General features: G+C 44.6%; 2 protein-coding genes and 3 long non-coding RNA genes across 14 annotated transcripts in view; 3 read left to right on the top strand and 2 right to left on the bottom strand.

The window, feature by feature from the left end:
• Nucleotides 1-5,807: 5,807 nt before the first annotated feature.
• On the bottom strand, nucleotides 5,808-25,632 carry THAP12 (THAP domain containing 12). Its single transcript, XM_038375101.2, is given in 5 exon segments — nucleotides 5,808-8,675; nucleotides 8,966-9,023; nucleotides 10,072-10,179; nucleotides 13,188-13,308; nucleotides 25,381-25,632. Coding segments are annotated over 5 exon segments (2,325 nt in total). The 5' UTR covers nucleotides 25,470-25,632; the 3' UTR covers nucleotides 5,808-6,726.
• A 1,251-nt stretch (nucleotides 25,633-26,883) lies between these two features.
• On the top strand, nucleotides 26,884-28,786 carry LOC122457868. Its single transcript, XR_006277551.1, has 2 exons — nucleotides 26,884-27,152; nucleotides 27,279-28,786. It is a non-coding gene; the product is annotated as an uncharacterized LOC122457868 (long non-coding RNA).
• Nucleotides 28,787-53,138: 24,352 nt separating this feature from the next.
• Nucleotides 53,139-115,307, top strand: EMSY (EMSY transcriptional repressor, BRCA2 interacting). 10 transcript variants are annotated; one of them, XM_043504054.1, is made up of 21 exons: nucleotides 53,140-53,286; nucleotides 63,349-63,457; nucleotides 66,334-66,433; nucleotides 67,008-67,082; nucleotides 69,587-69,762; nucleotides 72,888-73,040; nucleotides 77,016-77,275; nucleotides 81,388-81,664; nucleotides 85,698-85,949; nucleotides 88,323-88,472; nucleotides 90,652-90,825; nucleotides 92,658-92,794; nucleotides 94,472-94,645; nucleotides 96,667-96,865; nucleotides 102,892-103,056; nucleotides 103,329-103,487; nucleotides 105,501-105,560; nucleotides 106,676-106,830; nucleotides 109,435-109,998; nucleotides 110,844-111,356; nucleotides 113,525-115,307. In XM_043504054.1, the coding sequence occupies exons 2-21, from the start codon at nucleotides 63,388-63,390 to the stop codon at nucleotides 113,717-113,719; spliced, it is 4,008 nt and encodes a 1,335-aa protein (XP_043359989.1). In that variant the 5' UTR covers nucleotides 53,140-53,286; nucleotides 63,349-63,387; the 3' UTR covers nucleotides 113,720-115,307. The 10 variants fall into 10 exon arrangements, with proteins under 10 accessions (XP_043359992.1, XP_043359995.1, XP_043359993.1 ...); XM_038415610.2 differs by having other exon boundaries at nucleotides 103,332-103,487; XM_043504057.1 differs by lacking the exon at nucleotides 88,323-88,472 and having other exon boundaries at nucleotides 53,139-53,286.
• A 14,818-nt stretch (nucleotides 115,308-130,125) lies between these two features.
• Nucleotides 130,126-136,183, top strand: LOC122457869. Its single transcript, XR_006277552.1, has 4 exons — nucleotides 130,126-130,149; nucleotides 130,472-130,540; nucleotides 131,134-131,302; nucleotides 135,638-136,183. It is a non-coding gene; the product is annotated as an uncharacterized LOC122457869 (long non-coding RNA).
• A 4,442-nt stretch (nucleotides 136,184-140,625) lies between these two features.
• LOC122457576 overlaps nucleotides 140,626-144,179 on the bottom strand; it is a 20,666-nt gene continuing 17,112 nt past the window's right edge. Inside the window, exon 3 of the long non-coding RNA XR_006277192.1 lies at nucleotides 140,626-140,791. This is a non-coding gene — a long non-coding RNA (uncharacterized LOC122457576). The remainder of the gene's footprint in view (nucleotides 140,792-144,179) is intronic.

The raw sequence follows: 144,179 nt of genomic DNA on the forward strand, positions 1-144,179 counted from the left end.
TAGGGGAAGAGGTACTAATCTACAGTAAAATTACTTACAATATATACACTAAAATGAAATCAGACTAAACTATTAAACAGAGAGAAACCACTGGTAATCACCCTGCCAACGCAAGAGGAGACATTACAGCAACTGTCACAGGCGATAAGAAGGAACTGAGAAGGTGCGGAGCTGGTGGCACCCCTTATACCAGCACATAAAGCGTGCAGTACCACAGCCAGCCTGATGGATACCACTGAGGGGAAAAAATCTCTGGCAACAGTGCAAGTGGTATGCACACATCTACTGTGGAATGGACATGAGCAAGCACTTAAAGTACTAGTTATTTCAGATATCGTCCAAATATCAATTTACTGAAAGTTCACTTTCAGAGCTTATCACACAGTGGGAGAAACACTTTAGTCTATAAAACCTCTTTTCTCAATAAAGTTCCTGGCTCTGATGGCTTTCCATTAGTTTTATTATAAAATTACTTTCTCCCTTTTTGGTAGATACCTTTATAATGTCCAGTGTTCCAAACAACTCCTACAACTGTATCAACAGCCTGTATTTCCTCAAGAGAAAAAAAAAATATAAGCAAGTCTGTGACACTCTTGCTCACATTGAAGAGTATATTAGGGTATGTCTACACTGCAAGGGTATGTCTACATTGCCGTGGCTGCCTCAAGTCAGCTGACTCGGGCTAAGGGCTGTTTAATTGCTGTGTAGACATTTAGGCTCAGGCAGCAGCCTGGGTTCTGGGACCCTGTGAGGTGGGAACGTCCTAGATCCTAGGCTGCAGCCTGAGCCCAAACATCTAAACTGCAGTTAAACAGCCCCTTTGCCCGAGTCCTGCAAGTCCAAGTCAGCTGGCATGGGCCAGCCACAAGCATCTAACTGTAGCGTAGACATACCCTTAGAAAACAAGCAATCACAGTGAAGTCAATGGGAATCATTGTGGGATAAAGTACTTATAATTGTATGATTACAGATATCGCAGCCTGGATGACAGAACACTGTACCTTGTATAGGTCTCTTGCATATCTAAAACACGTGATAAATGAACTCTTGCCCAAATACTGTAAGCCAATATGTGTGGCTACATCCGAGTCTACACTTATCTGGGGTTCTCTGTGGCTGTAAGGATCTGCCCATGATAATCAGTTTGCAGGAACTTATCCTATGTTGTTGGGTTTTTTGTTTGATTTCTAGGAAGATGCTCTTCAGGATATGGACTGTCCATTAGCATGTTTGTATAGTGTTTAGCATGATATCGCCCCAATCTTAGCTAGGTGCTACTATAATAAAATTGTATTAAACACCAGTATCTTCAATTCTGTTAGATTAATGAAAATCCCATTGATTTGGCCTAAAATTACCCAAAATTAGATAAAAGCTATATTAAGTTTGCTATTTCTAATGGTATGGTGAACCCAATGGGAAGGTTCAAATTTGGGCAGATAGGTGGAATTGTTCGGTTTTCACCCATACTGCTATATCAATACAACCACTTGTACAAGTCAGAAGGGGTGCCCATAATAAAACAGCTCATTAAAATGAAATTACTACATTTGGAAGAAATCCAACAGCAACCATTCAGATGACAGTTATGAAATAGCTTCAGACATTTCTGATTTCAGAATTAATTATGACAAATTTCTGTCCCTTATTAGTTTGCCGTAACCCCTGTAGTTAAGGTTGCATAACAATTTATCTTCTAGCCTCTGGTTCTCAGTCATTCATAACTTTCTAAAGCTTTTCAACTACTGAGCTAGATTTTTCCAGGCTTGACCTCTGCCCCAAGGTGAATTTAAATATAAAAATGAGGGGGGAGTCTGAACAAAAATGGTATAGCAATTATGGAGTGCTAAGACAGTGGGGGAGGGGGAGGAGAAAGCAGAAGAAATCCAACTTTTCCCATTTTATTTTATTTTTCGGACGAGCACTACGTGGCCAAAATGGCTGAAGTGTGGAAGGTGAAATACAGCATGGGAAAAAATAGCCCTGACCCTTTACCAAGAAGCAATGCCTTTCACTGTTCTGAAATAAACTGGCTCAATTTGTCCAAAGTATTTGCCATTGAAAGTCTCATACTCAGTATAAAGTAGAATTTTTCCCCCCACAGCTCAAAAAGTAACCACAAAAGTTGCATATACCTGCACAACAAATCCTAACCAGGTGAGGCATGGGGTCCAGCACTCCCCATCCTACCCCCCCGTGGCTGTCGCGAATACTGGGGACAGAAGAAATAGGCATCTCCATAGCTTTCCCTCTCCTCAGTCTAGTTAATGAGTTTCACAATTACCAGCCTCATCCCTTGCATTACATTTTAAGACCACTGTGCTGCTGAAGAAAAAGGGGAAATGTGACACCAATCTTAAAGAAGAGAACTTACCACAAAAAGTCTAATTGAGAGATAGTAGGACCCCTATGGCAATACAATTAACAAGTATAAAAACCAAAATATTTCATTAGGATTCATGTACATTTATGATAGAGTATTATACAAATTTTTCTACTTGATAATAATGTAATCACGTAATTAAAAAGAATGTTGTAATGAATATACAAAATAGGACAACATTCAGGTTGCATTTATTGTACTGAGTGTTTAACCATGCAATATGTATGTTCTCTTAAATACTGCAAGTATCTAGAAGCTTTTTAAAAAACTGTATCAAATACTTTAAAATAATTTTTAAAAATTATAGATATACCTATTAACTCATTCTTTCTAATGTCTTGCTACTTTTACAGGGAAGACATATGGAATTATAATGTGCATACTGTAAGACCTCTTTTCTTTGGGGGAAGGAGGGAGTATTAAAGGTCTGGAAATTATCTAACGTTAAGCCTACTTTGGGATCACACTTATTGTTATTTTTAAGTTAGTAATTGCTTCTTGAAACTGATCCAGTAAAGAGATTTATTTTCATCTATATTAAAGTAATTTGGCTGTTTCTGGTAACTCTGGTCAGGTATTCACAGCAACTTTTGAGTGCAGTGACAACCACACAGCTGCATCTAGAATCATTAAGTGGTTCTGGTTCTCTGTTCCTTTGCAGCCATGCTCTAGCAGCCAAACAAGAAGCGAAAGATTTTCTACAGTCAGTGTTCTAAAGTGTGTTCCAGGAGATAAAAATCTCCATGCTATTTTTCAAAGAACAGTGAATTGTAATGGGAGTTCTCTGCTGTGGTGAAGTATTTGATATGGATATAAGAAAAGGAAATAAAAGCAGCATATTCTTAAAACAAAAATTATTGTCATTAAAAGAAGTAAACCAGCTAGGACTAGCTAAGTTAGAATCAACTAGTGAGTTAGGACATTCATCCTCTGTATTTCAGTGAAAGCAGACTATCAGAGTAATTATATTTAAATTGGTTTTAATGGGCAGGTTATTTGATTATGCGGAAAACAAAAAGCAAAAAACCAAATTCAGATTTTCTTTGGAAATGCATACTCCCCCGAAATAGGGGAAGTCTGCAGAATTGCAAACAACATGGATCCCAAAGATCCAGGGGAAAAGGAGGGCACAAACCTTGTCAATTACTTTCCCCCTCTGCTACTATCGGCCTTATGGTGGCAGTAAAGGTCTCTTTGAAGCTATGACAGGTTTCAGAGTAGCAGCCGTGTTAGTCTGTATTCGCAAAAAGAAAAGGAGTACTTGTGGCACCTTAGAGACTAACAAATTTATTAGAGCATAAGCTTTCGTGAGCTACAGCTCACTTCATCGGATGCGATGAAGTGAGCTGTAGCTCACGAAAGCTTATGCTCTAATAAATTTGTTAGTCTCTAAGGTGCCACAAGTACTCCTTTTCTTTTTGAAGCTATGGTATCACTGACCAATTTTACTGAAGTTGCATCTTAACTCCCTTTCTCCAGAAGGCATAGAGGCGAGTTGGAAGTTACTCCTACTTCTATTAAATTACTATGTAGATTTCCACCCAAGTCTTCCAAGTTAGGAGGCCTACTATGGCGATTTGCCATTCCCTCATTCCTTTACCTCTTGTCTTTTGCCTTACTGTATACAAGCTTTTTCTGCGGCTCAGAGGGAGCAGGCCACTTATTTCCCCCTTCTGCTCACTAATCCTTCATCTCAGCTTGCCTGTTAAAATTCTTTTTTTTTTTTTTAAGGGGCCTGTAAGTTGCTGTCTCCAGCTCACTATTGGTCACAAATTATATGAATATATACATAGAGTGCATTAAAAAATATCCCACCAAAACAACTTTGCCTGATGTTATGCATCAGGGAATTCAATAAATGTCGTCAGAATTACTCTTCAATTTGTTAGACAGCTACATTTCAACACTGAAAAACAAATGAAAATGCTCTTAAGTTTTTACCAAATAACTAAAATTGGGAATGCTCTTTAAAGGAGATTAAGATAAGTAAGTTTGGGGTGTTCATCCTGCGGGACATGATCATTTTGCCCTTCCCATATTAATAAAAAGGAGGAAGGGTCAGACCAGAGATGGTCCAAGTTCAACAGGTTTTCAAAAATGTGTCATGATTTTCTGTGCAAGTTCCAATTCATAAGTAGTATCAGTTACAAAACACACACACAAAACAATCAAACAAAAAGCCCTTGTGCCACCACTATAAGTGTGAACGGGGGCAGTTGTCCGTGATGTGTCGCATGGTTTGTACCTTACTACAGTCACAATTTAGTGATTCTCTGATTTTCCATTTGTGGAGGAGAGATCTACACCTTCCATATATTGACTGAATGTGACAGAGTTCAGTCCACTGCCTATGAGGAAGGCAGAATACTGGGACTTTTCATTGGATCTTCAATCAAGTCTTTGTTTGGGACATCACAAACGGCCCACGATTCAAGCCAGCAAGTGCTAGCATCCTTTAGCATTTACACATGGAGCCAGAAAGGCTTCCTGGATTTGAGATGCAAGAGTGGCAGTGAATTGAGGTCTTGGTGTATCAGCAGGTCCGGAGCAGCCAGGATCTTCTTGTACTCCCAGATCACAGCAGTGTCTCACCTGATGTTGGCAGGTGCAATGCCTGCCAAAACTGGGAACAATGGTATTGGCATTGATTTGAGAGATTTAATATTCCTACAACAATGATTACGATGGGAAAATGCTACTTTCTCCATGTTTTTCACTTTGTATGTTTTACAGCACTATGTACATTGTGTCACACTTTCTCATGTATAAAGAAAAGGAGTACTTGTGGCACCTTAGAGACTAACAAATTTATTAGAGCATAAGCTTTCGTGAGCTACAGCTTACTTCATCAGATGCATTTGGTGGGGGGAAAAACAAAAACAAACAAACATGTATAGTTATAGTCTCATATATAGTCTCATGTATCGTTAGTTTTCCCTGTTTGTGGGAATCTTTCCCACTGCAATTTGGGAGAGAAACATTTTTATTTCTTTTTAAAAAGAAATTAAGTGTGACCGTAAGTAAAAAAAACCTATAGAAACTGGCCAGGGGAATCTCAGGTGTAGTAACTAAAGTTACATTTTAATAATTTTTTAAAGACTACTACATGTCCCATTCAAATAAAGTATTTTTATACTGAAGAATGTTATATTTAAAGCTATGCTACAAGACATTTTTTAAAAACTCTTACACAATGTAAGAGTACTGTATACATGAAAAGTGATACTACATGCATCATTCCCAAACTAACAAGAAATTGAAATCTACTCCCATCTAACATTTTAATGTAATGCCACTGGATGGAATTGTATGAACAATATAAGACAAAAACCACTTAATAAAAAAAAAAAAAACCACTCCCCCCCCCCCCCCAGGAAACATTGCTTTACTAATAAATATCAGTACTACTTTAAAAAAAAAAAGCGCAAATTCACATTTTATTTTAGATTGAAATAAAACTATACAAAATTGTTTACTTTGTGCCAAAAATAACAGCAATATTTTCCAAGTCACTTCTTGACAAACAACAAACTTATTTCTAATTTTTCCAGGGTATGTTTACAAATAACGATGGAGGCAATAGATACACTTTTGTGTAACAGTAAGGACAAAAACAAATAAGTTTAGATGCTTATGGAATAATTTTTACAGTCAGCATCTTTCAGGATTTTAGATTTAATATTCAATTCATACTTGTTAAAAGCTTAAAAAGAAAAAATAGTTGTGTGGCTCACACAAAGGAATGTAAACAATACAACCAGGTGATTGCGAAAGGTTAGCTCTTCCATTGAAATCTTAACGTACTTTCACACTCATTAATATTCACTTGATGTGGAGAACAGTCCACAGTGTGATGACTGTGATAGAAGAATTCACTCTCCGCTAAGTTATTCAAATATACCATTTCCATATTTTTTAAACAGATTCCAAATAAACCAAAAATCCTAGTAACTGGTAAGCAATGGATTTCATTCTACCTTGTTTTCCTGCACTTTTTTATGCATAATTATGAAACAACCCCATAGGATCCACAGAGATCATAAATTACTTTTCCAAAATGACAACAAAAATGAGCACCTAGTCATGTCAAATCAGACGAAGAGTTTGAGTACTGTCTTTGTGAAGCACACTGGTTTATTTTCAAAGGTGTTTTTGTTCCACTTTAATGTGGATCAACAGAACATAACTTGTGTCACTGGCCACTGCTTGTTCAATCTGAGGTCTAAAATGGAAATACAATTGCAATGATTAAGTAGGTTACATACATTTTATAGTTTTTCCTCTTGATGTTAAAGTCTAAACAGAAAAACTGTTTCAACAAACGGATTAAAGATTTTTTTTTTCTAAGCATCTTCAGTTACTTCTGAATTGTTTGAGGGAAGAAAGTCTTCTTGAAATTCTACTTTGTCTGGATAGAGTTTGATGTAGGTGTCCACCATTAAATCCAAGTCATGTTTTATATCAAAGTTTATGTTAAGCAAAGCTAAGTTGCTTGACCTCTGTTCTGTCAAGGTGTTCTTCAGGTATGCCTTCAAGCGCTTTCGTCCCACTTCATATTTCTCATTCTCCACTTTCATCACTGGAAGGATGCACAGAACTTTAAGTAATGCATACACATTAGGGAAAAACTTTATGTCAGGCAAATGAAGCGCTTCATAAATGGTAGCTGGAAGCTCTATATCTTTTCCTCTATGCTTCCATTTGATTCTCCAACAATGAAGTTCTGCACAGAGTGTATCTGGATTAGGTAGGTCATTTTTATACATATCAGCATGATGTTCCTCAGATGTATTAAATTTTAGTTGTCCCATGACTGAGGGCACTAAAGATAAACATTTAAGAGCTCTTAGGTGTTGTTCTGAGAATATATCTTTTAATTCCTGAATAATGTGCTCTACAGTTGGAACACTAAGTGCTTCTTTGTAGTAATTTTCTGATGTTACATCAGAGTCCAAATTACCTTGCTGTGCCCTGCGAAATTTTCCAGGGAGTTTAATTTGTACATCCAACTTTGTGGCCAAATTTGTTGCTTCTTCAAACCAAAATTCATGATAAACTTCAATATTCTCCATCACTTCATTCAGCGAATGCAACACTGCTGTTAAGCTGCTGGCTGCAAAGAACACATCTGATGTTTGGCCTTGGAGATTTTTTCCAAAGGCTCTTGTAAAAGACAGAATGTTTTTCAGAACTACAACATTGACGATGAAGTCAAAATCCGTTAATGCGCTTGAAAGTACAAATGCTCGACCAACAATGAAGTTACTCCACTTGACAGACACATCACTGCTTATACCATCCAAGCACAGTACCAGTGCTTGCATTAGGTCCACTAAAATCTCAAAAGTATCATGTCTACCTGTCCACTGAGAATGGCAAATCTCTTTCAGTTCATTACTCTTTTCCTCATTATTCTGAAAAAGAACAGAGATTATATTGTCCAGTTCTGCTAACAACTGTGGTGACTGATTAAAAAACGAACAAACTTCTTCTATCGTTCCTAGAGCAATAGAAACGCCAACAACAGGGACCGATTTTGCCAACCATACATTTAGAGCACAAGAGGAACAGAGCGTGTACACAGCTTGTGGATACTTTTCCAAGAGTCTTGTAGCTACAATTTTCATTTTTGAAGCAAATCCACTGGAGACAATATAGGCTTGACCTCGACAGTACTCCATGTTTAGACCCCATTTTTCAATAATAGTTGTATGGAACTTAACAGCTAAAATTTCAGCATCTGCCTCATAAGGCAAAAACCCTACAAATTCTTCTCTCAGATTGTGGGACTCATCAACAAACCTCACCAACACTGGTAAATGTTCCTCACCTGCTATATCTACTACCTCATCAGTGACAATGGAAAAGAAGTGGGAGTCTCTTACTTCCCTGAGCGTCTCTTCTCTTACACAGCTCTCACAGATCTCAAGCATCTGTTTCTGTTGAGTTTTAGAACAATACTCCAGATTTACTGCAGCCATCTCAAATCGTTTTCTCAGAACTTCATCTCCAGCATTTATTCTGCATTCCAACAGAGCTTGAAAATTATCTGGGGTGAAGATACCTTCTGGAAGTTCATTAGCATTATGGCCATCCAAAGGAATATTTTGTTTGCCCATGAGGATCAAAATTTCAAATAAAGATTTAAGGTAATCTTTGTTTTCCCTCTCTTCCAGCGTTAGAGGAACAACTTCTTCTTCTTGCTCTTCTCCTCCTTCTTCTGAAACAGTCTTCTGAGCACTGCTCTCATTCAACTCTTGATTTGCCTGTTCCCGTTCAAAGGCTTCATCAACTACAAAATAAAAGACATCACAAACCTAAGACTTTTTCATATAGAAAGTTTGCAGCATTTACTTCCCCCACAACAACTATATTTAAACAATTGCTGACTGGAAAATCCATAGTATTTACATTTTAATTAAACAGTGTCAGTGCGGGACACTATTTGTTAATATTTTTGAACAGAATTAAAGTGTTTTACCAATCCTTACTGTACAAATTAACAATAATTTATTTCATACTACCTTATTTGCCTAAACTAGTGCTATACCTAAAAGTCTATTCATCACTAGGAACTCAAACTTAATATATTGGCCACTTACTCTTTTTGCTGCTTCAATGTTCTTATTTCATCTTCACTCTTGGGGAAGAAAAAAAAAGCTATGATACTGTCTGGCATATGGTCTCAAATTGCTGAAGAACTTCAAGACTAGCTACTAAAATTTTAAATAAAGCTGTTTTCAGAGTCCTAATACTTATTAGACAGGTGCTATGTATTCATAAGAATCTGAATGTTTTCAGATATATCTCAGTGAGGTGACAGCAATAATGTCAAGTCTATCTGAAGATGTGTTGATCTATCACATAATGGAACAGTACCCCAAAGTAAGTGGGAGGGAGCCCTATCATTAAAAACAGTGTACAGTTTTAATTTTGAAAGAACTAGAAAATGTTATGGAAGAATTTTGTTCTGGCAGGGAGATGTACTAACTAGCAGAACTTTTTCAATTCTAATTGCTAGGATTTATTTGATCATCATTACATAGGCTTATCAAAACTATAAAGAATTTTTTAGAAATCAGCTGTAATGTTTTGCAAATGCCACTATAATTAAGAAATGTTATAGCCCTTAATTTCTGTTACACAAACGTTTAGGCCACACAAAACCTGCAGACAGGGTCTCTGTGAAGCATACGATGGAGCCATTGGCAATCTGCTATTTCAGCAGAAGCTGCTTACTTCTGATTTCAAGCATTTAAAAAGGTGGTCACTATTGTTCAAAAATGAACTTAAAAAAACCAAAAGCCCACAACTCTGGAATTCTGCCTAGTTCAAAATGTTAGAAGGTAAAATGGTGATCATGCAAATCCACATACTACAAGATTTTCAGTGGAAAATCTATGAAGTGCACCCATAATCAGTATCAAGTCTCTTCTAAACCAGCTCTGAACAACACTTCGTTTTATTATTTTCATTTCCTTAGATCTTCCCTAATTCTATAAGTAGATTATAATATTAGCTTAAGATTTTAGTATTTAAATTTTCCAATAATGCCCACTACGATATTTTCTTCGTAATGACACTCAGAAGGATACACAAGTGCAAGATATTGTTGTTATTTGGGCATCTCTTATTTGCACTTGCTTGCTTTTACTGCTTTAGTACAAGAAAATTCAATTTAAACATACCAACTCTTTTATTCTCTTTCTGTGCCTGCTGTGTGGATTGTTCAAGTGACTTGTAAGGTCAAATATAGTTGGCACAGCATTATCTCGTAAAACTGTTCTGTAAGGACTCTGTAAAGAGAAAGATGTCTAGGTCAATGTCTAGGAAATTTGGAAAAGATGCCCAATGTCTAGGAAAGATGTCTAGGAAATTTCCTTTAAAAATGTTCTGTGTCTCAGTACAAAAATTATTAAAAACAACAATTTCAAAGATTAGGCTTACATTTTACCATTTATATTTGGAAGTCTGTCATTCTGAACTTTACCTGGGCATTAAAGCTAGGCTGGTCTGTTTCCAGATAGTTTCACTTTGATTGTTTGATGCTGTAGTGGAATATTTTAACAAAAAATGATTTTAAATTGCAGAATAAGCTGTAGCAGAAGTTTTCTACATAGTTTTTTTCATACAAATGTCTCTACTAAAAAAAAACCAAAACTTTCTGCTCATATTTCCTGTACAGAATATATTTCACAGTTTTGCATAAGGCATCAGATGCTCTTTAAGTACAGTATTCTATATAGCAAAAACATAAGCTAGCAAAGCTAATTATATTTTGCTAGCAACTGGACTCAGATCACTCTCAAATATGTATTATTACTTTAAAAAAAAAAAATCATCTAAAGCCAAAACTAAACTTCAGGAAATTTCAATTTTGATTACATATTAGTCCCTAAAATAGTTTTTTCCTCGGATAGCTGCTTTGACTCCTAGAGCTAAAACTCTGTCCTGCATATTTTTATATTAAGTAACATTATGTGGTTGAAAGACCATTTAAAACATAGAATAGCAAATATGGCAGGCGACCAGCTTGGCTTAACAGTGAAATCTTCGGTGAGCTTAAACTCAAAAAGGAAGCTTACAAGAAGTGGAAATTTGGACAGATGACTAGGGAGGAGTATAAAAATATTGCTAGAGCATACAGGGGTGTAATCAGGAAGGCCAAGGCACAATTGGAGTTGCAGCTGGCAAGGGATGCGAAGGGTAACAAGAAGGGTTTCTACAGGTATGTTAGCAACAAGAAGTGGTCAGAGAAAGTGTGGGACCCTTACTGAATGGGGGAGGCAACATAATGACAGATGAGGTGGAAAAAGCTGAAGTACTCAATGCTTTTTTTGCCTCGGTCTTCACAGACAAGGTCAGCTCCCAGACTGCTGCACTGGGCAACACAGTATGGGGAGGAGGTGAGTGGTGAAAGAATAGGTTAAGGACTATCTAGAAAAGCTGGACGTGCACAAGTCCATGGGTCCAGATCTAATGCATCCAAGAGTGCTGAGGGAGTTGGCTGATGTGATTGCAGAGCCATTGGCCATTATCTTTGAAAATTCGTGGTGATCGGGGGAGGTCCCGGACTATTGGAAAAAGGCAAATATAGTGCCCATATTTAAAAAAAGGGAAGAAAGAGAACCTGGGGAACTACAGATGGGTCAGCCTCACTTCAGCCCCGGCAAAATCATGGAGCAGGTCCTGAAGGAATCCATTTGAAGCACTTGGAGGAGAGGAAGATGATCAGGAACAGTCAACATGGATTCACCAAGGACAAGTCATGCCTGACCAACCCGATTACCCTCTATGATGAGATAACTGACTCTGTGGATATGGGGAAAGCGGTGGACATGATAGATCTTGACTTTAGCAAAGCTTTTAGTACCATCTCCTACAGTATTCTTGCCAGCAAATTAAAAAAGTATGGATTGGATGAATGGACTATAAGGTGGATAGAAAGATGGCTAGACTTTTGGGCTCAACGGGTAGCGCTCAATGGCTCGACGTCTAGTTGGCTGCAGGTATCAAGCGGAGTGCCCCAGGGGTTGGTCCTGGGGCCGATTTTGTTCAACATCTTTATCAATGATCTGGATGATGGGATTAATTGCACCCTCAGCAAGTTTGCAGATGACACTAAATTGTGGGGAGAGGTAGATAAGCTGGAGGGCAAGGATAGAGTCCAGGGTGACCTAGACAAATTAGAGGATTGGGCCAAAAGAAATCTATGAGGTTCAACAAGGACAAGTGCAGAGTCCCTGCACTTAGGAAGGAAGAATCCCATGCATTGCTACAGGCTAAGCAGCAGTTCTGCAGAAAAGGACTTGGGGATTACAGTGGATGAGAAGCAGGATATGAGTCGGCAGTGTGCCCTCGTTGCCAAGAAGCCAACAGCATATTGGGCTGTATTAGTAGGAGCACTGCCAGCAGATCGAGGAAAGTGATTATTCTCCTCTATTCGGCACTGGTGAGGCCACATCTGGAGTATTGCATCCGTTTTGGTCCCCCACTACAGAAGGGATGTGGACAAATTGGAGCGAGTCCAGTGGACAGCACACAAAAATGATTAGGGGGCTGGGGTACATAACTTACGAGGAGAGGCTGAGGGAACGGGGGTTATTAGTCTGCAGAAGAGAAGAGTGAGGGGGGATTTGATAGCAGTCTTCAACTGCCTGAAGGGGGTTTCAAAGAGAATGGAGCTTGGCTGTTCTCAGTAGTGAAGATGATGGAACAAGAAGCAACGGTCTCAAGTTGCAGTGGGGGAGGTTTAGGTTGGATATTAGGAAACACTATTTCACTAGGAGGGTGGTGAAAGCATTGGAATGGGTTACCTAGGGAGGTAGTAGAATCTCCATCCTTAGAGGTTTTGAAGGCCCGGCTTGACAAAGCCCTGGCTGGATGATTTAGTTGGTGTTGGTCCTGCTTTGAGCAGGGGATTGGACTAGATGACCTCCTGAGGTCTCTTCCAACCCTATTTTTCTATGATTCTATGAGTCATGCACTAAAAATCAAGAAATAGAATTCTGCCCACAGATTTAAGTTCGCTGCAAAACCCATGATCCTATTTCCCACTGTCATGGGAACAGTTAAGATGTCACTCCGTTAGCTAAAGATACTACATAAAATTAGGAGTGATACCGTTATCTTCACTTTAAAAATTTCCCTTTGATAAAGACATGAATCTCTATTTAAAAAAAAAAAAAAAAAAAAAAAAAATAGAAAAAGACTTCTTGATCCTAAGGTTAATGTTTAAAGCAGGAAGATGAACTTAGGTACATTTTACACAATGTGAAATAGATATTTAGTTGCCTTTACTTACGCTTCTACATATCATAGAGGTCTCAAAGTGTTTGGCACATAATCTGTAGTGCTTGTTCAGCTGATCTGGAGTTTTATCTTCTAAATCTGCCCTTCGACAGTTCTCCACCCACCTCTGACATCTGCATGTAAAACACAAAACTTTAGTTACTTTAATAGTTTAAGTTTAAACAAAAAAGCCCCCAATAATTTCTAAGACAGTCACCATAAACAACATTTTTTTACATTAATGTTTGAAATTAGCCTTTTATTCATTTTCAGGTGGGTTTGGAGGGATTACAAGGGGGGGGTGGAGAACCCCAACATGTTCCTGTTTGAACCATTGTAAAAATTTGCTTTTCTCTTTTTACCCACTTTTAACACCACCTCAGATGCTTAAATATTTCAATCTTTCCTCTAAGCAATATTTTTCTAACTACACCTCAGAAGCACAATGGTTAATGTGCAGTTGTTCATGAGTGAAGACATGCTAACATTTTATTCCTGAAGAAAAACCATTTCCCTCCTCTCTTATAAATCTGACAAGTTTTTAAAAAGTAGATTTTTGGACACAAAAATACAATTGAGAGTATTTTTCTTCTTGGTGATCTCCAAGGGCAAAGCTATACATTTACAATGGATCTTTGAACACTAAAGTAGAAGACAGGCAAACCAGAGAATCATCTCAGTTTGAAATAAATCTTCAATAGACATACACTATATATATTATAAAAGGTTTGGTTTTGTGCCATCTCAAGAACCTTGCTTACTTTTGTGCCACATATCATAGGACTTGGAAGAAGTCTTGCTCTTAATAAGACCCCTTTTAAATCTGGAAGACAGTATTTTCTCTTATGCATAAGACATGTTAAGGAGCAAATGATATAAACATATTAGTTGGCTTTCCATTTATCCCAATGGATATATTTAATTAAGTCTTTGCCAAAGATTTTTTGAACCAGCACATGCACAAGACTGAGTGCAAAATTACTATAATGATGCTCATCTGCTATTTCATTTGTGCATGTCCCTCAGAAAAATGTCATTAAATCAACCATTTCTGGCAGCTATTACAATATCTTATTATTTTCTAAAAAAAATGACACTACCAACAAATAGAATTCAATGGAAGGAGTACTTGTGGCACCTTAGAGACTAACAAATTTATTTGAGCATAAGCTTTCGTGAGCTTCACTCACTTTATCGGATGCATTTGTTAGTCTCTAAGGTGCCACAAGTACTCCTTTTCTTTTTGCGAACACAGACTAACACGGCTGCTACTCTGAAACCTATGGAAGGAATATTATCTATAGATATATGCTTATTGGTATTATGAAGTCTTCACTGCATGACACCACAGAAGCCAATTATCAGTACCAGGCAAACTGGTTGAAACTATAGTAAATAACAGAACTGTCAGGCACATAGATGAACATAATTTGTTGGGGAAGAGTCAACATGTTTTTTGTAAAGGGAAATCATGCCTTGCCAATCTACTAAAATTCTCTGAGGGGGTCAACAAGCATGTGGACAAGGGTGATCAAGTGAATATAGTGTACTTAGATTTTCAGAAGGCCTTTGACAAGGTCCCTCACCAAAGGCTCTTCAGCAAGATAAGCTGACATGGGATAAGAGGGAAGATCTGCTCATGGATCAGTAACTGCTTAAAAGATAGGAAACAAAGGGTAGGAATAATTGGTCAGTTTTCAGAATGGAGAGAGGTAAATAGTGTTGTCCCCCAGGGGTCTGTACTGGGATCAGTGCTGTTCAACATATTCGTAAGTGATCTGGAAAAAGGGTAAACAGTGAGGTGGCAAAAATCTGCAAATGATACAAAACTACTCTAGATAGTTAAGTCCAGATGGCGAAGATACAAAGGGATCTCACAAAACTGGGTGACCGGGAAACAAAATGGCAGATGAAATTCAATGTTGATAAATGCAAAGTAATGCACATTTGAAAACATAATCCCAACTAAACATATAAAATGACGGGGATCTAAATTAGCTGTTACCATTCAAGAAAGATCTTGGAGTCACTGTGGATAGTCCTCTGAAAACATTCACTCAATGTGCAGCAGCAGTCAAAAATCTAACCGAATGTTGGGAATCATTAGGAAAGGGACAGATAAGGAGACAGCAACTATCGTATTGCCTCTATATCAGGGGTTCTCAACCTTTTTCTTTCTGAGGCTACCCCAACATGCCATAAAAACTCCATGGCCCACCTGTGCCGCAGTAAGCAGTTTTCAGCATATAAAAGCCAGGGTGGTGTTACGGGATAGCAAGCCAGGCAATTGCCTGGGGCCCCATGGCACAGGAGCCCCCATGAAGCTACATTACTCAGGCTTCAGCTTCAACCTGAAGTGGCAGGGCTCGGGGACTTGGGCTTCAGCCCACGCAGTGGGACTTCAGCTTTCTGCCCTGGGCCCCAGCAAGTCTAATGCTGGCCCTGCTTGGAGGCCCTCCTGAAGTCAGCTTGAGGCCCCCTAGTGGGCTCCAGACCCCTTGTTGAGAACTACTGCTCTATATAAATCCATGGTACACCCACATTTCGAATACTGCGTGCAGATTTGGTCACTCCATCTCAAAAAAGATGTATTGGAAAAAGTACAGAGAAGGGCAACAAAAATTAGGGGTATGGAACAGTTTCCATATCAGAAGACTGGGACTTTTCAGCTTGGAAAAGAGACGACTAAGGGGGGGGATATGACAGAGGTCTATAAAATCATGACTGGTGTGGAGAAAGTAAATAAGGAAGTGTTATTTACTCCTTCTCATAACACAAGAACTAGGGGTCACCAAATAAAATTAATGGGCAGCAGGTTTAAAACAAACAAAAGGAAGTATTTTTTCACACAATGCACAGTCAACCTGTGGAACTCTTTGCCAGAGGATGTTGTGAAGGCCAAGACTGTAACAGGATTCAAAATAGAACTAAGTAAGTTCCTGGAAGATAGGTCCACCAATGGCTATTAGCCAGTTTAGTCAGGCATGCAAGCCATGCTCTGAAGCAGGAGTGGCCCACATGTGGCTCGTCAGAAGTTAATATGTGGCTCCTTGCATAGGTGCCAACTCTGGGGCTGGAGCTACAGGCGCCAACTCTTCAGTGTGCTGGGAAGTGCTCACTGCTGAACCTCCGGCTCTGCCCCAGGCCCTGCCCCTATTCCACCCCTTCCCTAAAGGCCCCCGTCCCCTCACCCCTCTCCTCCCCCCACCCCACCCCCAGCCTCCTGATGCCATGAAACAGCTGATCACAGTGGGCAGGAGGTGCGGGAAGATGCTGATCAGCAGGGCTGATGGCAGGTGGGAGGTGCTGGGGGCAGGTGATGGCAGGCTGCTGACGTATTACTGTGGCTCTTTGGCCATGTACACTGGTAAATTCTGGCTCCTTCTCAGGCTCAGGTTGGCCACCCCTGCTCTGAAGTGTCCCTGGCCTCTGTTTGCCAGAAGTTGGGAATGGGTGACGGGGGATGGATCACTTGATGATTACCTGTTCTGTTCATTCCCTCTGAAGTACCTGGCATTGGCCACTATCGGAAGATAGGATACTGGGCTAAATGGACCACTGGTCCGACCCAGTATGGCCATTCTTATATTCAGCCTTTGAGATACAATATGATTCCTGAAAACCTACACAACTCCCATACAAGAGTAATAACTGGGTCACTATAATAATCATATAATTAGGTGTTCTATATCCACCAACTCCTCCCTGACGTATGCTCCAATCTAAACAAAATCAAAGAGGACCACAGATGACTATATAGAATTACAGCATTATGACAGACACTATAGCAGTAACTCAGAAGGAACTTTCATTACAACTCTCATTTTCCAGGGACAATTTTACTTCAACTGATCCAACTTCTAACCACTCCCCAAAAGTTTTAAGCAGAGCTCAAATTTCACACTTAGTCTGAGCTCTTTTAAAAAGTTATTGCTTGTATTCTGGTCCCCAGTGGTCATGGGACTGATTGTCCTTCCTACAAACATAGAAGACACATTCCCTTCTCCAAAAAGTTATAGGAAGGGTGTGTAGAGATTTACAAACAAAATATATACAATTTTACTAAAATTCACTGCATCCTACCTCAGTCTATTCACTACTGAAATCCATTCAGCTATTAAAAATAAAATCTTCAGTCCACTGTAAAAAAAAAAAACAAAACAAAAACCCCTCAGATCCTTGCTCTGCATTTACAATTGACAATTTCAAAAAGTAAATACAGAGTCCTTGTTAAGAAAAGTGTACTTTTTGCAAAATTGGGGGAAAGGAGGGGAAAATATTAACAAACATGTTGCAAGATAACTAATAAAAAAATGGCATACAAGCTAAGGATCTTTAGTTCAAAGTGCAATGAGAAATATCCTTATCGCTGCTGACTTCTCTTATCCTCAGGACCCTCCCAGATTCAACCAATTCATCCTTCCATCCTCACTCTACTTTATAAATTACAGAATGAGAGGTCCAAAAGTTTGGCTGTTTTGTGCATGTGAAATTTGAAGTTTCTGTCACTGAGCCCAAAAGACTTAGATTTATTAGGCTGAATGAGAATGACAATTAGGTTTGCTCTCTTTTTGGACCACAGTGTCTGTAGCAGTTTCAAGTTTCATACATGCTGTAGGTGCAATAGATTGGTGACATACCAGTGGAAGGTGTAAAGAATGTGAAAGAAATGTTATGTGCAATCTATGGTGTTATACACACACTTCTTTTAATAAACTGACTTGCAGGAGGTATGGGGGTGAAGAGAAGCAGAATTGGCAGATCCTACAGTCACTGCCTACTTCCACTTCAGCACTAAGGTATCCTGTTCCCGTCCTGTATTCAGTCAGAAGAATGATGTCGGTCTTGTGCAGTAACTTTTGGTTCAGATACAAGAGGTTTAAAGCATGCATTCTCTATTCCACGGAGAGAAAACCTTAGTCTCAAATAGAACTGGCTAACTCTGAGGAACCAAAACAGGAAAAATACACAGCAGAAGCCTAGAACTCAAACACCCAGTAACTACACAGCACACCTATGACAGTGTATCTCCCAAAACAGCAATTAATTTTAAAAAAGTGCTTGTTTTAGCAGAATGGAGAAATTTTGTATTGATACTTTCACTAAGTAGCTCATTTATATACCACTATGGAAACATGGCAAAACCAAACATTTTAGGTGATGCCAGAAAATGCAAAACTTTCTTTCAAGTTCAAAAGAAAGCAATCAGTAACTTAGTACAGAAATCTGTTAAACCAAGTGGTACCAGACAATTCATGCAGCAAATAGACATAGATGGTCACTGGTACATCTGTAATCATGCAGCATTTGTTTTGTAAATGCTTCATTGGCACAGAACAAGACCAGTCCTACTGCAAAAGTTTGCACTGCTGTTTTGATTACCACTCTTTTTAGCTCTATGATTTCAGAACCTCTTCTTCAATCATGGATCTTTAAAAGGATTGTTTTAAATATCTGATGACATCTCATAAAAGAGTGAAAGACCATTTTATTTAGAAAACGTTCTACTGACGGATGAAGTATAAATTATTTCTCTACAGGGTGAATAAAAATCAATTAAAACAATTTTCTTTTTAAAATGATTTAAAATTAAATTTTAATAACCTATGTCTTAATTTACCATAATCTATTAAAACCATTTAAATAAAATAAAAATGGTGTTAAGTTATACATATTTGCCTAAAACACTTGGTATCAAATTTTGTTGAAACACTAAATCAGGTTTTGACAGCAAACTCTTCTGCAGATGGAGAGAATATTTTCTTCATTTCAGTTTACACATCTAATTCAATTCAATGACCAGGTCACTGAAAGTTAAGAAACTGATTGGAAGTTGAAAGATCAGGAAAGCTTGGTTTTCCCCAATTCCAATCTTCAAATAAGAACTAGTTGTGAGAGGATACAAGCTAAGAACTAGTGGTAAGAGGATACAATCAGTTAAAGTCACTGCCTACGTTCTCTTTTTAATAAACAGATAATTTTAAATGTAAAATATGTTTTGATAAAGAAGAAAAAAGTATCCAGTACATCCCAGGTAGTTTTAATTTAAACAAAAACAATTTTCAAAATTTTTTTGTGTGCGTTTGCAACTGAATTCCAAATTTCCATCCAAATAGAGCTTGACACAAATTATAACTAAAAAGAATAATTATCCAGTAAATAAGTGTATTATTCGCCATTTTCTGATGAATTAATTTGACTAAATTTATGTGAAGATATACAATTGCTTAAATGTATAGCTATAGTTTATTCTCCTGGTTAACTGGTGGTAGTACCAAATTTAGTATAAAGGCTATATTTAGAAGCAAGACAAATGTGTTTTAACAGTTACCAACCAGTGAGAATCAACCTTGCTTTAGGAAAATAACTAAAAAGAGTACAAATTCAAAAACAAGATTAAAACTAATTATTCAAATAACTAATTTACTTACATCAATCCATTCTGCTTCTCTTGCCTTATTAGCACGAAAACAGAATCCTTTATTTAGGAGTTCTTCTTTTCCTATTGCTTACACCTCATCTAAAGCCATAGCGTGTCTGCTACGAAGAACAGTAAGGAGTCACAAACAGAAAGACTGTCCCATGGATCACCTCCCATCTCATTTGGAACCACATAAATATCCTTACTGAAGCAACTACAGCCATTGCTTACATATATGTTAAGCAAGTACAATCAATGTAATTACTGACGTTACTGGTTTTTAAAAAATGTCTGTTAATGTAGCAAGTGTCTTAGGTTTTTAAATTAAGGACACTGTCCACTTTCACTTTTCATTCCTTCTCCCTTTTCGAGCTGTTCTGTTTCTCGCAGGTGGAAAGAGGGAGTAGAGCTAGTTGTAACTGCCAAGTCAGCTCTCCACTGACAAGGTGCATGATTGATTGAAATCACCAAGTGGAAGCCTCAATTAAATCATCTTTCCATTTGTACTTGTTATTTTCTAAAAAAAAAAAAAAAAAAAAAGGTGCATTCGCACTGGTTGATACAACCATTAAAACAAGTTCATTTACAACAAAATAGCGCCTTTACTTTAGATTTAGTACATCTTTTTGCAACGTAAGAGGGTACACTACATACACATTTAAAAATGATATAGCTTAATATTTTCAGATTCTTATTAACTGTAGATTTTTAGTACCTTAGAAAATGGCGAATAATAAATTGTTAATTATTACTTTTACTCATAATTAAGGCTACGTTTTAGTCAAGGGTATTTTTAGTAAAAGTCATGGACAGGTCACGGGCAGTAAACAAAAATTCACGCCCGTTACTGTGACCCGACCATGACTTGTACCATACCCCTGACTAAATCTTGGGAGTGCCATGGGTGCTGGGGGAGGGAGCTCCAGGGGGCAGCACAGGTGCTGGGAGGGGGCAGTCTTGGGGGGTGGCAGGCTCACTATCCAGCTTCTCAGAAGCAGCAACATGTCCCTCCCTAAGCTCCTAGCTCTGCCAGCTCCCATTGGCCGGGAACAACAGCCAATAGGAGCTGCAGGAGCTGTGCCTGCAGGTGGAGGCAGCACACAGAGCTAGGAGCTGAAGGAGGGACATGTTGCTGCTTCAGGGGAGCCCCCCCAAAGGTAAGCACCACCCAGAGCCCTTACCCCTTCCCACACTTCAACTCTCACACCCAAACTCAACCTCCTCCCACACCCAAACTCATCCTGCTGCTGTTGGGGTGGGATAGGCAATGGCCAGTGCAACTGGCCCAGGGGCTGCCTGAGCTGTTTGGGCAGCCCCGAAGCCAATCATACTGGCCACTGCAGAAGTCACAGAGTCCGTGACAAACTCACAGCATTACTCACAATTTGTGTCAAACTGCTTTAGGATGGTAACTGAAATTTAAACAATCTGATATGCTATTTTGTGTTTTTTATTAAAACAAAACAAGATCTTAATAGAATGCATGACATACTGTGCCACATTTATAAAGCTTGACCTCAAAAGTGAAATGTTTTTCCCCAATTCTTTCTTTATATAGAAAAGCACCTGTTAACTCAAAGTTTTTGATAGAGGTTCATGGATTCAGCCTATTTATTTTTTATTTAAATGTTTTGAGAGAATACAAGTCTAGGCCTTAACATATTTTGTATTAAATTCAGATTTCATTTTGAACAGGTTTAAAGGAATAAATTATAAATTTAAACTAAAAAAACCCCCACTTTAAAAAAAAAAATCGTTGATTTTCAACCATTCTGCCAGAGGCCAATAAGTGCTCTAAAGCACTGTTTTTCAAAGTTCGGGTCGTGATTCAGTACTGGGTAGTGGCATGTAAGGCACTGGATCGCCTTGCTCAGCACCCAGGGACCCTAGCAGCTCTGATCAGCAGCACCAACCGGGACATTAAAAGTCCTGTCAGTGGCGCTGCCCAGCTAAGGCAGACTAGTGCTTACCTGTTCCGACACCGCACTGAACCCCGGAAGCAGCCAGCGGGTCTGGCTTCTAGGCAGGGGGGCCACAGGGTTCCGTGCGCTGCCCCCGCTCCGAGCACCAGATCCGCACTCCCACTGGCCGGGAATCGGCCAATGGGAGCTGGGGGTGGTGGTGCCTGCAGGCGAGAGCCGCACGGAGCCACTCGTGAGCCTCCGCCTAGGTGTCAGAACTTTTGCTGGCTGCTTCCGGGGCGCAGTGTGGTTCACGGTGCCAAGACAGGCCTCTGCACCCCAGCTGCACCACTGGAAGCCACCAGAGGTAAGTCCGTGCCCCAATCCCCTGTCCCAGCCCTGAGCTCCCCCCAAACCCAGAACCCCTTCTGCACCCCAAACCCCTCATCCCCAGCCTCCCCCCAGACCCCGTCCCCCAACCCAAAGCTCCCTCCCACACCCTGAACCTCTCATTCCCAGCTCCACTCCGCAGCCCTCACCCCCACATCCCAACCCTCTGCTCCAGCACTGAGCCCCTCCCACATTCCAAACCTCTCATCCCCAGCTCAGTTGGGTCACGGGCATCAACAGTTTTCTTCAACTGGGTCCCCCCCCAAAAAAGTTTGAAAACCACTAGTCTAAAGACCAATCTGGGAACCTCTGAACAAAGTTGCTTTAGCAATAAAAAGAGAGTGATAAAACAAAATGAATTTATTCCAATTACTTGATAATTACAAAAAAGGACTTCCAAGGGAGGAATGGTCTGGATATACTTGGTCCTGCGTCAGGAAGAGGGCTATAGATGACCTCTTAAGGTCCCTTCCAGCCCTACATTTCTATGATTCTATGACTTGGAAGCATTATATAAATATTAAATATAATTAAAATGAAAAATGTGACCAAAGCAGAACTGTATAGGTTTCAGAAAAAATAGAAACTTTTGAGAACTACCTCTATGTAATACTTGCATGATACACTACCTACCTCCCAGTTTTCTGAGTGGGTCACATAATTGTTGTATGCCTTTCTTAAGTGCTAAAGTATTGAGTGGAAGATAAGAGGAAAATCTGAAGCATGAAACAAATATTCTTATGAAGGGGATAATTATAGACACTCCACAAAAAATATGGTAAGTAACTCTGTAATTTTAATGTATTAGACTAAAATCCTTTTCCAGCCTCTTCCTATCACTTTTCAATTAGACTATCAAGACTCAGCTCAAATACTTATAATCCTGATGATGCAAAAAACGTATATATTTGCTTGATTTTACACAAAGCAAGTACTCTTCTTTACCTCAGTGAGATTACACACAGAATGTCAAGTTAAGCACATGCCTGAGTTTTTGCAGATTTGGGTCCTATATTACTACATTTGTTTCCAAAGACCACAGTTCTCAAAGGAAATCCCCCCCATCACAATAATATTTAGCCCCTTTTCTTATAATTGTGCAAATGGGAGGACAGCTGTCCTCATTATTCTTTCTTCTAGGCACAGTACAAACAACTCAAGATGAACAGGCAAAAAATCATGAAGATCAGCTATTTTAGAACAAACAGATTTGCAATAAAATGTAGTTAGTACTTAGTTTATCGCACTGTACGCAGAATGTGCCAAAAACACCTACAGTTACATTCATATCTATGATTACATTCACCTGAGTACAAAAAGGATGTAAGTGCAGCAACCAAGATACACATAACAAGCTTTCAACTTAAAGCAAACTAATGCATTTAATTTTTTACATGTGTCTGCTTTAAAACAGGAATGGATATGGACACATTAGGTTGAGATACAATATAGTTTTTTTTCTAAGGGACTTCAAACACTGAAACTTTCATGGAAACAAAAACTGCAAAGGGTAGTGTATTAATTTGAAATATATTCAAACACATTAACACATATACTTTCTAACAGGTTTCAGGAGCAGCCGTGGTCGCTGTATTCGCAAAAGAAAAGGAGTACTTGTGGCCTTAGAGACTACATTTATTAGAGCATAAGCTTCGTGAGCTACAGCTCATCATCGGATGCCTCCGATGCAGTGAGCTGTAGCTCACGAAAGCTATGCTCTAATAAATTTTCTCTAAGTTGCCACAAGTACTCCTTTTCTTTTTACTTCTAACAGGCATACTATCCAGCTAAATTGTATGTTTTTCAAAAACGTCTATACTGCCAACACAGAGAGTATCCATCTCGAACTGCCACTCAATAGCCAGCAATCAAAAAATGTGTATGATTTAGTGAATTTGGGGAAGATACACAGACACTATATATATATATATATATATATATATATAAAGCTGTATTGCACATGTGCTTTTTCAACCTGTCATCATCCAGACCTTGCAACAATGGCTCCTGGCAAATTAACAGTGCAACTCAACAGACAGCACCAAATCTCCTCCATTTTGCAGAAATTGCAGCCAGCTTTGTAATTTAGTAGGAAAATGTAGTCCGCAGAGATGATGGGTCTCAACAAGCACTATTCCATCTTGAGTCAAGGGGCAGACTGTAGAGATGATGTGCCCTCAGCAGGCAGAGGACTGTTGATTCAAGAAGCCAACTCTTCCAGTATATTAAAGGGTAGATTTTCCAGATTGCATTACAGAATTCTGCAGGCTGTATATGATGAGTGGAATGCACTTTGACCACCCTAGTTTAAGTAGACAGCATCATATTCAACTGGGCAAGTTTGACAACCTCCCTTAGAACCACATTTTCAAAAGTGACCATTGCCTTCGAGTACTTGAGTTATGGAGCGCTCAACTTGGGACAGGCTAGGACTGATTTTCAGAAGTGCTGAGCATCCATAATTCCCACTGAAATCACCTAGAGTTGCAACTCCTCTGAAAATGAGGCCCAAGCAAGCAACCAAGAAGAGAGAGAGAACCCAAATCAGTGAAAATTAAGGCTAGAGAAAACGAACATCGGCCTTTGAAGTGCACAGCTCACTGGTACCAAGATCCACAACTAGGGAGTTAAATGAAGTTAAATGCTTCTGGGGAGCCTGTATCTGTGTTTCACAAAGGAGCCTGTGTCTAGCTCTTTCACACGGGAGCTCTTGCGGGGGGGGGGGGTAGCTCATGACTATCACCTTCCCCCTCCTATCTGACGCCATGCAGCTAAAGAAGTGGGGTTTTCACCCACGAAAGCTTGTGCCCAAATAAGTCTGTTAGTCTTTAAGGTTTCAGAGTAGCAGCCGTGTTAGTCTGTATCCGCAAAAAGAACAGGAGAACTTGTGGCACCTTCGAGACTAACACATTTATTTGAGCATAAGCTTTCGTGAGCTACAGCTCAGTGCATCGGATGCACCGGACTCCTCCTTGCTTTTATCTCACTCTCGTACCCCCGCCTCACGCTCCCACGCCGGGCCTCTGCCCTCCTCACCCCTCCATCCACCTCCAGCGCTCCCCCGCTCGCTGGCTCTGCCCCCTCCCCCCCGCTCTTTCAGCCACGCGCTCTCCCCGCGCGCCCGTCACTCACCCCAGGAGACTCGCCCCCCCCCCCCCCCGCCGCCCTCAGGACGAGTCTGCGCAGCCGCCCGTCCGCCTCCCAGCCACAGGCCGGCGGAGGGTGGCCTGGAGCCCCGCCCCCCGGGAGCAGTGCGCGAGGCCTCCCGAGTCCTCGGGCGAGCGGGGAAGGCGCCAGCCCGTCCCTCCCCACACGGCGCCCTGGCGGGGAGGGCCCGGCCCGGCCCCGCTCCCAGGTGAGGAGCGGCCCCAGAATGGGAGGGAGGCAGCTCCGGCCGGGCGCTCCCGGGGTCTCCTCTCGGCCGGGCCGGGCCGGGCCGGGCCCGCAGGCGGGGGCCGCGGCCAGGCCGGAGCGGGGCCGCCCGTGGGTCTCACCTGACCGGGTCCCGGGGGAAGCGGAAGAAGGCCAGGTCGGACTGGGTGCTCTTGCGGGTGCAGTTGGGAGCCGCGCAGAAGTTCGGCATGGTCCCCGTGCCGGGGTCTCTGCCCCTTTAAATCCGCGCTCCCTCCGGCCGCGGGGGTGGGGGGGGGGGGGAAGCGGCTCTACACTGCTGTGAGCGGCCGGGAGGATTCACCGCCACCCTCCGCCGGGACAGAGCCGCCTCCTTCCCACAATGCCCCACGCCCGACGGCGCGGTGGCGCGCATGCGCCGCGAGCCGCAACGGCCGCCCCGGAGGAGATGCGGGGTGCGCATGCGCTGTCTCCGAGAGCCCGTGTTGGCACAGCGCTCCTGTGTTCCCGCCACCCGGCGGGCAGCGAGCGGACAGGGGCGCGCATGCGCAGACTAGGCGCGGGGGAGGGTGGCGAGATAGTCGGTCCTGGCTGGGGTCGGAGGGAGGCTGCTAGAGTAGCGCAGCCTCTCAGCTGCTGCCTAGCCCAGAGGGCCGGGTTTAGATGGGCAGGAGATGGGCTGAGCTGGGAGAATGCAGCTAGCCCTATAGAAGGGCTGCGGCCCATGCTTGAGGCAGAGAAGCTGTAACTACTGTATCGTCTGCCACAGCTGGTGCCCGAGTTGTCAGGGGGGTGTCTAAGCTCCGCTCTCCCTTGGCCCTACCACCCACTGTTACAAGCCCCACCTGTGTGTTTGAGGAACTTGATTTGGACAAGTAACCCGCTCAGTTTAAACGTAGAGTATTGCCTTGCAAGTAACTCCCGCTGTTATAAATTTGGCGTCATAAAATGTAATGGCCTTTGCCTTTTTTTCCTATTCAAGTTTTTAAAAAAAAAAAAAAAAAAGAAGAAGTCAAAACAAAAATGATTCCTATGCCATGCCTTAAGTTTCACGTCTCATTTTGTTGGCCCATTCAAGGTAGTGAATTCCAAAGTAGCGAAAAAAACGGCTGCCATTCCTGGAGACTTCTACGGTACGGCCATTTGCAAGAGTGACCAAGGTGATGAACTGAGAGAGAGGGACAGTCCTTGGCTAATAGGATTCCAGACTGTTCAGGCTATTAAAGATCATTACTGTCCCCTTGAACTGCAAAATACTGAAAGTTGAACCTTGGTGGGTAGTTGCATGTATCAACTGACTACTCCCAAGAGATCAAGTAGCCTTAACAGTGCTTTTGTCTCAGTAGGCAATGCAATACAGTGTGCAAAAAAAGCTGTGTAATTTTGGACTTCATAAATAGAGGCATCACATCACACAGCAGAGAGGTAAATCCCCCTATGCTATTCTTGAGACTAAATGTGTAATACAGATTTCAGATCTGGGCTTCTTGACAGAAACAAAATGGAGAGAATTTAGAGAAAAGTAACAAAAAAGACAAATTTCAGAGTAGCAGCCGTGTTAGTCTGTATTCGCAAAAAGAAAAGGAGTACTTTTGGCACCTGTCTCTAAGGTGCCAAAAGTACTCCTTTTCTTTTTGCAAAAAAGACAAAGGGGATGATATGTGTAGCTCAGCTAAATAATGATCTGAAGTCAATAGACATGGTAACAGGTGGCTTTAGCTCTATTAGGGTGCTAACAGATGCAATGGTACCCACAGAAATCCTGCAGTGGCGACTCCGCAACGGTCTGGGCCCAGCTCTGGGGGCACTGATCACCCACAGCAGTACCAACTACACCACAACCCTAAATCCAGTGTGGAGGTGAGCCCTGGGCTGAAGGGGATGCTGAAGAGCAAACCCTGCAGCAGTGGCTCTTGTCCAGTTGGGCTGGGCCTGGCTCGCTGCTCTGTGCATTGCAGCCTGGTTCCTGCAGTTGCAGCACCACTCAGGTTGGCCCAACCAATCCTCCATCAGAGTCCCCGTGCCTGGAGTGGGGAGCCAGGCCCAGCCCAGCAGGACAGGCGCCAACGCTGTGGGGTGAGCGCGGGGAGGGCTCACTCTGCAGCCTATCCTCCCCCAGGCCTCCTTTCAGCACGATGCTGGATCAGGGTTGCAGTACCAAGAGGGAACGTCCTGCTGCAGGTGGTTGGTGCCCCATCGCTGGGGCAAGGAGGGGGCAGTGCCATGCACCCATTGAACTGGGAGCTTACATCCACCTCTGCATGGTGACCATAGCATTTGAAAGGTGTAAATTCCAATGAAGGACACGGATTGTTCAGGGTGCTGTATGTGTAATGAACTGAAGTTAAGAAGAGATATTTAAACTGAACATCAGACAAATGTTCTGACTTGGAAATCGGTTAGTCTATGGAAGAGTCTTCCAAGAAGTATGAAAAAAAGCTTAATTGAGACATTTTAAAGGATGTTTTTTCTCTAAAAATAAAGAATTAATTAAGCTTCCTTTAGACTGGTTTCTAATAAACAACCAAAAAACCAAAGTGTGAGTGGGTCAAAAAGTTGTTTCTTCATAGTAATATTCCTTATGAAGAAGCTTTGACTTCTAGGCCCAGATCCTTAAAGATATTTAGGAGCCTCAGGGATCTGATGGAAGTTAAGAGCCTAAATACCTTTGAGGATCTGGGCCTACTGCCCTCTAAACCATATGCTTTAGAGTGGTGGTTCTCAACCAGGGACTGCAAGCAGGTTTCAGGAGGTCCGCCAGGCAGGACCAGTGTTAGACTTGCTTGGGCCCAGGGCAGAAAGCAGAAGCCCACCACATGGGAGTGAAGTCCAGGGCCCTGAGCCCCACCACCCGGGCTGAAGCAGAAGCCTGAGCAACTTAGCTTCACAGGGGCCCCTATGGCGTCAGGCCCCGGGCAATTGCCCTGCTTGCTACCCCTCAACGCTGGCTCTAGCTTTTATATGCAGAAAACATGGGGCTCTGGGATAAGGTTCAGTGTAGCCACCAGACAGACATCTTAGAGCTCAGTTTTGTTTCTGTAGTTGTGGCACAGATGGGCCCTGGAGTTTTTACAGCATGTTCTCAACCTTTTCAGAAAGAAAAAGATTGAGAACCCCTGCCTTAGAGCACGTGCCACTTACAGTGTGCTGATCATGGAAATTATTTAGTTTATCATAGTTGTTTCAGCCTTGCTTTCCTGCCAATCCCTTCACTCAGGGTATGCAACTATGTTCTTTCCTATACTGAGGGAAATTAAATCTTAATTAAATTAAAATAAATCTGAAGGATTTATATTATTTTGTTGTTACTGTTGCCTAAGAATTTGATGTTAGCCTCAGAGACAAAGGGTCATGCATTGCTATGTACCTTGCAAAATTAACTACTGTGTTCATGTAACAGACACTTTTACAAGATGCTGTTATGGATATCTGAGATCAGGGCCAAAACTTAACTGTATTACCTCCTCTACTTGTTTCCCTTGTGGATTTTCTAGAGTGATGTGTGTTTAGTTTCAATAGCGAGGGTAAGTCAATGAAATAAAGACAGGAGAAAAGGGATTTGGGACACACTCCTGAATATGTATTTACTTAGTGAAGCGGGGAAAGTTGGGGAGCTAAATTAGGAAAATGGAAGTAAATTTTGTCTTTAGAGGTACAGTTTGCAGATATCATAAGATGCTTAATTACATATGATCTGATCTTGCAGGCATTGACTGCAGTAGGAGTTGAGCTCACAGAGTCAGGCTCATAATAAAAATCCCCACAAAACTAGTTTTTGGTATTTTGGAAAGGTAAAACTGTATTATGTAAAATCTAGCCTTGCTTGTCTATACTATTGTAGGATAGGCATAAGAATGAGTTTCAGTTATAAACTATATTTTTTTACACGAAAAGTGTGTAATATAGTGTTGCCCTTTGGCCCAAGCAGCTAATACTTGGGGTGTTGCAGAGCTGTTTCTGTTGGGAACAACAATATGAGCCAGGTTATGGTCTTTGTGATCATTTTTGTAAATAAGATTACATCAAAGTCCCATTTCCATGAACATGGTAGACATTAATAATAGGCAGTTTCCTTGCTCAGAATTCTTCAATTCTGCCACACCAGCAAGCTAAATGTCAAGAAGCTCTCTCTCTGCTTCCTCTGAGGATCCTGCTCACAACTGCTTCTCCAGGCTTTTTGCCTGTAAGCACGCACACAGGCTGCAAAACACCAATATCCCAGCCCCTCTGTTTGCAATCAGGGAATGCCCTCAGCCCATACAGCTCCACTCTGACTTGCCCTGTGCTTTGATAGTCCCTCCATTATTTGTCACTATCTCGAGTGGAGTTGCTCCTTCTATTGAGTCTGGAGCTATGTCTTCATAGCCAAAAAGTGTAGGGTTTTATAGAGGTCACTGACACCTGCTAGCTATTTTGCTATAAAATCCCACTGGAGCCAAGGCACAGGCAGGTTTTACTGCAGTGTAGTGAGCAGAGGTCAACACTAGACCCCACATTTCGGTTTGACCTTGCCTAGTTACTTTGTGTTAAAAACTGTAGAGCTGTGTCTCCACGAGACTTTCACTATGAGAATAGCCAACACATTGTATCACTGTAAAAACACACCCTTTGAGAGTGCTTGGCACACACATTGATTTTTAACAACTCCATGATAGTCTGGTTCAGGCTGTGTCTACACTACAGCCACAACAGCAACATAATCATGGTGCTGCAGCTAATGCTTCCTACATCCATGGAAGAGGTTTTTCTATCAATGTAGTTCATCCATCTCTCTGAGAGGTGATAGCTAGGTCAACAGAATAATTCTTCCTTCAATCTACCATCTACAGTGTAACAAATTTATTTGAGCATAAGCTTTCCTGAGCTACAGCTCACTTCATCGGATGCATTCAGTGGAAATGAATGGAAATTTTTCCACTGAATGCATCCGATGAAGTGAGCTGTAGCTCACGAAAGCTTATGCTCAAATAAATTTGTTAGTCTCTAAAGTGTGTGACAAAGCTCTGTCGTTGCCTCCGTGGGTCCTGCATTTCCTGGCAGATTTTGCTAGCCTCAGAGGCTCACCGTGATCCTGCATGTAACCCTTCTCTCTAGGGAGAAGGGTCACAGTCTACTGAGCCATTTTCATCATAAGCCAGCAAGGAAGGCGAGAAGAAGTTATCCTTCCTTGCACAGTCTCTGTTGTCTCCCAGTCTCAGTGATTAAACAGGGGGCAAAGGTGGGCGGAGGAGCCCGGACCCACCCTCTACTCCAGGATCCAGCCCAGGGACCCTAATAGTATCAGCTATGGTAGCTGACCTTTTAGAAACATGACATGTACAATTCCCTGGGCTACTTCCCCCACAGCAGCCGTCACTTCTTCAAGCTCCACTTCACCCTTACCTCAGGCCTCCTTCCTTGTGCCTGATATGGTGTGTACTACTCAGCCTCTCCAACTGCGCAACTGCTACTAGCCCACTCCCCAGAGAGGAGGAGTGAGGGACCCCAGCCACTGCTGTTGTGGATACCACCACCTCCACCACCACCTGAGAGGGGTCCTTTCTGCCTGCCTGGACCACCACCTGGAGCTGCTGCTGCTGCTGCTGTGGAGTCTGCTGGCTGGAGCTGCTGAAGCCCAAGGAGGAGAAGAAGAGGACCATCTACCAGTGGGGAGCACCTAGAGACTTTGCAGACCACCGTGGAGGGGGCCCTAAGACTGAGTAACTTTCAAACTGTGCTCTTGTGGTGGGGGTCTTGACTGTGTTTGTAGGGGCACAGGGGGTGTGGCGTGGAGCTGCCCCCTGATCCATCTGTGTGTCTCCCCGAACCCCCACCACTATTACCACCACTGCTGCCCCCTCCACCACCCTCACTGGCTGTATACCATCTGCCTCAGCTCCTGCCTCTGGACTCAGCTGCTTGCTTGACTTACCACGCCCTATTTCCACCCTTTGGGCCAGAAGCAGCAGCCAGCTTAAAAAAGACTTGTGCAAGTGCACGTGGCCACATGTGCCCCCCCCCCCGGACTTTCTACTCCCCAGCTTTGCCCTTTACTACCTGCCCCATTTGCCACTTGTAGCTTTGCCCCCTCTTTTGCCCCAGCCCCCCTTACTAGCTTCAGTTTGTTTGCCTGCCCCGCCCATTTCCTTTTGCAGCCTTTGTTTGTTTGCCCCGCCCCAGCCTTTGAAGCTAGCCCCTTGGTTTCCCTGTTCTACCTCCAGACCGCTTAGCCCCTTGCTCCGTGTGCCCATGCCCCCTCCCATGCGCTTGTACAACTCCCCATTTTAGTTTCAACCCCTTTCACTGCACCCCGAATGTTGTTGTATCCCCCCTACCCTAGTGCACCAAGAGGAGCCGGAATTCCACCTTGTGTCGGTGATTGACCCCTAACCCCTGATTGCCCCCCGTCCAGCCCACCCCTTTTGGCGCCCTCCTCCCCTGCCTGCAGCCTAGCGGGGAGGAGTGGTCGACCTGCTTCCCCTCTCCCCTCCTCCTTCTGGTGTCTCTCCTTCCCTCCCTGCTCATGATGAAGGGGGATGAGACAGGTGGGGCTCCTCCAGCAGCCCCAGCTACCCCTCCCCCACCTGCCCCTCTGTCACCCCCCCCCCCAAGCCTCTACCTCCGCTGCCGAACCATCTGCCATCGCCCCTGCTGGGGCACCAGCAGCAACGGGCACCAGGGTGACCTCCACTGCTGCCACGTCTCTCACCCCCTCAGATTCGGGGGGAGTCCCCTCACCCGGCGGGAAGGGCCAGGGGAAGAAGAAGGGGAAGGGCCCCGCTAAAAAGACCAGGCCCTCCATGGCAGGGGCTGCCCCCAATGCCCCGGCCCCATCTTGGGCTGGGGCGCCCCTCCCCGCTGTTCCCTCCACCAGCTCTGCGGGTGTCCCTCCCCCAGCCCCCAGAGCGTACGCCCAGGTGGCGGCAGCCCCCCCGCCTGCCGCTACGTCATCTCTCCTGCCCACCGCCTCCGCTACCATCTATAGTGGCCGGGGCCCCTTTCCCACCATGACAAGGAAGCATGGCGTTTGTTGCCTCCGGGTGCCCGCCTCACCCCACGTGGAGACCTATGTGCGGGCGTTGGCGAGGGTGGTGGGGCCCACGGCCATTGTGGCGGCCTCCAAAATGTATGGTAAGGTCGTCTTCTTAACATCGGAGGCCGCCGCCCAGAAGGCGGTGGAGAAGGGCCTGGCGGTGGGGGGCGTTTTTGTCCCCTTAGAGCCGCTAGAGGACCTGGGCGTCCGCCTGGTCCTGACCTCTGTCCCTCCCTTTCTGCCCAATGCCGCCCTGTTACCCGCCCTTTCTGCCTTGGGGAAGCCCATCTCTGTCATCAGCCCTCTCCCGTTGGGCTGCAAAGACCCCGCCCTCCGTCACGTCCTCTCCTTCCGCCGGCAAGTGCAGCTTCAACTGCCGCCAGCGGCGCGTGACGGAGAGGCGCTGGAGGGGTCATTCCTAGTCCCCTACCAGGGGGCCCGTTACCGGGTGCATTACTCCACGGGGGAGGCCCGGTGCTACCTCTGCCGGGCAATGGGGCACGTCCAGAGGGACTGCCTGCTGGCCCGGCAAGGAGGGGCATCTGGGACCCCCGAGCCCCGGCAGGGCACCGGCCCCGTCATCACCGGCACCCCTGGCTGCCCGGCACCTGAAACCACCCCTCCTCCTTCCCAGTCCACCATTGCTCCCGCTCAGGCCCAAGGGGCACCTCCCCAACTATGCCCAGATGAGCAGGAGAGCCCCGCCCCCACTGCTTGCAATCTGGCGGGGCCTGTGGAGGAGGGTGCGGCAGGGACACTGCCGGGCATGGGAGAGGGCCCGTCCCAAGGGGAATCTTCCCTCCCTTGTGCTGCCCCACCGTTACCCCCTCGAGTCCCTGAGCCATCGCTTCTGCCCCCTGACACAACCCCTGCTAGCCAGCCCCCAGATGATGCCATGGAGGGCTGGGCCCTAGTCCAGGGGAAGTGGGGCAAGCGGAAGGCTCGAGCTCCGCTCCTCCCATCTGATGCGGAGGCCCCCCGGAAGACCAGGAAGGGGGGCACCGATGCCGAGCCTTCCGCTCTACCCACAGGTGTGCTCCATCCACCAGAGCCGGCTGGGGAAGACGTGGCAGCACTGGAAGGCGGTATCTCCCCTCCACGGGAGTCCCTCCCCTCCAAGATCCCCGAGGCACCATCTGAAACCCCAGTGTGCCCCGAAGCAACAGTCGCGTCAGGTGGCAGCGGGGAGAATCCCGGGGTGGCGGAAACTGATCTCCCATCAATATACGAGGAGATCGAGGCCCTGGGTCTGACCCCGGTCACACAGGGGGAGGACGACCCTACGCCAGCGGGCCTCGATATAGGTGACTTCACTCCAGCCCCCCTTCCCCATGCTCCCTTCCCCTAACCGTTGCTTCCGCTCCCACCTCCGAGGGCCCCTGGACTCCTCCATCAACCCGGCTGCAGGTGGCACGCCACTGAGGGCCGCTGAACCTGTTGAGGCGACGCCAGTGCCACGCGGCCGGGACCTGAGCCACCAGGGGCACCCGTCGTTGGTGAGGAGCATTTGACCTCCTTCCTGGGAGAGGGCCTTACAGGAGAAAGTCCACCCCCTGATGCCGTGGCTGCCAAATCCACAATAGAGCCTGCGCCCAGCATCACTGAGAGCCCTCTCCCCACCCAAAATCTCACCTCTAACCTTGCCCCTGCCCCTGTCCCTATCCGGTCCACATCCTGAGATGTTATTGCCGCCCCTGGGGCTGTCTCCTTCCCCTTGCCAACAGATGTCCCCCAGGGAGCGGCCTTTGTGTTTCTCCATCCCGACCTACCGGGGCTGCTATCTTCCCTCCGCCGCCCCCTATCGCTCCAGCATTTAAGCCAACTTATCAGGAGCCCCGTCGGGGGTCCGCACCCTGTCTGCCCGTCTCGGTGGGCCATGGGGCTGTACCAAGGGCCCCGTCGGGGAGTAATCAGGAGACCGTAACCCCAGCCCCCCATGCGCCGCGAGAGGAGTTGCGGGAGTTCCTAGAAGACGTCCGTGGCTCCCGCAACAAAGTACAGCTTGCCCTCCAGCGATGGGGGGACTTTAATCAAATCCTCTGGGCCTCAAGGGCCCTCATGGGGGAGGGTAACAGGACCAGGAGGCAGGGCGCCGCGGCCTACCAGCGGGTCTGCCTCTTCCGTGACTCTTTACTCACCTACGGGGTGGGTCACGGACTGCTGCGCGGCCCATCAGGAGCCGCGAGCGTCCCTGCTGGCGAGGATCCCCCCCAGCCCTCCTCATGGCACCCTTTACCATCGCAACATTGAACACCCGCGGCTGTAGGATGGGTCTCCGCAGGTCCCAGGTGCTCTCCTTCCTTCGGGAGGGGAGGTACTCCGTGGTTTTCCTGCAGGAGACCCATACGGATCCGACCGCCGAAGACAGCTGGCGGCTGGATTGGGGGGACAGGATCTACTTTAGCCACCTCACAGTTCGTACGGCTGGAGTGGCGACCCTGTTCTTCCCTGACCTACGGCCCGAGGTGCTGGGGGTCGCCGAGGCTGTGCCGGGCCGCCTGCTGTACCTCCGGGTCCACATGGAGGGGCTCGTAGTCAACCTCGTCAACATCTATGCCCCAGCAGCGAGCCCGGAGCGGCTGCAATTCTATCAGCAGACGTCCGCCTTCCTCGGCACCTTGAATCCTCATGAGTGCCTGGTCCTGGTAGGGGACTTTAACATCGCCCTCGAGGAGCGGGACCGCTCGGGGACCGAGCAGAGCCCGGCCGCCGTCGCCGTCCTCCAGGAGATAGTTGAACACCACTCCCTGGTGGACGTCTGGCACGACCACCACCTGGATGACACTTCCACGTTCACCTTTGTCCGGGTGGAGGCCCATCGGTCGCGCCACTCCTTGTTGGACCGCATTTATTTATCACGCTTTCATCTTTCACGAGCCCACTCCTCCAGCATCCGGCCGGCTCCATTTTCTGACCATCATATAGCCACCGTGACAGCCTCCCTCTGCGCGGAGAGGCCGGGGCCGGCCTATTGGCATTTAACAACAGCTTGCTGGAGGATGTGGGCTTCGTGGCGTCCTTCCTTCCCTTCTGGCTGGCCTGGCGAAGGGAAGGTGCGCACCCGGCTCTTCTGCCGTGACTGCACCCAGGGCGCCAGCCGACGGAGGGATGCGGCGATAGAGCAGTTGGAACGGGAGCTCTTAGAGCTGGAGAGGCGTCTGGCCACCAGCCCCGAGGATCCACCCCTCTGCAGAGCGTGCCGTGAGAAGCGGGAGGAGCTCCGGACCCTCGAGGACCATCGGGCCCAGGGTGCCTTTGTTCGATCCCGCATCCGTCTCCTTTGGGAGATGGATCGCGGCTCCCGCTTCTTCTACGCCCTGGAGAAAAACATGTCATCTGCCTACTGGCAGAAGATGGCACCCCCCTCACGGATCCGGTGGAGATATGCGGGAGGGCGAGAGCCTTCTACTCAAGCCTTTTCTCCCCGGATCCGACCGATCCTAATGCTTGCAGAGTGCTGTGGGAGGAGCTCCTGACGGTCAGCGTGGACGACTGAGACCAGCTAGAGCTGCCTCTCACTCTGGCCGAGTTCTCGGAAGCCCTCCGTCGCATGCCCACCAATAAATCTCCGGGCATAGACGGGCTGACCGTGAAGTTTTACCGCGTGTTCTGGGACGTCCTGGGCCCAGACCTAGTCACCGTCTGGGCCGAGTCTTTGCAGAGCGGGGTCCTCCCTCTTTTGTGCAGGCGAGCCGTGCTCGCCTTATTGCCGAAGAAGGGGGACCTCCGCGATTTACGAAATTGGCGTCCCGTCTCGCTCCTCAGCACGGACTACAAAGTCGTGGCCAAAGCCATCTCGCTGCGGCTAGGGTCTGTGATGGCGGACGTGGTCCACCCAGACCAGACCTACACTGTCCCGGGCCGCAGCATCTTCGACAACCTATATCTGGTCCGGGACCTGTTGGAACTTGGGTGTAGGGATGGTCTGTCGTTCGCCCTCCTGTCCTTAGATCAGGAGAAGGCGTTCGACAGGGTGGATCCCGGGTATCTCCTGAACACTCTGCAAGCGTTTGGCTTCTGACCCAAGTTTGTGAGTTTTCTCCGGGTGCTGTACGCCTCCGTAGAGTGTTTGGTCAGGCTCAACTGGACCCTGACCGAAGCGGTCAGCTTCGGGCGAGGAGTACGGCAGGGGTGCCCCCTCTCGGGCCAGCTGTACGTTCTGGCGATCGAGCCCTTCCTCTGTCTCCTCCGAAGGAGGTTGACAGGGTTGGTGCTGTGGGAGCCGGAGCTGCGGCTGGTCCTGTCGTGTACGCTGATGACGTGCTCCTTGTGGTCCAGGACCCGGGCGATTTGGTGCGGGTGGAGGCTTGCCAGGCCATCTATTCGGCAGCCTCCTCCACGAAGGTCAACTGGGTCAAGAGCTCTGGCTTGGTGGTAGGGGACTGGCGGCAGGCGAGCTCCCTCCCACCCGCGCTTCAGGCCATCCGGTGTAGCACGGGTCCGCTGCTCTATCTCGGCGTTTACCTTTCTGCCACGCATCCCTCTCCGCCGGAGAACTGGCAGAATTTAGAGGGCAGGGTGATAGAGCGGCTCCAGAAATGGACAGGACTACTCCGGTGCGTCTCCCTTCGAGGGAGAGCGCTAGTGCTTAATCAACTAGTCCTGTCCACGCTCTGGTACCGGCTCAACACCCTGGTCCTGGCCCCGGGTTTCCTGGCCAATCTCCGGACATCGATTCTGGAGTTCTTTTGGTCAGGACTGCACTGGGTCCCTGCAGGGGTTCTCCATCTACCCCTGGAGGAGGGAGGGCAGGGCCTAAAATGTCTGCTTACTCAGGTCCATTTCTTCCGCCTCCAGACCCTGCAGAGGCTCCTTTATGGTGCAGGTAGTCTGGCGTGGAGCATACTGGCGCACGCCTTCCTGCGCCGCTTCCGAGGGCTCCGATACGACCGGCAGCTCCTTTATCTCCATCCGAGAGGTCTTCCGCGAGACCTCTCCGGGCTGCCGGTCTTCTACCAGGACCTCCTCCAGACCTGGAAACTCTTTTCAATGACCAGGTCCGTGGCGGCCACCGAGGGGGCAGATCTCCTCGCGGAGCCCCTGCTACACAACCCCCAGCTCCGTGTGCAGGTGGCGGAGTCCTGCTCGGTGCGCCAGAGGTTGATCCTGGCAGAGGTCACAAGAGTCGGAGACCTCCTGGACTATGACCGGGGAGACTGGCTGGATCCCCTGACGCTCGCTCAGCGCATGGGGCTTTCCAGACCTTGTACTCCCCGGCGCATACTTCAGGAGGTGAAGGCCGCTCTGCCGCCCGCTGCTCGGGTTCATCTCGACCAGGTCCTGCATGAGGGCACGCCCTGCCCACCCGCTACCCCAGGCCCGCCGGAACTTTTAATTGGACCCCTTCCCCATGGACCCAACCGACCCCTTCACTAGAAGCCGGCTGCATGAGATGCAGCCGGTCTGCTTTCAAACTGCGCCAAGAAAACATCTATACACGCTCGTGCTCCACACCCTTCACGCCCTCACCCTTGTGTCCTGCCCCGATACAAAATGGCAGGACCTCCTGCCACCTTTGGAGGGTGAGGAGCCCCGGTGGGCCAGCCTATATTCCACCTTAGTCCCAAGGCCCGCCGGGGATGTCAGTTGGCGGCTCCTTCACGGAGCCGTGAGCACGGGCGTGTACTTGGCGCGGTTCACTTCAATCCCAGACACCTGCCCCTTTTGCGGCATGAGGGATACCCTGGCACATGTATACTTGGAGTGTGCCAGGCTGCAGCCCCTATTCCGGCTCCTCACCAATATTTTATTACGTTTTTGGTTGCACTTCTCCCCTCACCTTTTCATTTATGCACTCCCTATCCGTGGCCCCACAAAGTCACAGGATCTCCTGGTCAACCTCCTCCTGGCCCTTGCTAAAATGGCCATCTACAAAACCAGAGGGAGGAGGTTGGCCGATGGAGTCTCCTGTGACTGTGGGGCCGATCCTCGGTCCGTTCACGTATCCGGGCAGAGTTCCTCTGGGCGGCGTCCTCTGACTCCCTTGACGCCTTTGAGGAGCAGTGGGCGCTGTCCGGGGTTCTCTGCTCGGTGTCCCCATCCGGTTCCCTTCATTTGACCCTTTGACCGCACTCCTGTCCCTGTTATTTCATTAGTTGTCCCCTGGAATTTTTTGGGTATCTAGGTCCTGTGGATCCCCCTTTTAGGCTGGGGGGGATCCTTTAGCAGTGAACGGGCTTCGCCCGCCCACTTCATGGATCCCAATAAGACTACTTTTCTATAGACATCTGGCCTTGCCCTGTCACAGGTGCCACAAGTACTCCTTTTCTTTTTGCGAATACAGACTAACACGGCTGCTACTCTGAAACCTGTCATCTACAGCATGGGTTAGATCAACCTAACTACCGCACTCGGTGCAAAATTTTTCATTGCCTGAGCAACACAACTAGGTTAAGCTAATGTTTAAGCATAGACCACACCTCAAACCCATTTGATGGCATCCAATAGCACCTTTCAGCATAAAGATGCTATATGCTGCTAGAGTCTATCCAGAAGACTTTCAATCGTAATAAATCTTAATATAACAAATGCAAAGAAATTCCATTTTAATAGGCTAGAGCCTACAAGTGAATTAATGGGGTGCTGAAGAGTTGTAGTTTATGCACAAAACTGTACTCACTCTTAAAATTGCTGCAGTTTGACAGGGAATGTCCTCTGGATCATCTAGCTAGCTATCATCTATTATAAATCAACCATCATGTTGCTAAGAAATTAAGGGGGAAAAAACAGCAGCCATGTTTTATGCATGACCAAATGACCACTGGATTTGATTCTCCACTGCTTTGCAACTGGTGCATTTATTTACACTTGCACAGAGTGAATGCATATTGGGTGTAAAATGATACCTATACAAAATGATAGTATTTTATATCCAGTTTGCACTCACATTGCACAAGTATAAATGACTACATAAAGTCCAGGATAGTGGAGAATCAGGGCTGGTCTTCATTATGGGGAGATCGTCGCTGCTACACTTGATGCAGCAGGGGTCGATTTAGTGGGTCTAGCTAAATCAATGGCAGAGTCCTCGCCCGTCGACCCGGGTATGTGAAGAGTAAGGCAAGTCAACTGGAGAGCATCTCCCATCGACGTAGCGCAGTGATGACCCCGGGGTAAGTCAACCTAAGCTATGTTGACTCCAGCTACGTCAGTGGTTCTCAACTCTGGTCTGATCTGCTTGTTCAGGGAAAGCCCCTGGCGCGCCGGGCCGGTTTGTTTACCTGTTGCGTCCGCAGGTTCCGCCAATCGCAGCTCCCACTGGCCACGGTTCGCCGCTTCAGGCCAATGGGGGCTGCAGGAAGGGCAGCCAGCACATCCCTTGGCCCGTGCCGGTTTCTGCAGCCCCCATTGGCCTGGAGTGGCGAACCACAGCCAGTGGGAGCGGCAATCGGCCGAACCTGCGGATGTGGCAGGTAAACAAACCGGTCCGGCCTGCCAGGGGCTTTCCCTGAACAAGCAGTGGACCAGAGTTGAGAACGTTATTCATGTAGCAGTATAATTTAGGTCAACTTACCCCGATAGTGAAGGCAAGCCCTCAGACCCAGTATGTAGTGTAGTCAATAAAAGTTTTGACCAGCTAGCATCAGTAGGATTTTTCCCCATACGTGCAATGTGGATTAAGGTTACTATGAAAATCATAATTTGTGGATATCTAAATGTTTTTGTATTTAAAATTCTAACAAATGTCATTTAATGTCATATTAATGTAAGTTGTATTTAATTATACTGTTTTAAGTGAAAATATTATTTAATTCTTTTAATCTCTCTACCTAGCTCATTATGTACTTCCACCCTTGTACAATCATAAATAGAAGCCTTATGCATCGATGGAACTCAAACTTGCACTATGTCATAACATTGATATGCATTTATTTTATTTCATAGTCCCAAAGCTGTATTATAAATCCACCTTTTATTGAAAATCTTTAGTGGGTATATGCAACACTTTTTGTCAGTAATGAGGTATTTATAATTTAATATTAGTTTTACAAATTGGCTCAAATGCTAGAGGCCATAACCAGTACCGGGTGGTGCCATGGCACCGGGCCTAGGCTCCAAAGGGGCCCCGGCCCAGCCCGCTCTGCTTGGGCTGCATCAAGGCCCCGCCAGCTCTTCTCCGCCCCCGCCCACCGCTCTCTCCTGCAGTGGCAGAAGCTTGGTCCTGCCTGCTCCTGGGGCTCCCGCTGCAGGGCAGGCTCCGCCCGCACCCACCGGCAGCCAGGCTCCCCTCTCACCTGTCTCTTACCCCAAGTGCGCCACATTCCCGCCCCTCCCAGTGCTTCCCCTGCTGCCGAACAGCTGTTGGCTGGCGGGAGGGAGGGGGAGGCAGAGAAGAGGTGGGGGCGGGGCCTTGGGGAAGGGGGTGGAATTGGGGCAGGACAGAGCAGAGATGGGGCCCCTGCACTCCCCTACACATACCCCCTCCAGCAACCTGCCGTGAGCCGCTCAGGGCAGGGGGCTGGGAGCACCCTCACGACCCCAGCCCACACCCCAGCCCCCTGCCCTGACTCCTGCATCCCCCTCACACACCCCGACGACCCCATGCTCTGACTCCTTCACTGCCCCCACATACCCAGCCCCCCAACACCCCATGCCCTGACTCCTGCACCCCCCACATCCCCACCCCTCGCACCAAATGGGAGCTCCAGCACCCCCCCACACACATTCCCACCTGCACCCCTCGAACCAAACAGGAGCTGCCCCCAGGTAAGCGCTCCACAACCCAACCTTCTGCCCCAAATCTGAGCCCCCTGCTACATCCTAACTCCTGGCCAGACCCTGCACCCCAACCCCCCAGCCCACTCCTGCACCCTAACTCCCTCCCAGACCCTGCACCCCCAGCCCTGACTCTTGCACCCCCTCACCCCCCAGTCCCCTGCCCTCCCCGACTCCTGCACCCCTCTCACACATACACAAAGCCCTGATTCCTGCACCCCCATCATACACTCCCAGCCACCTGACCTCCCTGACTCCTGCACCCTGCTCACACACTCCCAGCCCTGACTCCTGCACCCCTCTCACACACACCCAGCCCCCTGCCCTCCCTGACTCCTCCAACCCCTGGTCCCCGCACATGCCCCTGCCCTCCATGACTCCTCCACCCTCCCACATCCACACCTGCACCCCTCGCACCAAATGGGAGCTGCTCCAGGTAAGCACTCAACACCCCAACCTTCTGCACCAACCCTGAGCCCCATCCTGCACCCTAAGTCCTGGCCAGACTCTACACCCCCACCCTTGAGCACCCTCCCACAACCTAAGTCCTGGCCAGACCCCGCACCCCAACCTCCAGCCTCCTCCTGCACCCTAACTCCCTCCCAGACCCTGCACCCCCAGCCCTGAGCACCCTCCTGCACCCTAAGTCCTCGCCAGACCCCGCACCCCAACATCTTTTACACTTTTTTTATAAAGCACTCTTATCCCAAGCACTTTACAATCATTAGCTAACAGTACAAACAATATTTGCAAAGGTCATTAAGTGGTCCGCCGAGACCCCCAGCAATTTTTAAGTGGTCTGTGGAAAAATAAGCTGGAGTACAAGATCAAGGTACCTCACTTTATTTTCATGTACTTGCTATTACTTATAGGAGGAGGATGAAGGAAAAAAGAATGAAAAACGGTGGCGGGGGGAGATCAGAGAATGTTCTTTTTCTTGGCTGGGTCCCAAGGAAGGGACCCAAAAATGAAGCTGAGCACAGGGCCCCACTAACTCTAAATCCACCACTGGGGCTGACCCCTCCCCCACAGCTCCCATGCCGCACTGCCAGGACAGGGGCTGACCCCTCCCTCACCCCAGCTCCCCGCACCACTGCCAGGAGCTGGGGCTGATACCCTCCCCACACTGCTGCCAGTGGCTGGTGCTGCCCCCTAACTCCCCCAAGCTCCATTCTAACTGGGGTTGGGGCTGACCCTCCCCAAGCCCTGCTGCCTGACACCTCGCGTCGCCACCCCTAGGGGGGTCGCACCAGACTTTTTTGGTAAACTGGGTGTCACGGAGTCCCCGGGCGATGCTCTGGAACTGCTCCCTACGAAGCCAGGCAGGACTCTGGGGAAGTCTCCTTTCTGTGAGCAGGTTTCAGAAAAGAAACCTTTGTCAGCCTTTTTGATTATGATGTCAGAGTTGTTTCTGAGGCTGTGGATGGCATTGTGTTCTGCACGGCTGAGGTTATGGGCAAGTGATCCTGAAGGACGACCCATCACTCTCACAGATCTTGGGAGACAGGCCAGTCCTTGCTTACAGACAGCCCCCCAATCTGAAGCAAATACTCACCAGCAAGCACACACCACACAACAGAACCACTAACCCAGGAACCTATCCTTGCAACAAAGCCCGTTGCCAACTGTGTCCCCATATCTATTCAGGGGACACCATCATAGGGCCTAATCACATCAGCCACACGATCAGAGGCTCATTCACCTGCACATCTACCAATGTGATATATGCCATCATGTGCCAGCAATGCCCCTCTGCCATGTACATTGGCCAAACTGGACAGTCTCTACGTAAAAGAATAAATGGACACAAATCAGACATCAAGAATTATAACGTTCAAAAACCAGTCGGAGAACACTTCAATCTCTCCGGTCACTCGATTACAGACCTGAGAGTGTCTATCCTTCAACAAAAAGAACTTCAAAAACAGACTCCAAGGAGAGACTGCTGAATTGGAATTATTTTGCAAAGTGGATACAATTAACAGGCTTGAATAGAGACTGGGAGTGGATGTGTCATTACACAAAGTAAACTATTTCCCCATGTTATTTCTCCCCCCCCACCACACCCCCCCACTGTTCCTCAGACGTTCTTGTTAACTGCTGGAAATGGCCCACCTTGATTATCACCATAAAAGATTTTCCTCCTCCCCTCCCCTTCCTGCTGGTAATAGCTCATCTTAAGTGATCACTCTCCTTACAGTGTGTATGATAAAACCCACTGTTTCATGTTCTCTATGTGTGTATATCAATCTCCCCACTGTATTTTCCACCAAATGCATACGATGAAGTGAGCTGTAGCTCACGAAAGCTTATGCTCAAATAAATTTGTTAGTCTCTAAGATGCCACAAGTACTCTTTTTCTTTCTGTGAGCAGACTGTCTTCAGGACACACAGCTCACACAGCTTCCACCTTCCTGGGTCTGACCTCGGAGCATTCAGCATCCTCTGCCCTTCCGTGTGCTTCCCACAGTGAGTCCGCCCCGGCGGGGTCTTGGGGAAGCCAGAGGGCCCTGCACCCCAACTTCACAGTCAGACGTGACTCTCAGCCAGCCAGTAAAACAGAGAGTTTATTAGATGACAGGGACATGGTCTAAAACAGAGCTTGTAGGTGCAGAGAACAGGACCCCTCAGCCGGGTCCATTTTGGGGGGCAGTGAGCCAGCAAACCACGTCTACACTTCACTCCATGTCCCCAGCCAGCCCCCAACTGACTCCCCCTCCAGCCCCTCCTCCTCTGGGCTTTGTCCCTTTTCCGGGCCAGGAGGTCACCTGATTCCTTTGTTCTCCAACCCTTTAGCTCTCACCTTGCAGGGGGGAAGGGCCCAGGCCATCAGTTGCCAGGACACAGGGTGTCGGCCATTCTCTTTGTCCAGACCCTGGCACACACCTGCCCTCTAGGGCTCTGCAACGATCATACACCCTTATCCCACCACCTAGATACTTAAGAACTGCATAGGGGAAACTGAGGCACCCTCACAATATTCAGAGGAAACATTAAGAACAGTCCCGCTTCGTCACACTGGGCATTTGTTCATTTGCTCTTGCCAGCTGATCAGTTGGCAAGAGCAAACAGGATAAATGCTCGTTTTTGTCAAAGAAGGATGGCTGGGACAGAGCTTAAAAAGGGAACTGTCCCGGCTAGACGGGGACGTATGGGCACCCTATCTCCAGGCAAATGGGTCCTGAGGGAGTCTGGCCAGGGCGGGGGCAGACCCTGCCCTGGCTAACAGTGCCACTCATGAAAGGCTGGAGTGATTCCCCACCCTGGCACTGGACCGGCCCCGGCCGCACTGCCAGCTCAGCCTGGCAGATGCCATCATCTTCTAGCAGAGTTGGTGAGTGTGGCCAGGGGGCAGGGTGTGACGGAGTGGGACTCTGGAGGTGTGGGGGGGCTGCTGGCTAGTGGGGAGTCTGTTGGGGAGGCAGTGGGGGAGGTCTGTGTGTTGGGATGCTGGGCAGTGGGGGGTCTGAGTGGGGTGCTGTGTAGTTGTGGTGGGCTGTGGGGAAGAGCACTGGGCAGTAGTGCTGCGGCTGTGTGTGAGGGGATGCTGGGCAGGAGTGGTGGTGTGCAGGCTGCTATGCATTTGCGGTGGAGGGTCTGTGGGGGGGGACTGCTGGGCATAGGGAGTCAGGGGCTGTGTGGCACAACCTGGGCCCATCCCTGAGGGGAAGGGGCATGCTGGCAGCACAGGGCTGGGCGGGCCAGTGTGTATCTGGTAACTGCTGGTTTGTATACAGTGCCCTTGTACTGGGCTGGGTGGAGCGGGGCCGGCCCCACCATGCTATGTCCCATTGTCCCTGGCTGGCTCCTTGCTTTGGGGAATGACCTCCGCACGCCATGCTCCTTTGCCCCCGTGGGGGCCCACAAATATGTTTGGCGCCGGGCCCACAAAAGGTTAATTTGGCCCTGACCATAATTTCATAGCCTTGGCTCTGCTCCAGCTAGTTTGCACTGCACTGATGGCACACAGTAGCCAGAAAACTTGTGAATGAGGCAGTTCCTTATTCCCCACCCATGAGACAATTTTCAGGTGATGCAAAGCTGCTATAATGCTTCTTGTGCCAGTCCTCCTCGCCAGTACATGACTAGCATTCTTACAGTCAAGTGATCACTGGCAGACAGAAGCCCAGACTTGTGGGGCAAAAGCCACCTTTTGCTTCCTACTGCACATTCTGAGCTACAAAGCTCAGCTCAAACACAGCCCAGGAGCTGAGTTTAGGTTTCAGTGAGAAGTAACTATCCCAGACCTTTAATTTTGTGAAGTTATATCACTTTTAACTACTAGATAGAGATTCAAAAAAAGCCTTTAAAACTTTTTTCTCCCCATCTTCAAATAACTCAAACTGGTTAGATATATTTTTGCTGAAAATTAAGAATCTGTGTATTTCCCTATAGGCAGATTCTGAATGACATTGTCCTTGCTTGATATAAGTACTTTTCAGTAGGTATGGACATGTGAAAACAGAGATTTTCTTGGAACTTTCAAAGGCGTCTATCCAAAGGGATGTAAGCATTGCAATGCTCAGTGCCACTGCACCTAACTTTTAGGCATGTAGAAAGGAACAAAACTGTAACCCACAAAGCCTGAGTTAAGTGCCTAGGTTCTTTGTACAGTGAAGAGGGAAAGACAGGCATGCTACAATGCAACAAAAGCCAGCATGTTAGGTGAGGAGCTGCCTAAGATAGCCACTGGGACTGCCAATGAGAGGACAGTGTGCTGAGCCCTACCCCTCTCCTGAAGCAAGGCACCTAATTCAGGGATGTAGGGAAGTACCTATCTCTGCTAAGTGATCCTGAGTCAGCAGTTTATGCATCCAAACTCCTTTTTGCAGGAATTAGGCAACTGCCTTGCTCCATACAAAATTGTCTGAAACACACCAAAAAAAAAAAAAAAAAAACCTACAAAAAGTGGAAACTAGGTCAAATTACAAAGGATGAACAAACAACAAGTATGTAGGGAAAAAATTAGGAAGGCCAAGGCACAAAACGAGATTAAACTAGACAAAATAATAAGAAAACATTCTACAAATACGTTAGAAGCAAGAGGAAGACCATGGCAGGGTAGGCCCATTACTCAATGAGGGGAGGAAAGCAACAGAAAATGTGGAAATGGCAAAAGTGCTAGATGACTTTTTTGTTTCAGTTTTTACCAAAAAGGTTCATAGCAATTGGATGTCTAATGTAGTGAATGCCAGTGAAAATGAGGTAGGATCAGAGGCTAAAATAGGGAAAGAACAAGTTAAAAATTACTTAGACAAGTTAGATGTCTTCAAGTTACCAGGGCCTGATGAAATACATCCTAGAATACTCAAGGAGCTGACTGAGGAGGTATCTGAGCCATTATCAATTATCTTCAACGAGTCATGGAAAATGGGAGAGATTCCAGAGGACTGGTACTATATTTGCCCTCTTCCAATCAATGAAAAGGGGAATAAGGACAACCTGGAGAATTACAGACCAATCATCTTAACTTCAGTAGCTGGAAAGATAGTGGAACAAATAATTAAGCAATCAATTTGCAAACACAAGATAATAAGGTGATAAATAACAGTCAGCATGGATATGTCAAGAACAAGTTGTGTCAAACCAACCTAATAGCTTTATTTGACAGGGCGACAAGCCTTGAGCATGGGGGTGGTGGTGATGGGTCCCCCTGGGGTGCCACCAGAAACTGAGGTACAGCTGAGCCCTTTTTCACCAATCTGGGTTCCCTCTTGCACTGTAACAAGCTGCAAAGCCCTCCAAGCTTGCACTCACACCAACATCCACAGGCAGGAATCATACCCAGCTGTGTTTAGGAATGCTCTAGTCAGCCACTCATGAACCCACCATAGAGAGGCTACAGTCAAAATACCCCCAGCTCAGGACCCCAGAGCTGGGAATCAGAGGTATCTCTTGCGCTGGGTTCAATAAACAAGAGTCAGAGTCAGGGATAGTATCAGCCTGGATTTAGGAGGCAAAAGTCAGGTTGGGATCAGAGATGGCCAGGCCTGGCCTGGCCTGGCGCCACCACAGGCCTGAAATCTGTGTGGTTGTCCGAACAAGTTCCTGGGGCAACTCTCCAAGATTAAATAGGGTCCTTGGCCAATCAGAGGGCTGCAAGGCACTGTCACTCTGGTTTTCTTGGGTGATACTTCGTGTGCTGCCTATTCTCCACAGAGCGTCCTGGGAGGAGCTCTGTATTGCCTTCTAGTAGCACTATGGGACCATTAGCTGTCCCAGGCTCTACAGACCAGTCCCTGGATCTTTACAGTATGCAGTTTTGGTTGCCCCATTTTAAAAAAAGGTAGATTAAAATCAGCAAAGGTACAGAGAAAGGCAACAAAAATGATTAGGAATATGGAATAGCTTCCATATGAGGCAAGATTAAAAAAATGGACTGTGCCGCTTAGAAAGGTGACAACTTATGGGGGACATAATAGAGATTTATAAAATCATGAATGATACAGAAAAAATGAATAGGGATGTGTTATTTACCCTTTCACAAAACACAAGAACTAGAGTCACCGGATGAAATTAATAGGCAGCAGGTTTAAAACAATCGGAAGGAAGTGCTTCTGCACACAACACACAGTCAACCTGTGGAACTTGTTGCTTGGGGACACTGTGAAGGGCTAAAGTATAGATAAAAGATTGAGATAAATTCATTGAGGATAGGTCCATCAATGGCTATTAGTCAAGATGGTCAGGGACACAACCTATGCTCTTGGTGTTCCGAAACCTTCAACTGCCAGAAACTGGGACTGGATTAAAGGATTGACCAGTCAGAATTTCCCTGTTCTGTTTGTTCCTCTGAAGCATCTAGCACTGGCTTGTTGGAAGACAGGCTACTGGGTTAGATGGACTATTGGTCTGATCCACTATGGTCATTTTTATCCCAGGTGAATGCGCTAATCTCTGGGCTCTAAATTATAAGGTGGCACTAATATCTTCCTCCTCCACCTCCTCCAGCTGGATTTTGAATGGAACCGGGTCCAGTAGTGGGCTCTGAGCTTGCCTACCTGATTGGGCACTGCGCATGAGATAGGTATTCACTGCCTATCTTCCCTTGGTTCATGGATCTTTCTGGGCTCAGGTGGGAGACTGGCGTCCGGTCACCTAGAGTGACGCTGCAGAGCAAATGCCCAGAGGCAGAAACTCTTACCCTGAAAACTTAGATGCTGAGTGAGTTTAGGCATCTACAGCGTTCAGCAGGAGTTGTGGGGATCGCAGTGAAGGCTAAAACTAGGATCTTAGGCATCTACACCCAAGACCTGGCACCTAAGTCTGGGCTTTAGGCACCTAATATCTTTGTGGGATAAGAACTAAAGTAACTAACAATAGCATTACTTTTAATGCTACATCTACGCTACATGCCACTTTTGGCAGCTCAGAGGGTATGTCATAGTGAAAAAAGCAAGCTGTGTCCACAGTGCATGGACCGTTACTGTGTGTAGCTGCAGGTGTCAGTGAAAGGCTCTGGGAGGGGGAAACTCTGAGCTTTTCCCCATTGCCTCAGTCCTTATCTGTGGCAGGGAGGACTGCAGCGGAGCCTTTCCCAGCTGCCAGAGTGCTGGAGCGTCCTGCTGTCTCCCCGCTGTTGGAACCTTTTGCTGCAGCAGGGAAAGGCTCCATCAGCTGGGAGACACCAGGACACTCCACAGTTAAAAATAGCACACTAGACAAGAAGGCATGGCTTGGGTGAGTAGAAAGCCAAGTAGGGTATATGCTTGCGTACATACCCACACCCATCAGGCATGTCTGTAGTAAGCCATGCCTCATCACGTAGACTGCTACTTAAACCCGTGCCGGGGCGCTACCCAAGTACATACCCCACCGAAAGACACGTGCAGTGTAGACGTAGGCTAAGGCTCTGGTCCTGCAATTATTCAAGTCAAGGCAAAGCTCCCACTGATTTTAGTGGTGCAGGAACAGACCTTAAGTGAACACAAAGGTTCTGATCATGCCAACACTTTTTTGCACAACCTTAACTTTAGATAGGTATGAGGAGTCCCATTGAAATCAAACAAATAATTCATGTGCATAAATTTAAACAAATGCATATTTTCAGGATTGGGACACTCATCAAGATGTAGTTATTTTTAATGCGTCTATTTCTATTCAATGAAAAGGTAGATCAATTTTTAAAGTCCTGCTTGTTTTCAAAACCTGTCAAGATGATCAGAAACATTTCTTTTTACCACAACTTGAAAAAAATATGAAAATATCTTTTGTAACAGGCTTGGGCAAAATTCTACTCCTGTTTATTAGTATGATGGCTTTCAGATGTGAATTTCTTGAAAAGAGGGAGAGTGCAGAATGTACATAGCCCATTAAAGATATTTGTTTCTAGTAATGAGGCTTTTATAGTATATGTATATTGTATAATAAAGAAGGAAAAAAACCTTATAAACCCTCTAAGTACCTTTAGTATGATTGTTCTTCTATTTTAACAATTAACAGTATAAGACTTACTCGAAATATAATGTTGTTCAAAAGGCTTTTACAGATGTGTCCACATTCCATTTATGTTTAGTAGGGACTGTTTCGGTACATATGACACTATCTCTTTATCCTTTTAAAAAACCTTTTATGAATGAAATTGTGTGTGCTTAGTTCTTAATTATGTTATCATTCTTGAGTTTTCTAGCATGTCTAAGGTCAGCATTATTTCACTTTCAGGATCTCTCTATGACTTACTAATGGTTGCAAGATAATACTTTAAATGTACTTTATGGGAAATAATCTGGCTGTCCTTCATATCTCTGAGTGAAATCTAGCCAGGTTGTTGTTTTTTAAATTATACTGTTTAAGTACAATAAATTATGCAGGCATAGCAACATTTCCTGCTATTAAAATGCAAAGCGTATTTGCAAGAGGAAATCGGAAATCATAAGAAAGCTTTTAGTAGCTTTATTGCTAATCATTATTTATCTCCCAACACAAAAAAGGGAGAAATTCTCTTCAGTGTGCAAGGAGAAAAAGGGGAGCAAGTTAAACTGAAAAGGAGTGCACCTCCAGAACTGTATCCCTTTTAAGATGTGCTCAAATGTATTGTGGCAGACAAAAATCAACAAACCCTGACATCTGTTGGTTGACCATGATTCTGGTGACACCATGAAAGCAAAAGGATATGGCATATATAAATATGGGAGAGAAGAGTTAAACTTCCAGAGTAGTTGCATAGATAGAATCATAGAAATGTAGAGCTGGAAGAAACCTCAAGAGGTCATCAAGTCTTGCCCTCTGCGCTGAGGTAGGACCAAGTAAACCTAGAACATCTCTGACAGGTGTTTATCCAACCTGTTCTTAAAAATCTGCAGTGATGGGGATTCTCCAACCTCCCTTGGAAGAATTAACTACCCATATAGTTGGAAAGTTTTTCCTAATATCTAATCTAGTTCTTCCATGCTGCAGATTAAACCTATTACTTCTTGTTTTACCTTCCATGGACGTAGAGAACAATTGATCACCATCCTCTTTATACTGGTGCTTAACATATTTGAAGACTTAACAGGTCCTCCCTTCAGTCTCCTTTTCTTGGGATTAAACATTCCCAGTTTTTTATAGTCTTTCCTCATAGGTCAGGTTTTCTAAATGCTTTGTCATTTTTTGTTGCTGACATCTGGACTCTCTTCAGTTTGTCCACACCTTTCCTAAAGTATGTGTCCAGAATTGGACACTGCACCAGTGGAGGCCTCACTAGTGCTGAGTAGAGTGGGAGAATTTCTCCCTGTGTCTTACATACAACACTCCTGTTAATATACCCCATGATTTTATCCCTTTTTGCTGCTGAATTACATTCTTGGACATCATCTTACAACATCAGCAGGAAGACAGCAGCTGCAGCTTCAGACAGAACATATTTCAGTATCTTTCTTTTTTATAAAACGATTTTTGGGGAGAAAGTGCCAAATACATTTTTTTTTACACAAATGCATTATGGAAAATCCTTGCTGTCATTGAATGAACCACAAAAGGTTGTCCTCCACCATATTCATAGGACATTTTGGGCCTGATCGTGCCAAATTGTCTCAGTGACATCAAAAATGAGGACTGGCAGCATCTGGCCCAAAGTTTGCCAGGGCAGGGTAGTGTTGGCAAAGGGAAGTGAAATTTATACCCCCCTGCACTAGCTTTGCTGAATCTAACTGAATTTATGCAACGTTTAAACCCAAATTCTTCTTTCAAATAATGTGTACAGGTGGCTCTACTTGCGTGCACTTTGGCTCTTTTCTAATACAATTTACTTCTTTTTTTCTGTCTGTAGCATTTTTCTGTAGATAATGTTGATCTTCTGGCCATTCCACCTGAGTATCTTTCCTTGCAGTATTCTGAAGCATATCAAGTGACCCTGCAGCTGCTCCTCCACGTGGCCAGCCTATAGGAAGTTACAAAGCCAAGAAAAAGTTATTTTTAAAATAAGCGTAGTAACTCTGACCTTGGCATTTGCACCTGCTGCAGCTATGGTACAGCAGCCTGGAATGCTGTTTTGGGGAAAGAAATAGCCCATGAGAGGAGCTCGGAATCTGCACCAAGGGGGTAGTTGGACACTGGTTAGAGACGAAGGTGAAAAGAGACTCTGCTGGGGTGAAAAGGAGCTTGACCAGAGGAAGTTGCATTAATGGGAGGATCATGAAGGGCCACGTGTAAGGAGTCTGGTTGCAAGGGGCACAGATCCTATGACCAGTGAGGTTAACCATTGGGATGCTGACAGAGGGAAATACAGTTTGGGTGCTTGGGGAATGGGTGTGGCTCTCCAGGTGAGGGGCTGTAGTTCACAGGTGGACCTGTTTGATAAAGATGTGGTCATCACAGGGTAAAAGCGAAGGAGCATCACAAACCAGATTAAAGTAGAAGCAGGACAACGGGGGCGAAGCTGGACTTTGTAGCCAGGGAGAGGAGGAATTGATTCCCCTAGGGTGACACAGAATGTTTTAGAAAAAACTTCTTTTATAATGATAGTAATTTATAGTTTATTTTCCTAAGCAAGTACTTTATATTATATTATTATGTATATATTATTGTTCCTGCCTAATTTCTGGGTTTTTCCTTTATAAAGTTTAAAATTATCTCCATTGTATTTGTTTGTCTCTGCCTCCCTCCGCAGTAGGCATAGCCCCTGAGGCCTGGGTCACTCCATATTCAGGATGAGGGTCTGAAAACAACATTCCTGGTTTTTAGGACCACATGGTCACTGTACTCACAACTGATAGGCACAGGGGGCCCATAGAATGGAGCATAACTGGATCTGGGGTTTTTTTTTTTTGGGGGGGAAGGAAATTTTATCTTATTTTTTTGCATAGGAGAGAGGTATGTGGAGACTTTTTGCCCATAACACTTACATGACTGAGGATGATTCAACATTCACAGCATACACATTTTATCATAAATAATGTAAATTTGTGAGACCTACCCAAAATTTCCCATGAACCTAAAACCTATTACCACGGAGATAAAGGAAAAAACATATGGCCAAAGCAGTGCTGCGAGCCCCAAATGTTCAGAAACCACACATCAGGCCCACCCAAAATCATGAGATCGACTTAAAAACCTTGAGATTTTAAAAAAAATAAGTTCAGAGTTCTTTTTATTTGCCGCTGGTTGTGGAGTTTCCCTCTTTAGCGATCAGGACTTTTTAAAAAAAAAAAAAAAAATGAAAGCGGAGGCTCATAATGACTCCAGGAGCTGGGGGTTTAAGGCAAACAAACATCACAAGACTTGTGACAGAACTAAGAGCTGGCAACGCCTTTATTCCCCTCGTACAGTCTGACAGCCTCTCAACCCGGGTACCAGGGACCCAGCCCTTCTCTCGGCTATGCAGAGGGCTCTGGGTGTGCTTCGCCCCTGGGTGCCAAGCGGAGCCCCCATGGCAATGGCGCTGGGTGCAGGGCAAATACATCGCAACTTGCTTTGCAGCCCCCTCCCTTCTCAGCCGAAACGCGAACAGGAAATCTGCCCCCTCTCGCTCCCCGTTGTGCGTTCCAAATCCGTGGGCGTGGCGGAAGGCTCCTGCCTTCGCTCCGTTGTCAAACGCAAAGGGACTACATCTCCCAGGGGGACACCGCGCGGCGCCCGCAAGCCGCCATCTTGGAAGCTGACCCGCTCCTTGTCTCGCGCAACGGCCGCGGGTACGTCGTGACGTCTGCAGCGGGCCGTGGACGGGGCGTCGATGAGGGGCAACTACAATTCCCACACTGCCCCGCGCGGCCGCGCATGCGAGCTGCGGTTTTGTCGCCATCTTGGCTGGACGGAGCTGCCTGCCGCCGCCACTAAACAAACCTGAAGCCACCCGGGCTCTGCCGCTGAGGAGCCTTTAGATGTTCCCGGAACGGCCGGGCAGGTGGGTCCCCTCCCCGCGGGAGCTGGGGGCGGGGGCGGGAGGGCGACTCCCCCCGCCGTGGGCTGGTTTGGTGCTGTGTCCACGTCAGTGAAAGGCGCAGGAGTGGGCAGCTCCCGCTCCCCCCCCCCCCACGGCCGGCAGGCGAGGGCGACGCGTCCGCTCACCGGCATGAGCGGGAGGCTCCCGTCCGGCCCCCTGGCTGAGGGAGCAGGGAGCTGTGCACCCTCCCCCCCCCATACACCCCCCCCCGGCTGAGGGAGCTGTGCACCCTCCCCCCCCACACCCCCCCCCGGCTGAGGGAGCTGTGCACCCTCCCCCCCCACACCCCCCCCGGCTGAGGGAGCTGTGCACCCTCCCCCCCCCATACACCCCCCCGGCTGAGGGAGCTGTGCACCCTCCCCCCCCCATACACCCCCCCGGCTGAGGGAGCTGTGCACCCGCCCCCCCCCATACACCCCCCCAGCTGAGGGAGCTGTGCACCCTCCCCCCTCCCCCCCACCCCCCCCCCGGCTGAGGGAGCTGTGCACCCTCCCCCCCCATACACCCCCCCGGCTGAGGGAGCTGTGCACCCCCCCCCCCCCATACACCCCCCCGGCTGAGGGAGCTGTGCACCCTCCCCCCCCATACACCCCCCCGGCTGAGGGAGCTGTGCACCCTCCCCCCCCCATACACCCCCCCGGCTGAGGGAGCTGTGCACCCTCCCCCCCCCATACACCCCCCCGGCTGAGGGAGCTGTGCACCCTCCCCCCCCCATAACACCCCCCCGGCTGAGGGAGCTGTGCACCCTCCCCCCCCCATACACCCCCCCCGGCTGAGGGAGCTGTGCACCCTCCCCCCCCCTACACCCCCCCCGGCTGAGGGAGCTGTGCACCCTCCCCCCCATACACCCCCCCGGCTGAGGGAGCTGTGCACCCTCCCCCCCCACACCCCCCCCCGGCTGAGGGAGCTGTGCACCCTCCCCCCCCACACCCCCCCCGGCTGAGGGAGCTGTGCACCCTCCCCCCCCACACCCCCCCCGGCTGAGGGAGCTGTGCACCCTCCCCCCCCCATACACCCCCCCGGCTGAGGGAGCTGTGCACCCTCCCCCCCCCATACACCCCCCCGGCTGAGGGAGCTGTGCACCCTCCCCCCCCACACCCCCCCCCGGCTGAGGGAGCTGTGCACCCTCCCCCCCCCATACACCCCCCCGGCTGAGGGAGCTGTGCACCCTCCCCCCCCCATACACCCCCCCGGCTGAGGGAGCTGTGCACCCTCCCCCCCCATACACCCCCCCGGCTGAGGGAGCTGTGCACCCTCCCCCCCCCCCCCCCACCCCCCCCCCGGCTGAGGGAGCTGTGCACCCTCCCCCCCCATACACCCCCCCGGCTGAGGGAGCTGTGCACCCTCCCCCCCCATACACCCCCCGGCTGAGGGAGCTGTGCACCCTCCCCCCCCATACACCCCCCCGGCTGAGGGAGCTGTGCACCCTCCCCCCCCACACACCCCCCCCGGCTGAGGGAGCTGTGCACCCTCCCCCCCCCATACACCCCCCCCCGGCTGAGGGAGCTGTGCACCCTCCCCCCCATACACCCCCCCGGCTGAGGGAGCTGTGCACCCTCCCCCCCATACACCCCCCCGGCTGAGGGAGCTGTGCACCCTCCCCCCCATACACCCCCCCGGCTGAGGGAGCTGTGCACCCTCCCCCCCCACACCCCCCCCCGGCTGAGGGAGCTGTGCACCCTCCCCCCCCACACACCCCCCTGCTGAGGGAGCTGTGCACCCTCCCCCCCCACACCCCCCCGGCTGAGGGAGCTGTGCACCCTCCCCCCCCACACCCCCCCCGGCTGAGGGAGCTGTGCACCCTCCCCCCCCACACCCCCCCCCGGCTGAGGGAGCTGTGCACCCTCCCCCCCCACACCCCCCCCCGGCTGAGGGAGCTGTGCACCCTCCCCCCCCCATACACCCCCCCGGCTGAGGGAGCTGTGCACCCTCCCCCCCCCATACACCCCCCCGGCTGAGGGAGCTGTGCACCCTCCCCCCCCCATACACCCCCCCGGCTGAGGGAGCTGTGCACCCTCCCCCCCCATACACCCCCCCAGCTGAGGGAGCTGTGCACCCTCCCCCCCTCCCCCCCACCCCCCCCCGGCTGAGGGAGCTGTGCACCCTCCCCCCCCCATACACCCCCCCCGGCTGAGGGAGCTGTGCACCCTCCCCCCCCCATACACCCCCCCGGCTGAGGGGAGCTGTGCACCCTCCCCCCCCCATACACCCCCCCGTCTGAGGGAGCTGTGCACCCTCCCCCCCCCATACACCCCCCCGGCTGAGGGAGCTGTGCACCCTCCCCCCCCCATACACCCCCCCGGCTGAGGGAGCTGTGCACCCTCCCCCCCCCATACACCCCCCCCGGCTGAGGAGCTGTGCACCCTCCCCCCCCATACACCCCCCCCGGCTGAGGGAGCTGTGCACCCTCCCCCCCATACACCCTCCCCCCCATACACCCCCCCGGCTGAGGGAGCTGTGCACCCTCCCCCCCCACACCCCCCCCGGCTGAGGGAGCTGTGCACCCTCCCCCCCCACACCCCCCCCGGCTGAGGGAGCTGTGCACCCTCCCCCCCCACACCCCCCCCGGCTGAGGGAGCTGTGCACCCTCCCCCCCCCATACACCCCCCCCGGCTGAGGGAGCTGTGCACCCTCCCCCCCCACACCCCCCCCCGGCTGAGGGAGCTGTGCACCCTCCCCCCCCACACCCCCCCCCGGCTGAGGAGCTGTGCACCCTCCCCCCCCCATACACCCCCCCGGCTGAGGGAGCTGTGCACCCTCCCCCCCCCATACACCCCCCCGGCTGAGGGAGCTGTGCACCCTCCCCCCCCATACACCCCCCCGGCTGAGGGAGCTGTGCACCCTCCCCCCCTCCCCCCCACCCCCCCCCCGGCTGAGGGAGCTGTGCACCCTCCCCCCCCATACACCCCCCCCGGCTGAGGGAGCTGTGCACCCTCCCCCCCCATACACCCCCCCCGGCTGAGGGAGCTGTGCACCCTCCCCCCCCCATACACCCCCCCCGGCTGAGGGAGCTGTGCACCCTCCCCCCCCCATACACCCCCCCCGGCTGAGGAGCTGTGCACCCTCCCCCCCATACACCCCCCCGGCTGAGGGAGCTGTGCACCCTCCCCCCCCACACCCCCCCCCGGCTGAGGGAGCTGTGCACCCTCCCCCCCCATACACCCCCCCGGCTGAGGGAGCTGTGCACCCTCCCCCCCCCATACACCCCCCCGGCTGAGGGAGCTGTGCACCCTCCCCCCCCCATACACCCCCCCAGCTGAGGGAGCTGTGCACCCTCCCCCCCTCCCCCCCACCCCCCCCCCGGCTGAGGGAGCTGTGCACCCTCCCCCCCATACACCCCCCCGGCTGAGGGAGCTGTGCACCCTCCCCCCCCCATACACCCCCCCGGCTGAGGGAGCTGTGCACCCTCCCCCCCCCATACACCCCCCCGCTGAGGGAGCTGTGCACCCTCCCCCCCCCCATACACCCCCCCGGCTGAGGGAGCTGTGCACCCTCCCCCCCCCATACACCCCCCCGGCTGAGGGAGCTGTGCACCCTCCCCCCCCCATACACCCCCCCCGGCTGAGGGAGCTGTGCACCCTCCCCCCCCATACACCCCCCCCGGCTGAGGGAGCTGTGCACCCTCCCCCCCATACACCCCCCCGGCTGAGGGAGCTGTGCACCCTCCCCCCCACACCCCCCCCGGCTGAGGGAGCTGTGCACCCTCCCCCCCCACACCCCCCCCGGCTGAGGGAGCTGTGCACCCTCCCCCCCCACACCCCCCCCGGCTGAGGGAGCTGTGCACCCTCCCCCCCCCATACACCCCCCCGGCTGAGGGAGCTGTGCACCCTCCCCCCCCCATACACCCCCCCGGCTGAGGGAGCTGTGCACCCTCCCCCCCCACACCCCCCCCCGGCTGAGGGAGCTGTGCACCCTCCCCCACCCCATACACCCCCCCGGCTGAGGGAGCTGTGCACCCTCCCCCCCCCCATACACCCCCCCGGCTGAGGGACTGTGCACCCTCCCCCCCCATACACCCCCCGGCTGAGGGAGCTGTGCACCCTCCCCCCCTCCCCCCCACCCCCCCCCGGCTGAGGGAGCTGTGCACCCTCCCCCCCCATACACCCCCCCGGCTGAGGGAGCTGTGCACCCCTCCCCCCCCCATACACCCCCCCGGCTGAGGGAGCTGTGCACCCTCCCCCCCCCATACACCCCCCCGGCTGAGGGAGCTGTGCCCCTCCCCCCTACCCCCCATACACCCCCCCCGGCTGAGGGAGCTGTGCACCCTCCCCCCCATACACCCCCCCCGGCTGAGGGAGCTGTGCACCCTCCCCCCCATACACCCCCCCGCTGAGGGAGCTGTGCACCCTCCCCCCCATACACCCCCCGGCTGAGGGAGCTGTGCACCCTCCCCCCCATACACCCCCCCGGCTGAGGGAGCTGTGCACCCTCCCCCCCCACACACCCCCCCCGCTGAGGGACTGTGCACCCTCCCCCCCCACACCCCCCCCCGGCTGAGGGAGCTGTGCACCCTCCCCCCCCACCCCCCCCCCGGCTGAGGGAGCTGTGCACCCTCCCCCCCCCCCCCCCCCCCCCGGCTGAGGGAGCTGTGCACCCTCCCCCCCCACACCCCCCCCCGGCTGAGGGAGCTGTGCACCCTCCCCCCCACACCCCCCCGGCTGAGGGAGCTGTGCACCCTCCCCCCCCCATACACCCCCCCGCTGAGGGACTGTGCACCCTCCCCCCCCCATACACCCCCCCGGCTGAGGGAGCTGTGCACCCTCCCCCCCCCATACACCCCCCCAGCTGAGGGAGCTGTGCACCCTCCCCCCCCCCCCCACACCCCCCCAGCTGAGGGAGCTGTGCCCCGCCCCCCCCATACCCCCCCCTGCTGAGGGAGCTGTGCACCCTCCCCCCCCCATACACCCCCCGGCTGAGGGAGCTGTGCACCCTCCCCCCCCATACACCCCCCCGGCTGAGGGAGCTGTGCACCCTCCCCCCCCATACACCCCCCCGGCTGAGGGAGCTGTGCACCCTCCCCCCCCCATACACCCCCCCGGCTGAGGGAGCTGTGCACCCTCCCCCCCCATACACCCCCCCGGCTGAGGGAGCTGTGCACCCTCCCCCCCCATACACCCCCCCCGGCTGAGGGAGCTGTGCACCCTCCCCCCCCATACACCCCCCCCGGCTGAGGGAGCTGTGCACCCTCCCCCCCATACACCCTCCCCCCATACACCCCCCCGGCTGAGGGAGCTGTGCACCCTCCCCCCCCACACCCCCCCCCGGCTGAGGGAGCTGTGCACCCTCCCCCCCCACACCCCCCCCGGCTGAGGGAGCTGTGCACCCTCCCCCCCCCATACACCCCCCCGGCTGAGGGAGCTGTGCACCCTCCCCCCCCACACCCCCCCCCGCTGAGGGAGCTGTGCACCCTCCCCCCCCCCATACACCCCCCCGGCTGAGGGAGCTGTGCACCCTCCCCCCCCATACACCCCCCCGGCTGAGGGAGCTGTGCACCCTCCCCCCCCATACACCCCCCCGGCTGAGGGAGCTGTGCACCCTCCCCCCCTCCCCCCCACCCCCCCCCCGGCTGAGGGAGCTGTGCACCCTCCCCCCCCCATACACCCCCCCGGCTGAGGGAGCTGTGCACCCTCCCCCCCCCATACACCCCCCCGGCTGAGGGAGCTGTGCACCCTCCCCCCCCCATACACCCCCCCCGCTGAGGGAGCTGTGCACCCTCCCCCCCCATACACCCCCCCCGGCTGAGGGAGCTGTGCACCCTCCCCCCCCCATACACCCCCCCGGCTGAGGGAGCTGTGCACCCTCCCCCCCATACACCCCCCCGGCTGAGGGAGCTGTGCACCCTCCCCCCCCACACCCCCCCCGGCTGAGGGAGCTGTGCACCCTCCCCCCCACACCCCCCCCGGCTGAGGGAGCTGTGCACCCTCCCCCCCCCCATACACCCCCCCGCTGAGGGAGCTGTGCACCCTCCCCCCCCACACCCCCCCCCGGCTGAGGGAGCTGTGCACCCTCCCCCCCCACACACCCCCCCGGCTGAGGGAGCTGTGCACCCTCCCCCCCCCATACACCCCCCCCGGCTGAGGGAGCTGTGCACCCTCCCCCCCCCATACACCCCCCCCGGCTGAGGGGAGCTGTGCACCCTCCCCCCCCATACACCCCCCCGGCTGAGGGAGCTGTGCACCCTCCCCCCCCCATACACCCCCCCGCTGAGGGAGCTGTGCACCCTCCCCCCCCCATACACCCCCCCGGCTGAGGGAGCTGTGCACCCTCCCCCCCCATACACCCCCCCGGCTGATGGAGCTGTGCACCCTCCCCCCCCACCCCCCCCGGCTGAGGGAGCTGTGCACCCTCCCCCCCCACCCCCCCCCGGCTGAGGGAGCTGTGCACCCTCCCCCCCCCATACCCCCCCCCGGCTGAGGGAGCTGTGCACCCTCCCCCCCCCCATACACCCCCCCGGCTGAGGGAGCTGTGCACCCTCCCCCCCCCATACACCCCCCCGGCTGAGGAGCTGTGCACCCTCCCCCCCCCCATAACACCCACCCCCCGGCTGAGGGAGCTGTGCACCCTCCCCCCCCCCATAGGACAACCCCCCCCCCGGCTGAGGGAGCTGTGCACCCCCCCCCCCACCTCCCCCCCCCGGCTGAGGGAGCTGTTGCACCCTCCCCCCCCCATACCCCCCCCCGGCTGAGGGAGCTTGCACCCTCCCCCCCCCACACCCCCCCCCCGGCTGAGGGAGCTGTGCACCCTCCCCCCCCACACACCCAACCCCGGCTCTGGCTGAGGGAGCTGTGCACCCTCCCCCCCCCCACCCCCCCCCCGGCTGAGGGAGCTGTGCACCCTCCCACCCCACAACCCCCCCCCCCGGCTGAGGGAGCTGTGCACCCTCCCCCCCCACACCCCCCCCGGCTGAGGGAGCTGTGCACCCCGTCCCCCCCACACCCCCCCGGCTGAGGAGCTGTGCACCCTCCCCCCCATACACCCCCCCGGCTGAGGGAGCTGTGCCCCCCACCCCGGCTGAGGAGCTGTGCACCCTCCCCCCCATACACCCCCCCGGGCTGAGGGAGCTGTGCACCCTCCCCCCCCCACCCCCCCCCGGCTGAGGGGAGCTGTGCACCCTCCCCCCACACACACCCCCCCCGGCTGAGGGAGCTGTGCACCCTCCCCCCCACACACACCCCCCCCGGCTGAGGGAGCTGTGCACCCTCCCCCCCACAGCACACCCCCCCCCGGCTGAGGGAGCTGTGCACCCTCCCCCCCACACACACCCCCCCGGCTGAGGGAGCTGTGCACCCTCCCTCCCACACACACCCCCCCGGCTGAGGGAGCTGTGCACCCTCCCCCCCCCCGGCTGAGGGAGCTGTGCACCCCCCCCCCCCCCGGCTGAGGGAGCTGTGCACCCTCCCCCCCCCCGGCTGAGGGAGCTGTGCACCCTCCCCCCCCCACACACCCCCCCCGCTCTGGCTGAGGGAGCTGTGCACCCTCCCCCCCCACACACCCCCCCCGGCTCTGGCTGAGGGAGCTGTGCACCCTCCCCCCCCACACACCCCCCCCGGCTCTGGCTGAGGGAGCTGTGCACCCTCCCCCCCCCACACACCCCCCCCGGCTCTGGCTGAGGGAGCTGTGCACCCTCCCCCCCCCACACACCCCCCCCGGCTCTGGCTGAGGGAGCTGTGCACCCTCCCCCCCCCACACACCCCCCCCGGCTCTGGCTGAGGGAGCTGTGCACCCTCCCCCCCCCACACACCCCCCCCGGCTCTGGCTGAGGGAGCTGTGCACCCTCCCCCCCCCCACACACCCCCCCGGCTCTGGCTGAGGGAGCTGTGCACCCTCCCCCCCACACACAACCCCCCGGCTCTGGCTGAGGGAGCTGTGCACCCTCCCCCCCCCCCACACACCCCCCCGGCTCTGGCTGAGGGAGCTGTGCACCCTCCCCCCCCCCCCACACACCCCCCCGGCTCTGGCTGAGGGAGCTGTGCACCCTCCCCCCCACACACACCCCCCCGGCTCTGGCTGAGGGAGCTGTGCACCCTCCCCCCCACACACACCCCCCCGGCTCTGGCTGAGGGAGCTGTGCACCCTCCCCCCCCCCACACACACCCCCGGCTCTGGCTGAGGGAGCTGTGCACCCTCCCCCCCCCCCACACACCCCCCCGGCTCTGGCTGAGGGAGCTGTGCACCCTCCCCCCCACACACACCCCCCCGGCTCTGGCTGAGGGAGCTGTGCACCCTCCCCCCCACCCACACCCCCCCGGCTCTGGCTGAGGGAGCTGTGCACCCTCCCCCCCACACACACCCCCCCGGCTCTGGCTGAGGGAGCTGTGCACCCTCCCCCACACACACCCCCCCGGCTCTGGCTGAGGGAGCTGTGCACCCTCCCCCCCCCCACACACGCACCCCTGGCTGCGGCTGAGGGAGCTGTGCACCCTCCCCCCCCACACACCCCTGGCTGCGGCTGAGGGAGCTGTGCACCCTCCCCCTTCACCACACTCACCCCTGGCTATGCCTGAGGGAGCTGTGCACCCCCGCACACACAGAGCACCCCCCGGCTATGCCTGAGGGAGCTGTGCACCCCCACACACACAGAGCATCCCCCAGCCAGCTGATTGAAGAGGAGGCGATAGTGTATCTCCACCCCTCCTCCCCGTGGGACCTGTGTGCTCCACCCCTCCCCCACTCAGCCTGCCCCCCTCGGGCTGAGGAAAGCGGGAGTAGCTCTGTCAGCTGGGGGTTGAAGGAGCTTTTCCTGTCCCTTCCCCCAGTTTATGGAGGCTAGAAGAGGCATTTCACTTCCTCTATCTTGGGGGGTTGTATTGGGGGTCACTAAACTCCTGCCCACCCCTTGACCATCATGTCTTGTTGTTTGTGTATGGGATCATTTGTTTTCACTAAGGCCAGGACAATTACAGGGTAGTGATAATAGGCACGATGAATTTGGGAGTAGGGGTAGGTGCATCCTGGTTCTGCTGTCACAGTTTCCTGTGCGTGCTCCGCGAGATCATCTTGGGCAAAGTGTATGATGCGATCGATGCTTTGTTTTTGTTCATGTTGCTAAACACAGAATCGTAATCATTGCTCTGTGGCGCTTCAATCTAACGGCCCAAGTGCAGTACAAGTATTATCATGGTCTTGCACAAGTCTATTAACCTGTCTGCCTCTGGCGAGTAATTTTTTTTTAGTGGGTGGATAAAATCATTTTAATGAGTGTGGTTTTCATCATTGTCAGGATGTGGTTGGACAAGTTAGATACTGTGCCTGTATTTTGCCTGGACAAGTACATTTTCATGATGTTTTTGCCAGTGTGCAACATAACAGACAAATGCCAAATACAGTCCCATGGATTGTAGAGTCACTGTAGCTGGAAGACTTCCTATAATAGATGCTCTGTGCATAAGGAGAGGGAGGGGACTTTTACATCAATTCAGAGATAGTTGCAGATAAAAGAGAGAGCATGGCATGAAAGAAGGTCTGAGAAAGATATAGGCAGCTGTTGGGAGAGAGGCTAGGATGACCCTCAGGTGTATCTACACTAAAGAGACTATACTAGCATAGCTACTCTGGTAGAGCCATAGTGGCATAATCCCACAATGTAGATGCAACCTACACTGACAGAAGAGGTTTTTCTGTCAGTGTAAGAACATCACTTCTCTGAACATTAGCTCCCTCAGTAGAAGCACTCTTCCATCGATATAGCTTTGTCTGCATGGGGGTTATGTTGGCATAGCTCCAGTGCTCAGCGGTGTGGTTTATTCACACCTCTAACTGGCGTAGCTATCCAGTATAATTTTCAAGTATAGACCTAGCCTGAGGAAATGGCTATAGGAAGTCAATGTCTGGAGTGAAGTTGCAGAATTCTTTTATAGTGATGGCAAGCCTTTTGCAGGGGTTCAGGCAGGGGAATATGTGGATGGAAAGGAAGATGACCTTGGTGAAGTTCTGAGCAGGCTGGAGGAGGGGAGAGGTTTCACTAATCAAATTCTAAGATGTAGAGCATGGACTTTTACTTATAGTATTTGTTTTCTTTTTCAGGGAGGTTGAGCTCTGTGGGAGCACAAACACAGGGAAAGAATGCCTGTTGTGTGGCCAACCCTTCTGGATCTCAGCAGGGATGAATGCAAGAGGATTCTTCGCAAACTGGGTACAATTTGTGGCTCTCTGCTTCCTCCATCCCCCTGGCTGCTGGGACTTTGTGTATCTATCTCTGTTTAAAGAATTGCCAGCCCACTGTCTTCATTAAACACTTTCATATGTTTGCAATCAACTTATAAGATACAGAAAGTGATCAGTAGGTGTCAGTGTTTTCACAGCTCTTGCTTTGATAGTATTTGGTTGTGGTGGATGCTCTTTATGGAGTCAATGAATAGAGCTGGTTTTAAACCTAATTTCATAGAATCATTTTGGTTGGATGGTACCTACGCTGCAAATCATGATGTTTTCATGTACATTAATGTGTAATAGGAGACATTTCTGTCAAAAGTGAGTAACTCCTCAGTTTGCTATGTCTGATTAATTTCCTACCTACTTTTTTGGTTTTATATAGAGAAAACATATGAAGGTCAAAACGAATCTTGCAATGCTACCTATGTTTAGTTGTCACAGTGTTTTGAGTTACATCAGTAAAACTACTGTAATGCAGATTCTTAATGAAAGACGATGTCCCACAATACAATATTTCCAGTCTCCAATTACAGAAGGACAGGAACTGGCTGGGAGAGGTGAAAACAATCTCCTCAATTAGTTTAATGGTCATAACAATAGGAGCCTATTGAATTGCTGTAGCCATGCATCGAATTCTGGATGCTTTGCCCAAATGAAAAGGGCTATCTGTAAGAAGGTTTCTGGGTGTTATATCCATAATAGCATGCATACGTAGTAAGGCAATTATACTTAATAGTTTTTAATAGCATTTTAATATTGGAAAAAGAAAAATCTTAGTTTTCTTTTTAGACTTTCATTTAGGCAACATAATCTAGTGGTTGAACACAGTAGAGGGAGTCGAGATTTGATATTTGAGACTTTTCTACTGACTTCCTATGTAACCTTGGGCAAATCACTTAACCCCTCTGGGCTTTATTTTACCCATCTATAAAAAAAGTGAAGTACTCTACTACATACCTTGCATCAGAGGCATGAAGGTTAATGTTGTAAAGTTCTTTGAGGTCCTCAGATTATGCTATAAAACTATTATTATTAGAGAGAAAAAGGGGTGAAACTATTTTCTCTCATCTTGCTCGGTTATCTTGGGGAGGGGTTCTGTTTTTAAGAGACAGCACGTTGAGTATAGAATCTGAACCATTATTTTTATTATTTAAAAATGTATTACTTGTATTGTGGTAGCACCTAGAGGCCCTAACTGAGATTGCAAGTATACAAACAGAGACAGAGGCTTATGCTATCCGAAAGAACTTTGTCTAAATAGAAAAGGGAGGGGAAATGGAAGCACAGAGAGGTGAAGAGACTTTCCCTGTAGCAAGGTCACAAAGCAGGTCAGTGGTAGAGCAATGCATATAGCCCATGTTTCCTGACTTCCAGTCCAGTGCTCTATCCATTAGACCACTCTACAAGGCTCAGATACTCCATAGTAAATTAAATGCCATAGCAGATTTTAGAAAAATGTGTCAATACTTAAATCATACCTTAGTGTGATATCTAGCACTGCCCTGAGACCTTTGCAGTACATAGCTGAGGAAGCATGAAATATGGGATGACGTGGCAGCCTTAAATTTGAATTTTCTTGTTTTCATTTGTTTGTTAAACCTAATTTTATACATTATTTTGGCCATTTAACTGGATTTCGCTTGACTGAACAGAGACGGCACCGGTTACAATTTGTCTGTACTACTTAGGGATAGGAGTGAGGAAGGTGGTGATATAAGAATGGCCATACTGGGTCAGACCAAAGGTCCATCCTCTCTTCCAACAGTGGCCATGATATTTTCTGTCTTCTTATCTATCCCTTTCTTAATGATTCCCAACGTTCTGTTCGCTTTTTTGACTGCTGCTGCACATTGAGTGGATGTTTTCAGAGAACTCTCCACAATGACTCCAAAATCTTTCTTGAGTGGTAACAGCTAATTTAGACCCCATCATTTTATATGTATAGTTGGGATTATGTTTTCGAGTGTGCATTACTTTACATCTGTCCTGTGATCTTCACTGTCTGCTATAATGCTAAAACATACATTTCAAGGTCTTAATATACTGGCTCTCCATTAAAAATACAACAACCTTAACTCAGACATCGAGTGATTACTGAGTAAAGTAACTTCATAGTCTAAGCGCAGAAAAATGCTGTAGTATCTCTCATATTACTGTGTGGTACCTTAGCAAATGTTGACTTTGAAAACAACAGTTGGGTTGGTATATAAAATGCTTTATTATCTAAGCCTTAAATACTTAAGCAGTTATTGTCTGCCCAATGTCCTGGTTTGGGGGTTATGGCTGACCAAAGTGTGTCTTCTCTGTTTTCCCCTAGGTTTCGTCAGAACTGGGTTGGGTGTAGGAATTGTTTTGGGCATGGTTCTCTGGTTGTGTAAATTGGATCCACTGGACTCACTTGCTGACAGCTTTTGAAAACAATGCAAGTCTTGCTTATTTTAGAAGCTATTATCTGACTGCTATCTGTGCACTAGTCGGTCTTTTTTTATTACTGTTTCTGTCCCTATTAATACTTATTTTTATGTTAACTGGGATTTGATTTTGTTAGTTTGTCTAGCTATGTATAGTGTGGAAAGGGTTTAGATTGCTAATTTAAAACAAGGTTTTCAGTCACACTTTCTTTTGTGAAATGTTCAATAACTAGAACACTAAGTCATTCACTCGATGTCTGAGTAAGGTTGTTGTATTTTTATGCAGAGCCAGTATATTAAGACCTTGAAATTTATGTTTTAGCATCTTAGCAGACAGTGAAGATCAAAAGACAGATGTAAATCTATTGAATTTAAACCCATGATTTTATTTTTCCCTTTTTGCTGTTAATGGTTAAGAGCTAATCATATTTCTATATTTCCTCAGAACTGGAGGCATATGCTGGAGTTATCAGTGCCTTGCGTGCACAGGGGGACCTTACCAAGGAAAAGAAAGACCTTCTTGGAGAACTCTCCAAAGTGCTTAGGTAAACCTCACACTACTTATGGTAAATGTGGTGAGTGTATAATTGGTTTATGGCCTGTTTTCTTTTAAAAGCATTAAAAGAAAATGCACGTACTTCCTACCAGAGGCATCTTCAGCTCTTAAAATGTATTCATAATCAGAAAAAAGACTCCACAAACAATATAGCGGAGATTCCATATTTATTTTGAACCCATATTTATTTTCCTTTCAATGATTCCTGGTCGCATTTGCTTAACTTGCAAATGAAATTTTTTTCCTCACTTCCATCCTTGTAAGATTGGAACCCAGAATTGGAAATCCTGCCATGTAGCCACTAATGTAATCTCTAGTAACTATGGTGAAATCCTTTCTATTCTCTAGGCCAGAGAATTATTTTTTACTTCTGAATAATAAAACACTTCATTTTCACTCTCACAGGGGAGAGAAGCAAGTGGCAATCTCTAAAATGTAAATGCTGACCCCTCCATCCACCAGAGTGAAGCTGTTTCTAATGTTTTCATTTTTGCTAACAGGATCAGATAAATATATTTGTCTTTCCATATCTAAAATATATTGGCTGCTTTCTTTTTTGACAGCATTTCCACTGAGCGCCACCGTGCTGAAGTTCGGAGAGCCGTGAATGATGAACGGCTAACAACTATTGCACATAAGTAAGCTTTTACTCATACTGAACATGACTTCCATAAATTAGCGCATAGTCTTCGCATTGGGCAGTCCTTTATCTTTTAAACTAAATACTAGAGATTTTAAACCACTAGCAACCTTGAAGGAATAACGCAGCTGACAATTGTAGTAGTTCATGTAACTATGCCCTCAGCGGATGCAGATCTGTAGTATGTACTACAGGAAAATGTGTGGAAGTTGTTGAAATCTGCGGTTAACGAGTCAGTGTTTTGTTCATTAAGGTAGTGCTTAGGAGTCAGCTAAAAATGCGGCCCTATTGTGTCATATATAAACATAATATAAGAGAGAGTTCCTGACTTGAAGAGCTTACAGTCTAAATAGAGAAGACAAACAGAAAGTAGGGAAACTGATAATGTATATGGGGAGAGAACAATGTAATGGCTGCAAACTTCATGTTTTGCCATGATTTTAGTTTTGTTTAAATTCTTTTGATTGGGTTACGTTAGGAGGGGATTAGCTAAATGGAAGGATAAAGGATCTTTGGTGACCTTGAGGGTGGGGGTCAGAGAGGGTGGAGCAAACAGCCAGTCAGCACTGGGGAAAATGTTTGGAGTGAAAATTTCAGAGAGCAGTGTGACAACATCACTGTCCATTGCTCCCTGCTTGAAGTGCCCTATGCAGCTGCTGTGGCAGCGTCAGTTTTGGCTGGCTCCTCCCTCTGTTTTCTTTCCCAAAGCCCACAGTTGCTGTGGAGAAGGGGATGCCTCCTGGGTCTTAGTTCCCTAAGCGTGGGGAGTGGTATCAGTTCTGGGTTCTGGAGGGAAGGGTGGCCTGGCTGGGCCATATTTATCCCCCAGTTCAGCAGGACATGGTTGAACTGCTTTCTGCAACTGTTGTGCCAGTTTCTGGGGGAGAAAACTGGTGCTCACTTATCTTTAAATGAGATGCTTAGTACTCTTAGTATCTAAAAGTAGTTTTCAGAATGAAATAAATTGCTTGAGAGATTTTATTTTAAGGGGGAAAGAAATGCCTTAAATTATTTAACCTTCAGCTAGAGTATAAGATTTTCTCTTTATTTTCATAAATTGATATAAAACAGCTATAGATTTTAAGTGTGAATCTTACAATTCTGAAATTATAGGGGAAAAAGCAATAAAACAATCATTTTTAAGGAGCCTATCAGATTAGTTAGCAATATTTTGAACTGAGACTTACCAAAAGGCATATTTTTTTGTAAAGTGTCATAGACTCATAGATATTAAGGTCAGAAGGGACCATTAAGATCATCTAGTCCGACCTCTTGCACAATGCAGGCCACAGAATATCACCCACCCACTCCTACGAAAAACTTCTCATTCAAATGTTTCAGGTTTAAAGGCTTGGAAATAGTCTGGCCTATTAAACAACTACCTAGCATAACAGTTCAGATTTTTTTCTTTTAAAAAAAAAAGTGAATAAGGAATAACTTGTATAATAAAACAATCAGGATTGATTTCTTAAATTGAATTTCCTGTTAAATGCTGATGATGTCAGCAGTTTGCAAAACTCATGCAGTTTCTACCTCAAGGGAATTACAATCTAGAACACACAGTAGGAAACCCAAAGGAGGTGCTAGTTTATGGAATGCTAATCTTTTTGTAAATCTCTTTCCCGTCTTTCACACTAAGAAATAATATAGCAGAGAGCTCATTTGACTGATGTGGATTTATTCTTAGTGATGCTAGGAAAGTGCAGTATAGCCATTAGATATATTGGAGTTAGCATTCTTAATATAAACTCATGTTTGCAGTTATTTTCAACATAAATTCTAAATTTTACCTCAACTGATGCTAATCAGTAAGTACTGTAAGAAAATTTATGGAAGATGCTGAAACAAATCTGGGTTTAACTGAGAAATAGACTAATTAGCACTAATCTTTTTACTAGTTACTTAGTACTGTTAGCCAGAGTTAAAAGTAGTTCTTCAGTATGTGGTAATAAATCAAATGAAACTCTTATTGAAAATTATAGTCTGCAATTCGGGCTTCATTGATTCAGTGAAATGGTCATACAAAACAAGCATTTCTGCCTAGCAGAAAAAGGGGATAACATGATTAAGTATTCTATTTTGTCTTCAAACTATGAGGCTAATTAGAAGTTAAGACCAGGTGGTTGGCCTCTGTTAAGGGAAATACACGGGCTGAGTCATTTGACATGTTGCAATCTTGTTTGGGCTATTGTGATGGGGCTTAGAATATTTTTAATTAAGTAGAACGAGATCTGCCTTAGAAACGATTATTTCTATAGCACATTTAGTTTGATGGCTGTTTCATGAACATGGTGCTTCTGATATTTTTAGCTAGTTAGAGGAGTACAATATACACTAATTTGCAAGACTGCTTTTTTAATTATGTTTTACTGTACGTATTTTAGGCTGTCACTAGAAAAGAAATCCTATTATCTAGTAGCTTTTCTCTGTTGGAAAAGCATATTTAGTCGGTAAATGGGCTGGATAAGAAAACAATTTCACATAATATGCATTTCTGTTTAGTATGTCTGGACCGAACAGCTCTTCAGAATGGTCTATAGAAGGTCGTCGACTGGTGCCGCTGATGCCACGGCTGGTTCCACAAACAGCCTTTACTGTAACAGCTAATGCTGTTGCCAATGCAGCTATTCAGCACAATGCATCTCTACCAGTTCCTGCAGAAACTGGGAACAAAGAAGGTGAGGGAATCCTGTTATCTTACTGCAAGTAGTGAGGATGTGAGAAGAACAATTTCACATTTTAAAGGGACACCATCAGCTAGCTTAGATCCAAAGTGTGTAGGTTATATTTAAAATAAAAAACAAAAAAATCCTTCATTTTCATAAAATATTAATAGAAATGTTTTCATGAAATCTGATTGGATTTGAAGTCCCTTTTCATAGAATCATAGAATCATAGAATATCAGGGTTGGAAGGGACCCCAGAAGGTCATCTAGTCCAACCCCCTGCTCAAAGCAGGACCAAGTCCCAGTTAAATCATCCCAGCTAGGGCTTTGTCAAGCCTGACCTTAAAAACCTCTAAGGAAGGAGATTCTACCACCTCCCTAGGTAACGCATTCCAGTGTTTCACCACCCTCTTAGTGAAAAAGTTTTTCCTAATATCCAATCTAAACCTCCCCCATTGCAACTTGAGACCATTACTCCTCGTTCTGTCATCTGCTACCATTGAGAACAGTCTAGAGCCATCCTCTTTGAAACCCCCTTTCAGGTAGTTGAAAGCAGCTATCAAATCCCCCCTCATTCTTCTCTTCTGCAGACTAAACAATCCCAGCTCCCTCAGCCTCTCCTCATAAGTCATGTGCTCTAGACCCCTAATCATTTTCGTTGCCCTTCGTTGTACTCTTTCCAATTTATCCACATCCTTCCTGTAGTGTGGGGCCCAAAACTGGACACAGTACTCCAGATGAGGCCTCACCAGTGTCGAATAGAGGGGAACGATCACGTCCCTCGATCTGCTCGCTATGCCCCTACTTATACAACCCAAAATGCCATTGGCCTTCTTGGCAACAAGGGCACACTGCTGACTCATATCCAGCTTCTCGTCCACTGTCACCCCTAGGTCCTTTTCCGCAGAACTGCTGCCGAGCCATTCGGTCCCTAGTCTGTAGCGGTGCATTGGATTCTTCCATCCTAAGTGCAGGACCCTGCATTTATCCTTATTGAACCTCATTAGATTTCTTTTGGCCCAATCCTCCAATTTGTCTAGGTCCTTCTGTATCCTATCCCTCCCCTCCAGCGTATCTACCACTCCTCCCAGTTTAGTATCATCCGCAAATTTGCTGAGAGTGCAATCCACACCATCCTCCAGATCATTTATGAAGATATTGAACAAAACGGGCCCCAGGACCGACCCCTGGGGCACTCCACTTGACACCGGCTGCCAACTAGACATGGAGCCATTGATCACTACCCGTTGAGCCCGACAATCTAGCCAGCTTTCTACCCACCTTATAGTGCATTCATCCAGCCCATACTTCCTTAACTTGCTGACAAGAATGCTGTGGGAGACCGTGTCAAAAGCTTTGCTAAAGTCAAGAAACAATACATCCACTGCTTTCCCTTCATCCACAGAACCAGTAATCTCATCATAAAAGGCGATTAGATTAGTCAGGCATGACCTTCCCTTGGTGAATCCATGCTGACTGTTCCTGATCACTTTCCTCTCCTCTAAGTGCTTCAGGATTGATTCTTTGAGGACCTGCTCCATGATTTTTCCAGGGACTGAGGTGAGGCTGACCGGCCTGTAGTTCCCAGGATCCTCCTTCTTCCCTTTTTTAAAGATGGGCACTACATTAGCCTTTTTCCAGTCATCCGGGACTTCCCCCGTTCGCCACGAGTTTTCAAAGATAATGGCCAAGGGCTCTGCAATCACAGCCGCCAATTCCCTCAGCACTCTCGGATGCAATTCGTCCGGCCCCATGGAGTTTTTTGGAGTTTTTGCAGCCTAAATGTAGTGTTGTGTCAGTGCAGTGGTTCTCAAACTGGGTCAGAACCCCAAAGTGGGTCGTGACCCTATTTTCATGGGGTCACCAGCACTAGCTTAGACTTGCTGGGACCTGGCTCCAAAGCCCGAGCCCTGCCACCTGGGGCTGAAGCCCAAGGGCTTCAACCCCAGGTGGCACAGCTCAAGTTACAGGCCCCCTGCCTGGGGCTGAAGCCCTTGAGCTTCGGCTTTGGCCCCCCCACCCAGGGCAGTGGGGTCAGGCAGGCTCAGACTTCAGTTCCCCCTCCTTTAGTCATATAGTAATTTTTGTTGTCAGAAGGGGGTCATGGTGCAATGAAGTTTGAGAATGCCTGTGCTAGTGCATTAGGAACCGAATATGAAATTGACCAAAAGTACAAAGGAACTTGACTGGTTCACTCTCTGTGCCAAGGAAAATGCAAAAATGTAAACCACATATGTTCTAAATGTTTTGAAGATGTAAAGTGTGGCAGTTGCTATAAATGGTGCAAAGTTAAATTTCTAAAAATGAAAGAAATAAAAAAAGTTGTTGTTACAGGTCCCTTTAAGGTACAGTGATATTCAGAAAGGTGACTTTGGATATCCACGTCATTTTTGCATTCTTATTTTGTCACTCCAGATCAAACGTAGTAAATTAACAAGTCAAAAGATGCCTCCCCCATCCTGCCCTTACCCCCTACAAACTCCATCTAAGCTGCAAAGTTTTATTTTACTTTGTTTTATGGGTTTAATTACAGTATATTTACACAGTTACAGAAAACCTAACACTTCTTGAATTAGTTTTTTTTCTGACAGATTTGGGAAACGTTATACCACCTGCTTTGTCTTACTAATACTTGTAAACACCAATGTTACAGCAATTAAACAAGGAAAACCATTTTAAAAGACATTAATCTGTCTTAATTTAAAGAGGGTTTTCAGATTGATTCTAGGACTGACATGCCACTGAACACAGTGCAATAACAATTTAATATTTATATCACTGATCTACACTAGAGTCCTAAGCACATTAAAACAAAGTTAATTTAAATACTAAACATGTATAAGGTAAACTATAATATAAAACACACAGTCAGTAGAGAAGAAAATATTATCAATGGTGTCTCTAAGGTCTTCTCAAATAAAAACATTTTAAAATCTGCTTTGAAAGCAGCTAATTCTATGGTCGTTCTTGGGTCAGAGAGGACACCACTCCACAGTAGCAGGACCGCAGAGGCAAAAATGTGGATCGTGACCCAATAAGCCTTAGGCTTTAATTTATCTTCAAAGCTGTCAAAATAGTGGTAGGATAATGGAATTCTGTACTGTAGTTATGTGGAAGGTGTCTTCTCTCCTCTTCAGTGGTGGTTTGCTATTCCTACACAAGTACCACTTCAACCCCAACATCTACCCCTGTTCCAAGTGGCAGTGTAGCAACAGTGAAGTCCCCCAGACCTGCCAGTCCAGCCTCCAATGTAGTCGTGTTGCCAAGTGGAAGTACTGTTTACGTCAAAAGTAAGTGATACCAGTAACTTTGATTAACAAACAGGAAGGGGATGGTCTTGTGGTTAAAGCACAGGACTCTGACTCGGGTAGATTAATATTTCCCTTCCTCAGGGTATGTTGAGGCTCAATTCATTGATGGAGATATTTTGATGTCTGGGATAACAGAAGTGCAAAGTATGAAAAATAAAACCCAGGATTTGCATGCAATAATGGTTCATTTGTCCATCTAGTTTGGAATTTTGCCTCGATGTGGTCATAGCTAATGCTTTAGAGGAAGGTTTCCCTTTCACCTCTTCCTCAAAGTATGCACCTGGCCCACAGTGCTGTCATTTGAGGGAGTGGGAAGGAGGAGAAACCCTTTTTCCCTTCTCAGGTGAGCAGGAGAATTTCTAGGAATATCATTTTCCTTACAAGCACTCATGTGCCCTAAAGCAGCAAGTGATATGGTAAAGTGCCAAATCCTTACCTAATGTAAATCAGGTAAGGATTTGGCCCTTTATGGATATTACCAAAAGAATATAAATTTAAAATACTGTTTTCCTGCTGGTTTTTTTTTTTTTTTTTTTTTAAGCAGTATCTGAACTTTTAAACAAACTACACAACTAACCTCACCCAGGAATTCTATTATAATTTACTTGCACAGTGCTATGGCTTGCATACTCCCACAGTTTTGCACTGTGTTGGGAAGTACAGGCTGAGAAACCAACTACATCATTTTACTATTCCTACTATCACGGCAGATAAGAATGGATGACTTTAAAATAACCAGAAATCTGACTTTTTTATTTAAATGTATATACATTTTTGTTTCAAAAATTACCCTATCTAATATTAAATTTTGAAATTGATAACTTGTGTTAGAGTATCAATGTGCTATAATCTACTGAAATAATTTAAATTAAAAATATACTGCATCAATGAGTCCTCCTCAGATTTTTATTCTGCTTTTAATTACATACAGAATCAGAGAGAAAACAACTTGTGAGGTCAACTCAAGCTTTATAAATGTCATAATGTAATGTAATTAAGTAATTATCTGTTATGTTCAGTCTTTTATAAAGGAGTGAATGCAATTTACGTTTTCCAGAAAAGCTTTAGCTGTAACTAAACTGAAACCAAAGGTAATTAGCAGGTGCAGAGAGAATATTTTCTTCATTTTGACTAGTTCAGTCAAAATTTAGAAACTGATTGGGAGTTGAAAAAGGAGGAAAGTTTGTCTAAGAATAAAAGCCAGGTGGGAGATGATGAGATTAATTCTAAATACTTGAAGGATATGAGGTCAGATTTTCAAAAGTACTTAGGTACCTGAAGATGCAGGTAAGTGTCTGCTAGGATATTCAAAAATGCCTAAGGAGGTTAGGCCGCTAACTCGTACTGAAATCACCTTAGAAAGGCATTGACATATCTTTGCAATATTTGGCCTATGGTGACTAGAAACAAGTCATCAATTCACTAACAACAGTTAATACTTCCTTTGCTTAATAAATCAGTTTAAAATGCAAACATGTTTTGGTAAACTTGTTTTCTTGTGTATCCAGCACATTTAAGGTAATTTTACTTAATGAAGTAACAATTTAAAAATGCTGCTTCTGTACAGTTTTAATTTAATTCCAAATTCCATTCAAGTGCAGCTTGACACACATGCCCAGTAAAAATTACTGCCTAATACATAAGAATTGCATCAATTCACCATTTTTTAACATAAAAAAAATTAAAATTAAGAATTTGAATAATCTATGTTAAGCCATATGAATACTAAAATAAATGTACAGATGTAGTATATCCTCCTGGTTAGCAAAAAGAAATACCAAATTTAGTCTAAAGGTTTTATTTGGTGGGAAATCAACATGTTTTAATGCTTATATCAACCAATGAGAATAAACCTTTCTTTAGGAAAATAATTGAAAAGTACAAATGCAAATGGAGATTAAAACTGATTATTTAAATCAAGGTTTCCTACTTGCAGTTGTAAATTACTTGGATTTAAATCAATCTGCCCTACCTAGTATAGAAAGGTACATTATTTCAGATGCAAGATCTAGAAAAACTGATGTTCTCTTAGCTCCAACAACTGAAATCTAAACCTTAAAAAAAAAAAAAAAATGCCATAACCAGTAATGATTCGGCCTATGATTTGGTCATGAAGGTCGCGGAAGTCATGGAATCCGTGAATTCCGCAGACTTCCATGTCTTCAGCCTGCAGTGGCTGGGAGCTGCAGCACACCCCAACTGCCTTTGGTGGCCGGGAGCTGCAGGGTACCCCAGCCACCTGGAGTGGCTGGGGCCCTGCAGCTTCCCAGCCCCCACGGGTGCAGGGAGGAATATCCCAGAGGTACCCAGTCCCCGCAGGCTGGGTTGGGAGGGATCCCTGGCAGTTCCTCAGCTGCAGCTGCTGGCAGGGGAATCCCCCACAGCTGCCCAGCCTACAAGCGGGTTGCGGGGGAATCCCCCGCAGTTCCCCAGCCTACACATAGATGGCAGGGGATCCCCGGCGGCTCCGCAGCCGCGGGCGAGGGTCCCTCCCAGCCACTGGGCAGGGGCCACAGTTCCAACCACAGCAGGGCAGGGTGCTGGACCCTCCTCCCTCCCCATTTTGTTGTGGACATTTTTAGTAAAAGTCAGGCACAGGTCACGGCTTATGTGAATTTTTGTTTATTGCCCATGACCTCTCCGTGACTTTTACTAAAAATGTCCATGACAAAATCGTAGCCTTAGTAATGACTATGAGACTGGTCTGGATTCAAACAAATGATACAGGGATGAAAAAATCTAATCAATCCCCTAAATCATCATCCAATCCCTCAATTTTTTGCATTTGAATTTTTGCGGAGAGCAGATTTAATTCTTCTTTTGCAAGATGAGGGTCTGACCATGAGCATCTCCAGCCATCTTTTACAAAGATGAACTGCAGGCATTTAGCATGTTTTTCAACTCATCACCTTTGACTTATGTTATTGCCCATAAGTGGCATCATGGCTGTATGCGATATTGTCAAAGGGGGTTACAATACACCTCCATGCATATAATGTCTGACATTCTGTGACCTGTTTGGCCAGTTTAAGTAAGAGAATCTTGGACAAGGTCTAGTATTTTATGAAAGTAGCGCCATACTGCTTATCAAGATCAACAGAGTATGTTCTAGAAAGCTAGTGTCAGTGGTTCAGCGGAGTATTACAGCAGATAGGTGATTGTGGGGGTGAAGAAACTTTTTTGAGGCAAAAAGTTTCTTTTGCAGGATTACATATTGGTAAAAGTTTCAAAATGTGAGTAAATGTGTCAAAATATTCACTGCTTCAAACTGCTAAAGTCACAAGTTAACAAAGTGGGATGTGGTCTTGGCAGCAGGAATGCATCATATGATAAATAGATCTTCAGAAGCTATTTGAAGGAGAAAGGGATGCTGCTGAAATTATACTGGGTTGCATTAAAGAAGGCACAAGGGGTAAGGGGGCATGGTGTGATGAAGCAAAGGGGGAAATTTTAGTTATGTGGAAAATTGCCATAGATAAAAACTGCTAGAAAAGCTGAATGTGGAGTTCTGAACAGGAATGCACTTGAAAAATGTCTTCCCATCCCCCTCAAACATGTGCAGTCTCATTAGTGTAACTTCTGCCATTTTTACACAGAATAGCAAAAGCCCCACACTGGTTATTGCGTTCTTTTAATTTCTTAACCAGAATTAAACTGCAAAATTATTCAATACCCTTGGTGTTTTGGTTTTTTTAAGAGAAATTAAGTATTCAGTGTGAGAACAAGTGTGATCTGTGAGAGGGAATTGGAACACCTGATTCTGTTTTTGGGTCTGTCATGGACTTTCTGTGACCTTTGGAAGGTTTTATCTTCTTTCTGCCTTGTGTTTTCCCATTTGAAAATAGATGTACGACTTAAGTTTAATGTTATTAGAAAGCACTTAATGTGATTAGAAAGCAGGGAGAGATGGTCAGATGAAAAGTGCTATATAATTGAAAAGTCCTGTTCTTCCAGGTGTCAGCTGCTCAGATGATGATGAAAAGCCCCGTAAAAGACGACGAACTAACTCTTCTAGTTCCTCCCCTGTTCTTCTGAAAGAAGTCCCAAAGGCTGTTACTCCTGTCACTAAAACTATCACGGTGCCTGTAAGTGGCAGCCCCAAGATGAGTAATATCATGCAGAGCATTGCCAACTCCTTACCGCCACACATGTCTCCTGTGAAAATAACATTCACTAAACCCTCAACACAGACGACAAACACAACAACACAGAAGGTACGTGGGGGAATCCGCCAAGCATTACATAATTGTATTTCTGTAAATGAATAAGACATGATATTTAGCTTTTTCCTTTCTACAAAGTGTCAAGCTATATTTTAAGGATTGTTCTTTGGGTAAGATAATCCCTCTTTTTAAACAAAAATCTTGTGTGAATGTAGTGCACCTTTGTGTGAAGGGACCTGGATTGACAGTCCTGGAGACTGAAGCCCTTTTTTTATCCACAGAACAGGTACAGCACAGGCAGTGGGAGTGCAAGCTTCCCCCACACTGCCCCACCAATGTGCATCAACCCTGACCTGAAGGGATCACTTCTAGGGATGAGAGGGAATTTAGTCTCCATGCTCATTCAGTTATTGGCCTCTCTGGTGAGACTGCCAACAAGTTGCCAGTTAGTACCTTTTGTGGTGTTGGGTTTTGTGATATGGGCACTAGTCCACTGAGAACTGGATCACATAGGCCAATGAACAGCCATCAGATGGTAACAACTTTTGGTCAAAGGTAATATTTCTTATTTCTCTTTTCCTTAATTGAAATTATTCTACTTTTGCAGTAGTAAGACCCCAGGAAACTGGGTTTGGTCTTTCCATGGCCCACTCTACTTCGTGTTGGAGATCATGCCTCCAGGAGGCATGAGATTTCTCTTTGGGCCCAGCAGGACTTGTTGCTAGATTTGAACAGAGATTGTGGGGACGTTATTTTCCTCTTCATTCTACTCCCTTTACATAGTATTGTGGCAGTTGAGATCAACTAAGGTACTCAGACTAACCGTGCTCAAGTTTGACCATAATGGGGCTGGAGGCAAGCAGTCCTCAGCTATAGAATATTTTTTAAATGGACCCTGCATTTGTTGATTTCCAGATCACGCTGCAAGACCTACTTGTTCTCTCAGGCTTTGGGGGAGGGTTTTAGATTTTGGACTGGTCCTACATGACATTTTGTTTTTGATTTTGTGGGTCCAGAGTATTGGCTGGATGTATTTTAATTAACCTAAATAAATAAATCATCTTTAAATTTAAACACAATAGTGACAGTGGAAATACTGCAAACCAAATTCATCTTTGGCGTATCTATTGATTTTAGTAGATTTACATGAGAGGTTAATTTGACTTTGACGCAGAGAGCATTGATTTAGATTGGCCTCTAGAAAGCATTTCTCAAATAATGAGAGATTCTTGACTTTTGAGCCCAACCTCTCCACCATAATCTTTGTGTCAGACTCGTAGATTTACTTTCTAACTTTGTGGATTAGCACACTTCCCATGTCCTGATTTTGGACACTTAGTTCAGTGGAGTAACTTCCAACATTTTAGTATGCAGATAGTGTGTTTATTCCTGGCCTTTCATAATGTCTGTTCAGTTGTGTAAAATAGGGGATGCTTTCATTTAGTTCCCTGAAGTCCAGCAGTATCACTGTTCAAACAAATGTCTGCTGGAAAAGCATTCTGGTTAATGGCATGCTAATGAGCATGAGCACATCAAATATAAGGTCTTGCTTTCCATGCAGCAAATATTATTTGGATTAAAGTCTGATTTAACCAGTGACAGAACACTTGTCTGGATGAACACAAGTTTTGTGTTGAAGTAATTTATTGTTTGTACTAAATATAACTAGCTCGAAGAAAAGTGGGGGGCTTGGTGTACTCATCTACATATCATTATCCAGGCTATATTTATTATCCATACTGCTTATTCCTTTTTCAGAGTAGGTGCTTTGAACTCTGTAAATAAACAGTTTTAGCCTGTGCTTTAGTATCGTTTATATTCAAAATGAAATTGAAAAGCATAGATTATAAAGGAGGATGTAGTAGTTCAAGATGAAATAGACCTGCAAAGGCAAGGTACAGGCACAGGATAGGACATTAAGCTATTACAATCTGATGATTCGCAAAAAGAAAAGGAGTACTTGTGGCACCTTAGAGACTAACAAATTTATTAGAGCATAAGCTTTCGTGAGCTACAGCTCACTTCATCGGATGCATTTTCCACCAAATGCATCCGATGAAGTGAGCTGTAGCTCACGAAAGCTTATGCTCTAATAAATTTGTTAGTCTCTAAGGTGCCACAAGTACTCCTTTTCTTTTTGCGAATACAGACTAACACGGCTGCTACCCTGAAATCTGATGATTCACTCTCCTTTCTGAATGGAACAAGAGGTGCCATCTTTTTGAAAATGGAAATACTGTTAATTTTATCTTCTTTCACTCAGGCCTTTACAGAAAGGTATTTGTCATTTGTTCTCAAAAAACCTTCAAACAGATATTTCTCATTTTGCTTTATATGCATGCTTCAGTTTATAAGTGAAATCTCACTCAGATCCCATGCTAATTCACAATGACAAGATCTAAACTTGTTCTAATAGGAAGTATAGTAGTTTCTGTATGTTGCATAATTTGTTATCGTGATACTCTTTTAAATTGAGTTTGGATATCATACTTTCCAACCAAAGTGATAATGCTGCTTTAGTAATTTTAAAGGATTATTGAGGTTTGGGACTAGGCTTGAATTTGATATGCAGTTCTTTAAACAATAAGTGATGTTGAATGTGGTTCTTGAATTCTTTTATACCAATTTTCAGGATTGTGGTGATATTTCAGTAGGTTGGAGGAAATTTCATAGATCCCACTGAAAGATATCAATGCTCTTCATTTTTGTATTGCATAAAGCTTTATACAAAGGAGAACAATCTAGTAACTACTTTTACTAGTCAAGTCCAGTGGCAACTGTTACCCTCACATCTTTTTTCAATACCTCTTGACAAAGTGATTAGAGGACCAAACTTTTGGCATTTCTCAAAACTGCCAAGATTAGCTTCAGTATATATTCAATAAATGTCTTTAACAAAATAAATAGATGTTCCTCTTAAAAATCTGAATAATTTATAGTTGGTCAGCTAATCAAATAACCTTTTACCAGTGGAAGGATGCTATACAATTTCAGTATTCCTCCCTAGATTCATTTTATTATCTTTACATATTAGAGAAAATAGTGTTAAAAAGTATAATCGTTTGGACCCTCACTCCTTAATAACTGTACTTTAGAGAAATATTCTGCTTTCTAATGTCCCACTATATAGGACAGATGAGTATTCCTTGGGTTTTATGTGGCTTATACAATATATGTTTCTATTTTAACTTGTGTGTACATATGTAATATATAGCATGTAGTATATTGTGTATGCACATACTCAGTAAGATCAAAACAAAATGTTATGTGTATGTATGTTATATCTGTATCCAGATCATAAAACAATCAGTTTCTCAAACCAGACAATTGCATAAGAGTATAATCTCTCTTGAAAGGTCAAAATGAATTCTAGGTATTTCAGTGATCAATCAGGTGCAATTGTAATTCATTAGGTATAGCTTTTTTTTTTTATCTGCAGACAAGTGGTGCTCCGAGACGAAGGAATTTCCTGTCTATTTAAAACATCCATAGATAATCAGATAAATTGCTTCTGATCCCTAAAATGGGTTGTTCACTGATAAGTATTAGGGAGGGGCAAACTTATTGCACTGATGGGAAATGTAATAATCATTTGAAAAATAGTTTTTGATCCATATAGCTAAATGATCAACTGTTGGCAAATAGTTAAATAGGTTATTAAAGAAAGAATTTATGCTTCTTGTGTTTGTTGCCATACCTTGGGATCTGTGCAGGTTTGGGAAGATGGAGGTTAAAACCCTCCTGAAATTCCAGACATGGAGCAGTTTTGAGTGATGGTGACAGTCAGGCTTCAGACTTTGTGCCCCAGTGAGATGAACTGGGTCAGTTCACACCTGTCTTGTTTCAATTTGTCGGCAACATCAGATAACACTACTTTAGTCACATACATACTGTTTTCTTCTTAACCAAAAAGCAAAAACATATCCATTTTAAATGAAAATATAGTCCCTTCAGAAACTGATGGATTAGCTGCCCAGTCCCCAACCAAGATAAACTTTTTATTTGTTGCTGGCAAGTGTATTCAGATCTGGAAAAGGATCGCTACATGCTAAACTAAGATCAGTAAAACTAAATACTATTGTGTGTGTGTGTGTAGTGTATTACAAAGTTGCTATAAAACTTCTAAATATATGTGAGTGATGAATTAATTTTTGTTATTTCAGGTGATCATAGTAACCACCTCTCCAAGTTCAACGTTTGTACCCAACATTCTCTCCAAGTCTCACAACTACGCAGCCGTCACTAAACTTGTTCCAACATCTGTCATTGCCTCAACTACTCAGAAGCAACCCGTGGTTATAACAGCTTCTCAGTCCTCTTTGGTCAGTAGCAGCGGTAGTGGCAGCAACTGTTCCACTCCCTCTTCCACGCCAAATACCATTGCTGTGACTGCTGTGGTGTCATCGACACCATCAGTGGTTATGTCAACGGTAGCACAAGGTATGACAGTTGTTTTATTTATCATAAACTTGTACTGGTATAGTCGTCTTTGTTTGAGCTTCCTTTATTTCCCTACCAGCTTGATTTTGTTTACTGCTTAAATGTTAATTGAGCAGGGTACACATTCCTTTGTTTGAGACAGACTTGTTTGCCGCCAGTCTCAGTACATATACTTTGTAAAGTGCATGGAACGTGGAAAACAATATGTATACATCTAAATCTCAATGCATCCAATCCACTGTATTCTATAACCAAATCCTTAATCCAGATTTCTTCTCTTCCCCCTCAACAATTAATATATGCAAATCATATAGTTCCAAAGAGAATCTTGTCAGAAAATATTATATAGCTTTCCACGGTGAACGTGACTTAACGTAGTATTAAAAACTTGTAACTGCAAACTGACTTGTATTAACCTTTAATACACTCTCTGTGATAAATTAAGTGGGGGGATAGCTCCCTTTTATGGGCACCCAGCCAGTTAGCTATAAAATCCCTGTTAGTAGCTGTTCTCTATTTGCTTTACCTGTAAAGGGTTAAAGAAGTCCACAGGTAGAGGAAAGGAGTGGGTACCTGACCAAAATAGCCGATGTGAAGGCTAGAACTTTTTAAAATTGGGAAAAAACTTTCCCTTTGTGTCTGTTGTTGCTCTCTGAGAAAGAGGGGAACAGGGCAGCAGTTATGCTGTGAGAAGCTGATGGCCAGGTATGAAAATCATCAGAATCATACCTAGAATTGCTTATTTGGAACCCAGATATGTAAATAGATCGGAAAATGTGTAGAAAGATGCAATTAGGTTTATTTTGTTTATTTCTTATGGCTTGTGGATTCCTCTGTGCTAACCCCAAATGCTTTTGTTGCTTGTAACCTTTAAGCTGAACCCCCAAAAAACTATTTTGGGTGCTTAATTTTTGGAATTACTCTTTTAAAAATCTAGCAATAGCCTGAGTTTTCAGAGGTATTTTCTTTTTGTTTTTAATAGAATTTACCCTTTTTAAGAACAGGATTTGGATTTTTGTATCTTAAATGGTTTGTGCACATGTTTTTTAGTTAGCTGGTGGCAACAACTGATCTTTGTTTTCCTTTCTTAGCTCTTCTCCGGGGGGGGGCACTTGAGGGTACCCCACAGGAAGGAATTCCCAAGTGCGCCTTCCTGGGTTCCAAGGGGTTTTGCATTTGGGTGGTGGCAGCATCTACCCATTCAAGGTCAGAGAGAAGCTGTAACCTTGGAAATTTAATACAAGCCTGAAGTGGCCAGTATTAATTTTTAGAATTCTTGCAGGCCCCCATCTTTGCACTCGAAGTACCAGAGTGGGGAATCAGCCTTGACACTCCCCCTACCCATCCCAGATATGAAAAATAACTAAGTTTTCTGGGGATAATTTTTGGGGGAAATTCTTTTTGTTTAGACAGGCTCACAAAATGAAATCCAAAAATAGATACATCATAATACTTGGCATATCTAGTCTTCAGATCGCTTTTTGAGTTTTTACCAATTAATCCTCATAATGTTTCTGTGAGGTGGAGAAGTATTTATAAAATTTATCCCCATTTAGAGGTAGGGAAACTGAGTAGAGAATGGGTTACCCAAGATCAGAGGGAATCTGTCGGAGCTGGGATTGGAAATCAGGAGTTGCTGGCTTCTAGTCCAAACTAAATATGCTAGATCACACTGGCTGTCATAAAGTACTACTTCAAGGCCCATATTCTTAATTTTCTTCCCCTTCCCCATTCTCTCCTCAGAGTGATCACAGCCTCTTTTGGAACCCAAGGGATTCCCCTGCTGTTTCCCTGCATTTCCTACCCAGTCTTTTCCTGTATTGCCATGAACTTTTCTTTTGGTGTAGGACGATTTGATAAAGGTTCTTCTGTAGCTCGTCTGCATTCTTAATTTTGGTCAGAGGGGTTCAGAAGTTAGCGATACAAGGCATTTTTTCCCTTACAATATTTCTGAGAAAACCTTTGCGTTTATTATTGTAACTACTTGAAGCAGGAAGATAATTTTCACACTCCACTTCTTGCATGGCACAGTAAAAAATGTCTGACCTCCTCCACTAGGCAACACATTTTTGTCAGCCCTTTGGGAGGTCTTTAGAATTATAGATTGAGCCAGATTCTACTGGAAACCTGGTGGGAGGGAGGAATGGAAATACTTTAAAGTGATTGCTTAAAATTGGAAGGTGGGATTCTTATTGCAGGCTTTGTTTTAATCACTATTAAGGCTGCGAATCTGTCACAGAAGTCACTGATTCCATGACTTTCTGAGACCCTCTGTGACTTCTGCAGCAGCCGATTCAGCTGGCCCAGAGGCCACCTGAGCAGCTCAGGCAGCCCCTAGGCCAGTCACACCGGCCATTGCTGGAGCAGTCTTGGGCCACCACGCCCTGCCCCCAGCAGTAGCAGGAGTTTGGGTGTGGGAGAGGGTTCAGGGAAGGGAGTTGGGATGCGGAAGGGGGTGAAGGATCTGGGCAGTGCTTACGTGAGGGGCTTTCTGGGAAGCAGTGACACATCCCTCAGCTCCCAGGCAGAGGCATAGCCAGGCAGCTCCCACTGGCCATGGTCCCATTGGCCCCCTGGCTGTGCCTCTGCCTAGGAGCCGAGGGACATGTTGCTGCTTCCGGCGAGCCACATGAAGCCAGGAAGGGAGCCTGTCAGCCCCCCCGCCCCCTCCAGCTGCGGGGGTCCTGGGTGTCCCCCCCCTCCCCAAGAGCACCCACTGTGCCCCTGACCCCCTCCCCCCCCGAGTAATCAAGATTTAGTTGGGGTATATAGTACAAGTCATGGACAGGTCACGGCCTGTGAATTTTTGTTTATTGCCCATGACCTGCCCATAACTTTTACTAAAAAAAACTCCTATGCCTAAAATGTAGCTTTAATCACTATTACTATATAGGATTTTTATACCTTGATAAGTAGACTTGGATTTGCTTACCTTGTTCAAGACTGCTCCTGATTTCCAAATTATGTATTGCACACATATTGTGAAATTGAGGGCATTAGCTGGTTAGCCTTCCTAGGACTACCACACACATTGTCAAACATTCTCTGTTAATGATAATGCTCTTGATGTCCCCATATTTTCTTTCAACCTCTAACAGTTTTTATGCACTGTAAATTTTTTATTGTCTTGCAGTTCAAAAAAGGTCAGCCTTGAAAGGGGGTTATGTTAATTATACTACAAAAGCACAGAGTAGACTGCAAGCTCTTTGGAGCATATTCTCTGCATTAACTATCTCAGTGGCTCTCAATCTTTGCAGACTACTGTACCTCTTTCAGGAGTCTGAGTTGTCTTGCATATCCCAAGTTACACCTCACTTAAAAACTACTTTTTTTAACAATATCAGACATAAAAATACAAAAGTGTCACAGCATACTATTACTGAAAAATAGCGTACTTTCTCATTTTTACCATATAATTATGAAATAAATCAATATAAATATTGTACTTACATTTCAGTATTTTGAGCAGTATAAACATCTGTATGAAATTTTAGTTTGCACTGACTTTGCTAGTGCTTTTTATGTAACCTGTAGTAAAACTAGGCAAGTATCTAGATGAGTTGTTGGAAGATCTCTGCATACACGTACCCCTGGTTGAGAACCACTGAACTATCTTACCCTATTGTGCTCACACCTTGATAACTTATGTAAAGTTTTCTGAGTAGCAGCCGTGTTAGTCTGTATTCACAAAAAGAAAAGGAGTACTTGTGGCACCTTAGAGACTAACAAATTTATTAGAGCATAAGCTTTCGTGAGCTAGTGAGCTGTAGCTCACGAAAGCTTATGCTCTAATAAATTTGTTAGTCTCTAAGGTGCCACAAGTACTCCTTTTCTTTTTGTAAAGTTTTCTTTGTCTCTGAATTCAGGTACTTTGGAATTGATAGATGGTATTGCATCTTGTCATATCCTATGCACGCTTACACATGCTTTTCACAGTAGTAAACGCAATGGAAAAGTGGTTGTGTTGCATTTAAAGAACAGAAATTTGTTCACTTGTTTCATTGTTAATCCACATTTGTTTGCTCTTTCACAGGTGTGTCCACGTCAGCGATTAAAGTTGCATCCGCCAGACTACCTTCCCCAAAAAGCTTGGTGGGGACCCCAACCCAGATTCTAACACAGTTTCCCAAACAGCATCAGCAGACCCCAAAACAGCAGCTTCATCAAATACAACAGACCCAGCAGCAGCTGTCACAGTCTTCTCCTGTAGCACATCAGCAGCAATCACAACAGTGTCAGTTGCCACCTGGCATCAAGCCCACCATTCAGATAAAACAAGAATCAGGTAGCTGGAATTAATCTTGGGCAATATTAGTAATGAGTGAAGTCTAACTACCATACAAGAACTAAGGGCTAAATTCTGCCCCAAAATGTGCACAGGCAGCTCTCATTGACTTCAGTGGGAAGCACTTCAGGGCAGAATTTGGCTCTGAAACTGGAAAAGGTGGTTAACAGAGTATGTGTCGGTAATAATTTTAGTTTACCTTTGTGGAAAAGTGTTTCTGTGTTGTTCTGTCCCTCTCTCTCTGCCCTCCCCCCAGTAGAAAAGAGAATGAACCTCTTATTAAGTAGGAAGTTTTCTTCCTACCTTTAGAGATTGTAAAGAAAGGTATACTCATGTCCTGCTGGCAACCTGGAAGATGGCAATTTTCTGAAGATTTAAACATTTGAGCAAACAAACAGCTTTTCAGCTGTATCACTTAAGTTTAAAGGTAATCCATCCACCCATCTTTTACTGCTACTATTGGGTTCAAAAACCAAAAAGTTGTATTGACTTTTGTCATAGCAAAGGCAGTACTTAGAATCCAGTCCAACTTTCAGTTCTGTTTCTAACACTGATTCCTTTGATATATCCAATTCTGTTTCTACCTCTAGTTAATACAGTTGACTTTGGGCAAGTCAGTCTCTCTGCATCAATTTGATCTGTTTGTAAAATAGTTTACTAATACCTACCTCATGGGGAGTTGAGAAGTAATGTTTGTAAAGCTCTTAGAAAATTTTAAGGAAAAGTGCTATAAAAGTGCAAAGTATTATTTTGTACTTGTTTGTTTTTATATTAATGCACATGAAATCAGCACTGTAGTAAGGGAACATGTATTTTTTTCAGTTCTAGACCTTTTAGGTCAGAGTACCGAAAATGATAGGACCGCAGGATGGTGGTGGTGGGAATCTATGATAAAATGCCCCGTGGATTGAGACCATCGCTTAGATAAAAGTCCATTAATGAACACTATAAAATGCCTCCACCCTACAGTCATTGCTCACCACTTAATCAGTAACTATCATTTTCGTAAAATGAAAAGGAGTACTTGTGGCACCTTAGAGACTAACAAATTTATTTGAGCATAAGCTTTCGTGAGCTACAGCTCACTTCATCGGATGCAGTGAGCTGTAGCTCACAAAAGCTTATGCTCAAATAAATTTGTTAGTCTCTAAGGTGCCACAAGTACTCCTTTTCATTTTGCGAATACAGACTAACACAGCTGCTACTCTGAAACCTATCATTTTCGTGTCTGCTTGGTACAAAGAAATGGTATAGAAGGAGTAGCAATTACAAAATAAGTTCAAATTTAAAATAGCTGCATTGTCTTTTGCTTCATTCTTTACCTTTTACTGTGCTTTTAAACTCAAGATGGTTATAACCTTTTAAAATCACTCTCATATAGTCACCTTTAGCCTACCTTCTAATACTTGTTTGCTCTGGAAAGCTTAGGTCAGATGTTTTAACTGAGATTTTGCTTTTTATCCAGTTTTCCCTCTGTATTGACTCAGTGAGGGTCAAATAACTCAGCCAACAACACAGTGCATCTACTTAGCACAGAGTAGAACTCAGGACTCACTTGGCTCAGATAAACTCTTGCTCTGACTTCTAGATCGTGACTACTTGAAACATTTGGTTGCAATGCAAAAGTGTATCCCAAAGAGATATTTGCTGGGTCGTGCCCCACAGGGTAGGAGTGGGGAAGAGAAGACAAATTCTCCTAGACATTAGGGCCCATTAGAAGGGGAGAGGAGTGACTTGCTCACTCCCTCACTCTGTCTCTGGTCAGCCTCTGTCCCATCCCAATTCCACAGCAGCTCCAAGGCAGCACCAGCTCAAGAGATGAGTTCAGAATGGGAGGGAGAAGCATCCTCATCCCTAGCTCCTGAATCCAGTGTCACCATCACTCCCTTGCCCCAAACAGCGCACTCGTTTTTACATATTTTTGATTGCTATCAAAATGAAATTTAACAATTTTTAATAAGGTATATGATAATGAAGAGACTTAACTGACAAACGTATGGCTGCACTTTTTAGATATTTCATTGGCTTTGGACCAACTTGATACTGATTAACATAGTGGGTCCTGGGGAGATATATTTGGTCACGGACCAAAGAAAGTTAAAAACCTCTGCACTAGATCACATGACTTAATGGTGCCACAAGCATCTGTGTTGATCGGAGTAGTTTGGAAGTGGTAGCAGGCATGTGAAAGGTGAAGGTGGTGGTTATCTTGGTACTAGCAAAAAATCTAAATATTTTCAGGCTTAGGAATATATTGGCTCAAAAATAAAAGCCTTGTGCAGCTACTTGCCCATTAGGGTTTGGTCTGGCGAAACATTTCAGCAAGTAACTTTTTGTGCCTGTATATTAACAGTGACCTTTCTCCTTTCCTAGGTGTTAAAATAATCACTCAACAGGTGCAGCCCAGTAAAATCCTACCCAAACCAGTTACAGCGACTTTGCCCAGCAGTAGCAATTCACCTATTATGGTGGTTAGCAGTAATGGGACTATCATGACAACTAAACTGGTCACTACTCCCACTGGTAAGTTTCTGTTCTTAGAAGGGAAGGGAGGGTAAACCCAGCAATACCGATAATAAATCCTGTTTAGCAGGGTTAAATAGCATTTTTTGTTCATTGTTTATTTAAAAAAAAAAGGGGGGGGGTGTAACAGCAAATTTGTAAACCTTTTGATAGTCACATACTAGGTTAGGACATTTATCCTTGTCGTACACTAAAATGCTGTATTATAAACTCTCCAGTTTACCATTGAGTGGTCTTTTATTTCTCTTGTACTCTCTTTGACTTGGCACACATAAGTATAATCATTCCTTTCCCACTGGTTGAGAGAGAAATGTCACTGAAACCGATGATGATGATACTTTGCACTTCTGTAGCACCTTGTATTAGAGGATGTCAAACAAATGAATTAAGCCTCTCAACATCCCTTGAAGGTAGGTAAATATCATTATTCCTATCTTATGGATGGGGGATTTGAGAGACAGTTGAGTTTCTCAGGGTCTCACAGTAAGTGCATAGAGGAGCCAGGAATAGAACCCTAATCCCCCAACTCTATTCTGTGTATTCACCAGTAGATACACTTCCTTTCTATATCAGTAATGTTACAGACTGATGTATTAGGGTAGTGTTGGATGTATGAAGATGATTTGGGGGCAAGGCTGAATTTCTTTAAAGTTTGGTCAAAATTCATTTCTTTGCTAAGTGCGCCACACATGTTGGGGTAGGTGGTATAAATCTGTGCTTAACTCCATTTTTAGTCTAGCTTTTCAGTTCACCTTTAAATTCTTTACCCAGATAAAACGTTATCCTGATATATTTTAAACAAGTGAATATAATTTTTTGAGAGTTTTTTTCATGTGTAATTGGTAAATCTTGACTAGGCCATTTGCTTTCTCTTTTCAGACCAGTTTTGAATATTAGGTTTCCCAATTAAATCTAGCTGTTTTGTATAATAATTTTTAGCAACAAAAAGCTCTGCAATGCTTAGTCTACAGTATGTGCAGAAGTACTACTAGAGTAGAAAGTTACCCTTCCTTAACTAATACCTGTTAATCGTAGTGGTTGAGAGGACTGAGCATGGGTCTGGTAGTCAGGAATTGAGTTCATATTCTACCTCTCCCACTGACTTACTCTGTGACTTTGAGCAAGTTCCTTAACCTCTGTGGGCCCTGTATTGCTCCCATTGAAGTTAATAGGAGAAAGGAAACGGACACCAGGTTTATGTATCTTTTGGGTATTGAGAAGATTAGCTTGAATTCATAAATACTTCTAAAATGTATAGTTGTATTTATTATTGTAGCTATTACTGTATTCTAAACAGTGATGGTACAACTTTCACAAAGCGAAATTTAGGTTGGATGTCAATTTTGTTAAGCCATTTCTATTGGTTTATGTGCTCTCTCCCCACTCTTCTTAAAGAGGAAGAGATCGCTTCTAGAAAATTCCATCCAATAAATCACACTTTGGCAGGTAATAAAATAAAGGACAAATATTGAGGAAGATTCTAAACACCTTGTGAACAACAGAGCCATGAACATAAAGGACATCAGTTTATGAAGAGCAAATCCATTACAAACTAGAATAGTTTTAACTTGAAACATGATAGACAAAATATTTGACAGTGCTTTATGAAATCTTTAATTTAATTTAAATTGGCATGTATCTGAACATTGTGACGCAGACTGAAAACTAGCTGGAGGATCTTAAAGAGTAATGATGAATAGTATCCAGTCAAAGGCTGAATGGGGATATTGTTGCTCTCTATGAATACATCAAAGGGGTAATGGCAGGGAGGGAGAAGAGCTGTTGAAGCTAAAGGTCAATGCTGGCCCAAGAACAAATGGGTATAAACTGGCCATGAATAAATTTAGACTGGAAATTAGAAGATGATTTCTAATCATCAGAAGAGTGAGGTTCTGGAACAGCTTCCCAATAGGAGTAGTGAGGGCGAACCACCTAACTAGTTTTAAAATGGAGCATGATAAATTTATGAATAGGATTGTATGGTGAGTTTGCCTGTGATAGCAATGGACTGGACTTGATGACCAAGGAGAGGTCCCTTCCTCTCCTCTGTTCCTATGTTCAATTTCTTATAGTGGAACTAAATACTTCTTTGATCTAAACCTTCTTTCACAATTTGCAATACTCATGGTGTTTCATATTTTAATTGCAAGCCTGTTTTTATTGTTTTACTTTGAAATAGGGACACAAGCAACATATACTCGTCCAACGGTAAGCCCCTCTATTGGGGCTCGGATGGCTGGAACTCCAGGCGCTGCCACTTATGTGAAAACCACCAGTGGCAGCATCATTACGGTAGTGCCGAAATCGCTGGCTACACTGGGAGGCAAGATTATAAGCAGTAATATTGTTTCTGGTAGGTGTATTGATATAAAGTCTTATCTGAGATGCAAAACTTCTAGAGACATGCAAATACTTTAGGCCTCACGTTTGATTTATCTCTGTGGGTACAAAGACCAATCATTTTGATACATGTTTGAAAATATTTTTTGCATTTAGGACCAATTATTGGAAAAGAGTTATTCTCCTTTATACATATCAGAAATGGCTGATTGATAAGAGAGGAATGGTTAGAACAGGTTAGAATTGAGAGAAACCCTACTTTCACCATCTTAGAATTATTTCCCTTTCTCAAAATTGGTACAAATTAAATGTATTTTTAAATCTGGAATGTGTTATGAGGTAGCTGCCCAGGCATCAATGATGGGTTGAAGTTGATGACCAGGATTCTATGTTTGCATGCACTTCAGCAGCTAGGTATGATGTCTTTACAGATAGTTGGAACTATTTTTAGGGAAAAACAGAAGTGGTAGTTATCTGAGCAGAAAAGTAATTATTGAAATGGGCAGATTGATACCACTGGTGACTTGTATGTTCTGTTAGCCATTGTGAGGAGCTGTTCAGAAAGGGTCATTATAAATAAACAAGAAGCCACTAAAGGCAACTTATTATATGGTAGGAGGGAAGAACAACAAAAAGTTCATCAGTAGAAAAATTTCTTCTGAACTCTGGGCTTCAAAAGGAAAGAGGTTTGTTGTTGTTTTTTTAAATAATGAAAGAAGCCACAAGTTTGTCTTATAATTCCAGTAACAGAATTCTGTATTCTCGTACGATAGCCGTAGTAAAAACCTGGCCTCCCTTTTGGAAAAAAGAGAAAATAGTGTTAATGTGTTCTCAGCATATGAACTGCTTTCTACTGAACGGGAAATCTCCCTTTTATAAGATGTAAACTCTCAGATTTTTCTCTTGCAAAATCTGCTACAGATAGAATTGCTTGATCTACAATTTTCAATCTTTATTTCTATTTGAAGTAATTTATTTGGTAGACAACTTTCTTTTAGCATAGGGATGCCCAAAATTTGCAATACTGAGAGCCAGAGATAATGCACATATTTACAGAATATGTCAAAGATAAATGCACACAACCATAATATTTGTATCTGTACCTTTCATGATAGCTGTTCAGAAATTGTCCTTTGGTTTGTATCAATCATAAAAACTGTTCAGCTCTGTGCTCCCCACACAGGATCTACAGTTGTTGTGCACCCTACGGGCCACACATTAAATGACGCCTCTTTAGCAGTTTAACTTTTTTCAGTTGTATTTAAACTTGCATGATGATAGGATTATCTTTAGGGCTTCTGTTTTTCAGAGTTTATCCATTTCATTTTTCAGGGTTTGTTTAGCAATTTTCAAGTTTTATGTAGCTTTCCAAAAATCAGGGGGGTTCAGGACTTTCTCTTTGTACACATTGTAATGAGTAATGAATCTCTTTATAATGTCCCCTAGTGTTCTTTAACATAGTAGCACTATATTAAAGCATGTTAGGGAACCTTTAGTGCGCACCAGCAGGGTCTACCTGAACCACATAATGTGCAAGATATTAATATGCTTTAGAAGTCACGTATTACTGCTCTGTACAAACAAGCCCTTATATACAAGTAATTATTTCTGGTGTTTTTCCAGTGTTTATTGGATAAACACTGTTTTCATTTTTTTTTGGTATCCAGGGTGTTTTATTGGTGGTTACTGATTAAAACTGAAAATCAGAAGCCCTAATTATGTTCCTTATGCTGCATCCAAAGCATGTTTATAAAGATTCTAGAGTTACATGAAATATATATATATAAAAATAACTGAGCATCATCACTTTTAACCCAGGCCTCTCTTCTTCCCACTTACTTTAAGGAACTACAACCAAAATTACTACAATCCCAATGACATCCAAGCCCAATGTGATTGTTGTGCAAAAGACTACGGGAAAAGGAACAACTATTCAAGGACTTCCAGGCAAAAATGTTGTTACAACATTGTTAAATGCTGGGGTAAGCAAGAGTTTTAAGTCTAGAATCCGTAGACCAAGTAAGAGTGTGTGTTGCCTTCTGCCTTCCTCTGTTTGTTATAAACTTAGTTTCATATAGTGGTCCTGGCTAGCAAAACTCTCATTAGCTGTCTAGCAGATGTAGCTTGGGCCTAGGTCAGGGATGATTGAGGGGCTAGTATGCTGTTTGGGACTAGAGCAGTTAACAAAAGCAGTGGCTTAATAGGGACTGATAAAGTTGGGTTAAAGCCTCATATCTTCTCCTTCTTTGTGTTCCCTGTCCAGCTGTCTCTGGGTTACAGAGGCTGTCCCGTTCAAAAAGAGTGGAGCCATACAAAATGACTGGATTCTTGTACCAATTCTTTAATGTGAGAATGGGATTGTCTGATCCAATGTGTGAAGGGAGGGTCCTTTTTCAAATATTCTGCACATTTAACATAGTTTGTAAAATTTGATATCCATCTGTATATCTGTTAATTATGTATGCCCTTAACTTCTAAGCTTTTCACGGCAATTCTGAATTAGGATGAAAAGCTGAACACTCAGATTTTCACTAAACTGAAATCCTACAATATTTTGGAAACACCAGAATGTGATGTTCCGAAACAAAATATGCTCCCCAGCATCGCCTGCAACAGAGCTAGGGACCCTGGAAGCCGCGGAATGAAATTGACAGGATTCTTGACAGTTTTATTGCTTCCAACCACTAAATGGCAGCAGTGAAACTAAGTAGACTTTTGTTTTCAAGTTAACAAGAGTCTGGTCTGCCTGGGGTCCTTTGGAAGTTCATTCAAATAGAACCGTTCCTGTGAAAAGGTTCAGTTTTGACAAATCAGCATTTTCTGATTAAAAAAAACCAACCTTTTGTTGGAAAATTCCTGACTAGCTGTACTGGATACCCCAGTGATAGGCATAATAATGTAAGATAGATTAAAGGAACAAACTGTCAAAAAACTGTAAACTTCAGTTTTAGGTTTGGTAAAATTCTTTATAAAAATAATGTTAATAAACATTTGGTATTTTTTTAACTTTCTTTTAAAGCATGTTTGCAAATGAGTTGCAAAGGATTCTATTTTCTGTTCTGTGAATTCTTTGAAGCAGAGATTATCTTGATAGCTGTTTTTATATAGCTTTTGTATGTGCTTAACCAATTAAAAGTGAACATTCGCTTGCACTGCTGAAAGCCACCTTTTCCCTTTATCACACCTGAAAGAAAACCACACGAGAATTAGAAATAAAACTGGCCAAACTAGTTTCATTGTGGAAACCAAAATAAATTCATAATAGCACAAATTGTAAAAGGTAAATAAAATATTAAAGTATTTCCAGTTTTAATAATCTAAAATGTTGCTACTGACAAAGAGCAACTCTTAAAAGTTTTGAGTATACCTTTAAACATCTCGTACAATTCTACTTTCCCAGAGAAGAGAGAGTTTTTTCTTAACGCCACATAAACTCTTACTAGTCTTTATTTCTGTGATTGGTTTTTGAATTTACTTCCTATTAAATGCACCTACTCCTTGAAACCAACCTGTTGATGAAAGAAATTGGCTGTCATGTTACAGAGCAGCCACTCTACTGCCTCTTATGTGAATTTTACATATGTTTAGATAGGAGGGTGTTGTATATCACTGAAGAAATTGCATTGCAAGTTAACATGTACATTTTGCCTTTACTTCAGGGGGAGAAAACTATTCAAGCAGTGCCAGCAGGTGCAAAACCTGCCATCATCACTGCAACCAGACCCATCACAAAAATGATTGTCACACAGCCGAAAGGAATAGGCTCTACTGTCCAGCCAGCCACCAAAATCATCCCAACCAAAATTGTTTATGGGCAGCAAGGGAAAACACAGGTAAAGCAAGGACTCCTTCTGTCTTATGAAACACACTTAGATTTCTATAAAAAGAGAAACAAGTCTTCATGGTGTTGACAGTCCTTTGCACTTCAAAGCCTTTGGTGTGGGGTGAAATTGATCTGGTTATAGTAATGTGTATCTTATGCACTTCATGAAGTAGGTCTCTCCCTGGAGCCTAACATAGATTGGCAGTTTGATGCTCCATTAGCACTCTAGATGGGTATTTAAGCACATTACTTTCCAGGGGAAGAAGCCTAATTCACCTTTGAGGTCAATGCCTGTATTTGTAAAGCTCAAGCAGAATATTTTAAGATTGAATAATTCAGGAAGATTTATACAGTTGAGCAAACATTCTGTGCAACAAAGGTCCCAAAAATCAGATAAGGCATGAAGCTATAATGAGAAGAAGAGAGGATTACAGGTATGGAAGGGAAGGTTATTCCATATGAGGAGAGATTGAAAGGACTGAGATGCAGTTATATGGTAGAAATATATAGAGAAGGCCAGTCAGGCACTATTCAGTCTTCTGTTTTATGATGGAAGACGTGCATGATGAAATTAAAAGGCAACGCATTTTAAACATTAAAGGAAATACTTATTAAGCAATGTATGACTAGCTTGTGGAATTCACTGCTTCAGAGTAATAAGGCAAATCATATATGGCTAAAAATGGCACATGCAAGAACACATTTTGTGTGGAATAAAAATCACCTCATTCTTCAGGGCTGCTCATATTCCTGAAGGGAAGCTACTGCTTTGAACTGTAGCCTAAAGAAAATACATAGCCAGGCTTGAGGCCATGAAAGATGGGAGGAATCTCTCCATAATCTGTCAACCTGAGGGACTGGGAAGAAGCAGGGTGAATCCTGCCCTATGGAGTGACTTTGAAACATCTGGCATCAACAGGATATCCGAGTAGTTAGATTCTTAGTCTGTTCTGATATGGTGGTAATTATCTTCCTTTTGTCTGCCAGAACCTGTTCAAAACAATCTGATATGATGATTAGATGTAGGAACTTAAGTACTGTGAAGATAAGTGCCATAAAATTGTTTGTTACCTTTTTTATGATGATTGTCTGAATTTAGTGCTCATAACATTGATGGCTTAATAACAGTGGCTTGAGAGAAGTACAAAGTAGGCAAGAAGAAAAGGAGTACTTGTGGCACCTTAGAGACTTGCGAATACAGACTAACACGGCTGCTACTCTGAAAAGTAGGCAAGGTCCTTGCAAACTTCCGTTCTTCTAATGAACCTTAGTCCTGACTCCTGCTGTCCAGGTCCTTATGCCACTGAGTATAGATTGACAACTGTAGTACACAGGCATGTAATATGGTCACTAGGCTTCTCAACTTGAAGTGTATACTCTAAAGTTTATGCCTAAAATTAGACTGCGGAGTTAAAAGACTAGTATGTTAGCCCTCTGCACCCTGTATTATTGAATCTATTCTAATTCTGGGCACTCTATACATCTAAACAGAGTTCAAGTTCAATCTTGTATCAAAAAATGAAAAAGTTATATTCATATACAGGCTTTCAGAATCTATCTGAATTGGTCAGAACTAGCTCACGAAAGCTTATGCTCAAATAAATTTGTTAGTCTCTAAGGTGCCACAAGTACTCCTTTTCTTTTTGCGAATATAGACTAACACGTCTGCTAATCAAAAACCTGTTGTATGTCTAAATTAGTGCCCAATCCAATAAATCACTTGTGTTAAGCACATGCTTAAGTACTTTACTGGATTAGTTCCTTATAGCATAATAATCAGTATCTTGTGACCTTAATAATAGACCTTAAATTAGATGATCTATATAGTTCTTAGTATTCACAGATGCTAATTGGTTGTGTAGGAATTTGCCATGCTTCTGTATGGACAGGAACGTACAAAAGAGGATTATGTAGAGGTTGTATATGCTGTCTTGATTACATATCAGGAGACAGTGCGCTCAAGAAACTCTAAGTGTTTGGTCCTTTCTTGAGTGCTCTTATTGTAAATAGAGAAATTGTTTTTTCTATTAGGTTCTCATAAAACCAAAGCCTGTGACATTTCAAGCTACGGTTGTGAGTGAGCAGACAAGGCAGTTGGTAACTGAAACATTGCAGCAGGCATCCAGGGTGGCAGAAGCAGGAAACTCCTCTCTCCCAGAAGTGAAAGAAGAACCACAGAGCTACACTGATAGCAGCTCCTCTTCTACAGAGTCCTCCCAGAGTTCCCAGGGTAAATATAATCACTCTGTTTGCTAAGTAATAAGCTTTGATTCCCTCTCCCAAAGATGTAAGCTAGTTTTTTATAACCTGTTGTATCTCTTTATTATGTTTTAAATACACGGTCATCTGGTCTGGTTAGGTGACTGGAGATCAGGACTCCTGAAAATTGCTTCCAAATACTGGCTTTTTGTGAGTCCTGTAACCCCATGTCTCAGTTCCGCATCTGAAAAATGAGGATATTACTACTTGTAGCGGTGTTGGGGATTAACTTCTGAAAGCACTTTGAGATTTGTTGATGACATATTCTGGAGAAGTATGTAGTATTAATCAGAAATGTTTTACTTTTCACCTCAAAATCATCAGTTCCCTAAATACCAAATTTACTTTTTTAAAAAAAAATCATATTGTTCCGATTTTCCTTGGTTCCCCAGCTAACCTGGGCAGTGACATCCATTGTAACATTAGGAGATTTGCGCACTCATTAAGAGACTGTATACACAAGTATTTTTAAACATGTTGTTTAGACGAAGACAAAATGGTCAGTTTATATCTGCAAACACCTTTTATCTTTTTCATATACATAGCCCTCCTCTTCCATTCATCCCTTCAATGTAACTTCTTAAAAGTAGTTGTTCTTCGAGTAGTGTCCCTGTGGATGTTCCACTTTAGGTGCACCTGTGCCTTAGATTGAAGATTTTTGGTGGTAGTTCCTGTTGGGCCCGCCCATGCGCCTCACCCGGGTTTATGCTCCACACCAAGGCTAGAAGAATCTGCACAGGCAAACTGCCCCTCAGTTCCTTCTCAACCGCAATCAACGTGAGATGGCATTTACCTGTGCTTTTTCTCTCTAATATTCAGCAATTAGCTAGTTAGTTAGCATATAGTCTGTGACCTTTTAGTGTTTTTAGTTGTTGGAACAGGTGTTCCCCTTTTCCTTTCACTGAAAAAAAGAAAAACAACCCCCTCCCCCCAATTATTCATAGATATAGTTAGATGTTAAAATTTTTCCCCTTTATAGGGAGGTCAGTTTTTGTTTGTTTGCTCAGGAATGCTGGGCTCCCAGGGATTCAAAAGGTGCCTATCCTGCCGTGAGGCTACTCTAATCAGTGTCTGGCATTCCCAGTGCCTCCACTGTCTGGGCGGTGCTCATGTCCCCAGTAAGTGCAAGATCTGCACTTCCTTCAGGGGTAGAGCCCCAAAAAATTGGGAAATCAACTTTAATCTCCTGATAATGGAACCAGCTTTATGACCAGCTTCGGATCCAGGGGGTGGAGGAACCTATGTACATAGATCTCCTGGTGTACCACTAGTGCAGCGTCCACATCAAGATCTTGGTCAGCGGAGATTAGTCTCAATATCTGCCTCTAAGCAGAAGGAGGCAAGGAGTAAATCTCCAAGAAAAACTGTCACCAACACACAAGATGACTACAGAGATCTTGGGTCCCAAGGGGAGTTCCATGCAGTGATGCCAGTACCACAAAGGTGAAGAGGAGTCAATCATCTAAACCACAGTCGGTATCGAGTTTCTAGAGTGGCAGAGATGCAGTTGAAAAAAGGCTAAGCACATCCCCGAATAACATTAGAAAGTAAGTGGTACCAAAGACTGCTCATATACCTTCTGTTTACAGATTGAGCCTATTCAATCCCACACCAAGCACTTAGTACCAACTGCATCAGTACTGAAGCCATCCTCCACAGGTTCTCACTCGACCCAGTCTATGATACCTTTGGTCCTGCAAAAAATTAGGTACCCTGAAGACCTGATAACATCTTTGGAGCGAGAGTCTTCTCTGTTTATCAGCCTCAAGACTCTCTCAGTCACAGACCTCTCTATCTCCTAGAGTGCCATATGCACCCTTGCCTAATTCGCAGGCCGAACAACTATTCCCCTCCCACCCTTTCCCTTGGAGCATGTGGAAGAGCGCTCCTCAGACTCTCAAATATTGATCCAGGGTTTCCCTGGGATTCTAGGTCACATCGCTCTCCCTCTTATACTGACGTATTTCAGGAGGATAGATCTCAAATGATGCACCCATGGCAGGAACACAGATGAATGCCTCTTCCTATGCCATTGGCCCATCTCAGTGGCCTTGTTGGGGCATGTAGGCATTCTATTAACAATTTTCAATTAAGTCTTCATACCGCTGGAGGGAGCAGAGAAGGGCCCACTCTCCTCAATGTCCTCTATCACCACCTATGCCAAAGGAGGAGACCTTTGAAAAGCAAGAAACAAGGGTGGATAAAGAGGTGACACCTCTTACTAATATTGCCTCCTAATGAAACTGTGATGCCTCCACCACCTTCTATGGCCAATGACTTCAGGCAGTTTCAAGAACTGATGAAGCAAATTGCTGACCTGTTCCACATTCCCTCAGAGGAGGTTCAGGAGTCCCACTATAAACTCCTAGATATTTTACACACCTCCACATCTATGAAGATTGGAAGCTCTTCTAGAGCCTGCTAAGACTGTTTGGCAAACCCAACTACTGCACCACCTACTTGCAGAAGGATGGATAATAAGTATTCTGTGCCTGCCAGAGAATCAGAGCTTCTATTTTCTCACTCATCTCAAAATTTCCTGGTAGTGAAGGCCGTTAATGAGTGTGGCAGACAGAATAGCTCAAAGTCCACCTCATACAGTAAGGACCACAAGAGGCTCAGTCTTTTTAGTCGCAAATCTCACTCTTCAGCTACACTTCAGTTCAGAATAGCGAACCATCAGGCACTCATGGCCAAATACTACTGTTTGAATTACAACAAATCTAATTCCTTTATTGAACACCTGTCAAAGGAACTGGCCAATTTAAGGCGATTAAACAGATATGTAAAACAGTAGGGATTCAGGATGGTGACTTTTCCAGCAATAATTGGCTTGTTAGAATTAGGAGATTGGTTCATGAACCAATCAGCCTGCAAGACTCATATTTTCATGTTGCTATTTACCCTTAACACAAAAAAGTTTTTGTTTTCTAATCAACAGTGAGCACTACCAATACAGGGTGCTCCCTTTCAGCCTATCTTCTGCCCCAAGAGTATTGTCAAAGATTCTGGAATTAGTTGCCGCCGACCTATGTCATTTGGGTATAATAGTTTTCCAGTATCTGGATGATTGGTTGATCAGGGGCAGATTGTATCATGAAGTGTTAATGGCAGTGAAGATGATGTGTTCTCTGATTTCAAGACCCAGGCTGTGAAACAATCTCAAAATCCATTTTGACTCTATCTAGACATCATAGGAGCTTCTCTGGATGCACTGACAGGCAGAGCGTACCTTCTCCTCAGAAGATTTCTCACATTAATGAATCTCAGGGATTCGGTGCAGTTCTCAAGTAACAACAGGAGATTGTCTTCAACTGCTGGGACACATGTCAGCTTGCATCTTTGTAGAGCAACATGCCAGGTTACATCTCGGAGGTCTATAGGGATGGCTTTGAATGGTTTACAAATTAAGAAAGCACAGCCTGGGAAGATTACGGTCTGTTTCCCAATAGGTTCTACAGTCACGCAGCTGGTGGAAGGACTGACCAAAATCTATGCAGGTGTGACATTCTTTCAGAATCGCCCTCCTGTAGGGATAACATAAGACACTTCAGTTTTGGGTTGGGGGCACATCTGAAACCTTACAAGGTTCAGGGCAAATGGTTACTACCAGAGTAGCTTCTTTATATCAATGGTTTGGAATTGGGACCAGTCAAAAATGTTTGTCTACACTTTTTTACCTCGAAACAGATCAAAGTCAGTAAAGATAGTGACAGACAACATGGCATGAATTTATTGTATCAATCCCCAGGGAGGAGCAGAGCACCTTCACCATCTCTCAGTGCTGAAGCAATAAAACTCTGAAACTGGTGCATAGCCAAACCGATTGTCATCTCATCTTTATACCTGCCAGGTATTAGAACACCAGACGACCTCAGCAGCAATTTCTTTCTAAATTATGAGTGGGAACTTAACTCTTGAGTCCTCCTCAAGGTGGTATTAACTTGACGGTTCCTGGAGGTCAATCTGTTTGCCACAGCAGCCAATGCAAAATCCATCAAGTATTGATCCAGGTCTTGATCCCCAATCCCTACAAGATGCTTTTCTCATCTCATATGCATATCCACCAACACCATTACTATTAAAAGTTCTCAACAACATCAGGCGAAAGTCATATTCATTGCACCAACGTGGTCAAGACAGGTTTGGTATCACAAGTTTGGTATCCCTATCTAATCACTCATCTCTTGCCCTCCGGGGCATCTACGGATCACTCCTCACCTACTGACTCAGGATGCTGGTCTGGCACTCCCACCCAACCTGCAGATTCTGGGTCTCCAAGCGTGCTTCCTCAATGGCTCTCAGGAATAGAGGGATCCTTTTCATCAAAGGTACACCTTTTTAGAAAAGAACCTGCAGGAATACTTGCCTCCAGAAATGGATGAGATATTGTCTTTGGTGTAACAGTCGTCAGATTTCACTCTTTTCCCAGGGGTACTGGGTTATTTGTTGGAATTGAAAACGTTGTGTCTTTCTCTGAACTCCATTAGGATACCCTTAGTGGCAATAACAACTTTTCACACACCCATAAAGGGATTTTTGCTCTTTGCTCACCCAGCCAGAGGTTTGTAGAATCTCTCCACACAAATAAGAGATCCTGTGCCTAGCTGGGACCTAAACCTAGTCCTTAATTGCCTTTTAAAAGCATCCTTTTGAGCCACTGGCTATGTGTTCTTTGTTAAATTTATCAATGAAGACAGCCTTTCTGGTAGCTATCACTTCTGCCTGAAGGGTTGGAGAATTGGGAGTTCTAATGGCAGACCCTTTCTATTTATGGTATTCACCAGAGAGAAATTCTCACTATGGGCCTATCGAAGATTCTTAACTAAGATCATGTTTTTGTCCCAAAGCCACATTGGACTATATTCCATACCCTAGATGAGAGGAGGGCATTAGGTTTTTATCTAGATAGGATCAAACCTTCTAGAAGATTTCCTAGATTATTTGTATCCATCGCAGATAGAAACAAGGGTTTGGTAATTTCAAAACAGGATATCAAAGTGGATCTCGGAATGTTTTAAGATCAGTTATGACCGAATTCATGTTCAGCCCCCTGTGAGACTGATCGTTCTCCTGTGGAATATACTGTCTGCATCTATAGCCTAATTTAAGGATGTACCAACTGTATACATCTGTAGAGCGGCAACTTAGTCCTCTGTTCATACTTCTGATCACTATGCCTTGGTGCCTTCTGCAAGATCAGATGCTGTAGGCAATGAAGTTCTCTCTCCTGTATTGACTCTACTCCGAACCTCTTGCCTCCTTAGGGGATGCTCCCCAGGAGTCACCTGAGGTCAAGAATCCACAGGGACACTACTCAAAAAAGGAGAGGTTACTCACTTTTTGCAGTAACTGGAGTTCTTTGAGATGTGTCCCCCTGTGGGTGCTCCACTACCTGCCCTCCTCCACCTCTGCTTCAGAATCTCCTTTGGGAGACTATGGTGGAAAAGGAATTGAGAGTGATTCGCCGTATAGCCTCAGCACAGGGCACTAGGATGTGTGGGGCACATACACAGGCCAAACAGGCACTGCTCCAAAAATCTCCAATCAAAAGCGCAGGACGCGTTGGCACCCGAAGTGAAGCACCCACAGGGGGACACATCTCCAAGAACTCCAGTTACTGCACAAGGTGAGTAACTTCTCCTTACACATTGATGGTGTTTTTTGGGAACTCCTGGTTTTCAAGGAACTTAATGTGATCAAATGTAAAGAAATTAAGGCTTGTTTTGTTCAGTATTTGAATGTTGAATAACTTGAATATCTGAACAGCTGAAATTTTCCAAAAAAAGTCAGCTTGAGGCAGACACTAAGAAAAACTTCAGTTTGAATGGTTAAAGTTTGGCAAAGTTTTATAAGCAACTGAAAATAATATTTTATAATGGAAAGTATTAGGCAACCTTAACAATAGGTGTTGCTACCAGCACCGCCTGTAATGAACACTGAATAAAAATGTCATAGCTGGTTGATTTGATTTGTCCTCATTCTTCTGTGTAACAGATTCCCAGCCTGTCGTTCATGTGATTGCATCTAGAAGTCAGGATTGGTCAGAACATGAAATTGCTGTGGACACCAGCCCCACAATAATTTATCAAGATGTATCCAATGAATCGCAATCGGCTACTTCTACAATAAAAGCACTGCTGGAACTTCAGCAGACAACAGGTATATGGGTGTTTGGGATCACTTTGAATCATGTTAGTCAATTGCATTGTTTGTTAAAATAACTATATTTTACATTTTTGTAGATGAAAATTCTGTATTTTTGCTCTTGCAAGTGTTCAGCTTGGAAGTACGGTATATCTTGATTATGTCCCACTTTCTTGGGACGGTTTGATTCTCTTATCTTTCTGTGTATTTAACTTAAGTTGGAATCTACTTTACTAAAAGGTGCATTTCCTCTTCTCCCCCCCCCCCACCTCCCCAATATCTTTAAGCAGTGAAGGAGAAGTTAGAATCAAAACCAAGACAACCTACCATTGACCTGAGCCAAATGGCAGTTCCTATTCAGATGACTCAGGAGAAGAGGCATTCTCCAGAAAGCCCTTCCATTGCTGTGGTAGAATCAGAATTAGTTGCTGAATATATCACAACTGGTAAGTGGCTACAAAACATACTATGAATGCTAGAATTAGGATGGCTGGTTTTCAGTGGAAAGCCTTTGTGTTTTTATTGTTGCTGGTGGGGCGAGGGATCAGTATTTTCTGTCTTCCTTTCATTATAGTATTTCTGTAGAGGAAATTCATACTAGTCTTCTTCCACTACTTTGAGGACGCATCAAGGGGCATGGGATGCTTCTGCTCTTTCCTGCTAGATCAGAGAATGTGCATCTATCTATTTCTGGTGTAAAATGAAACAAAAGATCATTGTTTCAATGCATATCATTTAAACATACTCTGATCTGGTGGTGAAAGGACAAAGTGCCCTCTTGGGAAGGAAAAGTAGAAAATGAAGCTCAGGATTCATTATAAGACGTATCTGTTGTGAAAGGGTAAAAGACTTCTTGCAGAATTAGTTCACCCAATTTTGTGGAATTCAACTCACTTAATGGTACTGAGCAGGTAGCCTTTTTTGGCCAGGTGGGCATTTTCCCTTATAATTGTCATCCTCATGATATAGTGGGCAAGTACATTTTGTGTTTGGGCTGGTAAAGTTTTCTATATCCATTTTGCAGTGCCAAATTAGAAGTTTTAGGCAAGAGAGCAGGTCAGTTAAGGTTAGTGAAAGCTGAATCCCAATAATAAGTGTGATGTGCCAGTTTGAAGCATCTTTCTAGTCCTCATGTTGCATCAATCCTTCAGTGTTTCTCTTGGACATGTGTCTAATTAAACTATATTTCCCATAAACTGGAACACTCTCGTCTGCCCCTAGACATTTGCACCATTTAATAAATTCAGTGTGAAAGGGTTAGCATGTTTAGCTTAAATTGAGCACTTGAATGAACACTCTACATTCTTGCATTTTGTATTTCCCAATTAAGTTTTAACTGTGGTGAAAATAAAGGATAAAGCTTGTTTATATTCAGATATATTTAAAATGATTTCAATGTTTTTAGTATTTGTTAGTCTAATCTGGTATTTCCATTTTTCATTTTCCCCTCCCGCCTTACCCCTCCACTTTCACCCCCTGGTATCCAGATTTAAGTTGGATGGGACTTTTTTTTTTTTTTTTTTTTACACTGCTTACTGTATCTGGCTTCAATTGTGAGTGAGAAAGTCATAACTCCAATGGATCCCTAGTGGGAAAGCATTGACTTAATATTAAAATGTTGTTTGAATAACAAGTATAAGTATTTAATAACAAGTAAGCGTACATTATAACATTATTAAACTGATCACCAGTTATTTGAAGGTCAGTCATATTCCCTGACATCACCATACACTGTGTGTTGTACGTTGTATTAAGTTGAACCATATATATATATATATATATATATATATATATATATATATATATATATATATATATATATATATGGTTCAACTTGACTTTTTTATTTTATAAAAAATATGTATATATTTTAAATCAGTGCTTATAAAAGATCCCCATTCAATATTCGTGTAGTTTGAAGTCCTCTTTATCCACAGATCCAGGATAACAGATGACAGCAATTAACACTTCCCTGAACTTAAATTAATCAGTAACTTAAAACTGGGTTGGTTTTTTTTTGTTTTTTTTTTACAGAGCTCAGTGATTTACAGAATTACAGGGAATGTGCATGGTAGGGGTCATTTGCTTTTCCCACCAATTAAATGCAACCAACCATGAGTTGGACAGCAGCAGCCTTCGTAACAGCATACAACTACAGTTACTTCACCAGTTCCTTCCCACTTGAATTTAAAGAACGGGGGTCATTGAATGTGTATATGAAACAAAAAAGTATTCCACTAATCCTACAATAGGTGGATTTTCTGCTAAAATGATAAGCAGTGAAATAATGTACTATACTGACACTTGTATGTTGTGAATTTTTATACATGCACCTAGAGCAAAGGTTTAGGTACATTTTAAATAAATCTAAATAGCTGTTGGGCTTCAATATTAACACCCATTGAATTGAATGGGGCAGTTCACACCTCTTAGTATTATCATTTTTTGTCTGTCTGCAGACTCAGGAAGACAACTCTGTATTGGTTCACATTCGGAAGAATTTCTACACAACCATATAGGTTAGAAACTTTATTTTTAAATGAAGTTCTAAATTCTGTAGAAACTGTTGGGGATATCCAGTAATAGCTGGTACAGCATGAAAGGCAATGCTGACTTTATCCAACCCCATCTAGGAGTGGCAAGTTAACTTTCCATATTCATCCAAACTTTGGCCTCCCTTCTAACTACCAGAAAATATTGACTTCTAGTCACTGTTAGTTAACTGGATATAATCATATTCGTCTGAACCATCCAGTACCATACCATATTTTCCAGTACCTGATGCATTTAGGAATAAGTTAATTAAAGCAAATATCTACATAATGGTATGAGTTGGTGGTATAAGCTAATTTGGGTTCTCCATTGATGCTGTTGTCTTATGCTGTTGACTGCTTTGTTAGATAATAAAATAAATCATTATCTGACTTTAGGACTATTTCACTTTGCCCACCCATCTGGTTAGTTATGGAGCCAAAACTGTAGCCCCAAAGTTGATGTGGTTCTAGTCTGATAAGTGACTCTAAAAACAGGTATGATGGGTCTATGTTTGTTGTCTCATGGACTTCTGAGCAAATTTGCTCAAATTCTTTACAAGTAAACACTTTCTAATTGCCAGCCCTGTACATTTAATGTAAGGTTTGAGAGTCCTAAAGTTTTCTCATTCTCACATGTGATCAGTAATTTTCTGTAATCACATTTTGGCATTTTCAGTTATGTCTGTGCAAATGCATTGCGTTCAGTGGAGTTCCAAAAATATAACAGCATAATTTGGACTCCAGAATGGTCCATACTGATGATGTATAAAAGAACCCATCTTGAGACTCGGAGCACAAATTCAGTTTGCACGACTAGCATTTGGGAGGCAGGGGACATTTTAAAACTGAGCGCATACTTGCTCAGAAATCACTGAAACAAACACCAGACCCCATGGTGCTATTTCTAAGATCCTTCTCAGAGTAGATCTACACTTTAAGATTGAAGCTAGCATACAGTAAAGGACTTATTTCATACTCAGATTTTTATTTCATCCATATTTGCTTTCACTTGAAGGTAAAACAACAAAACAAGTAGCTTCAGCTACTACAGTTAGTTCTGGGCCATTGACCCAAAGTGCCATTGACCTCTTTACTTTCAGTCAGTCATCGGTCTCAGCCCCACCAGCAGTCATCCCAGCCCCAGAGGACTCTGCTGCAGCATGTGGCTCAGTCGCAGACAGCAACACAGACTTCTGTTGTGGTGAAATCTATCCCTGCATCTTCAACAGGCGCAATTACCCATATCATGCAGCAGGTTGTACCTTTTCTTTTCCAAACAGTCTGTGAACATAAGTAGGTTATGTGAATTATCTAGGGCCAGGTTTTGATTTGAATGCACATGTCATGTCGGTTTGTCAGTGGAAAACCAAGCATAAGGACAGAATTTGGCCCATTGTGAGTTGCTGTTCCTTGAGTGTGGGACTAAAAAAAAGAATATCTAAGAATATCTTCCATGGTTGATTGCAATGTTGATGTAGCCATGTTGGTCCCAGGATATAGGGCAAGGTAGGTGGGCTATTATCTTTTATCTTGAAAGCTTGTACCTTTAACCAACAGAAGTTGGTCCAGTAAGGTATTACCTCATGTACCTTGTATAGTAAGTGGAGGAGTTGTTTTGTATATGCTACATGTTTGCTGTTGGCCATTTTGAAAGGATGTTGCTGCCTACATGAGCCCTCCCTGTTTGTGTGGAGTCCACTTGACAGCAGTATAGGACTTGCCAGTCTCTGCACACAGTAATGAAAGGGGGAAAGGCCCTAAAAGTTCTATGTTAGGCCTTGTCTACAGTACAGAGTTTTGTCAGCAAAATGCAGCCTTTGCTGACAAAACAGTGGAGGTGCACACACTACAACGCTACTTTTGTCGGCAAAATAAAACCACCTCGACGAGAGGCATAGAGCTTTTTGCAATGAAGTTAAAGCGACAAAGCATCAGTGTAGACGCTGCCATTCGTAGTCACCATAACTGGCCTCTTCCAGTATCCCACAATGCCCACCATGACGCCTGTGCTCACTGTTTTGAACTTGGCTGCCCTGCATTCCAGCTACACAGGCATGCGGCTCTCCCCTTTCAAAGCTCCGGGAAGTTCTGAAAGCTGAGCATGCTGGCAGAAAAGAGCAAATCATTAAGTGGAATTCTGCTCTTCCCCAGCACTAGGAACACAACGGCAGGCAGGGGAGGTGTGTGTCTGACTATAGTGCTGTGCAGAGCCAGGAAGGGAGGCAGGGGCTGATGGGGGGTGTTCCCCTCCCCGTGCCTCAGGACTGAATGTTTCCAGCCACTGTCTGAACTTTGAGACAGCATGCTGACACACTTACTCTCCCACAACCCACTCTGTCTCTCTCCCACACCACACACACTCTGTCACACACAGTCGCTCCTCCCACACACACTTCAGTTGAAAAGCTGCTGGCAATCTAGTAGGATTCCCCTGGAATGATGGGATTGAGAAACCTGCATCATGTGGTGCTGTACCTGCCCCATGAGGCTTTCCCAAAGCATCCTGCAGCCAGCTGCAAAGTGGGATAGCTAACCACAGTGCTCTTCTCTGTTTCGATGTGAGCGCTGTTAGTGTGGATGCACTCTGTGAACACAAGGAGCACAGTGTGGACATGCAACAGTGGTTTAATTAAAGTGGCATAACTTTTGTTGACAAAACTCTGTAGCTTAGACAAGACCTTAATCTTGAAGCAGGGGAAGGAAAAGGAGCAGAATTGGAGACCATAAAGAAGCCGGATGCCTTTGATTTGGAGTTTGGTTTTGTAAGGTGCCAAACTGCAGAGGCCTCTGGCAAATTCTCAACTTGCGAAGTCACAGCTGTGAGACTGCTTTAAAATGTGTGGTGAACAGCCCAAGTGCAAGGGACAACCCAGTAAAAAGCAGAGGAAGAAGCCTGTGGTGTGTGCTTGTTTAAATAGTTTAATTTTCTTATCTAATTCAAGAATTAGCATTTCTGTTTATCTGTCAGCAGTAACAAAAATAAAGCTACTCTAGTTTTGTGAGGTCCCCTGGGTAAATGTGCACCACTCACTTTTTATATAGTTCATATTTAGATAAAGTCTGTCCTAAAGCCTCTGCAGAGACATCTGTAGAGGTAGAATTTTGCTGAATGAGGCTACTTAGTTATTATGTAGGATTGTGTACACAACATGTAATAAGACAGTGTTTGTGTCCCCCCACCCCAAGGAACTTAGTCCAACTCTAACGTGATATGGGACTGTAGTTTTGGTGTGTGTGAAGGTACAGACATGGCAGTGGTGAGGAAATCAACGCAGGAAGAACTGGGTCTGAAAAGGAGAGATTATGCTTTGGTGCATGGGAAATGGGGCAGGTTCCATGTGTAAAAAGTGGTGTAGAAGAAGTCACCAAGAAGCATGAGAGGAGACGGTGTTAGGAAACAGAATCAAAATCTCTTAAGGTAATAGGTTCTTGTTAAAGCTAGGAACCATCTATTCACCAACCTAAGATCTCTATTGAATCAGCCAATCCCTTCCATTTCCCATTCAGACATCATGGAGTTTGAGGTGATCTGAATTAATTAATTAATCTTTCAAATGTAAGAACAACCTAAGCTTCACTGAGGGCAAGACATCTACAGTTAAAAGGCAGGTAGTGGGTGGAACACCAGTATGGTGTTATGGTATGGAAATAACCATTGAAGTGCTATGGCTTTGGGAACTCACCATCTTAGGGTATTTCTGCTTTTATACATGAGTTGGATGCCTGAAGTCCTGTGACCTATTCTGCTTTTAAATCAGTCCAGTTTAAATATTCTGTAATGTCACTAGATTTGTGTATTCTGCAGTAAATTAGATGATGTCTCATAACCTTTTTTCATTTGTAACTTTTTTTTATTAAGGCTTTAAGCAGCCACACTGCATTTACCAAACACAGTGAACAACTTGGAACTGAGGAAGGAGAAGTGGAAGAGATGGATACCCTAGATCCTCAGACTGGTCTGTTTTACAGATCTGCCCTGACGCAGTCACAGGCACAAAAACAGCAGAAACTGAGTCAACCACAGCTGGAACAGACTCAACTGCAAGTGAAAACTCTGCAGTGCTTCCAGACTAAACAAAAGCAGACCATCCACCTGCAGGCTGATCAGATCCAGCACAAACTCCCACAAATGCCCCAGCTTTCTATCCGGCATCAAAAGCTAACCCCACTTCAGCAAGAGCAAGCACAGACCAAACCAGATGCACAGCACACCACACACCACATGATGGCCAAAGAAAGGCAACTCCCTACCTTAGTGGCACAGCCACAGCAAACTGTAGTACAGGTGCTTGCAGTAAAAACCACGCAGCAGCTGCCCAAACTGCAACAGGCACCAACGGCACAAAAAATCTACGTGCAACCCCAACCCCCCCAGAGTCAATTGCAGCTACCTGCCTCTTCAGAGAAACAGCCCGCCAGCCAGGTAACAGAATATTGATAGCATGCAAAATAAAACGTCGCTGTTCAAGGAAAAATCCAAACACCAACCCAGTTGCTGTAGCCGTGTTTTCTCCTGGCAAGAGAGAACTCCTCATTACGCTGGTATTAATTTCCCCATCAGAAGGTTGACACTAGGAAAGAGAAGCACATGTTGTTATATAGGGAAAAAAATCCATAGAGCTCACAAGTCAATTTTGTTGGACAGTTTTTTGTGAATTTCTGCAACCAAAAGTGCATGGAATTTGCCCCTAATTTCTTTTGTTTTTTTGGGTATAATATATTATTGATTTCCGTTCCCGTTACATTTAAAAAAAAATTCGGTGGAAATAAAGACGAATACAGTGCAGTCTCCCAAGGATCTCCATTGTACGTCTTCCTTGGTAGTTTACATCACCATCACCCTTCAGTTAAATAATTTTACCTAGAGGAGCAATTTTACTTTCCTTGGGAGGGGAAGATGTAAAGACTGAGGAAAATACTGTATATGTATTTTAACTAACTCCAAAAACCTACTACTCCCCAACCCCTTGAAGCATATATAAAATAATAAGAAGGGATTAATATACATCACATGGGGATATAAATCCCAAAAGAAAATGAGGCTGCTGTGATATTCTGCTAGAAACTTTGTCTAGCAGTCCAAAAACTACCTTCCCCGGCTTCAATTAAATGTTATCATATCACTGCTGATTCCTTTCTTAAAACACTGAGCTTCAACTGTCTTCCTAATAGCAAGTATGTTGTTTGTGCCGTATTGTCCAGATAAATATTGATTAGGTTTAAATAAAAAAATAGCTGTAACATGCACAACAAAAATTTGATTTTCAGGTGCAGCAGCCAATTATAACTCAAGGATCCACTGTTACAAAGATAACTTTTGAGGGGCGACAGCCTCCTACTGTTTCAAAGGTAGCAGGCGGCAATTCTGTGCCCAAACTGGCATCGCCAGTTACAAGCCTATTTCCCATGCAGGCATCTGTGAAGACAGCAGTAGCAGACATTTTGAAAATGTCTATGATGGAAGCTCAGATTGACACAAACATAGAACATATGGTAGTGGATCCCCCAAACAAGGCCATGTCCACTAGTAAACTTGCTAGTGAAGCAGAATCCTCACCTTGTATCCAGGTGCCAAGGGTGACTGCAGTAGGGATGACGGCAACTTCCATCTCTCAGCAACTGAAATGTAAAGAGTCCTGTTCAAGTCCTCCTGCTGCTGATCCTGCTTTAACAGAGAAGAAAATGGATCCACAAGGAGTGCCTTCAACAAACCAGTTTATACACATTCAGAATATATCCCAAAAGAAAACTGAAGAGATTTCATCTGAAATTATTATCCAGGTAAGAGAAGAGCAGAGCAAATAAAGGTTAAAAAAAATAAAGCAGCTATTTCTAGGTTTACATGTCTAAAGCCTAAATAGTATCTGAATAATGTTCAAGTATTTTTTTCCTTTCTTATTTTGGTTCTCCTCTACTCCAAAACAGTAAGTGATTTAAGAATATAAAAATGTTTGGCACTTGTTTATTAAATTGGCATTGAGTTGTTAAATACAATTTCTCAAACATGCTGGTCACTGCATTCCTGTTGTCTGTCTTCTGAGCATTTTAAGTGTTCTGCTTTGCTTTCCCATTAAGGAAACAAACCAAACTTGCTAGATATTCCAAATCACCTTCTAACTGAAATGCTTGAACATGCAACTTTTGCTGTTACCATGGAGGTATGATTTGTGCCCTGTTTTGTTTTGTTTTTTAACAGCATCTAACAGTCTTACCTGTTTTTTAGTGTAAAACTTTCTTCAGCATAAAGGTGATATAGTAGAATCTCACTAATTCCAACTGACTGGGAGACTTTTTGCAAATTAGTAAATAAGGGCCAGATTCATCAAAGCACTTAAGTACATTATTAACTTTATGCATATGAGTAAGTCTCATTGATTTGAACTCAACAGGACTACGTAATTCTTAAATTAAGCAGATGTTTATGTGCTTTGATGAATCAGGACCTAAATGAACAAATGTGAAAATGTTCATTTATTCAAATTTAGTTTTATTTTGATACTTTATAACGTACTATTGTATTCCATAGTCTAGATTGTCAAAGTATTGACATTTTAAAAATCTGAAATCTCACTTACAGCACCCTAATTATACATAAGTATAAGTACATAAAAGGTTGTTACAAGGAGAGGGAGAAAAATTGTTCTCCTTAACATCTGAGGATAGGACAAGAAGCAATCTACTTAGTGGCAAGGGTAATTTAGGTTGGACATTCGGAAAAAATTCCGAACTGTCAGGATAGTTAAGCACTGAAATAAATTGCCTAGGGAGGTTGTGGAATCTCCATCACTGGAGATTTTTAAGGGCAAGTTAGACGCACACTTGTTAGAGATGACTAGATAATACTTAGTCCTGCCCTGAGTGCAGGGGACTGGACTAGATGACCTCTCGAGGTCTCTTCCAGTCCTACACTTCTATGATGCTATGATACTGACTTGCAGAGAAGTGGACAGAATGCCTTTGTGTTTTTATGCAGTGTTTGAATTAGAGATTTTATTGTATATTATATACACTTGTTATGGTGAAAAATGTGTAATTGTAATGGAAACAAATGCACTAACTTTGATTTATTTATAAAGTTTACAAATGTTTTGAATTATTTTGTAATATTTTCCTTGAAACTAAGTAGTTTTTCTAGGAAATACTCAGGTTTTTGTATCTCTTGAGGAGTGAGGGCTAAGAGATTGATTATTTTACTCTACTACATCTGTATATCATAGATATTTATATGATGCTAATCATCATAGTATTTAGGTGTGGTGGTGATGTCTGGGTAATTTCAAAATCAAAATACCTATCTGATTATCAATTTAATAATTAAAATGTAGATATATTTTCCATATGATCTAGAAATTAAAAACAAAACAATTTAGTCATTTATTTTATTCCTTTGTTACCACAATACTTTTATCAGTCTAAATCTATTATTCTTTCTTTGTATTAATGCAACCAATTTCAGGGACCCATTGTGCAATATGTTGTACACACAACAGTCAGAGAAGTCTCGACCCCAAAATACTTAGTCTAAATAGACAGAACATACAGAGAGTGAGAGTATGTGTTATCCCTATTTTATAGATGGCCCCGATAGCAAAGGGATTAAGTAACTTGTCAAAGGTTACACAGGAAGTCTGGCAGAGCTGGCAACTGATCCCAGATCTTTTGAGTCCCAGCCAGCTGCCTTAACCACAAGACTATCCTTTCTTTAATTGTAATTATTTCAACTTCTCCTTCAGTGAAAAAATCCTGCAAAATGATCTTTTAATGCTACATTTAATTTAGCAATATTGTAACAATAGGGTGAAAACAAACTTATTGACTTTTGGAAAGTGTTTCTGCGATTCTTACAACTGTTTAATAGGCATGAGTATCTTTTTCATTTCAACATACAAATCCTTAACTAACTTAATCCAAAATTGCATATTAAAACTTCATTTTTTTCTTTCCTTTAGACTATCCCTCAATACTCCATCCCTTGTCACTCCAGCTCCAATGTTGTAGTGGAACCCAGTGGGCTCCTGGAGCTCAATAACTTTACTAGTCAACGTCTTGATGATGAGGAGACAGCAATGGAACAAGATGTGGACAGCAGTACTGAGGAAGGCACTGAGCCCAGCCCTTCTCAAAGTTCTGCTGAACAATCCTAATGAATTGGGACACTGGAGTGCACTTTAAATTCATCTTGGCAATTGAGTGTCCAAGATGTCCTTGTATTGTGATGTATTAGAGCACTTTGCCTATTAGAGTTGTTCATTGGACCCTTGAAGCATCAGTGTGTTTTAACAAGACAGTATTGCAGAAACCACATCTTAAAATTTGTTTCCAAAAAGATGTAGTTACCAAGATACGGTAAACCTGTGACAGTGGAATGTATGTCTTTTTAAAAAAAAAAAAAAAAAAAAAAGGCAAATCTACAGTGAATTGAAAAGATTGAGTAGAAGTTCTTGCTATGAAGCTCTTGACCAGATACTGAAACTTTTCAGTAAAAAGGGACCTTTTACTTTGCCGTGTCTTTCTTTTTGTAGCTATTGAGCGAAACACCATCACAAAGAATGTTTAGTAGATATTTGTATTTTTAAATAGCATGTGAGATAAAAGGTATCTCTGACCGTACTGGAAAAGCCCCAAGAATTTCTGAATTGGTTAGCTTTCTTGCACTTGAGCTCAATTAATGTTCATATTTTTAATAAGCATAAAATATAGTTTATTTTTTTAATTACTTGTTGGTGAATGTTTGGACATAAGCAAAATCACTAACAGGTAACATGGTTTGGTGGATTTTGTTTTCATATATTGCAAGAAATATGCTAGTTTAATGTACAAAACATTTCTTTGTGTCACAAGCACATGAAATGCCCATTTAGTCTAATTAATTAACCTCTGATAATTTATTTAAATGCAGTGATTTAAATACAAGGCCAAGTTGCTTAACTAGTTCCTGTTAAACAGGCAGATGTTTTCATTCTAATGCTGTGGTGTAGCAGAAATGTATTATGGTTTAAAACAAATGTTTAGAGTTTGGGAATATTTGGTTCATTATCTCATAACTTCAGCCTGTTGTATTCAGATGCAAGCTGAGGCTTTTAAAGATCTATATTTTACTCTTACATGCTGTTTTTTAAATGACCATTTTGGTGGTTTAAAAGCTTAAATTGATTAGTTGTATGTTTCAGAGATAATCCTCAGCCTTATGACTTGACTTGTTCAAGCAATATGTTGGGTTTTTATGATCGTTACAAGCCACGGAGAGAGATTTGGGTGCAGGTGGAATGACAGAAGAGGCTGTTTTAATATGTTCTGGTAATGAAGACAATACTTTTCTTTTTTTAAAAAAATGTATATAGAAAAGTTTTTTTAACCATTTTGTATAGATTTCATTATAAATAAGCATTTTAAGACTTTGACATCTCATTCAATTGTACATACATCTATCAGCGTAACTGCCCATTTTTGGTGCTGAAGTACTACTGTAAGTATAATTCATCCAAAGTATAACACAGGTTTTGCGTCAGTCTTTTTTAAGATGTGATTTTACTGTTGATATTGTAGTTTTTAAAATTCCAATAGAAGAAATGCTCATCAGACTAAAATACAAAACCTAAAAAGATTAACATATTTGTCCTGAACATCTATGTACATAACACTGCAGTCTCCTGTAGATGGTGCTGTGGGTTCTCCTTTTAGCCGCTGTTAACAGTTGCTTCATTTATAAAGTCCTTGTGACTTTCATTTTTATGTTCTGTTTTGTCTGTTAATTATAAGCCTAAATGGCAAATTTTTATCTTTTTTGATGGCAAAGAGAAACGTTCAGTCTGAATATTATGGAAAAGCTGTACATAGTTGGGTAAGAATTGGATTGTCTTCTCTGCATCACCTATGTGTTACAACATTGAATACTGTGACAAGCACTTGTTCCTCCACTTTATTTTACATAACATTAGAAGCACTCAGGTTGGAGAGAAGAGAATATATGAAATGGAAAATACCTTACGCCTTTTTTTCTAGTTAAAAATTAATACGGTCATTCTAGATGGTATTTCGGTTTTAATAGCTGTGTGTGTTCCTAGAACAGGGGTAGTTAAAGTATGGCCACAGCCCCCAAAGGGGCTTGACAAGAAAGATGACATCAAAGTTTATCAGCTGCAGATTTTATTGCTAGTAGATTCAAGTAAGCTGTCTTTTCTAGTCATCTGGGATTGAAAGGGTTAGTATGAGCCTGTACTATATATTTACTGTACATAAAAATGGATGTAAATTCTGTGCAGATGAGATGAATCCCTGTGGCTTGTGCCAAGCTGTTGTCACTCGTGGTCTTACAGTATATTGGATGTCCCTGTCATAGGCTGAGCTAAAGGGAGTAGAGAAGAAAGCCCCTGTCAATATTTCTATTGCCTCATTATAAAAAGTTTACAACTTTGCCATAAAGTATGGCTCCACGCTTAAATTCATTGTCTCTATGTAACTTTAGATGACTGCTCTCCTTTCTACAAACCGATTTTAAAAAATCAAATGAAGTGTTAAATTTATCTTAACACTCATCGCATATTACATAATTGAAGTTTTGGCCCAATTGTGGTTTCTTGACAGAAAAGTTTATATTGATGTTCTTGTTTTAAGATAGCTGCAAAGAAGTTTTTAGAGAGGCCCATGAAACAGGGTTATATCTGTAGTGAAATTATATTTTGCACTTATAGTGTCATTTCCTTTCATTGAGCCTTTACAAACATGAAGACTCACAACACCTCTGTTATGAGAGGTAGATACTTTACAGATTGGTAAACTGAGACGCGTTAAAAGCCTTGCCCAAAGATATACACAAAGTCTGTTGGGTAGACAGGAAAAGAATGCTGATATCCTAATTTCCACCTCTGTGCATTAACCTTCAATTCAGATTTCCTTCTTTCCTAATCCTTTCCCAAACCAGTTGTGAATTGAGGCCCAAAATTGTTTTGTTTATGATCTTTGGTGAATATGCTGGAATTGATGATAGTTACAAAGAAATCTACAAGATAACAGGCTTTGATTCAGCACCTAAAGTCCAGACTATGTTTTGTGTTTCAGCTACAGTAGCTGAAAGTAGAGTATGTCATCCATTAAATTTCCTTTGCTTTCGTGGTTACTCTTCACATCCCTGTCATAGCTATACTGAAATAAAACATGTACTCTTTAAGTTGCCACGTCCAACAAACAATCTCTTTCGCTACCTGCCAAAGGTACATGCTTGAAATTATTTTCAGTTCACTCTTGCCAAATAAGTTGCATCTTCCTTAAATGGAAGAGATTTGACTTGCTGCCTGTCTTTTGCAATGGAATAGCTCAAAAATGAGCTGTGTAGAATTGCTTATTTTTGTTTATATTAATAATTGGTGTGTTGTAATCAGAGGAATGGAAAATTCCTTACCAAATAATTTCCTTTCTGCTAGCAGTATCTCCCACAATTCTGCTACACATTGGCTGTTTCCCTCCTCTCTGGAGTTTGCAGAGGTGGTTCAAAGCTGCAGCACAGCATGTGCTGGTCATCCCCCACTTCTCCTGCTTGCTGCTAAATTAGTCATTCCAAAACTGTAAAATTCATAAAATAATAACAATAACATCATGCCAATTCATTAATTATGTATAGTAGATGACTGCCTACATAGTAATAATCCATATAAAATGCTGACCCTTGGCAGTAAAGCTATCCACGGTGGGTAGAATTGTGCGAGATGCTGCTAATAGGAAATTATCAGGCAAGACATTTTCCATTGTGTAGCACAGTGTCTCCCACAATTCTGTCTCAAGTATGCCACAGCTTGTTGGTCAGCTGCTGTGGTTTTTGAGCAGAATGAAGGGTAACCTCCTGTCAGGTATGAAAAGGAGATTTAATTTTGGGGAGAAAAGATCCTGGAGTTCTCAGCACCACTTTGTCATTGTGGAATATACAGTAATGTCCCTGCACAGGTAAGTCTGCCAGCTCAGAAACTTGCCTAGCAGATGCAATGGCAACTAGAAAACTGGTTTTGATGGAGAGAAGAATGCTGATATTGAAGCCAGAGGCTCAAAAGGGTTGAGTGGTCAGGGTGTTCTGTGCTAATGGTAGATCCCAATTAAGAAAGATTGGTCTGATGGCTGGTCTGGCCAGTCTGACTGCTGAGAAATCTAGAAACCTGGGGGTTTGCTACCGGGGATCCTGAGGATCCTGTGAATTGAATGCTAGTAACCACTGATACCTGGAGTGCTATAGTGTTGGGTCAAAGACATTAATATACACTTTGGAAAAAGTCGAGGATAGCTGGAATCCCTGGGTCTGTGTGCCCCTGGCACCAGATACTGAACTTGGTCCAGATGGAGAAATGGGCATTTAAGATGGAGATTCCTGGATGAGAGCGAAGCCCCAGTCACCCTGGAAGACAGGCCAAGTGCTACTGATGTTTTCCTTTCAAAAGCTAGGCTGTTAAATGAAGATGGGCTGGGTCCAGATGGGGAAATAGACCTCCCAAAAAGAAGTCTGGTATTGCTGGTAGCCATGACAGTGGTTCCAGTTCTATCAGATCAGCAAACCAGGGTCTCCTTGGCCCGTAGAAAGCTAGCACTGTCATCTTTGCTTGTTCCCGCTTTATCTTTTGGAACATTTGCTCTGTGAATGGGAAAGGGGAATGAATACAGCAAGCATCTGTTCCGAAGAACTTAAGGTATGCTTCCTTGGCAAAGTACTTCAGACATTTTGCATTCGGGTGCTGGAAGACCAAACAACTGCAAGATCAGTTTGAAGACTTTCTGGTTCAAACACCATTCTCAGTTGTTGACTTTGCATCTGCTGAGCCAGTCTGCCTTTTGGTTCAGCTCCACTTTCATGTGAATCACTTTTAGGGAAGGGACAGACTTTTCTGCCTATCTCATTATTGTCATTATTTCTGCATGTAGTGCTGGGTTCCCTGTCCTTATAACCTACTTATGTATGCAACTGGAATTATTTTGTCTAACTGGACTGGGACATGATTTTCTACTAGATGATTCTGGCACCTTCATAGGGGCAGTCTGAAGGCACAGAGCTCTAGGAGATCGATCCCATGGTCCCTTTCTCTGGTGGTTCCAGATGCTTTGAGTGGTTCCAGGTCCCAGATGTGCTCTCCAGCAATACAGGCTCGCATCAGTTGTGTGAACCAGAGGGTCTGGAAGGCATATGGAAATGCACTTGTGAGCATTCCTTTGGACTTCCCATCATTTTAGGGAGTTGAGTACTTGCTTTGGGACCAGCATGTGATCCTTCATGCATTCCAGGGAGTGGTCCCATACTTTCAGTAATATGTCAGACACCTTATGTGCAGTCACACTTTTGGGATGATCCCTATGCATGTTTATGCAACCAGGGGGCCCACTAACTGAAGACAGTTGAGCATTTGTTAGCTTCATGCACTTTTGCAGTATAGATATGAGATACTGGATCTTCTGGAATCTGTCAAATGATGATAGACTTTTGCTTCCAAGGTATCTATATTCACTCCCAGGTGAGTTATCCTTGTGGAGGGAATCAAGGAACTTTTCTTGATGTTTGTTATAAAGCCATGCACTTACAGGAGATCCAGAATCCAAATCATAGCATTGTGCTCTCCAGCCTGGGTCGCACCTCTGATTAGAATGTTGTCCAGAAATGGGTAATGGTGAGTACTCTGCAATCTGAGTCCAGCTATGATCACCACTAGCATCTTTGTGAAGACCCTCAGGGATAATGAGACTAAATGGGAGCATTCAGTACTGGTAGTGATCTGTGCCATAAGCAGGTCTCAGTAGATTGTGGAGCATTGGCATATGGGAACACTGAGCTATATATCTGCCAGGTCCACTAAGGTTAGGAGGTCCCCTTAAGTTAGGGATGAGACTGTGGAATCTAGGGTGTCCTTGCAGAATTTTGTTTTCTTCCACTTGTTGACTCTCTTGAAGCTGATGATGGTGTCTCTACCCCCAGTGCACTTCTGAACAATAAAGATGATGAGGTAGATCCTGGAAAACCTTTCTTCTAAGAAAAAAGAAAAGGAATACTTGTGGCACTGTTCATGAAGTTGACAGATTTCCACTCTATACGGCTAAATTCAGTGCCTTGCATAATGACAAGTTTCAGAGTAGCAGCCGTGTTAGTCTGCTACTCTGAAACCTGTCATTATGCAAGGCACTGAATTTAGCCGTATAGAGTGGAAATATGTCAACTTCATGAATAGTGCCACAAGTACTCCTTTTCTTTTTGCGAATACAGACTAACACGGCTGCTACTCTGAAACCTTTCTTCTAAGGGAACTCCTTCTAGTGCTGCTATGTCCAGGACATCTCATTCTGACCAGTTTGTGCTTGGTGGAGTCACTGGAGCTGGGAAACTGGATAAAAAAGGGGTGGGATGGAGCCTGTAGTTTATGGAAGTATTCCTGATTCACTCTCCCTCTGATCCACTCCTTTCAATGCATTCCTTTCCTCTGAAAAGTGGGAAATTCTGCCTCCTAGATTCAAGTTTAGCCAGAGGCACATTTTCTTGTCATGCTGGACTCTTGAGCATTGTGAGACCAACTGTGTGGGTTTTCTGCTCAATCCTGGGTTCTGAGACTTGCCCTTGATAAATCTGCCATTCTTCCTCTGGTGGTATTCTGAGGAGAATAGGCGAAAGGAGTGTCTCTGCCTAAAAGCAGGTTTGTACTCTCAGAGCACTCTGCAGAGAGCGGAGGACCTAGCTTAGATTTAGCAGCATTTTCTGCCACTTTGTAATCTACTTTTTCTCTAAAGAGGAGAGATCCTATGAAATTAGGGGAACATAGGACTTGTTTGGAGTGAGCATCTACTTTCTAGGGGTGGAGCCATAGGTGTTGCATGGCTGCTGAGCAGAATGCTATAGCCAGGGCTGAAAATTGCATCCACTGAGGCATCAGCCATGAATACTGTTGCCTGGGAAGTTTTCTTAAGAATGGAGCTGATGCCAGGGTGATCTCTGTCCTCTAGGTTCCTAGGGTCCTCCAGCCAGGATATTGTAGCTCTCACAAAGCATGTGGCTGTGAGAGATGTGCTGATGAAGCTTCAAAGTCCCTTTGTTAGGGTAGCTGCCACCTTCCTGTCTGTTGGGTCCTTAAGAAGAATTCCTCCTTCTGATGGGATAATCACGTCCTTTGGTAGGGTGCTACTGTGCCATCAACCTTTAGGACTTTGGTAATACTATATTTTGTGTCTTGCAGTTTATAGAATCTAAGGTCATGCCTGTTAATGCGTATACCCTTGTTGGGTTTTCCCCAAAATCCTCTGAGGAGGCATGCAAGGGAATCACAACCTCAGGGGAGGAGTTTGAGGGAAGATACTTGCTTTGAGGCATATCCTCAGGATTTTGCTCAGATTGGATCTGGATTTTGGACACAACCATTTTGCCCATGGCCTGAAAAATCTTGGAGGAGGGGAAAATGTACTGAATTTTTTCAAGTCCTGCTCAGATTCAGAGTCCAAAAGCTCTCCTCCTTCAATATAGGAGCAGGGGTCTGAGTTAGAGGCTTCCTGGATGTTTTGTATTTTTCTTTCCCTTTTTACTCTTTTGGAGCTTTTTTTCTTAAACTTTTTGGCATGCTTTTTGGACGTGGCTACCTGGCTGTGGCCAGGGCACAGTTTTTTGCTGCTTGCCTTATGCAGAGACCAAATCCCTTTAGAAATTTCTCTCTGCGTCCTCCCCTTCAAGGTTCAAGTCCCCTGATTTGGATTGGGAAGGAGGAGAGCTATTTATTACCCCTACTACTCTTCCCAAAGAATTATAGACCCATTTTAGGGCTTATGGGGAGAATGGTAGCTTCACAAGGGATTTATCTTTGCAGTCCTGCATTGCCCAAAGATTTATTCCCTGGGCCTGCTAGATGAAGTCATTCTCATCCTTGGAGTCTCACCCTGATCTGCTCTGTCTCTCCTGGTCAGGCTTTTTCATGGTAGAGTTGCAGATTCTTGGGGACCCAACATGCCTATCTTTCTCAGAGCCCCATGCCCTGGTGGAGTTAGGGTTGGCTGGCTGGGAACAGCCTGGGCATAATTCATCTTTTAAGCCTGAGAGAGGTATCTCGCATATAGAGCATCTTTTAGATTTTGCCCAGTACATTGCTGAAGGTGGACAGAGGGATATCTGTGGAGGTGCTGCAGCAGAGGCATCAGCTGTCTATTATCACAGTTTCAACTGAACGTGTGTCCCCCTCTGTGGTCCAAGAGTGACACCTACCTTAGGCTTCTAACTCCAAGCCATCACCTCTTGGTCAGAGACCCGTGTCCCACTCCCTCCTGACTGGAAATTTTAAGGTTGCACTGCTCTCTGCCTTACCCTGTGATATCCCCAGCAAGCCAGACTGCCTACAAGGGCAGCACCTGCATTTTGCCTTCTCTCCAAGGACTCTGACCAGTGTATTGACTGTAGTTATAAGTTACCATACAACGCCTTCTAAGCAGGCATATTTATTCTCAAGGTAAAAGTATTACAGGAAAAAAACATTAAAACAATTTTAAAAAAAACTACACACCACCAAAAACGTCTACCAGAGGGTACTCCGCAACTCCAACCTCGGGCTCTGGTAAGTTTTAGTCCTTCAAAACTCACAATTTTGTTTTTTTTCCTCTGGTTACAAGTTCATCCGTCTTAGATCCAGAACACAAAGCTGGCCAGATCTAAGGCCTTTCTGTGGACAATGACCCTTTCCTCACAGCATAGCTTCCAAAGGCAAGGTTTTTGCATAATTGGAGATCATTTGCATTAACCTCTTCCTAGAGATTTTCCAGGAAATCCACTTAACACCTATTGTCTCAAAAGTTCATATTTGTTTGGAGCATTTTGAATATAGTCTTTTGAATTCCCAGGTTTCACCTCTGTCACATCTCTCCCTAGAGGGATTACATACAATCCCGGCCCACAATAATATGGAAACTTCATACAATGATGTCTTTTGAGGATATTGCAGGAAATTGCTGTATCTGTCACAGCTCTGACCACTGCATTACTCAAAATCTAGGCAAGGAGGCTTGAATTAAAAATAACACTCACTCCTGGCTGAAAACAACTAAAAATAACAAATATAAAAGAAAAGGATGGGAGCAAAGCGAGCTGCCACTTTGCTGCTGTGGAGGCAGAAAATCTGGTGGCAAGTGGGAGAGGGGGCATGGCCATTTTTGAACAACCTCCAGGAACTGCAGTGAGGAATGGTCGATGTGTAGCATTTTTATGGGAGATGCTGGGCTGCAGAAACTTGTTCAACAGGAACTAGTAGTAAGTTGGAATTTTAGTGAAGCTTAGTGTTCGTAATCATGGGCCACTTGGATTCAGCATCTTACGGAAATTGGATCACAGACTGCAATAGTTACCAAGGTATTTAATTTTCAAGAATACAGTTTAGGGAAATCTGGTGGAACATGCAGCGGGCAAAAGTATTAAAATGCATAAATGTGGCAGAGATCTGGAGAATTTTAAGATACCATGTTCAAGCCACAAGAGCCTGCATTTCCTCTGAACTTTAAAAAAAAAAAAAAAAAAAAAAAAAGTAGCAAACATGGCTGAATCAGGCTCAAAACATTTTTTTAATGGATTGCTAAGGGGTGGGGGAGGAAGATGAAAAGAATGAAACAAACGTTTCTAGGAAAAAGAAAAGGTCTGAAAAAGTTACCTGAAGGGGGGGTAAAGACTTCCACAAATCTATTGGGAAAGCAAAAGTTGGCTGATTACGAATTTAGGTGGGAAAATAAAAGAAACAATGATTAAATGGGTGGGATACTGAATGTGTGCTTACGACAGTGTGCAGATGAAGTTTTTCCATTCTGATGAGCATACATTAAATACCAACAATACCAGTTGGGCATGGTGTATTGGATGATGCAGAGGACAGCTAAAGCTGCAGCTAGGCCATGTCTACAGTTACTGGTAGATTGGCACTGCTGTAACTGATGCAGTGAGTGTCGATTAAGTGGATCTGGGGAAAACGCACTAAATCGATGGGAGAGCACTCTCCCATCAATTTGTGTACTCCACCTCCCCAAGAAGCGTAAGGGAAGTTGACGGAAGACACTCTCCTGTTGACACAGCACAATGTAGACACCACGGTAAGTGGATATAACTACGTCTACTTCAGTTATGTTCACTGTTCCCTCTAAGCTGTGTGCGTGTACGTGCATACTACGAAACACCACACCCACAAAAATTTGCACAGAAGTGCAATTTGCACAGAAGACATTTTTTGCATACACAGCCCGTCAAAAATTAGAGGGAACATAGGTTGTTATTCACGTAACTGAAGTTGCATAACTTAAATCGATTTACTGCAGTAGTGTAGATCAGCCCAACTACCAGAAAAGTCATGTTATTGAATAAGTATTGACTGCATTGGTAAAATAACATTCATAGTTAGTGCTATTTGGCCACTACAAAATATAAACTTGGTTGAACAGCGTATTCATGTATAGTATTCAAACATCTCTAGTTCAATTTTAATTAATTTTTTTTAATTAGGTAATTACCAATTTTTTTCCTACTGTGCTGACATGCTTTGAAGAAGGAATTAATGTTCTCAATGATTTATTTTAAAACAGAGAAAAGAGAAAATACCAAATTCAAAAAAGCCAATGTGGTACTACTGATCTCTTACAGCTGATCTGTCAGTTAGTATAGGTAAGTCCAACTTTGTTCCTTAAAATGAAAAATGTGCCTCACAAGAGCTAGATATGTTTAGTGTACCAAAAGAGAATGTTTGGAAAGAGGTGATGTGATATCATGGTCTACAAGAAGATAACTGGTATTCGGGACCCTTTAATCTAGCAGACGGACATAAGAGTCAAAGACTGGAAATGGAAATTAGAAAAATTCAAATTGAAAATAAGGTAGAGAGTAACTTTTAGAATAGGTTACCAAGGAAAGTGATAAATTCTCTATTGCTTGGTGTCTTTAAATGAAGATTGGATGTCTTTCTAAAAGCTATGCTGTAGTTCAACCACAAGTATAGGAATTACTGAGTGAAATTCAGTGACTTGTGTCATACAGAAGGTAAGATTAGATGATCATAATGGCACCTTCTGGCCTTAAATCTATGAAAAAATATTAGAACCAATATGAGGAGAAATTTATAAACAGCTAGAGCTGACATAGTGAGCAGCAGATATAACGAAAAGCAGATGTAATACCTTAGTAAAAACATTCAGCAGTCTCATAATTTTACTTGTAGAATTCAAATGGGGCTCAAAAGTTACTGAAAGTCTGTAAATAAGGGGTAATAATTAAATGATAAATATATCACATTGAGGTTAGTTTGGATACCCCCAGGATTTGTTGGGTCTTGATTAACAAATGGTTTCTAGAGAGATGAATATCTGGGAATCACTGGATGGGATTGGAGGGATAGGTGATAGCTGAGAGTTTTTGAAAGTGTTATTGGAAACGGTGTCAGTTTGGCTCTAAATCATTGTTAGAGCTTATAAGGCTGGTCTAGATAATACTTAGTCCTGCCATGAGTGTAGGGGACTGAACTAGATGACTGCTCAAGGTCCCTTCCAATCCTATGATTCTAAGGCATTATAACCAGTGGTCCAGCAATGTCCTCATTTCTCAGTGGGAGGCTAACTGCTTCAGGTAGGGTTTGTTTTCTGTTTGTTCAAAATCATTTAAAAATTTTTTGGATAAAACTTGACCATTTTTGGAAAATGGAAAGTTTTATGAAAACCGCTTGATTTTTCTCAATTTTTGTCAATATAATCTTTTTTTGTTTTGTTTTTTGTTCACTTTAGGTCCCTTTTCCATGGCCAGTTTTGATTGGTTTTACTAAATCACATGGTGTGATATTTTTCTAAAATATATTTTAAAATCCTGGTAATGTAAAAAAAACTTCTCTGATCTTTGGCTCATTACAGCAAAAAATGTCTGAGTAATGATAAAAGATAAACACAGCCCTTCTTATCTTGGCACCTCGTGGCAGTCCATCAGAGAGGGGCCTAGTACTTGGTGTGCCTCTTCTCATCAATCACTCTATCAGAGAGCAGTTGGGTATTGGCCTTGAAGTCTTCCTGCGCAAGATTCAATCTTGTAATGAGTGATCTTGTTGGGGACCTCTCTGCTGCTGCATTTTCATCCGCTTATCCATATGTAGCCAGCTACCTTATACCTGTTTGCAGGCTGCTTTCTCTGGAGGTACAGTCCACACACCCCACAATCCTCATTATGTGGTTTACCTCTGTTTTTGGTGAATATAGCTGCTGCTTTGCTTTGTGCCAAACACCTGCTCAGATCAGACTCCTACCCCAGGCTAATCCATTGTTTCTGAACATCTTGGCTGCACAAGCTTTATTAGATGTTACAGCCCCTCTAGGAGAAGCGGCTGCTATGTGTGTGTTTCAGGCCCCTTTCTAGTTTGCTCTGGCTTTAGTGTCCTTTGTCCCCAGTCAGATACTTCTCCACAGGTTCAGTGCAGACCTGTAATGGACTGCATCAGCTTCTGCTACTAATGGCCCACTCCCCTGCTGGGTTTTCCTGGCCACGCCTCTCACCGCTCAGGCCGCCTCCAACTGTTGCAGAATTCCCAGAGAGAGAATTCCCATCTAGGGACAGACCGTTCTAAAGGGTTTCTGGCTCCCTTTCTTCAAGGATATGGGACATGATCTGCTTTTCCACTCTCTTTGCTGAACATTCTCTTTCCAAGAGAGGAGAGAGAATAATGACTCTGTTGTTCAGCAGATTCACCACGGTACTTAGTCACCCCACCCTCTGCATTCTCCTGCCCTTTTGTACCAAGTCCATCCTGTATGTACAAGGCTCTGCATTCTGCATGTTCTGGGTTCTCTCTCTATACAATTTAAATCATTTCAAGAACTTTCTTACAAAAGACTAAGGGAAACCTAGCTCCTGCTTTGAGATTTTAATAACATAGCCTGGGGCATGAAATTTACCTCAGAATACTTGGCTTTTGACTAGATCCTTTTTTGTATAAGTTTTTATAGTGCACATGTTCTCAAAAATGCTTCTTTCAGGGTTCTGAGGAATAGCTACTGCTATAATAGATACAACTGCTGTACAGGCAGCTACAGCAGTGTTAACATCAGAGCCTGGAAATCATGTAAAGAAACAGGTAAGAACAGCAGTAGTGCTGATAGAAGCTGCCGTTAGATTTTCCTGTTCTGGCACCAGTGGGCAAAACCGACCATCTCCTGGTTTTTACATTGTTGTTGCCATAATAGAAAGAACAGAGAAGGAAACCTTGTTCTAGCCTGCAAGCTTGTTATAGTCCAGACGCGATGATATTTTCTCAGGAATGCTGTAGCTCATCTATTCCTTTGTCCTAGTTAAAGGGGTAGAGGAGCAAGTCCAAGTCCACTTCTTCATATCAGAATGTTTAATTTGTTTGAATCAAATTAGTCACTGGTAAATCTCTGCTGACTTTAGTAAAGGCTGGTAACGTCCATACGTGTGTACCTGGGATCTCCAGAATGGATAGTAAAGGGCTAAAGAGCAGAGAGCTCCTGTTTAATCAGGAATTATGAAAAGTTGTTCTTAAATTAGAAGTTTTTTTTAATAAGCAAGGAGAAACCTGAAGTACAGACCACATTGTGGGGACCCTGCAACAGAAGGGTGCGAATGAGAGTGCCTCCAGGGCTCAGGCTCTAGATCTATTCTGTGGCCCCCTCATATGGATAAGGTCAGGCAATGTGCAGCAGCAGTCAAAAAAGCTAACAATGTTGGGAATCATTAAGGGATAGATAATAAGACAGCAACTATCGTATTGCCTCAGTGTAGGAGGTGCTCTTAGTTCTGAGCTGAAACTGGGATTTCTAAACACCTTCCACCTCTCCATCTACCAGTGGCCCCTGACTAATCCCTCCTATCCTCCTCACTCCACTTTCCCACCCTCCCACCGAAGCTGTGCAAGCACCCTCACCCTGTGTGAGCATCCTACACTTCCTTTGTGTTTGCAACCCTCTTTCAGCACCCATACCTTTCCCAGTAGTGGTGGAAAATTGAGAGCAAGTGTTTTGTGTGCCTTTCCCAAGGGAAGGCTGGAGGAGGCTCATTGTGGAAAGAAGTCATACAAGGTCACTTCTGGCACTGCCTGGAATATAGATCAAGTCCCCAAAATGGCAAACTGTAGCTCTCATTTACTCAGTCACACTGTCTTTTACATTGAATGTGTCAAAGGTATGTGCTTGGCTACCCCCTCTGTAACAACGTCAGTAACTCCTGCTGTAGGCAACATTTCTCTCCCAATGCCAGGAACTGAACCCAGGAATCCTGATTCCCATTATTCTGTTTCTAGCAAATATTTGTGTAACCCACAGGCAATGTATGTCAGGTCCCTTTTAGCGACCATGTGCCATATAGAGTCAGATACTCCTTTTGCTTAGTGATAGAGGCCTCTCGTAGGTCTAATTTGCAAGTCCAATATGTAAATCTTGATGATGACTCGTAGAGATTCTTCTGTTTGCAAGAGATGGAACTTCTGTTATTTTCCGCCCCACCCCAGTTTCTTTTGTAATAATAATTGTGGAGTTGGTGTTCCACCATAAGAGAAGATACATGAAAAAGGAAGTAGACTTGTTTCAGCAGGGTAAGTAATGATGTTAGCAAGGAAGATTTGGGTTCAATTCCCTGCTCTATCACAGACTTCCTGTGTGACCTTGGACAAGTGACTGAGCCTCTGTGCCTCTGTTCCTCTGGTCCCTATCTGTAAATGGGATAACCTTACAAAGCTATACAAAGGTGAGGTGAGGATACGTACATTGAACATTGTGAGGTGCTCAGATACTGCTAAGGTAGGTAGGTATAAATCTAGATGTGTTTCCAGGTCTGTCTTCAAGTGCGCTTCTTTGAGGGAGTCTGCAGAAGTGCCCCCGAGTGAGAAGTATGTTGAGATTGTAAGATCTTTGGTTCAGAATTAGCTGTTTGCTGTTTTATCTCTCAAAAAGATCTCTCAAAACTGGGTGACTGGGCAACAAAATGGCAGATGAAATTCAATGTTGATAAATGCAAAGTAATGCACATTGGAAAACATAACCCCAACTATATATATAGAATGATGGAGTCTAAAGTAGCTGTTACCACTCAAGAAAGAGATCTTGGAGTCATTGTGGACAGTTCTCTGAAAACACCCATTCAATGTGCAACGGCAGTCAAAAAAGATAACAATGTTGGGAATCGTTAAGGGATAGCTAAGAAGACAGCAACTATTGTATTGCCTCGATATAAATCCGTGGTATGCCCACATCTTGAATACTGCGTGCCTGTCGGGTCGCCCCATTTCAAAAAAATATATATTGGAATTGGAAAAGGTTCAGAAAAGAACAACCGAAATGATCAGGAGCATGGAACAGTTTCCGTATGAGGAGAGAGTAATAAGATTGGGACTTTCCAGCTTGGAAAAGAGACGACTAAGGGATGATATGATTTTATAGACTTCTATCATGACTGGTGTGGAGAAAGTAAATAAGGAAGTGTTATTTATTGGCCACTGTCAAAGACAGGATACTGGGCTAGGTAGACCTTTGAGCTGACTCAATATGGCCATTCTTATGTTTATACAGCACTCTAATAATAATAATTAATAATTAATTAATTGATGATTATGATAATACTCTGTGAACTTCTTTGAGTGTTGGTGTTTACATGAGTGGAGGCATGTCTGTGTGCTCATCTGCATATGCTTTTTATTGTTGCGTGCCTGGGGGTCTGCAATGAGGAGCAGGGAGTGGAAATATTTCAGATCTACCCACCCCAGACAAATATTCATTCCCTTTCACTGTCCCCTGTGCAGTAATAACGTGACTTTTAGAAAGAGCATAAAGCCAGGGCAGGGCAAGATGAGAAGACACCCCTCTGAGTAAATACTTTACGGGATCCCTCTAGGTTGTAGTATTGATCATAGGGACGTATGGAGGCTTCTGGATGGCCCAAGATATTTGATGGTGAAGATGCATGATCTCCCTAGAACAGTGGTTCTCAAACTTTTGTACAGGTGACCTCTTTCACACAGCAAGCCTCTGAGTGTGACCCCCCCACCCTTATAAATTAAAAAACCCTTTGTTGTATATTTAACACCATTATAAATGCTGGAGGCAAAGCGGGGTTTGGGTGGAGGCTGGCAGCTCGCGACCCCCCAAGTAATAACCTCACGACTCCCTGAGGGGTCCCACCACCAGTTTGAGAACTCCTGCCCTAGAATATCTGGGGACAATGACCCATTTCTTTGGGTCTCCTGACCTCCATTTTCTGCTCTTCGTTTCAGCTCTTGCCTATTTGCTATTTGATGAAGAACCCTTAATTGGTAGAGATCTTTGCCATCTTTGAGCAGATGAACTGGTCTGCACCACACAGACTGTCCTCCACACTGAGAAACCACTTCTACTACTTGCATAATCACAGGTTTCAGAGTAGCAGCCGTGTTAGTCTGTATTCGCAAAAAGAAAAGGAGTACTTGTGGCACCTTAGAGACTAACAAATTTATTAGAGCATAAGCTTTCGTGAGCTACAGCTCACTTCAGTGAGCTGTAGCTCACGAAAGCTTATGCTCTAATAAATTTGTTAGTCTCTAAGGTGCCACAAGTACTCCTTTTCTTTTCACTTCTACTACTGCTTCTCTTGGTAACTCTGAAAGAATGGCAGCTGTCTAATTGGCCTGAGGGGAATCACGGTTGAGCCCCTCCAAGATATTGGAGTAGCTGACATTGAGGATACAGGGGGGCACTTGGGATATGTTGTGTTTAGATCACAGTGAAAAGGTAGAGGGCATTTCTCCTATAGATTTTGGGGGTCTTTTTGCTTTAGTTCTGACCTATATTTCCTCTTTGTTACCACTCAAGAGTTTGTAATTTATCCTGAAACTCTGTCCATCGCACCTGTCCCGCTACACATTTATACTGCGCTCATTATTGTAGTATCTGAACATGCCCTTTGTTTCCATCAGATTGGCACATGAAGCCAGAAGGAATTGGACAGTCTCTCTCCTGAAAAGGCTCTCCTCCTGCTTCTGTTGGTAAACTCCATTTCATGCATTGTAAATGAGTAACATGCGTTAACAGCAGCACCAATTATTGCCAGAACTTGTCTAGTTTTTGTCAGGAAGGTTTTGCTGTAGTAATCTAAAGTCGAACCAAGGATTTACCATAGACATATTCTAGTTGAATCTAGTAGAATCAGGCCTAGAAGTGTTTTGACAAATGGCTGCATGCTCCCCAAAGCATTCTAATGCATTCTACTTGAGCTCAGTTCCCAGACCACTGCCTCATTCCTTCAGTGCAGCTGCAGGGTGAGCCCTGAGGGGCTCTCGCTTCTGGCTCCAAGTGCCTGGCACATGCTGGGCGTGACACACTCCAGTGTCAGGTGGGGAGTTTGACTGGGGTGGTAAAACTGCCAAAAGCTAGTGAAGGTGTCCGAAGGCAAGCTCAGGGAGGACATAAACTTTCCATGGAGCAGAAGGGCAAAAAGCTCAGTGTAGCTGCAGACACGCCAATCCTGGTGCTCAGCATGTGTGTTTAGATTAACGCTGTTCATTTGTTCTCCTATAAACCTTCATTCATAAGAGGATTCTTTCCCCTAACAGTGTCTCTTGTATTAAATCTTCTCTAGACCAGGGAACAACCACCATGGAATACCCGCACATGGGGGAGTCAGCCATGCCACCTATTATAATGCTGCCTCATCACAGAATGTAAAGCAAGAACATCAGTGTACAAAAGAAGGTGATGGACTGTCAACTTGCCAGAAGGCTGGTGGCTGAAATTTAATTTGTAGATAGGTTTGTATAAACTTCTGCACCTTTCTGATTTTTAATAAAACATGCCCTATTTATTTCCTTAATTTTGCTAGTTGTGGTGTTGATTGTGATGTGGACACCTGTCTTTATTTAGAACTAAACTAAGATCACCAGCTCAAACCACGAGTTGCTACTGTAATAAAAATGATTTCCCTTAGGCCACCAGTTGTCAGAGGCAAAGACTTTTTGCTGACCAGATACTGCCAGATACTGCAGGATCTGAAATTCTCTCTATCCTGTTGCCAGTTCCCTTCCAACCAGAACCCTGGCTTAATCCTCTGAGTTGGGAGTTAAAACCCTTCTAATAATTTCATTGGGATGCATCTGATGAAGTGAGCTGTAGCTCACAAAAGCTTATGCTCAAATAAATTTGTTAGTCTCTAAGGTACCACAAGTGCTCCTTTTCTTTTTGCGAATACAGAATAACACGACTGCTACTCTGAAAATTGTTATGGAAGACACAACTCAGTGGCATTCTCTGCATATGAAATAAATAGGTGGTTTCAGTCAGGGTTCCCAATGGACAGGTAGGTGAACACAAGAACAGCGATACTGGGTCAGACCAAAGGTCCATCTAGCCCAGTATCCTATCTTCCAACAGTGGCCACTGCCAGGTGCCCCCAAGGGAATGAACAGAACAGGTAATCATCAAGTGATCCATCCCCTGTTGCCCATTCCCAGCTTCTGGCAAAAAGAGGCTAGGACACCATTCCTGCCCATCCTGGCTAATAGCCATTGATGGACCTATCCTCCATGAACTTATCTAGTTCTTTTTTGAACCCTGTTATAGCCTTGGCCTTCACAACATCCTCTGGCAGGGAGTTCCACAGATTGACTGTGTTGTGTGAAAAAATACTTCCTCTTGTTTGTTTTAAACCTGCTGCCTATTAATTTCATTTGATGACCCCTAGTTCTTGTGTTATGAGAAGGAGTAAATAACACTTCCTTATTTATTTTCTCCACACTGGTCATGATTTTATAGACCTCTTATCATATCCTTCCTTAGTTGTCTCTTTTCCAAGATGAAAAGTCCCAGTCTTATTAATCGCTCTTCATATGGAAGCTGTTCCATACCCCTACTCATTTTTGTTGCCCTTTTCTGTACCTTTTCCAAGTGCAATATCTCTTTTTTGAGGTGAGGTGACCACAACTGCATGCAGTATTCAAGATGTGGGCATACCATGGATTTATATAGAGGCAATATGATATTTTCTGTCTTATTATCTATCCCTTTCTTAATGATTCCCAACATTCTATTAGCTTTTTTGACAGCCACTACACATTGAGTGGATGTTTTCAGAGAACTATCCACAATACTCCACTTTCTTGAGTGGTAATGCTGCTTTAGACCCCATCATTCTGTATGTATAGTTGGGATTATGTTTTCCAATGTACATTGCTTTGCATTTATCAACATTGAATTTCATCTGCCATTTTGTTGCCCAGTCACCCAGTTTTGTGAGATCCTTTTGTAGCTCTTCGCAGTCTGCTTGAGACTTAACTATATTGAGTAGTTTTGTATCATCTGCAAATTTTGCCACCTCACTGTTTTTACCCCTTTTCCCAGATCATTTATGAATATGTTGAATAGGACCGATCCCAGTACCTCTCTCCATTCTGAAAACTGACCATTTATTCCTACCCTTTGTTTCCTATCTTTTAACCAGTTACCAATCCATGAGAGGACTTTCCCTCTTATCCTATGACAACCTACTTTGCTTAAAAGCCTTTGGTGAGGGGCCTTGTCAAAGGCTTTCTGAAAATTCAAGTACACTGTAGCCACTGCATCCCCCTTGTCCACATGCTTGTTGACCCCGTCAAAGAATTCTAGTGGTTTGGTGAGGCATGATTTCCCTTTACAAAAAAAAAAAAATGTTGACTCTTCACCAACGAATTATGTTCATCTATGTGTCTGACAATTTTATTCTTTACTATAGTTTCAACCAGTTTGCACGGTACTGAAGTCAAGCTTACTGGCCTGTAATTGCCAGGATCACCTCTAGAGCGCTTTTTAAAAATTGGCATCATATTAGCTATCCTCCAGTCATTTGGTACAGAAGCTGATTTAAATGATATGTTACAGACTACAGTTCTGCAGTTTCACATTTGAGTTCCTTCAGAACTCTTGGGTGAATGCCACCTGGTCCTGGGGACTTGTTACTGTTTAGTTTATCAATTTATTCCAAAACCACCTCTAATGACACCTCAATCTGGGAAAATTCCTTAGATTTTTCACCCAAAAAGAATGACTCAGGTTTGGGAATTCCCATCACATCCTCAGTCATGAAGACGGATGCAAAGAATTGTTTTAGTTTCTCCGCAATGACCTTATCGTTCTTGAGTGCTCCTTTAGCATCTTGATCATCCAGTGGCCACTGATTGTTTAGCAGGCTTCCGGCTTCTGATGTACCTAAAAAATTTGCTATTATTTTTTGAGTCTTTGGCTAGCTATTCTTCAAATTCTTTTTTGGCCTTCCTAATCATATTTTTACACTTCATATGCCAGAATTTATGCTCCTTTCTATTTTCCTCACTAGGATTTAACTTCCACTTTTTAAAGGATGCCTTTTTGTATGTCTCTGCTTCTTTTACTTTGTCGTTTAGCCACATTGGCACTTTTTTGCTTCTTTTACTATGTTTTTTAATTTGGGATGTCCAAACAACTGAATAGGCCATGGACGCTAAACCACCTTCTAACATCTAGAGATGGCCCCTACTTCTCTAGATAGATGTACATTGGTGGGGGAAGCTTGTGTTCTTGCTGCATATGCTGTCAGCATGTTACCATAAGATTTCATTTTCTGGTACTATTCCATCTGGCACTGAACTAAAATTCACTTTTGAAAAACATTGTTTCTCCATTCATCTGGTCCCTTGTCTGACTTCCATTTATGAGCCTGGTCCCCTGTAGGTCTCACTAGAGCTATCAGGCTATTGGAGAAGAGCAGTGTTAGGGTCTGATCCACATTATGGTGCTTTGGAGTTTGCAGCCATGCCATTCAGCAGCAGCCTGACCAGAACAAAAAGAAGGATCAATATCACAGTTTTCTTGCTGCTGTTTTTGGACCTGAAAAGTTATCTTGTAGGAGCAGCCACACCAGTAACTCTGCAAATGGAGTCTCCCTCTTGGCTGTCGCAGTAAGTGAATAAAAATGTTATCACCTTATCCCTGTGACAAATGTTCTGCATTAAGCAGTGTCCTACATCTGGGCTGAGGTCTTCTCCCCATATTTTTTCCTCCCCTTCTGTTCCTGCTACATTTCAACCCTCCTCATGCCCATGCCACGCTCATCACAGCAGAGCAGGGTTGTGGAGAGGGACTTAGAAATGTGGCTAAGCAGAAGTTTTCACCTGTATCCCCTATTGGAAACTGGGATGAGTCATACTAACAGATTGTGACTTTACTCCCTTCTGTGAAGGGGTCAGAGGTTTTCTCTCCTCTCCTCTTCTCCTCACCATAAGCCAGAGTCTTCACTCCCCATCTCCAAAAGAGGGGCAGGAGAAGTTCATCCTGATGACTTAAAGGCCAATGGGTCTTAAAGTAAGTGAACTGATCATACAGCCTCTGCTGCCTGTTCTTGCTCTGCAGAACTGGTCGAAGTGGACCAAGCTGAATATGAAGAGTTTGCTTCTCACTGAGCCTAGGCCAGCCCTATGACCAATCTCGATGCCAGCTCACCGAACAAAATACCCATCTGCCTCATCTGAACCCAACTCTGTCAAACAGAAATAAATGCACTTGACTGGATTGCTCAGTGAGCAACACTGGGGAAGTACACCAGCAGCTTCTGTTTGTTTAACCCTCTGCTCTAGCCAAGGGCAGATGAATCTCCATGCTGAACAGAAAGGCTACACTCTGGGCTGTTCTCAAAGATGGTTGAATGATACAGAGGACAGGGTAGCTGTGGCTACCAGATAGCCAAAAATGTCTGGGGTAGAATACCTTGAGGATGCGGGGGGTATTTGGGATATTGCAGGTAGGTGGAAATAAGGAAACATGGATATCAAGAGTAAAAGCAAGTGGACATTAGAAACTTGCATTGGTGCAGCTGCGCCGTTGTAGCGCTTCTGGTGAAGATGCTCTAAGCCAACAGGAGAAGAGCTCTCCCATCGGCTTAACTCCATTTCCCCAAGATTTTTCACACCCCTGAGAAACATAATTATACTGTGGTAAGTATAGACCTGGTCTTAATGACAGTAAGTAATGCAGGGGCATAACATCAATAGGTTGCGTTGAGGAGGTGAAGGCCATTTCTGCATTGGACTTTTCTTATTCTTTGTGTGGTGGTTTTGACCTGTGTTTGTGTTTTGTTTCAGCTATTGTATAACCTGTTTACCACATGATAAAAATAATCACAACAGAACATGAATATAATAGAAGAGAGACAGCAGACGTGGGTATTCAAGAAAGACAGAGACACATTGACTGGATGCTTCAAATTCTAAAACCAAGATACATGCCTTTCAAGAGAAATGTGGAAGTGAGGAAAAAATGGCTTACGTATGGACATTTAAATTAAATGTAATGGAAATACTATATTTCCAAGATCATTTATAACTTTTATTGATATTGCAGAAAATAGAGTGAAATAACTGTCATAGGTTTCAGAGTAGCAGCCACGTTAGTCTGTATTCGCAAAAAGAAAAGGAGTACTTGTGGCACCTTAGGGACGAACAAATTTATTTTAGTAACCTATATGAAGTCAAATAGAAATCAACTGAAGTCCTTTCAGCAAGTTTCCAAGCCCGTTCTTGTTGCACAGAAATTATAAGCCATCTACACAGATGTTACTCATGAACTGTAGCTGGTAAACCATTAAATACCAAGCTAGAACAGAACATATCACATCCTCTTGTAAACAAATTTCCATGTGAAGAGCAATAAAATTTAACTATCGCTCTGTTTTGTTACTGCTTGGGCCAAAAGTGGCCTGTGACCATTTTCAAGATCTCTTGCAAAAGAAAATGTCACAGCTTCATCAAGTAATTACAAAAATATTCTTAAATTTATTTTATATTTATTTACATTGTTTGCTAAACTAAACTCACATAGACTCTTCATTTCTTTCTCTGACTAGCAAAAATGGAGAGAATAGAACACCTCTTTAAAGCTGAATTTGTACCTAAATTATGTAAATAATAATCATTTTATATAGTTCCTAGTACACCTTACAAACTGTACAGAGGAACAATGCCACCATCACATTCTACCCCTAGTTTCTTGTTCTGGTGCCCATTACAAAAGCGTCTCAATGCCTTCCAGGAGTAAACAAACAACAATGATCCCCCACCCCCTTCCTTGCTTGTGAGAGGCAGGCTTAGTTTTTATACAAAATCTGTAACTGTTTAATGGTACAGAGCAAAATTTTGCAACTGTTTAATACGAGTCTTGAAAAATTATTATTTCAAAACAGGCTTGTAGAAAACAGAATGCACTGAGAAATCACAGCTGAAGATTCATTGGTGTTTTTTTTTCCCCCATAACTATTGTAATCTGACTTCTTGTGCAAATGATTTGAATGAGGAGACGATGGCAGCTTGATGTAGTGGAATAGGACTCCCATTCTAAGCACTCGGGGCAGCGTGGAAAAATGTATAGAGACGTGAGAGAGGAACTAATGGGATATCAAGACTGGCTGAGCAAAGAGATCTTTGTATCTCCTGAATTTACCATGAATTTATATAGGCAGAATTTAATTGCTCAAGCTGAATTTGGTTAGGACACCACTTCTCTCATGAAGAATGTAATGGGATCTTTAAGGAATGAAACTGAGCAAGGGAAAATTTATTAGGCTGAATATCAGGAAGTATTTTCAAAGTGTGAGAGCTATTACAGTGGTTCTCGACCAGGGGTGTGGGGCTCCCAGGGGGAATGCGAGCAAGTTTCAGGGGGCCCGCCAAGCAGGGCCAGCTTTTGACTTTCTGGGTCCCAGAGCAGAAAGCCTAAGTCCCACCACATGGGGCTGAAGCCCAGGGTCCTGAGTCCCGTTGCCCAGGGCTAAAGCTGAAGCCTGAGCAACTTATCTTCACAGGGCCCCCTGTGGCATAGGGCCCCAGGCAGTTGCCTTGCTTGCTACCCACTAATGCTGGTCCTGGCTTTTTGTGTAGAAAAACAGTTGTTGTGGCACAAGTGGGCTGGGGGTTTTATGGTATGTTGTGGGGGCTTCAGAAAGAAAAAGATTGAGAACCGCTGATCTGTTCGACTCTAATCATCTCCCAGGAGAAGTGGTGGAAGCCCTGTTGCTTGAGATGCTTAAAATTAGACTGGGCAAAGCTTTGGGGGCACTCTGTAGAGAACAATCTACAATCTTGCTGTGGGCCTCAGAGATGGACTTAGTGCCCGAATAGGTCATTTCCATCTTTGATTACTAGGATTATGGATATACAATTCTACTGGAGGAGAAAGCAATCGAGAAAACTCTTCTGGAGAGTCAAACATCTGCTGGGAGCAAGGAAGAGTGGGGAGGAAGGGAAATTTCAGACTCGTATGGAGGTTAAGTGTAACCCATGCTTTTTCCTCCTCTAGTGGCTAGAATCTATTGGGAAATTTATGAGTAGCAACTGTCTTTGAGCTGGTAGACTGTCCTTTTGTCTGAGCAGTAAGAGATCTGTGATTTTTAGAACCAGAGGTCCTGGGTTCAATTTCAGCACAAGTATTGAACCTGCCCATTTCTAAACCGGCAGAGAGACCCTGCTGAGTTTGGGGATGTTAGCTGAGAATACCTTGCAAGAATGGAACTGTTCTTATGGTGTAGCGCAGCGGTTCCCAAACTTGTTCCACTGCTTGTGCAGGGAAAGCCCCGGCGGGCCAGGCCGGTTTGTTTACCTGCTGCGTCTGCAGGTTTGGCCGATTGTGGCTCCCAGTGGCCACGGTTCACTGCTCCAGGCCAATGGGGGCTGCGGGAAGCGGCAGCCAGTATGTCCCTCAGCCCATGCCGCTTCTAGCAGCTCCCATTGGCCTGGAGCAGCGAACTGCGGCCACTGGGAGCCACAATTAGCTGAACCTGCAGACGTGGCAGGTAAACTGGCCCGGCCTGCCAGGGCTTTCCCTGCACAAGGGGCAGAACAAGTTTGAGAACCACTGGTGTAACGTATAGGAATTGGGTAGTATTTCTTTAGTTTGATAGCCATTTAGTGGGCCTCCCCTTATCTTTGATTGCAGAAGCCATTGCAACATAACAGCGCAGTAATATACATATGTAGCTAAGCCGTGTGTGTGTGTGTGTGTGTGTGTGTGTGTGCGTGCGCGCACACAAATTAGAGGGGTAAATACCAGGCAGGGTGAAGAGCTATTTAAGTTAAACGGCAATGTTGGCACAAGAACAAATGGATATAAACTGGCTATGAACAATTTCAGAATGGAAATCAGAACAAGGTTTCTCACCATCAAAGGGCTGAGTTTTGGAAGAGCCTCCCGTCAGGAGTTTCATGGGCAAACAGATTTTAGAGAGAGCTGGACATGTCTGAGTGTGATTGTATGACACGGTTGCTCATGATGGTAGGGGGCAGACCTCAGCAGCCTTGGGGCTCACTTCCAGTTTCTTGTATTCCTAAAAGCTCATGCTTCAGGGTTTCAGCCGGCCACCTGCAGGGGTCAGGAAGGTATGTTTCCCCTTAAATATGTTCTGTTTTTAATCTCCTTCTTCTGAAACATCAGGGATGGCCACATCTGGAGATGGGACATTGGACAGGGAGGACCTGGGCTCTGAGGTGGCACCAAGCATTCTCTCTCTGATGCTTGGCTGGCTAATTCTTGTTTGCATGCTCAAGGTACAACTGATCACCATATGTGGGATCAGGAAGGACTTTCCCCTCCGGTCAGAAAGGAAGGTTTCTCACCATCCTCAACCTTTGGGGTTTCTCACCATCCTCTGCAAGGTGAGGGTGCTGGTTATTTGCCAGGATTATCTGGGTATATCTCACATTCTCATTTCCCTGCCATTGTAGGGGGCCTTGGATACTGGTGCACATGGGTCCCTCTTATTCTCTGCCTGTGGCACATATTAGTCTAGTTTCTTGTACAGTGTAATACTTTGATTTAATTTCAGTTGGTTTAATGTGCAGGTGTGGGGTAGTGATGATGGCCTGTGATATGCAGGAGGTCAGACTAAATGATGTGGTGGTCCCTTCTGGCCTTAAAGTCTATTTTTCTATATAGTTAGTAAACACAGTTATTTGGAACCCAACTCTGCCTGTGTGGTTTCCTCATATTCTTAATTTTTACGCTGAGAGCAAAAATACAAGATATATGGGATCAAGGGAAATATGCATGTGTTAACATGGATAAACAAATATAATCTACTTCCTACTAGTGCCTGGATGCCAGGAATTCCCATCCCTCCTACACTTTTCCCTCCCCAACAGAAATGGCACCCTGAAATGTCAACATTGACAACTATTTCACTGCTGATCAGTCTAGCCAAAATGTCCCCCAAACCACCCGCTCACCTTCCCTGATGCCAAAAGCCCCAGCTTCCAAAACCTAAGCTTTCCTCTCTCATTTGCCATATAAAATTCTGCAGCACACTGGAAATTAATGATTTAGGTGCCAAGTAAAGTTTTATGTGACCACTTTTTGACAAGAGTGGCTAGTCCAAGTTTGGGGCCCAGTTAGTATCGGAAATTGTTGATGAAGTCTGGTATTTTCTTTGATGCAATCTTGTTTATTTACAAGGAATGTACAAAGTCCTGCTTCTCCAAAAACAGAGAGAACCACAAACAAAATCAGTAATTTCTTAGTTTATGCCCCCCCACACTATCCCCTCCACCCCCAGAACCTCTCTCTTGACTTCTCCCAAGCCTGCACTGTGCTTTCAGGTTGCTGTTTGGCTTTCTTTCTCTGCCTCTGAGTGTAACAATGCTGCCTCTGGCAGAACACAACTGAGAGCATCAGTTCAGGACAAATTGCTTAGAGCAGGGCAGTTACAGCCCAAAGCTGAAGTTCCTTTACTATTAAGGCAAACCAAACCAGCCAAACAGAGAGGACTTCAGTCTCACCCCACTGGCTAACTATAAGTCATACAAGCAATTCCCTTAGACACTCCAGTTTCCACCACCAGTGCCACTCATTATGGGGACAACTGGTTATGAAAACCAATAACCCAGTAAAAGAAAAATGGTTCTCCCGATCCCAAAGGACCAAGTCCCTGACCCAGGTCAATATACAAGTCAGATCTTACCCACAAATCATGCTGTTGCCAATCCTTTCGCATCTAAAGGTTTATTCATAAAAGGGAAAAAAAAAGATGAGAGCTAAAATTGGTTAAATGGAATCAGTTACATATAGTAATGGCAAAGTTCTTGTAGCAGTGATGGAATAAACTCAGGCTCAAATCAAGTTTCTGGAGTACATTCACAGCTGGGATGGGTCATTCAGTCCTTTGTTCAGAGCTCCAGTCAGGCAAAGTTCCTCCAGATGTTAGAAGCAGGATTGAAGACCAAATGGAGATGATGCAGCTGCCTTTTATAGTCCTTTTGCCATGTGGCTTGTGCTTCCTTTGTTCAAAACACAAGCTACTCAGCACATGGCATGGAAAAACCTTAGAGTTCTGGCCATAGGCATGTCCCTGCATGCCTTTTTGAGTCACAAGGTGCATCTGCCTTCTCTCAATGGGTCAGTTGTATAGTTGATTGTCTTTAATGGGCCATCAAGCAGACTAGGCAATGTTGATGCCAAATTGTCTGGGGTGTCACCCAGAAGCATAGCACAAGTTTGAAATGCAGACAGTGTAGAGCCACTACTTATAACTTTAAATACAAAAATTATATATGCATACAGATAGCATAATCATAACCAGCAAATCTTAACCTTTTCATGGACACCTTACGTGACCACCTTCATACAAGATTTGGTGCCACTATAGGACCTTGGTTGCAACAATGATCTATATAGTCACAGTTCATGTCAATAACATCACAGCCCCAATGCAAAATTGATGCAGGAAGGGATGACTCAAAAATTGCTGACTGCATCCCAAAAGCTCCCCATTCTTGGTTCTCTGTTACTACAGCTAGTATTGGGTTAGAAGCCGTATCAGTGTATAACAGAAATGGTTTATCAAAGTCATGTTCAATAACATGATTGAATCTCTTTACAAACTCAAGGTAAAACTTGGTTAGAACAATAGTGGATTGGACCTGCTCTTGCAGCATGGTTCCTGTATGTCTCATGTGATCCTGCCAAGAGCTAAAGAACATAGCTACTTTATCCATACAAGCTCTGGCAAATGTTTGGAGCCCAATTAATAGCAAGACAATGTAGATATTAATGTTGTCCATAGTATAGGAATCTTGGCATTTAGCCCTGAAAGCAATATGGTAGTGTGCCTCAGTTTCCCTTTGCATACAACACTTAGCTCCTGCGCAGGTGCGTCTCTGCTGGCAGTGTGGGGATCTGCAGATCCCCATTTTGTTATGGATAATTTTAATAAAAGTCATGGACAGGTCACGGTTTCCGCAAATTTTTCTTTTATGCCCATGACCTGTCTGTGACTTTTACTAAAAATATCTGACAAAATCTTAGCCTTACTTATAAGTTCACTGTCTAGTACAGGAACTTGGCAAAGTTGTTGCTAGTGTACTAGGTACTAGATATTTATGTAAATATATTCCAGCTGGTACAGATGCATCCCAGTGTAGCACAAGATAAGATGGTTTGACAGAATAATGAATAGGGATGTTTTGTTTAAGATATCAGGAACAAAGGGAGGTAACAAACGTATGTCATGAAATACGTAAGGTGGTGTGTAAGTTGTGTATTTTAGTTTTGTTTTAGTCTATAAATGTCAGGGTACTTCACCATAATCCTTTGTGTGGCCTAGGGACAGCAGAGACTTCCACTGCTGATTGAGCCATGCCTTGCCATATTAGTGTACCTGTAACCACAGAGCCAGGGTGCTAGGCCTATGCTCGAGGGCAATAAACCTGGCTGAGTGCGTTTGTCACCGAACTGTGCCTGTGGTGGTTCTTTATGAGTAATGTGGAGGTTTGCTGAATGAGCGGCTGCCTTATCTGCTGTTAATAATAATTAATTAATTAATTAATATTGGGACTCCAAGAACAGCCTGAACAGCGTTACTAAGGCATCAACATTCCAGCCTTCAGCACTTAACACTGGGTAGTACTGTCGAGTTCTGCTAAATCAGCTATTTGCACGGTGCTGGACAGCACGCTGACACAACGCACATGCAAGCCAACTGACAAGCGGGACTTCCATGTCACTTTCATTTCATCAGGAAACTAGATTAACTTCTTCCCAAACTGGCTGCTTGATAAACAAAGTCATGGTCACTTTGCCGGTGTGTAATTGAGCAATCCCACCATCCTTCCAGAACCTTCTTTCTGATCTCTATAACATCTCAGATTAACTGCCAGTATATAGCAAATTGACTGCCACTTCCTTCCAGAGCCACCTTCCCAGTCCTCTGCAACATCCCTGACCGACTGCCATCGCCTTCCTAACCCTTCCCGCGAGCTTCTGTGACACAACTAACTTTCAATATGTAACAGACAGACTGACTTCCAGGATCTTCCCCCCCAACTTCTCTCTATCATCTCTGAATAGCTGTCAGTCTGTCACTGACCATCTGCCACTCTTTTCTAGAATTTCCTCTGACTGCTAGTTTGTCAATTAGGAATGCTTGAAAATTTTCTGCCAAAACTGTTTGTCAGAAAATTGGGGTTTTGACTAAAATTTCAGTTTTTTGTTGATGCATTTTGAGAGAAAACTGAAATATTTTGGCTGAAAATTGGAGTTGGAGAGCCTTATGATAATTGTAGTTTGTCCTTTGGGTCCCCATTCTTCTCTATGGGCTGGGATCCACAGCTGGACTACATCTCCCATAATGCACTGTGCCAGGAGTCATAGATTCTTCCAAGAGGGGAGATCGTGATGCATTATGGGCAATGTAGTCTAGCCCTACAAGACCCTGGGGACACAAGGAGCAAATAGCAACTTTCATTTTGGACCAAAGTACTTTGTTTTTTTCAGGTTTTAGACCCAAAAAAATTGAAATTTTCCATGGAAAACTTGGGGAAAAAGTGTATTTTTCATTTTTGTTGAAAATTTTGATGGAATTTTCTTTTGGATAAGCTTTGGTCTTAGTGGCTAACTGTCTTTGTCTTCCAAAGCCTTCCCACCAAGTTCCTGGATCATTCCTGAATAATTACTAGTCTGTCACTGACTAAGTGCTGTCCTTGAGAGGCAGAATGCCCTTGTGGTTAAGCCATTGGACTGGACCGGATCTTAGAAGACTAGGTTCAGTTCCTCACTCTATAACAGGTTATGTGACTTTGGGCAGGTTACTTAATCTACACTGTGCCTCAATTCTTCATCTGTGAAATGGGGATAATACTTTCCTACCTCACAGGGGTCTTATGAGGATAAAATCTATTAATGGGTGTGAGATGCTTGCATACTATGGTGATTAGGGCCATACAAGAACCTAGACAGGCAAATCCTCTCCTAGAATCTTCCCTCAAATCCCTGTAATATTCCTGATGTAACTGACCAACAGCCACCCCCCTGTAGGGCCTTTCCTCAGGCCTGAGTTACACCCCTAAGTACCAGTCTGTCACTGACTATCTGGCATCCTCTTTCAGAATCTTCCCCTACAGCCCTGTAACTTAGTCAAAGAATGGCCACCCTCAGGTCCTTGCACATCCCTAGCTGACTGTCCAGCTGTAACATACTGACTGACACCTTCATCCAGGGCCTTCCCCCAAGGTCTCATAATATCCCTGACTAACTGTCCTTTTCACTAACCAACTGCCACCCTCTTCTAGACTCTTCCCTCAGGTCCCTGTAATGTTCCTGATGTAACTTCCCCTCAGTCAGTGGCCACCACCTCCAGAGCCCTGA

This window comes from Dermochelys coriacea, chromosome 1, assembly GCF_009764565.3.
Source record: "Dermochelys coriacea isolate rDerCor1 chromosome 1, rDerCor1.pri.v4, whole genome shotgun sequence".
Lineage (NCBI taxonomy): Eukaryota > Metazoa > Chordata > Testudines > Dermochelyidae > Dermochelys > Dermochelys coriacea.

What these genes read in the sequence shown, in the direction of transcription:
- EMSY (XM_043504054.1), top strand. Translation starts at nt 63,388, where the DNA reads ATGCCTGTTGTGTGGCCAACCCTTCTGGATCTCAGCAGGGATGAATGC. An exon ending in GAGGATTCTTCGCAAACTGG is followed by an intron (nt 63,458 to 66,333) that starts GTACAATTTGTG and finishes ATATTTCCTCAG; the next exon opens with AACTGGAGGCATATGCTGGA. An exon ending in GGCAGCAAGGGAAAACACAG is followed by an intron (nt 94,646 to 96,666) that starts GTAAAGCAAGGA and finishes TTTTTCTATTAG; the next exon opens with GTTCTCATAAAACCAAAGCC.